The sequence below is a fragment of the Mya arenaria genome, chromosome 11, assembly GCF_026914265.1.
Source record: "Mya arenaria isolate MELC-2E11 chromosome 11, ASM2691426v1".
In the NCBI taxonomy this organism is placed as follows: domain Eukaryota; kingdom Metazoa; phylum Mollusca; class Bivalvia; order Myida; family Myidae; genus Mya; species Mya arenaria.
The window spans coordinates 9,703,521-9,847,699 of NC_069132.1; the positions used below are offsets into that span (position 1 = coordinate 9,703,521).

Here is a 144,179-nt window from a genome sequence, read left to right on the forward strand (position 1 = left end):
TCGGCACTGTGTGAACGCCGCATTAAACACCCGCGAAAATTGAAATCCTTGATGATTAAGCCTCGTACTTAATAATTGCCTATCTGCAATTTTCATTGGCTGAAAATGTATAATGTATTCTATGATTATATTGTAAACGTTAAAATGTATTTAATATAAATAGCGTCTTCAGTAGCCGTGGCGGATCCGTGGTTTAGTGGTGACACACTTGACTGTCAACACGGGTCGCGGTTCGATTCCCCACCGCAAACGAATACTAATCGTTTTCGGAGAGAGACGTAAATGGGTGTCCCGTGTGACAGTGTTATACACAGTTGCACGTTAAAGAACCAGAGTAGCTCTAAACAGGATTACAGTCTATGCTCACAAAAAAAATAAAAATGACTAACAATCTTATCGGAGCACTCGCCGAATGGGCAAGGCCCGAGAGTGAGTATAAATAAGCTTCGAATATTCAGTAGCTGAAGTCGCCATCATCATCACCATCATCATCATCATCATCATCATCTTTAACTCTTTAATATTGTTACGACTGTAGGTCAGGCCGCCTAGCGTACTTTATGTGTGAAAATAGCGATCTGATGGCATGGTGGCCTAGCGGCATAAAATATATTTCATATATTAATATACAGTGTTGAGTTTTGCAAAACATGTTAAATGATCGGTTTTAGTAAAAAAAACACGCCCAAAAAATATAACCTGCATTTTGTTCGATGTAAATGTACATGACTTAAATTAGGCCGCCAAACCGATATGTTTTAAAGAAATAATAAATCATCAACTTTAGACTTGTCTTTAGATGATAACATTCCATGAAAAGTGCCTTGATTACAATTATCTCAATATTAAGAATGTGCCAAATCGGAATTGAGGATTCGTGATCTATGATTAAAGCACCTCTATGTATGTATCTATTTCCGGTGTCCATTTTCCAATAAAATACTTAATATGGCGATGCATACCCATAACGGTCACGTAAGAAACGTTCCTGGGTCAGCCGCCTGCTCTTAGCGCGATTGTCGGTGTCAGCAGGCGATCGAAGTACCATTGGAAAGGTATCAGCAAGCCCTGTCAACAGTTGACGAATTTCGACCTCACTCAATTATCTACCGGTCCCTCGGTTTGGGCTTGTGTCCAGTACCGGCGGCTGACCCAATTGATGGCATACGCGCAGTTCCTGTAACGTCTCACCGTAACCTTTCTAACGTTACCTCAGTTACCAAGAACACCGAGATATGACCTCTCAAAGTTTCTGTCCTGGTAGTAAAGTTCAATTGTGCTAAAAATGTTTGATTTATCATTACTCGTCATAACGAAAAGAGGTATAGCATAACTTTACAAAGTTTACCCTAAATTCTATATCGGTATTGTCAGACGGACGGATTGACTGAACAAAAACACGCTTGTATATATGTGGCGTGTGTAATACCATATATAGTATTAGATATAATCAGCGAGTAGACATACAACCCCAGTTTAATTGCCTGCTTACGTCCGCATTAGAACAAGTGAACGTTGACTCCATCAAGCGATTCTTTGTACAGTTTCTGTTTATTTTTTCACCCTGTTCTCTCAGCAACGGTATATACAACATATCTAAAGAGTAAATCGTCTATAAAATAAATAAACACAAACATAAACCTTTTTTTATTAAATTTCACTGAATATATGGATAATGTCCATTCTTCTTAACCAAGGCATTTTCAAAATCGCATGCAGTTAAAAACATTCTGTCCTTTAATCAGTGAAATATAACTATTCGTATCGCATTTAATTGTAATATACATGTAAGTTGTTTGTTACTTATTCTACCAGATATAATACTGAAAAAAACTTTGCATTTTTGTGATGAAGTTTTAAAGCATTTTCCTACATTTCGTGAAATACAAAAACAATAGTATTACAGTTGTCAAGCGGCATGATAAGATCAATGTAATTCAGATCTTGTTAGACAAGTGACAGCAATAAATCAATAAATGAATCATATCAAGTCACAAACATTTGAAAAACATGCAATATTTATATGACAAACTATAGAAACAGGTAGTCGAAAGCATAAACATATACGCCGTTCAATGGCACAGGGGAAACGCCCAAAACACAGCTTGATTATAATGAAAACTATTCGAAAACGAACCACTTTAAAAACTGTTGTTCTTTTAACTCATTTAAATTCCTAGCATTAAGTTTTCTTTTAAATTGTCCAAGGAGATTTTTCGCCAGTGTATAACTCCTATCATGGCCGTTCTTTGAGTCGATGGTAGAGTGTTTGCAAAAGACTATACGCTGGTACTCACAGGGTACACTTGATTATTTTCCGTGTTTAGATCTCTTGATTTTTACTTTCTTGTCAGCCGCCTCTTGCGAACGTTGTACATGAGCGTATAACTGAAGAGAACGCCAGGGCTGGGGAGGTCAACTGGAGACATCAGGGCCTGATTCAGGTACAAAGCGCTCAGGTAGCAGGTCTGTAACTGTGAGAAGCCGTGAACCAATAATAGCGGCACTCAAATGATTCTTTGTAACCTTCGGTTCTGCATTTGTCCACCAAACGCGTAGTACACCTATAAGGAACGTGGTACACGGATCAGCAGATAAAGATTCGGTAATTTCAGCATTCAGTCCTAAAGTGCCAAACATGATGTTTTGCCTCTCCTCTACGGATATATCTGGGACATTTTGTAACGATGGAACTTTCAACGATTGAGATCCGTAAAAAACCTCCGTCGTAGGCTTAATGTAGACCTTCATCCTGTCGCCTTTCTGTCTGTCGCTTTCTTCGATGCAACTTTTCCTTGTGCCTTTTAAATCTACTACAGTGTTCGTCTGGACTTTAGGGTCTTTAGATTTTGGCCTGATGAATGACGATCTGAAACGCGATACTCGAAAGTACGATGATGAAAACGCGAAATCATGAAACTACGATGGCGAAAACGCGACAGTACGATGATGAAAACGCGACGGTGCGATGATGAAAACGCGACAATACGACAGTACGATGTTGATAATGCTATAAACTATCGTGTTTTCACCATCGTACTGTCGAGTTTGAAAAACATGCAATATTTATATGACAAACTATAGAAACAGGTAGTCGAAAGCATAAACATATACGCCGTTCAATGGCACAGGGGAAACGCCCAAAACACAGCTTGATTATAATGAAAACTATTCGAAAACGAACCACTTTAAAAACTGTTGTTCTTTTAACTCATTTAAATTCCTAGCATTAAGTTTTCTTTTAAATTGTCCAAGGAGATTTTTCGCCAGTGTATAACTCCTATCATGGCCGTTCTTTGAGTCGATGGTAGAGTGTTTGCAAAAGACTATACGCTGGTACTCACAGGGTACACTTGATTATTTTCCGTGTTTAGATCTCTTGATTTTTACTTTCTTGTCAGCCGCCTTATGGCCCCGGGCAGCACCGTCTTTAGGTACTTCAGGCACGATTGATTTGACAGCAGTTTTCCACAACGTAAACAAAGCATGCAGCGGTGATTCCAAATGGAACATGTCTGAACAATCAGTGATTGCCGATGTGTCAAGACTCTTGCAAACGTTGTACATGAGCGTACAACTGAAGAGAACGCCAGGGCTGGGGAGGTCAACTGGAGACATCAGGGCCTGATTCAGGTACAAAGCGCTCAGGTAGCAGGTCTGTAACTGTGAGAAGCCGTGAATTGCCTTTGTTTCTGTGGTGCCCCATGTTGCTTGATCGGTGGGTGTGTTTCGAAGAATAGCCATTCTACAAGCAAACTGATTTACCCGAGTGTTACCTTGAGCTTCAATTGCTTCCACGATGCTTGGGACCAAACATGGTTGTTTGTTTGTTTCACTAGCCTCGGGGCTTCTTTTAAGTACCTTAAAGGAGTGGGCGTGCAATAAAATCATACCAATAATAGCGGCACTCAAATGATTCTTTGTAACCTTCGGTTCTGCATTTGTCCACCAAACGCGTAGTACACCTATAAGGAACGTGGTACACGGATCAGCAGATAAAGATTCGGTAATTTCAGCATTCAGTCCTAAAGTGCCAAACATGATGTTTTGCCTCTCCTCTACGGATATATCTGGGACATTTTGTAACGATGGAACTTTCAACGATTGAGATCCGTAAAAAACCTCCGTCGTAGGCTTAATGTAGACCTTCATCCTGTCGCCTTTCTGTCTGTCGCTTTCTTCGATGCAACTTTTCCTTGTGCCTTTTAAATCTACTACAGTGTTCGTCTGGACTTTAGGGTCTTTAGATTTTGGCCTGATGAATGACGTTGTTAAGCCATACAGGACACTTCTGATGTATCTTGAGCAAACATACGTTGAAGGTTCAGCCAAGTATTCAATCTGGCAATCGAAAATCACTCTGTGGTTCACAGCTACATTCTGCAGAAAAGTCGCCATTTCGCAGGTTCTTAACATCTGTGAACACCAAGCTGGCAATGGATGCTTAGTGACGTAATCAATCTGTCTTCCAAGATCGAGAATCGATAGGTCACTTGTGTTTGAAACGAAGAATTTGGCCACATCCATGGTAGCGAATTCTGCGATGTTTGTGTAACTATCTATAGAGTACCGAATGGCACCTCGTAGTTCCGATTTCTGACCAGGAAGAAGGTCTGCAACATGTTCCAAAACGTACTTAACAGCGTCTTCTTCCAAGTTTATGCCCATTGACCAATGTACAACTGACGTCATTCGAGCCTTGGCCCGCAGGTTAAGAGGTTTATCTTTATACTGCCTGCATATCGCTGTGTAGAAATCCTTCAAATTGCTTTTATCTACATAGTCATTACCACTAAATGTAGCAAAAATGGTAAGAACTCCCGGGTACCATGGATCCTCTCTATTAAACTACGGTAGTCGTAAAGCTTAACAGAGATATATACATATTCCTGGTCGGTTGGGATGGTCTCCGGTTCAAGCAAGGTAGATTGCCCCGTGTTTGTGTTATGTAGCCGCAATTTCTTGTCGATATAAATTGTACCTCCATGTTGGATTGGTATAACACCTCTTTTCAGCTGGAAAATAAAGAAATCGCTATCATTACTTAGAACTGGGCAGTCCCACTTATTGGCCAACACTGCTATTTCTCTGTCTGCCTCATATGGACACGTGACGTGTGGTATCTGAAGCTCACGCAGGACATGGCGGAATGTTTCTTCACATAGAATCGGAAGGACATGTTCCTCGGTTGCTTCAGGACCCTTCTCACATATCAGACCAGCGCGCTCTCTTCTGGACGTCTTACGTTGAACCACAGTGTTCCATTTCCGGTTATCTGGATCATAACCACCGTCCAGGACAACGTACGGCTCCACCTTACACGCCCGGAGTGTGGTGAAGAAGGTTTTACACTTGTTCGCATAGTTGTCATAGTTACCACCATACTCTTCTGGCACATGATAGAAGTTATATAAGAAGTGATACAGATTTGAGCCATCAATGATGAGTCGAGTGTCGTGAAGTTTGAAATCAGTAAGGAGGACGCCCTTGTTGTCGTCTATCAGTGTAAACAAACCCCGCACGCCCATCGTTCACTTCCAATGATATGGATTTGGCCGCTCTGAAATAGGGTTACATGTTATCGTAGGTCATTTCGAGTACATATTTCCTCCTGACCTGTCTACTATGGTCATTGTTTTTCAAAAGTTCTCAAGAAATCTGACTTCGCAGCAACTTTGGTCAAATTGGACAAATCATTTATCGATTGTGTTTACATTTTAAAGTAAGGTTATTTCGATGAACTCAAATGTTTTCAAAAGGAACTGATATCTCATGTTTGTCAAGCTACAGGGACTGATCTGGCTGATCTTCGAAAATAACCGAGGTGTCGTGAACATTTAACTTCAAAAGCAAGTCTTTCAAACATCATATTAAAATGTCGACTTTATAACCCAATCATGGGTGGATTTGTTCGTGTTCGAAGGCAACTGAAGACATATTGACACATATAATATCTAATTTACAAGTCTTGTGAATGGAGAAACTGATGGGATCATAGCCGGCTTGGTGAGTCACTGACCACCAACCAAACTCACATACGTCTAGACTTTTGCACATAATAATGCTCGCAATGGACTCCCATTGAAGAGCAGTTAAGAGACTCTAAATTTTCTATCGATACAAGTTTAGGTTATTCAATCCAAACAATAGACGAACATTATACTCATACTGATTTACAGGTGTGTTATTTCATTATTTCGATTTATCAGCCTCACGGGTCTCAGGGTATTACAGCTATCAAATGTTCGTGTAATCGAAACCAACATTTAAGGGTAAAACTCACAAACTTAATTTAAGCTTAAGCATATAAGTACCACTTGTATACAAAACATTTATATCGCTTTATAAATTATATAAGAAAATTAAACCATAAAATAGAACAATGTTGTACTTACAAAACTATTGAGCTAATATAACCATATAGCATCCTTTGTGTCAGAAAATGCAGATTATATATTTAGGAATACACAGATCCGCAAAGTTATTAGTAAGTATCAAGTATTCAAGTGTATAGTTGTGTTCGGCAGTCAGTAACAATACGCACGTAACACAGGTCTATTTTCAGAAAACTGCACATGACCTGTTTTCTGAAATCTGAAGCGATGTGATTGCTACTGCACATCTCAACAAATCTAATGATCCCAGGATTCTGCCGTTATGATTGGGTAACTATGTTGTAAACATACTTTTTCCATTATTTCTGTTTTTATAATTATCGGGAAACCGAAATTTTCGTATATCAAGAGAAAATGTCGTCATGAAAATCTCAGAAAAACTATATCGAAAGTCCATTTTCCAGGAAGTCTATTTCATTTAAAACTTTTTTATTTTTATGCATATCAAAATGACTTCTCTTAACCTTTCAATCTTTTTTAACCCACAGAATGATAAAAATGCATTTATCGCTACTACAAAATGAAAAAAAAAAAAAAGTATTTTATCTAAATTTAGCGCGCTCAACGACATTATGAAATTTGCATATCACGTGAATTTCTGAATACATTATGATTTGCATTTTAAACTAAAATGTGTTTGGTTAAAATAATTGTCCCGATAATGCAACCCAAAACACTTATTTTATCATTTTTTTTACTCTATTACATTGCATATTGCATCTAATAGAATGCAGTTATGGAATAACAAAATATTTTGGTTTAAGTAAGCTGCGAAATCCACGCCGGTCTGGGGCGTAGCCAGCGTTAAGCACTTGCGTAACATTAATTTGAAAAATGAAAAAAAATATGGCCAAAAATGGCTAGGCTAAGAAATGATATCAGAATAAAAGGAAAATCAGCATTGCTTCTCTGTGTTTCAAAGCTTACTGAGTCTTAATCAATCACTTGGTAACTATAAAGTCGACGGTCTCGAACCTAGACTATGAGACTTTCTAAAATCTACTTCGATATCTTGATTTTGATCATTCATAAATAATATGCCGTGAAAAGGTCAATATGAAAATTGTGGCCTTAAAAATAGATATTTGAGCAAATATCAACATTTGCCTAAGGGTTTCAGCTTCTAGTATCTTAGTTGATTTACAACACTTTATTTCGTCAAACACAAAAAAACGCAATTAACAAAAAAGAGCGAGTACATGTAAGTCTATTTTAATAATCAACATTGATTAATTTCCATTCGAAAATAATTGCATTACTTTAATTTTATAAACAGGAACCTAATTTTCTTCATGTAAAATTCCATTTGCAAATGTTCAGTATTTCTGTTGTTATTTTCCCCAGACTTATCTGGAAGTTTGCAAAGCGCTATGCTCCGCCCACTTATCTACCTTTGCAAATATTGAGTCAGTGATCCAGTTTGGGATTTCGTTGGTATTTCCCATACATTTCTTTGTAATAAAGTATAGTGTGGACCTCGGAGTTTTATCAGACATTATATGAGAAGCTATCATAGTAATATTCTCACTTTTTATTCTCTTATTATTTAATTCTAAACTAAGGCTTGAAGAGAAGCTGTTGATTTGCAAAAACAACTAGTCATTTCATACAATGTATTTTCCAAAATCATTTCAGACAACATAGGGGTTTTTCGACACTTTTATTTATTAAATTTAGTAATAGTTTGAATTAACATTAATAAGGTACAACAAAATCTAGTGCTTAAGGCACTGTTTCATTCATTCCATTACCCATACAGAAAATACAGTATGTTACGAGATATGAAAAATACCTTTATTTTTTAACCAAATCTCAGTGTTTTGGGGATTGAGCGTTATCAAGAAATTATTTTTTCGATCTAAAAATCCAAAAATGTATTTCTAAAAATAACATAACATAAAAGTAGTAATCCTTGAAGAATTCTGCGGAAAGTTTCCCGGTTAGCCGCCTGCTCTTGGCTCGATTGTTAGCAGCTTTTTAGAGAGGCCATATCTCTATTCACTTGGAGGCTCCAGACAGTCGGGTTACCGTATGAAAGTGCCAGTAAGAACTGCCCATAGCAATCGACATTCGACCTGGCTCAATTGTCACACGGTCCTCAATTTCGGACTCCAGTCCAGAACCGGTGGCTGACCCAATAAGTGGCCTACCCGACAGTTTCGGTAACGTCTCGACGATACCATTCTAACGGTAGTCCTGGAGATATGGCCTCTCAAAGTTTTCGCACTGGTATTAAAGTTAGATGTTGCCAATATATTATATATACATTATATTTGATTTATCATGACTCTTTCGGAAGAAAGAGGTAAAACACCTTTACTAATGAAAACATGATTAATACTTCTGCAGTATATGAACTATCTTTAGGCCGCTAGCTGGTCAGGCCGTTAGACCGCTAACTTCACGCCACTAGGCCGCTAGATCGCAAGTCGGAAAATTATCAAACTTACCGAAATGTTCAAAATAGTGAAAAACTAGTTATTTTAAAAACTCTCACTATGGCCTAAACATACGGCTTGTGGATGACTTGTTAGATGCTATGGGGAAAGTGTACTCGTTGCAATCGATCTCAGCACCGCCTTTGATACTGTGGGCTATGACATTCTGGTTGATGTGTTTAACAAGCAGTATGGTGTCTGTTGGACAGCACTGAACTGAATCGACTCCTATTCACGACCGAGAAGTTGACGTGCTAGTGTTATTCCACCAGTTATGTATCAATATATGGCTCTGCAGATTAACACACTGCGAAAAAAGTTTTAAACCAACATCTTCAGTAGTTGAAACCTAAGCGATACTGGAACTAGAAAAGTGTGCTGTCACAACCAACAATTGGATTAATGAAAATAAACTTAAAATGAATATTTCAAAAGCTCAGTTTATAATAATCGGTAGTAGGCGACAGCTTTGTAAATGCAATATAAAAGCTATTTCCATAGCAGCAGATGACGTCAACTCACAGAATAAGATATTTGGGGGGCACTTCTGGACGAATCATTTCATTTCAAAGAGCATTTGAAACGAAAAGGTCGAACAGCCATGTTGCATTATTTCAGAATCGAAATTATTCGAAAACATCTCACTAAAGAAGCTGCCAAAACTCTTTTGTTGTCACCAGTCATTTGCCATCTTGACTATTGTAATGTTATCCTCCCACAGAGTGAACTAAGCCAATTGCAGCGTATTCAAAACATTCGTGCTAAACTAGTTCTTAATCACAAGAAAGGTGAAAGCTCCAAGCAAGCTATGTGAATCCTGCATTGCTCCCCATAAAAGCCGAAATTACACTCAAAATGTTAACCTGTCATGGGTACAACTGTTCAGTTGGTAATTATCCTGACTACCTTACAAAGATTCTATCAAGCAGGTCCCAACAAGGACCTTTGATCTTCTCCTAGAAGCGGGTGCTATGTTGTGACATTCGTTCAATAAGAGAAACACATTAATTGACAGAAGTCAGTGGCGGATCAACACGGGCCCTATGTGCCCCCCCCCCTCCAGCGAGCCGGCAAGTTATGTTGTTGGGGGTACACCTTTATTGATTTAACTGTACAAATAAGTTGTTTTGTCACAAATTAAATTTTATATAAGCATTTGAGCAAATAAACAACCAGATTATCGAGTACAATCTAGTATACGAAACGAAAAAGTCTCTTGAAAATGACATCGGGGCCCGAAGATTCGATAAAAAAATCGGCGCCGCATTTTACACAGACAGCTGATCAAAAGAAGACAAATATGGCTGCAGTTATACGCGTTTATAATGATAAGTTTATCATATACCTAAAATATAAGTTGTTTTAAACTGTTAACATGTGCACATTATATGTGGGTCATTGCTTTTAATAATGTCGTTTCGTGCCAACAAGATATGTGTGTGCATGACGTGCATTTAACAAAAGTTTAAATTCAAAACGTTGCCGCTTTGAAACTTTCCATTTCGGCCCACAGGTGCTCGTCACATTGCCTGGATACAGTAATACATACTTATTTCATATATATTTTTTTTATTATTATTTATTTATTTCGGTCAAGATAGTGAATACATGTCATTTAAAAAATAAATCCACAATTTTTCATGAAAGATAATTAGTATTATATATAAATAAATATAAGGTAAACATGTGCAAAAAATCATCAATTCCAAACGGACCTAATCAATAGAGCATAGTTCCTAAAATAATTGAGATAATCTAACATTTTTTACTGTTCTGATAAGGTAAGGTTCCCATCTACAAGAAAACAAATCGACTTTCCTTGTTTTAATGACGTAACTGGAAAAACATTCAAATGTTATCCAAAGTGAAAGTAGAAATACTGCATCAAAAAACGTTCTGTTTGGATAAATACGCGTCTTACTCAACATTATCGGTAGGAATGATATTTTAAGCTTCTCTTTGTAATGCATGCGCAAAGTTTGCATGTCAGTCTGTTCTTAACGTGTTTTAGGGGGGAAAATCCGTTGTTTTTCAACCTCCTGGTTCTTTCGTAATGGCGAATTTCAGTTTCTGGTCGGTGCATTTTGTTTGAATATGCCATAAAGGTCAATCTTACTAGCATAAAAGTTATATTTTTCTTGTCGATGGGAATCTTACCTTATCAGAACAGTAAAGATTATTAGATTATCTCAATTATTTTAGGAACTATGCTCTATTGATTAGGTTTGTTTGGAATTGATAATTTTCTTTCATGAAAAATTGTGGAATAATTTTTTTAAATGACATATAATCACTTTTTTGACCAAAATAAATAATAAAAAAAATAAAAAAAATATAAAAAATAAAAAAAATAAAAATGTATTACTGTATCCAGGCAATGTGACGAGCACCTTTGTTTCGGCCTTTAGTATCGTCTAGTTCTCAGAATTATGCTAGAGCCTTTGTAAAATAATACATAATAATTTATTTGAAACCCTTTTTGGAATTTGTTGTCAAGTTGTTTTTACTTCAGTTGACTTAAATTCATAGGAATGACATCCGAAGTACCTACAGTATTGTTGAGTGCAATCAATATACCGTAGGTATACATAGCACTAATTTTAAGGCTTAAATATGTTTGGACGGTGGTTAACGACTTAGCCTGTTCATCCGTCGGCCCTGCTTCGATTCCCCAAAACTGCCAGATATCTTTGTTGTTTTTTGAAAGGTTTATCTCAGTAAATGATATTTTTTTAATTCAATTAATCTGCCAAACATTATTGACAGTGAAGACAAATGTTAATTCCATGTCTTTATATGATTAAAATAATGCATTCAAAAAAGTTTAATATGTTTATAATAAGTTGTGCCCCCCCCCCCCCCTCCATTTAGAAAGTCCTGGAACCGCCACTGGAAGTGTTTGCAGAGTGCTACCAAAACTGTGGAACGAGTTGCCTATATACGGAATGCCGTTAGGGCCATGTGAATGTGTTGATCTGAAACGCGATACTCGAAAGTACGATGATGAAAACGCGAAATCATGAAACTACGATGGCGAAAACGCGACAGTACGATGATGAAAACGCGACGGTGCGATGATGAAAACGCGACAATACGACAGTACGATGTTGATAATGCTATAAACTATCGTGTTTTCACCATCGTACTGTCGAGTTTTCACCATCGTAGTTTCGTGATTTCGCATTTTTAACATCGTGCTTTCGAGTATCGCGTTTCAGATCATCGGGTTTTCATTATCGTACTGTCGCGTTTTCATCATCGCACTTTTGCGTTTTCATCATCGTACTGTCGTGTTTCATCATCATACTATCGCGTTTTCATCATCGTACAATCGCGTTTTCATCATCGTACTGTAATGTTTTCATCATCGAACTATCGCGTTATCGTACTTTTGCGTTTTCATCATCGTACTATCGTATTTTCAACATCGTACTATCGCGTTTTCATCATCGTACTATCGCTTCTTCATCATCGTGCTGTCGCAGATTGTATAAACAAAAATGTCTCATATTGTTGCTATTTTTAGATTTGACAAATAAGACATCACATAAAGCATCTCATACGTAATGTACATATTCGTGTACGTTTTATTGTAAGAATGCACATACGAAAGCTGTATAGGATGATATTTGTCAAAGATCGCATTTTTCTCACAACATTATAGTTACATGTCACATTTCTTGTGAAAAAAATGTGATTTTATTGTTAACCACCTTTTTGTACATACACATACGTCACATATGAACAATTGACACTAGTTTGATCACTTTATAGTAGTTTGTATTTGTTAAAGATCTGTTTAATCCTGAACAAAGGATTTGCATTAATGGGTCACATTGCAAATGTTTATGAGTAGACAAAGAGTATTTAAACTATAGAATCAAAATCGTAACCCTTTTGTGTTGCTTACCAAACACTCCATGTATATGTACCCGAATCCTGCGTATCAAAAAGCATTAAAGGAATTTAACAGTCCGCATACCAAATTGTCTACGCACCGCGTCCTGCGTACTTAAGTTGTGGGAACCAATTGCTTCTTAAAAACCTTGTGTGTTACTGTTACCCCTCAAATTACAATATGATGTGTACTGGAACCTATATTAGTTAATTAAACTAATCATGATGTCCATGACTAAGTTAAAGCCTGGCAGTCCCATAAGAGAACACTCAGTAAGCGTATTTGGATTGCAAACAACACTACATAGCAAACGGACATCATTGAGTCATCAACTCATTGCTCTTTTATATATACTTTCTTAAAATACCACCTACATTTTCAGACAATCAAATTGCTAATATGCAATTATTTAGAAGTAGACTTGATTATTATGAGTTTCAACTTTCGCGCGTGTTTAAAGGTCCGCCTACTGCTACTCATCCGATACACACTTCCTGTGTCAGATTTTGCGTATTCTAAGTCAGTTAGATGACCTGGAGTAATATCTTAATGATTAAGAATTAAATTCATGTCATTCAACTATTACAAACATCGCCATAATGTTAAAGGCCTAGTTTAAGGCTTCTATAAGTGGCCCAACACCCCCCCCCCTAAAACTGTGTTTAGTCAACAAGTTCTGTGTATTGGTCTTAATCCTTATTGCCTTGTGCTGTCTATCAGATCTCGGATCTGAGTATCCTGCTGTGCAGTTTAAGTTTTATTATAGTAATAGTCAACCCTTTATGGCCCTGAGCCTTTTAACAAATACACTGGAAATTGGATCCTACTGTGACACCAGTTCATTTAACAGGGGATCCACAGCAGGGGATTATCATGCCAACATTCCTTAAATTAGGCCTTTAAGGAAGATATTGGTCTTTGATACAAAGAACTAAAAACATTCTTTAAACTATATTTCCTCCTTTTTGTCGTGATGCCTAAATGATAGTTTTACATGTGTTAATCATTTTGAATACGCAATATCTATACTTCCAACCTTGATAGGGTGTTTGCTAAAGTAGTGCTAAGGGTGCGTTTGAGTTAGCGACATAGCTAGCTACTTACGAGGGTTTCGAGCTAGCAGTCCCTACAGTATGGTGTACTAAATCTCGTCTAGAATAGTACCCTTGATATAAACGAGTCGCGATTTGTTTTGTTTAATATCATTTAAAAGAATAATCCAAGTTGGTGAAAGGATGTTGATTGCATTAAATCGATTTCCGTAGCAACACTTTTAAAAACAAGTCCAGTGACTTTGAAAACCTAATGCGACTGTATGCGCTTATTAGATTCTAGCTTGACTACAAAGAATGGTACAACGACGACGACAACGGCGACGACGGTACGTAACGTTGATTACGAAGGTGATATGTTACGATTCAACCCGTATTCGTGACAATGATAAGAATCATGGTGTTGACTGAGTCGACTGATGATGATGATGATGATGATGATGATGATGATGATGATGATGATGATGATGATGATGATGATGATGATGATGATGATGATGATGATGTTGATGATGATAATGATGATGATGACGACGCCGACGACGACGATGATGATGATGATGACCGAGCTTTCATATGAACCACTGCAAAGAGTATTTACATTGTGCCTACCATAATATTGCTTCTCCCTGTACGTCATGACACTGGTGTTGGTTCGACCTTTTCCACAGAAAGTATTACTCATAAGTTTTACATTGTTTAATATACATTTATATTACCTCATTAACAACAAGGAAAAACACAAACAAAATAAATTATTGAAAACAAGTTCAATGTGCACAGTAATGATCAATCATATGTTGATTTACTATCACCAGAGTTGTAAACATACAATACTACACATTGATCAGTACACTGGTTTTGGAAGGCACTATGATACAATCAGTTCAGCACGCACACATGCGCATACTGTCACACACAGAAACACAGAAACACACACACGCTTACACACAAGCAAACACACGCGCACACACACACACACACACACACACACACACACACACACACACACACACACACACTAATGACTAAAAATAATATAATACTTCTGTCACTACATCGTATATAGAACAGCAACAAGTATATTTACTGGTTTTTCCTTACTTCTAAATAGTTCAAGGTAAACATGGAATATATTTAAGTATCGGGTACTTTCAAGTTTCTCATAACCTAAGGAAAGTTAGATGGTTGAAGGCAACAACCGATATTAAATTCCGCTTTGGGACAAAACACAGAGACGAACGCATCGTTCATGACCCGCCGCAGTCGCTTCTTCATTTCCGTTGAAGTTTCAAAGTAGCACACTGATCCTACTTTTCGGCAGAGAGATGCAGCATCCCGCTGGCGGACAGGCGATTGACCCTTGACCTGTAATGTCCTTAGCACTTCCGGGTCATCGCGCAAGTCCGCCTGCGTGCCGACTACGATAAATGGCGTATCGCCCATGCGCGCCTGTATGTCCGGTATCCAGTGTTCGTGCATGTGCGTGAACGTTTCAGGCTTTACAACGGAGAAGCAGACGACAAATACGTCCGTGCCGGGATAGCTGTACTCCAGGGACTTCGAACCGCCCTGAAAATATGTGAAAAATAATGTCATGTCATGCAAGGGATTGGTAAAAAAAATTTTTTTATCATAACAGCACGAGATGAACATAATAAAATTATGACAAACTTTTCATCAGACAACGAGCATGTCATCAACAAGGCTCCTGGTTCGATTTCGGAAGGCACATTTTCTCATATCTCCAACTGCCATGAAAACAAATCATGGGTAGAAACTTTATTGGTTTAAATTCAAACGGTAGTGGAGGAATCAACAGAGCGTCGGGCTTGTCTCAACGGACTTAGGATATTTGGAAAGTCATTTATCTTATATGAATGGTCATGAACGGACCAAACATTCATTATAAGTGCTGTATTCGCAATAAATAATTTGTCAACAAAAGGCTTATAATACAACCATCAGTATACAGTCACACAAGTATGGGCCTGATAGCACAATGGACAGTGGCTATCGGGTCAGCTCCGGGACGATAGCCTGCCCTCCACGAATGCTGATACCATAAACATTAAAAGTTAAACATACAATTGTTCATTTCAGTTTCGCCATTAAAAAAGATTGACTTTATGTACAAGTTGAATGTTATGTGTCTATGTTTATATTTGTACATGTAAACAATTTAAATATTGAGCAATGTACTATTATACGGCTGTATAAAATATCATCCCAGTTTCCTTTTGGTATCCAATTAAGTTGGCTAAGAGACATAAAATAGCTTATACATCTACCTTATTGAGAAATAAATTCATGAATACTAATGCAAAACATTTCCGGTATAGAATAACATATCTTAATAATGAATCATGAATTTAAGTACTAAATTTTCAATACAAATATACGGATAAATGAAAGTTAATTCCCACCTTCTTGGGCAGTTTGACATGCCCCGGAAATGTTTGGAGTGGAGGTTGTCGCCGGCCCGAGAAAGGCTTACCTGTTCCGTGGTGTCGATAAGATGCAAGTTGTATCGCCGCCGGGAAACCTCCAGGCTGCCTAAAATCGCACAGAGCATCTCAGTCTAGGGAGGCTGATATTCAACTATCACCAACTTGCCAAAAAGTCTTATTCGCTTACCAAATATAAGGATAAAAAAGCTGGGATTACCCACCCCGTTGGTTTGCACAGGTCTACCTGGCAAAGATCGTAACGTGAATATGTTTAAAGAATTAGCTACATAAATCGAACAGGCCCTCCGAACAAAACGAACACACGACATTCGACCCTTTGAGGATGAATGTCGTGCACGACATTGTCCATTGAACAATCAAAACATGAATATCGAGCTGGCACGACATTGGACATTCAAGACATGAATATCGTGCTGGCACGACATTGGACATTCAAAAAATGAATGTTGTGCCAGCAGAACATTCGTGTTTTGATTTTTTTTTCACCTCTTTGCATGTCACTTTGACAATTCATACGTCTTTTTGAAAACGGTGAAACTTAGTCTCAAAATCTTTAATTTTATTGATGATGGTTTGTTTTGTGTTCTTTTTTTTCATACGAGTGATCACAGTTTACAATTGACAGGACAAGTCATAAAATATCACCCACAGTGATTTAATATCTTCAAGTACCATGAATGAATTGCTAAAACAAACAGAAACGTATGTGAAATACCGGCGTAGTTATCGAAGACAGCGGGCACGTGCTGTGACGGAAACCTGTTGGTGGCGTAGTTCATGAGCAAGCTGGTTTTGCCGACAGCGGGGTCGCCGACAACGACACACTTGATCAAGTCACCCCGCAACACCACCATCCTTGTCCTTCATACATGCACCGTGCAAGGGATCTTCGAATCGCTCAATGTGATGTCCCAAATTCACTATCAGGTATACGATTGGGTATCGTACTTTTGACAGTTAAGTTAATGTGATATTTTGCACGAATGCTGTGAAAACGTGCAGGTTGACAGGAACTCGCGCCGTATGGATCGCACGTTTTTATCCTTGGGTTTTTAAAATACACAGTGAATTGACACCCTGGACAATTTAAAGCCAAACTTTCACATCCGACAGAAATCACTGTTTATCGCACAATCGATGAAGTATGCACACTTTGGACGCTTTATCAATTGTTTTCCTGCATAGATACTCCATATAGTTTGATTATTATATTTACATACTGTTCACAGTATCATCTTACCGGACAATGAAAGCATTGCGTCCCTCTATCTTTATTTGACCTCGCGATTCACAAACGTGATCTACCTAGCGTCACAGAATAACTGGTCCAATTGTAAGACCAGCGGGTTAAAACACACTTTAATTCATCAGAGACTATTCAAAATTAAGCCATTTTCGAGCCATTTAGACACCAGGAAGTAACAAAGCCCGATTAACAAAAACAATCGGCGTTTAATATTAATAACAATAGCGCACTGGGATTAACATCTTCAGTAGCTTGGCGTCACCCTGCGTTACCGCTACAACACTAGCCGATACCAACCTAGCCGATACCAACCTTCCGGTTTTGTTCGCGCAATATTCGGATGAAATTGCATGTAACTGTTTTATCCCGTTTCAAATGATGAAATGTGTCTACGATATTTCCGTATTACATAAAGCATCAATTAAATTTACCAATTAACAATATATCCAAATTGATATTTCATCATTCATATAACAAGTTCATGTAGTGAGCTATGGACTTGTCAAATCTAGTTTTTCACTTAGTGTATTTCCTACGGCTACTTAAAATTGTTCACCAACTACAATTAAGCAACTATTTAACATGCACAATAAATGGTGCATTTTGTCTATTTACATTCTTATCTCGTTGTATTTTCGCCGTTAAGTTACAAGGCATAAAATGCAATCGAGGGATGCTTAAATATTTTAGAGATATATATACATGTACAACTGTATGTATTATGCACCAATCAATTGTAACCACGCCCCTCCCTCCCCCCCCCCCCCAAGTCCGGGAAATAGCGGGGACTTTGACTTTCGGCCTAGCCAATCCCGGGTAAAATCGCCGCCCTGCGGGTACAAACTGCTGGGAAAATACCCGCCAAATGCTCCCCGCACCTCGGGATACCTAGGTAAGCCCATTCCCCGCTATGTTCGCAGTGTAAACAAAACCACCGCATTCACTCGGCGCTGCGGGCCACCGGGAAGGTTTAAACACGGCCCATTTCCCCCGCTTTCCCCGGTATACCCCCGGACCTGGGGGCCGTGGTTACAATTGACTTGTGCATTAACGGTCATATAAGTGTAAGGCCGATAGCAAATGCTTTTAAGTTTTTCAAAATTTTAATAAAAGTAAAGTGGTTGAAGTACCACTATTATTAAGAATACAACCTTCAATTTCAGCCAATGAAAATGCACATAGGCAATCATTAAGTACTAGACCTAATCATATAGAATTTCAACTTTTGCGGGTGTTGAAAGGGACTAGACACCAGATCATACAATTGTCAGAAAAAGGAAATTTGTAAAAACTTACGTTAAATTGATAGCGTTGTGTAAAACGCATTGAATCTTACTTACTGATGTATCGCTTACGACACATGTACCTTATGCAGTTTTTGCGTATTTTCCCCATTCGAAATTTAATGGGGTTGTCAACGACGTATATCCCAGTCAATTTAAAAAGAATGTCGGTATAAGAAGTAGTACTAATCACGTGACTTTCACATGCTAAATATACACAGTATAAACTTGGAAACCGTTATAAGCTAATTTTAAACTGGCAATTCAGTTGAGAAAGCGACACAAATTCTTCTAAAAAAAAGAGGTAAAATGATGTATTATCGCCCTTACATAAGCTTGTATTGACAAACCTATGCTTGTGGAAATAATGCATTTGCTGATTTAGGGATAATCTGGTGTCTAGCCCCTTTAAAGGTACGCCTACTGTAACTTATCCGATACACACTCCCTGTGTCAGATTTTGCATTGACAATGTATCAGCCAATGAGGATGTATTCTAAATCAGTAAGATGAACTGAAGTTATATCTTAATGATTAAGAAAAGGACTCGTTCGCTACACTCACTCCGCCCATTCCTAATCATTAAGAATTTACTTCACGCCATCACCGACCTATTATCCTGGTTTATAGGTCCATGGTGCCACCTAACTATAACATAACATCTTAACAGAGATACGCGCATCGTTCATGACCATGCAGCCGGAATAGCTTCTTTATTTCAAGCGGAGTCTCGCCGTGGTTATCTTAAAACGCACTAATGACTTTTGTGTAAAATATGTATGTACTTTCCCACGTACCTTAACAAAAATTTGAATTATTTTCTTTTATTGAAACTCGCTTGTTTTGGGACACCCCTGGTAAGGTATCTATGTTCAATTTTATAATGTGATGTATCTTAATGACTGATATGGCTAACGGCAATCTCGATTATGTACCGTAAGTAATGTGATCTTAATGAGAGTATGGGCTACGATAATGGGTTATTGGACGTTTAAATGATTATGTTGATGAAAAAATACGTCCCCGAGGTTAATCGTACATGTGAAATGTATCTTTTGTTCAAAGCCAGACCTCGCTTTGTGCAACGCATTATCAAACAATGTAACTTCAAAAGTTAATTTAATAAAATATTTGTTTGATGTTTACTTACTAAATGTGTTTCATTTTAAGTATAACATGATTGGCTTATTGGTAAGCCCAATCTTTAAATAGTCGCATTGTCCACATGTCCTTGGCTAAGATTTTCTGGGGATTTTGTTTTGGACTATGTTGCCCTAATCCATGACTTCTAGTGGCTTTGAAAACCGAGCATGATTGGTCTACTCAATAAGCTGGGTTGCTCGCACCAGCTCGTTGCCGGATATGTCGGAGAAGGCAAGTAAAAGTATTAATATAAAAATTCGATAAAATCTAAGAATTGAAATTTGAAAAATATCATAACTTTTTTATTAAATAAAGGTAAATATGTCCAGAAATCTCCCTATCATTTGCCCCAAACAACGTCAAATATGTCCTTAAATAATTGATCAAATCTTTTACATTTTACACTGTCAGAAAGGTGAAAGACTAAGCTACAAGAAAAACATAACTTTTATGATAGTTCCTGATACAAATCTTACGTTATCAAACTATAACAGAACAGTACATGCGCCAGTTTTAAGCACCAATGCTACCTCACAATATTATTTAAACATTTCTTTGTATAAATTACATTATTTATTCAGAACGCAACTATCCTTTAGTGTTTACAAGTTATTATTACACAACATGAGACCACATGTTCTATTTTGTTGTCTTACATTTAGTAATGTATACATGTACATGTGTAAAATAAACACAAAGAAAGATATCAATTTCGTTTTAATAATCAGTCAGTAACAAGTAATACAAGCAGTTAAATATTCTATATGTTTTTTAAAAAAACAAAACATTTTCTTTCAGAAAACTGAGACAACTAAATTCTTACGTGATTAAAAGTAAACGGTAACATGTTTTAAAAATCACTTTAAAACCACAAACATGGGAAGATGAGAACCAATATTTTAGCAGTTAAATTACAAAGAAAATTTGCAATAAGGTTATGTAGTGACTAACTGACTTGATAAGAATATGACTTAATAATTTAACATACAAACACCATAACATTTCAACATAACCTAGCATTAACTAGACACAAAACATATTTAAATGACATTTTTTTACTGGTAGTCGGCAGCGGTTACGTCCCTTGTTTCTATAATCGATTGTTCAATTTTCACTATCGATTGTCGCCGACGTAGGCCTTTCCGATCAACTGTCGATTATAATTGATCATCGGCACAACACTACTTGAAACACAAACTGAGTTCAATAGTAAGTAATTCATTCATTTAAAAAACGGATTATCTTAAATGTTTACCTGTTACGTTTAATCAATGCAATTTGTTCGTTTATTTCCTAGGCGACGACCCTATTAAGAAGAAGCCATAGCCGTAGTAGGGAACATATAAATTGAAGATATACACTAATAAATTCATTTTAAGATGCCTAGCAAAACTAAATTGAGGCTAGTTTGTTATGGTACTTATTGTGTGCTTATTTAAGGAATACATTCACACACCAAGTTGTCCATGCCTTATGTTCGAAAAGTTATTTTAAATGCATGTATGTTAAAACAATATTATATAGGGATTTGTCCACAGAAATTATTGGCAACAGTTAACCTTAAGCTTTTTTGCAGGTTACGATAGATCTTGCTCGGGCTCGTATTATAAACGACGGGTTGCATGGACAAAGCGACTGCAATATATATATATATATTGAAATAATCCATGTCTTAATAAGATCCGTAATGATCAAGTGTCAAGCGTAAAATGACCAATAATATCCACCCTATTCACGCTTGACCAACTGAAGTATTAAGGTATATACCTTGAGGTATATATAGTGTAAAACACTTTTAATTACACTGGTACTTGCATGCCGGTATAAAATGACAAGGTAAAATCATTAAATATTGATTATGCATGAGAAATATAATAAGTTAAGAGAAAGTAAAATAGTTGTTTCTTTATTTTAACAGATACAAATTATATGAACCTCAATAAACTCAAACAAAACAACCTGTGACATACATTTGATTTAATTTGCATACTGTAAAATGTATTGAAAAACATCATTAAACCCTCTTCATTACAGGGCATGTATTGTCGAATTTGAAATAGTTCATAGCAATAGAAATACTGTAGAATCAACGTTTTCTTTTCAAACTTAATCAAACATATTCGGTGTATTCCGGAATTTCAGATTTTTGAGCGAATTATATTTTTTTTGTTATTACTCTTCTCGCAAAAGCCAAACTTTAAGAACATTTCTGACTTTATTTTTTTTAAACAAAGTGCAATGATATTATGATATTTTAGTTAATCTTCCAAATATGTAATCTTAAATGTTGTAAGAGATTTGGAGAAAACAGTATACATATATTGATGTAAACACTACATTACATTCTAGATTTTAAATGTTAAACCTTAATAATGCTATTTTTCCTTCAAATTAGTGCATAGATTTACCCCATATTCATAGCATTTACAAGAAAAACAAGTTTGTAAACACACGTCTTGATTCTACAGAATGTTAACAACAACATAGTACTGTTTATGTTGACTGTCCATAATTTGAACAAAGACTGTCAATTATTAAAATTATTCTCGAAAAATTGATAATAAAAATAAAATACGGGACGCAGTTTAACAATCCCCGTAAAGTACAATAAAAACAATGGTTCACATCACAAACATATTTGGAGCATCATTTTTATTCAGTTAGGTGTTGGTTTGGTGGGAGTCATACCTCCTCGTATTGAGGTTTCACAAATGAACTGTGAAAGCCAATATTAATAAAACATTAAATCTATTAAGTTCGTTTCATCCAACTTTGCGTGTTTTTTCAAATCATTTTGTTAACCATTCATTTAAACTTTTAGAACGTTTAACTTGAATTTGCTCGGGTCTTTTCGCATGGAAATATTATCCCACTGCAGTGCCCCTGAAATGTTGTTGGAATTCCAGTATTTCGCAATATAAGATCGATATAACAACGGCCAGTGCTATCCGACGTCCAGTATATGTAGTTTGGGCGGAGCTATGAATATTAAAATTTTATTGTGAAAAAGCGATGCCGTACTGTATTGTGGTTAGGTTATTCTCAACTATAAAACTACGTAGCAAATGTCTACTCAACTTTTGCCATAGTTACTGTTCTTGGCCTGATGTTAGAAAGTGTTATTAATCATGTTCTTTATTGATTGAAATTGTAAATAAACTGATCTCGATCGGAAAAACACTTTTATAATGGGTGTTCCATATTTAGGTACTGTACCAATTTAGATACGGCCCCTTGTGCGTACATATAGGCCTTACTAGAATATAACCATATAGACGTATAGCTTAACGTAGAAAGTCCATTTACGTTGTATTTCGCAACCCGTAACATCTTTATTTAAAAAAATGCATTCTATGTAAAATAACAAAATGTCACCGTGATTTTTTGTCAATACTGTAGAAAAACAATATTCGTCATCGTATCCCCTATAGTGTCGTATAGAAGGACAACCATTACAAGTTACAACAACCGGTAGAAGAAGGTCAATATAGGCTCAGCTCAAACCTATAGTGTCTCCTAAGGTAACAATCAGCAGGTCGAGGTTTTTTATATTCAGCTCAGGCCTAATATGTCCAAGTGTTTTCTCTTAAGTCGATAACCATTAGACTGAGGTCACTATAACTATGTTCAGCGCAGGCCTTAAATGTCCCTCAAAAAGTCTCTTAAAGCGACAATCAGTGTGCGGAGGTCACTATATGTTCAGCTCAGGCTTTGTTCCCCATGTTTGTGTCTCCTAAGGTGACAACCAGTAGGCGGAGGTCATTTAATATACAATTCAAGACTATAATATCCCTAAAATGTAGGTCCGTAAAATGAAGACAACCAGTAGACTGAGTACATTATGTGTGTGTTCAGTTCAAGACTATAACGTCCGTATGATGTATTTTATAAGGCAACAACCAGTAGGCGGAGGTCACTATTTATATATCTAAGGCGATAACCAGTAAACGGAGGTCATTATGAGTTCCGTTCAAGACTAGAACGTCCGTATAAGGGTCCGCCAAGGCGATAGCCAGAAGTCGGATATCATTATGTGTTCAGTTCAAGACTATATAACGTCCGTATTAGGGTCTTTCAAGGCAACAACCAGTAAACGGAGGTAACATTATGTTCAGCTGAATTCTAGTATGTCCCTGTGTCTTTTATGGCGACAACCAGTAGACGGAGGTTATTATGTGTTCAGCTCAAGACAAGAAAGTTCGTATAAGGATCTTCCAATTTGACGACCAGTAGACGGAGGACAATAAATATACAGTTCAAGACTAGAATGCCCCTTAAATGCATTGTAGAAGGCGACAGCCAGTAGACAGTAACTATATGTTCAGCCGATGTCTAGTATGTGCCTATTTTGGCGACAACCGTTTTACGGAGGTCATTAAATATACAGTTGAAGTCTAGAATGTCCATATTATGTATTGTTTAAGGCGATAACTAGTAAACGGAGGCCGTTAGATATACAGTTTGAGACTATAATATCCATTTAATATATTGTATAAGGCGACAACCAGAAGGCGAAGATCACTTTTTGTTCGGCCGAGGGATAGTATGTCATTATTATGAGCCTATTAGGACGACAACCAGTAGGCGGAGGTCACTGTTCAGCTGAGGTCTCGTATGTCCATATTATGAGCATATTAGGAAGACAACCAGTAAGCGGAGGTCATTGTTCAGCTGAGGTCTCGTATGTCCATATTACGAGCCTATTAAGACGACAACCAGTAGGCGGATGACATTGTTCAGCTGAGGTCTCTTATGTCCATATTATGAGCCTATTAGGAAGACAACCAGCAGGCGGTCATTGTTCAGCTGGGAGCAAGACAAATCGGCCCCTTACCAAATCGGCCCCTAAGACGTTTCGGCCCTGCCATTTCGTCCCCTTAATTAAAATGACTCGAGACGTTTCGGCCCCTTAGTGATTTTTAACAGAGATATTTCGGCCCCTTAATTTTATTTTATTTTTATCTTGAGTATAAAGAAAAACATTGTAGGTCGTCTTATAAATGTAAATGAGATCTGTAAATAAGTTGTAAATAACATCTTTAAATTTACAAATAGACAAATATGCATGAAAAACATTGATATGACTGATATAAAAAATATAATTAAAATCTAAATAACTATTAACCCTGATTTTTAATATAAAATGTTAGAAAATCTAAGAAAGTTTATTTGTTATAATTATTAATTGATCATTAAAGAAGTCAAAGAAAATGTGTCTTTGAACCATGCGTTCTTTACAAGGCAAACGGTAAGTGTTGTGGGTGTGAAAAAGACATTCAAAGACGTGTGAATCAATAATTGTCTTTAATTTTTTAATGTTATTTACAGTTGATTCAAGAAGATTTGAGTAATATAAACACCATAAGTATATATATTAAATCGTTTCTAAAAGTGGAACCATTTGTTTAGTGAGTACCATTTGTTTTAAACGTGTTGCTGTGCTACTGTTAAATTTTCGTGTATTGGACATTATTAACGCGTTGTTGTTCTACTTTTATTTTATTGTGTAATGGAATTTTGTTAAAATTTGTAATGTCTGATTCGGATTTTTGTATTGAGTGAGGTTAGGTTGTGAGACCGTTGGCAGCATCGAGTCTGCGATACAGGTAGGTGCAAGTAATATGTTTTATAGACACAAAAAACGTATAAATATAAATGTATAACACTATCCAGGTATGGCTATGTTTACCGCTAAGTACTCTCATAACTCATGTAATTTAGATTAAAATGCACGTACCGCCAAAGGTATATCAAAGCTGTTGTCATTGACACTGGACTGGCTTTCGTGGTTTTTATTTTGCAATCATTCCTGATTACACGCGTGTCTGACTTGTGATTCCCTAGTATAAATTCTTTGCTTTGTTTCTTTGTTATGTTTATTGTATCAAAAACGGTAGTGTTTAAACATAATTCTGTAGATCCTTAGGTCATACGCGATGTACATATTCTTGTTTCTTTTGTGTTGTATGTACCTTGCGGTATGTATAACACCGAAATCATTACCTTTTCATATTATACCTTAATATCGATAGCATTCTCACAATATTTTTTATCAAACTTATGATAGAAAAGAACTTATGTTATTAAGCAAGGTTTTTAAAAATGCCCTTACGTTTCAACCATTAATTTGTTATGTATGTGGTATACTATTGCTCCAGAATAATTATAAATTATTATTTTTGACAATTAGTGTCTTATCTATACACAATTAGGAAATAATGTTTGTTTTATAGATATGACTTGCAAACAAGTGACAACTTGATAGTTCTACAGATATTCTACAATAAATATGCATTTTAAAAAGAGTAAAACAATATATCCGTAATAAAATAATAATATTCTGTTTGAGGTGCGAATAGATAATTGGTATTATTCTGTAAGTGTGAGAATTAGCGGTTGGGAAACTCGGAACAAACCTTGTACACGTATTTATAAACTTGTGACAATTCGCCATAAGACCGACTGTATAAAAACACCTTTTAAGCCAGTATGGTTTTGCATACGTATTCAATATAAGATTAATACTAGTTTTTTTTCATCCTTATATATACCTGATTTGAATATAAATAACTGAATTTCATAAATTTTATAACTTATATCGAGAGCGTTACAGGGACATCAACGCCAGGATCATGGATGAGTGGGACTCATACGATTCGCATAAGGTCACCTGCGAGGAGTTCCTGAAAAATGTTGGTGCCATCTACGGCGGGCGATAGGTGTTTGGTCAAGACTGATGTTAGACAATGGTCATGTCATTATACATAATATTAGCAACATAGTTATGTATAATATTTAAAGATTATTTTTAAAAAAAAATGAAGTTTTTTTTTTTTAACTCTATTCCGTTTTCCGCTTTGTCTATCAAAATAAAAAAAATGAAATTACATGTTTTTTACTTATATTTAGAAATAAAAAAATAAAATATAAATAAGGGCCGAAACGTCTCGGTAATCAGGGGCCGAAACGTCTACGGGATGGGGACGATTTGGTAAGGGGCCGAAAAGGTAACCGTTTGAGCTAGGGGCCGATTTGGTAAGGGGCCGATTTGTCTGGTAGCCGTTCAGCTGAGGTCTCGTATGTCCATATTATGTGCCTATTAGGACGACAACCAGAAGGCGGAGGTCATTGTCCTCTATACCTATAAGAAAGACAACCAGTAGGCGGTCATTGTTCAGCTGAGGTCTCGTATGTCCTTATTATGTGCCTATTAGGGCGACAACCAGTAGGCGGTCATTGTTCAGCTGAGGTCTCGTATGTCCATATTATGTGCCTATTAGGGCGACAACCAGTAGGCGGTCATTGTTCAGCTGAGGGCTCTAATGTCCATATTATGAGCCTATTAGGAAGACAACCAGTAAGGGGAGGTCATTGTTCAGCTGAGGTCTCGTATGTCCATATTATGAGCCCATTAGGACGACAACCAGTAGGCGGAGGTCAGTGTTCAGCTGAGGTCTCGTATGTCTATATAATGAGCCTATTAGAAAGACAACCAGAAGGCGGAGGTCATTGTTCAGCTGAGGTCTCGTATGCCCATATAATGAGCCTGTTAGGAAGACAACCAGAAGGCGGAGGTCATTGTTTAGCTGAAGTCTCGTATGTCCATATTATGAGCCTATTAGGACAAAAACCAGTAGGCGGAGGTCATTGTGAAATTAGTTAAAGACTATAGCTTCCGTATTAGAGTCTTCCCATGCGACATTCTATTTACAGTTTAAGCCTGGAATGTCTCTTTAATGTATTGTGCAAGGCGACAACCAATTGGCGGATGTCACAATATGTTCAGCTGAGGTCTGGTATGTCATTATAAAAGTATGTCTCCTATGGCTTCAACCTGCAGGTGGATGTCACTTTATGATCAGCTCACGTCTAGTATTTCCCTTTAATGTACCTATGCCTATTAGGGGGACACAGTAGACGGATGTTATTATTTGTTCAGTTCGAGACTAGATCGTCCGCATTAATTTCTTCTCAGGAGAGAGCAAGAAGACTGAGGTCATTACATATACAAAGACTAGAATGTCTCTATTATGCTTTCAATAAGGCGACAAGCAGTAGACAGGTCTAGATAGGCTCATCTTTGACTCGATAGTTAAGAGGTTTACCGAGGACATTTGTTCTTACAATGTGGTAATTGAGTGTGGTGTCAATAAATGTATGGCATTATTCTATTAACATTTTGTCCGTCTGTCCATCAGCAACTGTAGTATTACCATCACTTCATACCCCTTAAAAGGGCCTTATCATTTTTGTTTAAAATGATGCTGTTCATGGGTCCGTACTTATACGTTTTTAATCTGGTGAAATGGTGTACACCTTAACTCCAAGTAGGGAGGCTAAATGTTTCCCTAATATTGCTCTTTTTGGTGACAACCAAGAAGCAATCATGAACCTTAAATCTTATGCAAATGGCCAAGTGATGAAATACAATTGCAAATAGTACAACGTTATATCATTTTATTGGTTTTATACATAATATTTATACAATCAGGTATCAAGTTATAACATATATGATAGACTGTGAATGGCAACACGAGACTGAGGAAGATAGAGGGAGAAAAAAAGATGAACGAATAGAAATAGATATAACAGACACACTAAGGGCAACAGAGGAATAGAACATACACCTCCAGTTAGAGAGGTAGAAGAAGCATGCATAAGCACAAGCAAAGAAACATATAGCGGTAGAACAAGCATGTACACACACTGATTTAGAGGGAGATCACGCACGCACATGTGCTTATATACACACCCACTCACACACAGATAAAAGGAGGCAGATAACATACAAAGGAATAAAAGGTAGACGAAGCACACAGACACACACACACACACACACACGCACACACGCACACACACGCACACACGCACACACACACACACACACACACACACATTGTTATGGTAAACAGTAAAAGTACCTGTTTCCTTGTTTGCCTTCTTGTTTGCCTTCTTGTTTGCCTTTAACTTCAATTAATTTAATTCATATGGTAAACAATTATGCATGGTGTTTATTATCATATAAACCATGCAAACATGCAACAACAAATGGACAATTTAAGAAAAAATCAAATTTCATGCCGAAAAATAGGTAATATATGTCAATGAGCAAAGACAAAATAAATACATTTTTGATATGTAAGAAACTGATTTCCTTAGCATCGATAAATGTAAAATGATTTCACTGCTAATAATGCACAAAAGATCATTCCTTTAATATTTTTGGTGCCCGGCAAGCATGAGGTTTGGCGCTATTAACTGGTTTAAATCCTCCTTGAGTTTCACTCTCCGTTAAAAAGGGAAATTACGACATTAATCATTAAATGGATTCACTTTGGTATGTCCTTTCGATAGCTCTGAAACTCCTTATGAATGATGACCTCAATCTCCTCCTTAGTGCACCTCACACCTGTTGGACATAAAATATGTAGATTACATAAGAATTTAGACTTTCAGAACATAACAGTTATAATTAATAATATTCAATAACAATCATATCTTTACTTTATAACTTTTGCATTTTCATTTCCTACAAAATCTTATAGAAAAAAATTAACCAAATAAAACTTTCTTAGTATCACACTATTTTTAAAGACCAAGGAATACACAGACCAAAACAGTTATTTCCACTGTTAGATTAGATTTCAATGCAATTAACATGATGTGCCGAGATATTTACATAAATTGAATTGGAAAATATTTGAGGTGGTACGCAAACTTTAACATAAATTCTAAGTAGAAAAAGGGGCATAATTTTGTCAAAATGCTTGATGGGGTTACCCCCTCATGTGTACAGGTTGGGGGCATGATGGTGAACAAGTGTGCAAAGTTTCAAAGCCATATGTCAATGGACTTTGAAAATATTTGAGGTGGTACGCAAACTTTAACATAAGTGGTTACGCCGACGCTTGGGTGACTAGGATAGCTCTCCTTATTCTTCGAATAGTCGAGCTAAAAATAGGATACTAATAAGACACATATATTTGCCTTAGAAGGATCAGATAGCATTTATCCTAATAATTTTAGAACTAAAAACTCTTACACAAAGGATAACAAAAGCCAAATCTACACATAAATGTTATCAAATTCAGTAAGCCAAGTCAACAAATGTACCTGTTCATCATCATCAATAGGACCAAATCCACTATGTTGTATGGCTCTCTTGGCTCTCTGTGACAGCCAAGTGAAGATCATAAGTGTCATATACTATTTTTGGAATCATTGTGTGCCCTGCACTGTTGTCTGGCCTTTTTCCTATAAAATAAGTGCAAAGTTTCATTGCTGTTTCTCTAACGCTATTATGATATTAAATATTTTGCAACCGGGAAAGTCAATGTGATATGTACTTGATTAAAATAATTCACTATGTTAAGCAGGAGTATAATATAGATTCTGTACACATGTATCAGGTGTTACATTGGACTTATTATTATTTAATAAACAGCCAAATGGGCAGAGTGTATAATAAACATGTATGTATAAATATGGTATGTACAGTAAAATCAAACGATCTTGGTTCAACATTCATCTGCTTGAGTTGAAATGTAAAACTATAAACAAGAGGGCCATGATGGCCCTAAATCGCTCACCTGATTGAAAGAGTTTAACCTTTGTTATTAATATAGCTTGTTTCTCAAAGAATACTGAACAAGAGCTGTCAAAGTATGTGACAAATGCCCCCCAATGTGACATTGATCTATGAACAAGTACATAAAAAGTTGATCTTGCCTTTATGTGTCAACTACATACTGCAAGTTATATTAAATTGCCTCTGAGCATAGAAAAAAAAACAATCATACTAAATGACAGCCAACACTCTTTATGTCCTCATATTCAGCATTCTATTGTGAATAAACACTTAGTGTATCTTTCACCTTAGAGGTAGGGACATGGGTCTTGCACACGACACGTTGTCTTGGTATGTCGAAAACATATGGCAAGTCATTTTAAAATCTGTCCATATAAGAGTAAGTCACAGCGCGGACACGACAGCCTATATTTTCATTCAGGTTGCCATGGCAACCAGAGTTCTACATGGAATTAATTTCTTTGAACAATTTTGAAAAAGCACCAAACAAGGATCATTCCTATGAAGTTTCATCAAAATTGTCAAAGCGGTTTAGGAGAAGAAGATGATTATAACCAATTGTTGACATTTTCCTTTAGGTTGCCATGGCAACCGGGCCAAACAAAATTATGTGAACAAATTTATGAGAGGTCCATGCAAGGACACTTCAAACCAAATTTGCTGAAGATCTATCAAGGGGTTCATGCGAAGAAAATGTTCAGTTTTTTTTACTAATTTTAGCTCTGGTGGCCCTTAAAAGGGGCCAAACAAAATTATTTGAAAAGACCTGACAGAGGCCCATGCTAGGATGCTTCAGACTTGAAGATCCATCAAGCAGTTAATAAGATCAAGTTGTTTAAAGGTTTTTCTATTTTTTGCTCTGGTGACCCCTAAAAGGGGCCAAACAAAACCATTTGAACAAAGTTGAGAGAGGACCATGTAAGGATGCTACATATCAAGTATGGAGTCATTCTGACCTTTACTTTCAGAGGAAAAGATGTTTAAGTGACAAGACAATGTAAAAACAAATGACCCCTGAGCAAGGCCAATTTGACCCCGGGACAATAATTTGAATACCTTTGGTGTAGGTCCACTAGGTAACACTATATACCAAATATGAAAGCTCTAGGTCTTATATTTTGGAGAAGAGGATTTTTAAAGTTTTATTATATAAGACTATATAAAAATATTGAAAACCTAAGCCTATGAACACGGGGCATGGCCAATTTTGACCCCAGGGCTAAAGTTTGAACAATCTTAATAGTGGTCCGATAAACAATGCTTCATACCAAATATTTAAGGCCTTCGCCTTTTGGTTTCGGAGAAGAAGATTTTATAAGTTTTCATCATATACATATGTAAGGAAACCCATGACCGCCCGGGTGGGGCCATTTTTTGACCCCAGGGCCAAAGATTGAACAATATTGGTACAAGTCAACCATATGATATATCATGCCAAATATCTAAGCTCTTGTCACTACTTGATTTTACTTGTGTATCTATATATTGAAAATTGGTATGTGTACTAAATATGTTATCCAGTTTAAATTAAGACGTTACTTGTCTTTGTGAGTTCGGAGAAGATTTTTTAAGTTTTCACTATAACACATATAGAGAAAACCCATCAGCCCCGGGGTGTGGCCAATTTTGACCCCAGGGCCATAATTTGAACAAACTTTGTAGAGGTCCACTAGACGATGAATCATGCCAAATATCTAAGCTCTAAGCCACGTAAGTTCAGAGGAGATGATTTTTGAAATTTTCACTATAAACATATAGAGAAAACCCATGACCCCCGAAGGGAGTGGGGCCAATTTTGACCCCAAGGCCATAATTTTAACAATCTTTGTAGAGGTCCACTAGACGATGAATCATGCCAAATATCTAAGCTCTAGTCCAAGTAAGTTCAGAGGAGAAGATTTTTGAAGTTTTAACTATAAACATATAGAGAATACCCTAACCCCCTGGGCGGGGCCAATTTTGACCCCAAGGCCATAATTTGAACAATCTTTGTAGAGGTCCACTAGACGATGAATCAAGCCAAATCTCTAAGCTCTAAGCAACGTAAGTTCAGAGGAGATTTTTTATTTTTTTTAATACAAACATATAGAGAAAACCCATGACCGCCCAGGGGCGGGGCCAATTTTGACCACAGGGCCATAATTTGAACAATCTTTGTAGAGGTCCACTAGACGATGAATCATGCCAAATGCCTGATTTACTTTTAATCAAAAGGTGGTGATCTACCTCAAACTTTCAGTTTTGTTTTGTTTTTGGTAACTTTCAGTTGAAATGGTTTTTGAAATAAAAGTTTATTAAGTGTGAACTGGATTTTTTCTTTTCCTTTGTTGATGGTTGTTTTTTGTGTTAATGACATCTGAACGTTTTTACTTTTATTCACTAAAACATTATTTTTTAATTCCATCAAAGCATCACAAAATTTTCGAAGAACAGTACACTACAAAATTAAACAACGTTTCTTACGCAAGAACAGCGCATAATCTTTATAAATAACATTTTGAGTCTAGTAAGTACTGATCATTTTAAACAATGTATGTGCCAAATAGTTTAAGCCAAGTACATACCAATGATTCTCAACAAAGTGTGTACCAATCATTCTGAGGAGAGGTCTATAAATAATTCACAGCCAAGTACATTCTGAGCCAAGTATGTACTAATCATTCTCAGCCAAGTACTTACCAATCATTCTCAGCATCGTCTCCATGTGGCAGTTATCGTTGTGCGAGTCCAGCCAGGGGCCGCACTGGAACACGTGCCTTATGTGTGACTTGTCCTCGCTCCTTTCTGTGACAACAACCATCTCCACAAAAAAGCCAGCCCTGTGTCCCCTACCATCATGACCCAACGAGAGTTGCTCCAGAGTCTCAAGATCCACAACTTCAAACAAATGTGTCCAACTGCAAAATGAGTAATAGCAAAAGCTTGTTAACATTTAACTTTAACTAGAGTGTGGTCTTGTGTTGTGGAGAAAATCAAAGTACCTACTTGTCCGGCTTAGTGAGCACTAACCAAACATAAAGTGACTTGTTGTCACCCTAGTCAACATATCAGGGACATACTAGGCCAGAGAGGAATACATAGTGACCTCCGGATACTGGTTGTCACCCTAGTCAACACATTAGGGACATACTAGGCCAGAGAGGAAGAGTGACCTCCGGATACTGGTTGTCGCCAAATGAAACACATAATAATTGTCACCCTAGTAGACACATTATAGGGACAAACTAGGACAGAGCTGAATACATAGTGACCTCCGGATACTGGTTGTCGCCCTAGTAGACACATACTAAGTCAGAGATGACTACATAGTGACCTCCGGATACTGGTTGTCGCCCTAGTAGACACATTAAAGGGACATACTAGGTAAGAGATGAATATATAGTGACTCCGGATACTGGTTGTCGCCCTAGTAGACACATTATAGGGACATACTAGGTCAGAGCTGGATACATAGTGACCTCCGGTTACTGGTTGTCGCCCTAGTAGACACATTATAGGGACATACTAGGTAAGAGATGGATACATAGTGACCTCCGGATACCGGTTGTCGCCCTAGTAGACACATTATAGGGACAAACTAGGTAAGAGATGGATACATAGTGACCTCCGGATACCGGTTGTCAACCCTAGTAGACACATTATAGGGAAATACTAGGTAAGAGATGGATACATAGTGACCTCCCGATACCGGTTGTCGCCCTAGTAGACATATTATAGGGACATACTAGGTAAGAGATGGATACATAGTGACCTCCGGATACCGGTTGTCGCCCTAGTAGACATATTATAGGGACATACACATGTACTAGGTAAGAGATGGATACATAGTGACCTCCGGATAACGGTTGTCGCCCTAGTAGACACATTATAGGGACATACTAGGTAAGAGATGGATACATAGTGACCTCCGGATACTGGTTGTCGCCCTAGTAGACACATTATAGGGACAAACTAGGACAGAGCTGGATACATAGTGACCTCCGGATACTGGTTGTCGCCCTAGTAGACACATTATAGGGACAAACTAGGACAGAGCTGGATACATAGTGACCTCCGGATACTGGTTGTCGCCCTAGTAGACACATTATAGGGACAAACTAGGACAGAGCTGGATACATAGTGACCTCCTGATACTGGTTGTCGCCCTAGTAGACACATTATGGGACAAACTAGGACAGCGCTGGATACATAGTGACCTCCGGATACTGGTTGTCGCCCTAGTAGACACATTATGGGACAAACTAGGACAGAGCTGGATAAATAGTGACCTCCGGATACTGGTTGTCGCCCTAGTAGACACATAATAGGGACATACTAGGACAGAGCTGGATAAATAGTGACCTCCGGATACTTGTTGTCGCCTTAGTAGACACATTATAGGGACATACTAGGTCAGGGATGAATACATAGTGACCTCCGGATAACGGCTGTTACCCTAGTAGACATATTATAGGGACATACTAGGTAAGAGATGAATACATAGTGACCTCCGAATACTGGTTGTCGCCCTAGTAGACACATACTAGGTCAGAGATGAATACATAGTGACCTCCGGATACTGGTTGTCGCCCTAGTAGACTCATTATAGGTCAGAGATGAATACATAGTGACCTCCGGATACTGGTTGTCGCCCTAGTAGACATATTTTAGTGATATACTAGGTAAGAGATGAATACATAGTGACCTCCGGATACTGGTTGTCGCCCTAGTAGACACATACTAGGTCAGAGATGAATACATAGTGACCTCCGGATACTGGTTGTCGCCCTAGTAGACACATACTAGGTCAGAGATGAATACATAGTGACCTCCGGATACTGGTTGTCGCCCTAGTAGACATATTTTAGTGACATTCTAGGTCAGAGCTGGATAAATAGTGACCCCCGGATACTGGTTGTCGTCCTACTAACACATTATAGGGACATACTAGGTCAGAAATTAATACATAGTGATCTCCGGATACTGGTTGTCGCCCTAGTAGACACATTATAGGGACATACTAGGTAAGAGATGAATACATCTGGATACTGGTTGTCGTCCTAGTAGACTCATTATAGGGACATACTAGGTCAGAGCCGGATTCATAGTGACCTCCGGATACTGGTTGTCGCCCTTGTAGACATATTTTAGGGACATACTAGGTCAGAGCTGGATAAATAGTGACCACCGGATACTGGTTGTCGCCTTAGTAGACACATTATAGGGACATACTAGGTCAGGGATGAATACATAGTGACCTCTGGATACTGGTAGTCGCCCTAATAGACACATTATAGGGACATACTAGGTAAGAGATGAATACATAGTGACCTCCGGATAAAGGTTGTCGCCCTTGTAGACATATTATAGGGAAATACTAGGACAGCGCAGTATACATAGTGACCTCCAGATACTGGTTGTCGCCCTTGTAGACATATACTAGGTCAGAGCTGAATACTTAGTGACCTCTGGATACCGGTTGTCGCCCTAGTAGACACATTATAGGGACAAACTAGGTCAGAGCCGGATAGATAGTGACCTCCTGATACTGGTTGTCACCCTAGTAGACACATTATAGGGACATACTAGGTCAGAGCTGGATACATAGTGACCTCCGGATACTGGTTGTCGCCCTAGTAGACACATTATAGGGACAAACTAGGTCAGAGCCGGATTCATAGTGACCTCCGGATACTGGTTGTCGCCCTAGTAGACACATTATAGGGGCATACTAGGTAAGAGATGAATATATAGTGACCTCCGGATACTGACCTCCGGATACTGGTTGTCACCCTAGCAGACACATAATAGGGACAAACTAGGTCAATTATAGTGATATACTAGGTCAGAGCCGGATAGATAGTGACCTCCGGATACTGGTTGTCGCCCTAGTAGACTCATTATAGGGACATACTAGGTCAGAGCTGGATACATAGTGACCTCCGGATACTGGTTGTCGCCCTAGTAGACACATTATAGGGACATACTAGGTAAGAGATGAATACATAGTGACCTCCGGATACTGGTTGTCGCCCTAGTAGACATATTATAGGGACATAGTAGGTAAGAGATGAATACATAGTGACCTCCGGATACTGGTTGTCGCCCTAGTAGACACATTATAGGGACATACTAGGTCAGAGTTGGATACATAGTGACCTCCGGATACTGGTTGTCGCCCTTATAGACACATTATAGGGACATACTAGGTAAGAGATGAATACATAGTGACCTCCGGATACTGGTTGTCGCCCTAGTAGACATATTATAGGGAAATACTAGGACAGCGCCGTATACATAGTGACCTCCGGATACTGGTTGCCGCCCTTGTAGACATATACTAGGTCAGAGCTGAATACTTAGTGACCTCTGGATACCGGTTGTCGCCCTAGTAGACACATTATAGGGACAAACTAGGTCAGAGCCGGATTCATAGTGACCTCCGGATACTGGTTGTCGCCCTAGTAGACACATTATAGGGGCATACTAGGTAAGAGCTGGATACATAGTGACCTCCGGATACTGGTTGTCGCCCTAGTAGACACATTATAGGGACAAACTAGGTCAGAGCCGGATTCATAGTGACCTCCGGATACTGGTTGTCGCCCTAGTAGACACATTACAGGGGCATACTAGGTAAGAGATGAATATATAGTGACCTCCGGATACTGGTTGTCACCCTAGCAGACACATAATAGGGACAAACTAGGTCAATTATAGTGATATACTAGGTCAGAGCCGGATAGATAGTGACCTCCGGATACTGGTTGTCGCCCTAGTAGACTCATTATAGGGACATACTAGGTCAGAGCTGGATACATAGTGACCTCCGGATACTGGTTGTCGCCCGAGTAGACACATTATAGGGACATACTAGGTCAGAGCCGGATTCATAGTGACCTCCGGATACTTGTTGTCGCCCTTGTAGACATATTTTAGGGACATACTAGGTCAGAGCTGGATAAATAGTGACCACCGGATACTGGTTGTCGCCTTAGTAGACACATTATAGGGACATACTAGGTCAGGGATGAATACATAGTGACCTCCGGATACTGGTTGTCGCCCCTAATAGACACATTATAGGGACATACTAGGTAAGAGATGAATACATAGTGACCTCCGGATACTGGTTGTCGCCCTTGTAGACATATTATAGGGAAATACTAGGACAGCGCCGTATACATAGTGACCTCCAGATACTGGTTGTCGCCCTTGTAGACATATACTAGGTCAGAGCTGAATACTTAGTGACCTCTGGATACCGGTTGTCGCCCTAGTAGACACATTATAGGGACAAACTAGGTCAGAGCCGGATAGATAGTGACCTCCTGATACTGGTTGTCACCCTAGTAGACACATTATAGGGACATACTAGGTCAGAGCTGGATACATAGTGACCTCCGGATACTGGTTGTCGCCCTAGTAGACACATTATAGGGACAAACTAGGTCAGAGCCGGATTCATAGTGACCTCCGGATACTGGTTGTCGCCCTAGTAGACACATTATAGGGGCATACTAGGTAAGAGATGAATATATAGTGACCTCCGGATACTGGTTGTCACCCTAGCAGACACATAATAGGGACAAACTAGGTCAATTATAGTGATATACTAGGTCAGAGCCGGATAGATAGTGACCTCCGGATACTGGTTGTCGCCCTAGTAGACTCATTATAGGGACATACTAGGTCAGAGCTGGATACATAGTGACCTCCGGATACTGGTTGTCGCCCGAGTAGACACATTATAGGGACATACTAGGTCAGAGCCGGATTCATAGTGACCTCCGGATACTGGTTGTCGCCCTTGTAGACATATTTTAGGGACATACTAGGTCATAGCTGGATAAATAGTGACCACCGGATACTGGTTGTCGCCTTAGTAGACACATTATAGGGACATACTAGGTCAGGGATGAATACATAGTGACCTCCGGATACTGGTTGTCGCCCTAATAGACACATTATAGGGACATACTAGGTAAGAGATGAATACATAGTGACCTCCGGATACTGGTTGTCGCCCTTGTAGACATATTATAGGGAAATACTAGGACAGCGCCGTATACATAGTGACCTCCAGATACTGGTTGTCGCCCTTGTAGACATATACTAGGTCAGAGCTGAATACTTAGTGACCTCTGGATACCGGTTGTCGCCCTAGTAGACACATTATAGGGACAAACTAGGTCAGAGCCGGAGAGATAGTGACCTCCTGATACTGGTTGTCACCCTAGTAGACACATTATAGGGACATACTAGGTCAGAGCTGGATACATAGTGACCTCCGGATACTGGTTGTCGCCCTAGTAGACACATTATAGGGACAAACTAGGTCAGAGCCGGATTCATAGTGACCTCCGGATACTGGTTGTCGCCCTAGTAGACACATTATAGGGGCATACTAGGTAAGAGATGAATATATAGTGACCTCAGGATACTGACCTCCGGATACTGGTTGTCACCCTAGCAGACACATAATAGGGACAAACTAGGTCAATTATAGTGATATACTAGGTCAGAGCCGGATAGATAGTGACCTCCGGATACTGGTTGTCGCCCTAGTAGACTCATTATAGGGACATACTAGGTCAGAGCTGGATACATAGTGACCTCCGGATACTGGTTGTCGCCCGAGTAGACACATTATAGGGACATACTAGGTAAGAGATGAATACATAGTGACCTCCGGATACTGGTTGTCGCCCTAGTAGACATATTATAGGGACATAGTAGGTAAGAGATGAATACATAGTGACCTCCGGATACTGGTTGTCGCCCTAGTAGACACATAATAGGGACAAACTAGGTCAGAGTTGGATACATAGTGACCTCCGGATACTGGTTGTCGCCCTAGTAGACACATTATAGGGACATACTAGGTAAGAGATGAATACATAGTGACCTCCGGATACTGGTTGTCGCCCTAGTAGACATATTATAGGGAAATACTAGGACAGCGCCGTATACATAGTGACCTCCGGATACTGGTTGCCGCCCTTGTAGACATATACTAGGTCAGAGCTGAATACTTAGTGACCTCTGGATACCGGTTGTCGCCCTAGTAGACACATTATAGGGACAAACTAGGTCAGAGCCGGATTCATAGTGACCTCCGGATACTGGTTGTCGCCCTAGTAGACACATTATAGGGGCATACTAGGTAAGAGCTGGATACATAGTGACCTCCGGATACTGGTTGTCGCCCTAGTAGACACATTATAGGGACAAACTAGGTCAGAGCCGGATTCATAGTGACCTCCGGATACTGGTTGTCGCCCTAGTAGACACATTATAGGGGCATACTAGGTAAGAGATGAATATATAGTGACCTCCGGATACTGGTTGTCACCCTAGCAGACACATAATAGGGACAAACTAGGTCAATTATAGTGATATACTATGTCAGAGCCGGATAGATAGTGACCTCCGGATACTGGTTGTCGCCCTAGTAGACTCATTATAGGGACATACTAGGTCAGAGCTGGATACATAGTGACCTCCGGATACTGGTTGTCGCCTGAGTAGACACATTATAGGGACATACTAGGTCAGAGCCGGATTCATAGTGACCTCCAGATACTGGTTGTCGCCCTTGTAGACATATTTTAGGGACATACTAGGTCAGAGCTGGATAAATAGTGACCACCGGATACTGGTTGTCGCCTTAGTAGACACATTATAGGGACATACTAGGTCAGGGATGAATACATAGTGACCTCCGGATACTGGTTGTCGCCCTAATAGACACATTATAGGGACATACTAGGTAAGAGATGAATACATAGTGACCTCCGGATACTGGTTGTCGCCCTTGTAGACATATTATAGGGTAATACTAGGACAGCGCCGTATACATAGTGACCTCCAGATACTGGTTGTCGCCCTTGTAGACATATACTAGGTCAGAGCTGAATACTTAGTGACCTCTGGATACCGGTTGTCGCCCTAGTAGACACATTATAGGGACAAACTAGGTCAGAGCCGGATAGATAGTGACCTCCTGATACTGGTTGTCACCCTAGTAGACACATTATAGGGACATACTAGGTCAGAGCTGGATACATAGTGACCTCCGGATACTGGTTGTCGCCCTTGTAGACACATTATAGGGACAAACTAGGTCAGAGCCGGATTCATAGTGACCTCCGGATACTGGTTGTCGCCCTAGTAGACACATTATAGGGGCATACTAGGTAAGAGATGAATATATAGTGACCTCCGGATACTGGTTGTCACCCTAGCAGACACATAATAGGGACAAACTAGGTCAATTATAGTGATATACTAGGTCAGAGCCGGATAGATAGTGACCTCCGGATACTGGTTGTCGCCCTAGTAGACTCATTATAGGGACATACTAGGTCAGAGCTGGATACATAGTGACCTCCGGATACTGGTTGTCGCCCGAGTAGACACATTATAGGGACATACTAGGTCAGAGCCGGATTCATAGTGACCTCCGGATACTGGTTGTCGCCCTTGTAGACATATTTTAGGGACATACTAGGTCAGAGCTGGATAAATAGTGACCACCGGATACTGGTTGTCGCCTTAGTAGACACATTATAGGGACATACTAGGTCAGGGATGAATACATAGTGACCTCCGGATACTGGTTGTCGCCCTAATAGACACATTATAGGGACATACTAGGTAAGAGATGAATACATAGTGACCTCCGGATACTGGTTGTGGCCCTTGTAGACATATAATAGGGAAATACTAGGACAGCGCCGTATACATAGTGACCTCCAGATACTGGTTGTCCCCCTTGTAGACATATACTAGGTCAGAGCTGAATACTTAGTGACCTCTGGATACCGGTTGTCGCCCTAGTAGACACATTATAGGGACAAACTAGGTCAGAGCCGGATAGATAGTGACCTCCTGATACTGGTTGTCACCCTAGTAGACACATTATAGGGACATACTAGGTCAGAGCTGGATACATAGTGACCTCCGGATACTGGTTGTCGCCCTAGTAGACACATTATAGGGACAAACTAGGTCAGAGCCGGATTCATAGTGACCTCCGGATACTGGTTGTCGCCCTAGTAGACACATTATAGGGGCATACTAGGTAAGAGATGAATATATAGTGACCTCCGGATACTGGTTGTCACCCTAGCAGACACATAATAGGGACAAACTAGGTCAATTATAGTGATATACTAGGTCAGAGCCGGATAGATAGTGACCTCCGGATACTGGTTGTCGCCCTAGTAGACTCATTATAGGGACATACTAGGTCAGAGCTGGATACATAGTGACCTCCGGATACTGGTTGTCGCCCGAGTAGACACATTATAGGGACATACTAGGTCAGAGCCGGATTCATAGTGACCTCCGGATACTGGTTGTCGCCCTTGTAGACATATTTTAGGGACATACTAGGTCAGAGCTGGATAAATAGTGACCACCGGATACTGGTTGTCGCCCTAGAAGACACATTAAAGGGACATACTAGGTAAGAGATGAATATATAGTGACTCCGGATACTGGTTGTCGCCCTAGTAGACACATTTTAGGGACATACTAGGACAGGGATGAATACATAGTGACCACCGGATACCGGTTGTCGCCCTAGTAGACACATTATAGGGACATACTAGGTGAAAGCCGGACACATAGTGACTACGGATACTGGTTGTCGTCCTAGTAGACACATTATAGGGACATACTAGGACAGGGATGAATACATAGTGACCATCGGATACCGGTCGTCGCCCTAGTAGACACATTATAGGGACATACTAGGTAAGAGATGAATATATAGTGACCTCCGGATACTGGTTGTCGACCTAGTAGACACATTATAGGGACAAACTAGGACAGAGCTGGATACATAGTAACCTCCGGATACTGATTGTCGCCCTAGTAGACACATTTAAGGGACATACTAGGTCAGAGAGGAATACATTGTGACCTCCGGATACTGGTTGTCGCCCTAGTAGAGACATTATAGGGACATACTAGGTCAGAGCTGGATAAATAGTGACCTCCGGATATTGGTTGTCGCCCAAGTAGACACAAAATAGGGACATACTAGCTCAGAGATGAATACATAGTGAACTCCAGATAACGGTTGTCGCCCCAGTCAACACATTATAGAGACAAACTAGGACAGAGCTGGATACATAGTGACCTCCGGATACTGGTTGTCGCCTAAGGAGACACATAATAGGGAGATACTTTGTCAAAGTTGACTACAAAGTGACTTCTGGATACTGGTTGTCGCCCTAGTTGACACATTATAGGGACATACTAGGTCAGGGTGAATATATAGTGACCTCCGGCTACCAGACACATAATAGGGGCATGTATACGAGGCAATATAGAATCAAGAATTTGCGCAAGCCTGGATGACATTTTACAAGTGCAGGGCTTGATGGCTTATGTTAATTAACAACTGCAGGGCTTGCTGGCTTTTGTTTATTTCAACCACTTGACTTGTTGTCCTAGCAAACGCATAATAGGAACACACTAGAACTGTGCGATCTAGACCGGAGCTCTACATATAGTGACCTTCTACAATATTTCTATACACTATTACAGAGATAATAAGTTAATATTAGTTTGCCAGGAACACACTAGAACTGTGCGATCTAGACCGGAGCTCTACATATAGTGACCTTCTACAATATTTCTATACACTATTACAGAGATAATAAGTTAATATTAGTTTGCCATGAATTGTCAAACCGATGAATTTAGATGATAATTTAAATATGCGCTCGACGACATGCTTTACTGTTTACATAATACCTCGAATTTATATTACAATGTAATTTAATACCTGGTTATTCAAATCTACTATCTTTGGCATTGACAAAGGAAGACGTTTTCGATTATTTCTAATCGAAATTTAGTTCGTTGGCATATTTAATCGGTAGACCATAGTCCATACGCCATAAAAACATTATTCTCATTAATCGATTTGGTAGCCATTTTGATTTTGTGACGTTTGCACACGTCACACAAACAACTGCCCTTGACTCCGCCTCCTCCAGATACTGGATGTCGTTTAGCATTAACCTATAACAACTCGAGCTGGATCATTATCATAGCAACTCTGGGTGCAGAGAGGAAAACATTCCATGTGAGTTTTGGAGACTTTTTTATTTGTTTTGATTCCAATAGTCTTTAAAGAAAGTCAAATTAAATCAGTAAATAAATACATGAAATATATAAGATATTAAGAATGCTAATTTGTTGGTTTTACGCTTAAGTAACCATGACTCATGTCGGAGCGTTTTTACAATATTTCGTGTGTACTGTACTGTGTACAAAGGCAGTATACTAGCATTGATTAATTCACTTATGAAATTACCTGATAAAAGGCACTTCTGCGCACAAAACAGGATATTAGGATATGTTCGATGTGTCAGTCAGTGTAACTTTGGAATGTTGCGTCATTTACAAACTATTGAGTCAATATCATCTGTTGCCGAAACATGTTACCCCTGCATTGGAAAACCAAATTATTCATTTATTGGTTAATACTATTTTTTAATATTGTTGTAACTACATGGAGAAAGACGCGGGATTCTTTTATTATAAGACATTCTTAACATGAATATAACTCACTACAATGAAGTAAAGTTAAACATATGTATTGTTCTTTTAGAGGATTCTCCGGTATATTTGTAGCGAGATGGGATCACCTACGACACGAATACAAACGTATTTACACGGAGATCAAAGAAACAAAATACCTGGTTTGCTAAAATTGTCAGAGCAGAACACCAACGATAGACGACATACCCGTTATGTCAATTATATAAATGAGTTGCTTAGGTACTTTGGAAAAGAACGAGTCCATCTGGTCGGAAGTACAGCTGAAAACTTGAAATTGCGGTGGTCAACAGACGGTGGTGACGCCGACTTTCTTCTCGTATCAGGGAGACTGGAGATTCCAGTAGCAAATATAATACCGCGCTCAGATACGCCTAGGTACATTTGGTTGCGCGGTGATCATCTTGACGAGCGGTATCGTGGACATTTGCTTGATGGGAAGTATCTCTGCGCGCAGCTTTTGCGGACTGTCGATCCTCAATTGTTTACAACATTGCGCGCGATTCATACGATCGTGACATCGCCTGCAGATTTTGTTCCAGGAAGAGAGAGTCGAATGACAAGCGTTGGTGTAAACTCAAAGGTCGGTTTAGCAAGGCTACAAATGCGGGACCTTGTAGTTGACAACAACGCGTTCCCAGGGAAGACGAGAGGAAGGCATGTTGGGAAACGCTGCGCCAATATAACAGCACAGTTAAAACTACGTTGGAAAGAAGTGAAAGTAAACCAAGAAGATTTAAAGACATTGAAGAGACTTCTGAAGATAGTAGCACTAGTAAAGGAACCAGGAACTAAAGGAGAACATCATGGGTCGTTTAACTACTTTGCCACAATGCTATCTGAGGCGCTTAGCCGGCCTTCGCTTTTTGAAGATGATCTAGACGATGAGGAAGTCTTTGAAAACGATATGGATATTGATGAGAATCATGGTAATGAGAGGATCAAAGCAACTTACGATGACAAGACAAGCAAAGATTTTGTTCCTGCAGCCCGAGTAAGTGGAAAACTTCAGTGCATGGTTGATTTTCGAAACAGAATGACACATGCTGCATGGCCATCTCAGTCAATCGCTGAAGACATATTCAACAACGACGTTTTCGTAATATGTAGATCGGCTCCATTAAATCCATCCGCAGACAAAGATTTTTGCCTTGGTTTCAACCTTTCTGAAATAACACTTAGCCAGAATATGCCAGAAGTCGCTAAGACCGTCTACATTATCATGAAATCGTACTTGAAAGGTTTATTCCAAAAGCGGTTCAATGCTAAGAACCGTGAAGAAGTTAGACTGAAGTCGTACCATGTGAAGACGGCGATTTTTTGGACCCTTGAAAAGCATGGATCGTGTAGCTTTTGGACAGGGACTTCTGATGATTCCATTCTTCAGGGCATTCGTTACGTTCTCGACAAAATCAATAAATGCTTAAAAGACCGACAGCTGTGCCACTACTTCGTCACGAACAGCAACATGTTCGACGGGTTTCAGGAGGAGGAATATTCCCTGTGTGAAGCATGCGTGGACGAGATCATGAAAGACCCTGTCGGAAGTATTGCACTCTTTTTTGAATTGGATAAAGCAAAAAAGGCAGAATACTGGTTGTCTCCAGATGAGTTTGAGCAAGTTATGGCTTTAAAGAAGGATGGTGGAAGAAAGGACTTCGTTGATCGATTGGAAGATGCGTTAATTGATATGCTTAGAGGTTTCAATGAAGCTCCTAGGAGTCCCGATGGATCTTCTCCAATCAGAAACGCAGCTTTAGGCGTTATAGATTTGTTTCGTAAAGAAGAACAAGAGAAAACCGGGGGTAAACAGTCAAGACGGGAGAGTAATTGTGAAAGTCAACTAAAACCGGAACATGTCCTTAGTGGAAACCGTTCTGGGGCGTCGGTGGTTGGTGGGCTGCTTAATATGCTACCGCACAAAGGGAAAGACGTTCAAAAATGGACAGATGGACTTGTTCAGTTCGCATCGCATTTTCCTGAAAGTCGCAAGTACATTGATATGGTTGGTGGTAGTAGCGGGGTTTGGGATGTCTTGCAAGCCGCTTCAAGTTCAGATCCTTTAGCTGAGATCAGAGCGGCGGTCGACAGGTACTTGTCCTGTCCGGACGACGTGGTGGACTCTGTTGCTATGGAACTGAAGCAGAAGATAATCGCCTATTTCATTGGACAAAAGGAACTATAGTAAGATGACGACTCACTTGTCGTTTTATCACTTTTAACGATATTATTATAAAACTAGTGACCAAAAGACTACTACTCCCTGTGTTTTACATCATGCTGCTTATACCATAATGCATGTTTTTCGCTATGAAAGGTCAATAATGTCAAAAGCGTTCGTGTTATTCCATTTGATAAATCAATGTTTTTCATTGACTTCAATTGATTTAAAAGTCTGTTTAAAGCACAGTTTTGATGCGCAAGTAAATACTACAAATATTTCACTCCCCTTTGTTAATAATTTGGTTATATTTATTGTCGCACAAACCAAGTTACTGAAATGCTTCCGTGGCCGATGTTGTAAATGTGTTACATTTATTGTGACACGCCGAGATGACAATGCCTTTCTCCCCACTGCTGTTAATTCGTTACATTTATTGTCGCACAAGTCAAACTATGCTGTCGAGTCGATATAATATTATTTATGTCTCATGGTTGTTTACAAAGGTATTTCAAGGAGTTATTTATTGCCTTTTTAAGAAGCTCGAATAATCACAAAAACAATTTTCCTCAACAGGACAAATTTGTGACGATGTCCAATATGCATTTATGCAGATAATTAATATTGAACGCATTAGTTGCGCCAATACTAAACCTCGGCGCTTAAATTATTGGATATCACGAACGTAAAGACATCGCCTCAATCCAAAAATAAATACTGCAGGGAACTTGTATGTGTAAAGATCAACAAATACAGGCGCTCCTTATGGAGATTGAGAACTTGAGATACTTCCAATACAAATAAAAAAAATCCTAAAGAAGTACAGGTCTAAAATATTAACCATAACTCCTTATTTTTCAAATCATATAGTGTGCTTAAAATAAAATAAATCCATTTTGCCAGGCGCTGGAAAGAAATCGTTGATATTTCTATTCCATTTTTGTACAAGCAAGCATGGACATACGAATGATAAAATAATTGGACAAAAACAATGCGGACATGCTGTTATTCGGATAGAAAATACATCACACTTGTTTTTTTTTTGTTTTTTTCGGTTTATACAAATATTTATGAATAATGTGTTTTCATAAAGTTATTTATATACAGCAAGTAAACCGCTTTTCTCGGCCCAGTCAAGTTAAATAAACTAGACGCGAAATGGGGACATCTCGAGCCCGCTGAAAGTGCTTTTGACACAGAAATTATGCTCTTCCAAGTACTTACAACACTAAATAACATGGTGCTAATCAATACGTGTACCTGCGAAACTACACCTAACCATGGTGAACCTCCATTAAAATATTTTTTGCAGATCCTATAGTGCGTAGTAAAGATATGGTCCGGATAAGGCTTAGTCTAGTCCAGTTCTATCAACAGTACTCATTTTGAATTTAACCTCGAAGTTTGACATTGATCTTTGAGGTACAGACCAAGGTCTAGTGTGTGAGACGCCGCCCTATCGTGATGAGCTTTCATGGCATTTTCTTTTTAAAATCCTTTAATGCATGGTAAAGAAACAGCGCGGAAAAGGATCATTTCAACCTTTGATCTCTAACGTTGACCCTGACCTTTGAGGTACTGATCTGGGTCTTGTACGCGACATACCACTTCATCATTGTGAACCTCCATGACAAGTCCATTAAAAATTCTATACTGCATTGTTAAAATACAGCCCGGGCATGGATAATTTTAACCTTTGACCTCTAACTTTTACCCTGGCCTTAGAGGTACAGACCTAGGTCTTCAGCGCGACACGCCGCCACAACATGGTAAAATTTCATGGCAAGTTTTATGAAAAACCTATAATGCATGGTCAAGATTCATCCAGGACAAATTCAGTCTTGGCGAACGCACTCACTCACGCACGCACGTATATACACGAAACTGCCATCGTGACAACCATGTCTCGAGAAAAACAATTAAAACAATTTATATTATATTTTTATTATTCCAGGTTTGTTCTAGACGTTTCGCAGATGGTAGACAATTCAAAGAGAAAAGCCAAAACGCGCTGGCTGGTGAGGAAGCCCGTATAATCAATTGTTTGACAGTAACGCCATTGAAACTGATGTCGATAACAGTAACCCCAGTGAAACTGATGTCGATAACAGTAACACCAGTGAAACTGATGTTAATAACAGTACTCCCAGTGAAACTGATGTCGATAACAGTAACCCTGTTGTATCCAAATTGGAAATCCTGACTGCTACTTAATACAGAAAGTACTGGTGTAACACTCAATTCATGCCTCAGTAGAAACAATCCATATCTATGCTGCAATACGTATCCAGAAAGTTGCCGAAATCAGCACCATAACATCCTGTAATTATTAAATAACCTTGTTATACCCATATGCCTATGCTAAAAGCAGTGAAAGTTTATCAGCTCATAGAATTCTACTTTAGCCAAGACAGTACTTCTTCTGATTCGGATGCAAGATTTTACACCGGCTTGAGTTAGTTTGAAACCTTTGTGTATCTTTGCTGTTGTATTATCATAACTAGTATATCATACTAAATAGATGTGTTTATAAATGCATATGTATTATTATTGTGTTGGAAAACAACTGCTGAAGAAGAGGACTTCGTAATTTTGTAAATAAAACTGTCATAGTTATGCCATCATAAAGTGTCGCTATTTTCTGAGATCAATTAATCCATTGACTACACTGAATTTTAAGATACGACGGTTTGTTTTAGAGTGTCATTTTTGGCCATAAATGTATTGCATTTCACAATTTCATCTTATCTGGTTGATTAAAATATGCCATTATCTAGTTGTATGTATGCAGAAATATGTAGAGCAGCACCATTTGATGATGAAAATGCCATTTCAGTCCAGGTTCAGTAGAAAAAAGGCGGAATGGCATTTTGGGTAAAACGCCTTTTGCTAGTTTTGGGTGTATTTATTTATGTAAGAGTTATCGAAAGTGTAGTTCTTTTTGAATTTGCAGGAACGGTTTTGGGACCACACTCCATTCTTTAAGTGTCATTTAAGCCATGAAATGTATTGCATTTCCCCATTAATTTTTGTAAATTATCGCTATAAATTACATTTATCTTTTCCGTTTGATCATAATATTCTCCTATCCATGTGTTCACAACTTTCAACTATTTTTTCTTAAAAATTGAGAGACTTCCGCTTTTCTTACGTGCATACACACGTGATAAAAATTGGTGAAATTTGGACTGCGAGAACTTGAAATGTATGCATAACTGTGTAAAACTGCACCTTGTGGTGCTGAATATGCCATTTGAGTCCATGTTTGGTTAAAAGACCCACGGAAGAATGGCATATTTGGCCAAAACGCCATAAATTGCAGAAGCTCAGGCGATTTGATGACAGACAGTGAACTTGAAATATTTGAAACTGATTAAGCTATTTTGGATGCAATTATGTATGTATGACTAATCGGAAGAGTCCAAAAATCAGAGCACCGAAAGTGCTTCGAGACTTGGGAATGGTAAAATGGGGTCAAGATTGATGGAGCAAAGCATTGAAGAGGTCAGGAAATGTTCATTTACTGAACATATGGCTTCCATTTTACTTCATTTGATGTGGCTGAAATTTGCCCCGAGATGAACTTTGTAATGAAAACTCTATTACCTTTTGGAAGTTTTGGGAAGGATAGTTCGCCAAAACAATACTGATAACAGTTTCTGTTAAGTACTTGATCACAATAATTGACACCCAGGTAAAAATAATACATGTGAAAACTACAGAAATACAATGATTAATAAAACAAGCATTCCTGTTAAACGCTAGTGTGTGTGTGTGTGTGTGTGCGTGTGCGTGTGCGTGTGCGTGTACCTATATTTCTTAAGTGTGTTTGTGCATTTCAGCTGGTCAAAGACATAGATTTTGAAGATAAACAAAAGTTCAGACACAGAAACGTCGACAAATGCCCCCGGATGGCCTCAATAGACTGATAGCCATTAATATTTTGATCCGTCAGATAGCATTCAGTATCTTATATGTTTTCATCGTGACCTATCCTACCATCCCATAAAGTTTGTTAATATTTATAGGTCAATAAAGGGTCAGAACTTGTTTTTAAGATCATATAAAAAGTATGAGTAAAAATTCCAACTTAAACTAAAACTACAAGCGAAATCCAACATGCGTGTGTAACTGCTTTTTTTGTATCCCATAAATACCTTCCCCAGCTGGGATCTATATTAAATTAAAATACATACAAAGTCTGCATAGGTCTAATCAATCAAATAATAAACATAGATCAAAAAAATAAGCAATGTTTGAAATTATGCAAAAATGTTGTCAATATTATTCAAAATTTTAAATCTTTATCAAATTAGAATGAAATTTGATTGTATCAAACATTTATTTTATTTCACAATTTTCATTACAAAGAAACTTATATTTACACGAATTTATGTTCAGATTAATTTTTAAACTTCCATGATTTTCCCACAAAACAATAATATTGACAAAACTATTTTTTCAGTATGAACAATTCATTGTTTGCTCTTCAAACACAATTCCCCACTGCATCAGCTAGATTATGAAAACATTGTGCTAGCATTTGTATTTTCATGAATTATTTGACTGCCAAAATAAAGGGTGGTGATATAAATGCCACCATTACTCGGGGAAACTTAATACAATTTATGATTGCATTCAGCACTCATATACCTGGAGTATAAATTATCATAGATACCCTCTCTCCAAACTCTACCAACAGTTACGAAGCTTAATTTTGAGAACAACATAATGCTGTAAACTCTTGAACACACGGGTTATTTAGCCATCACACCAGCAGTGAGTTGAATGTTCAATAACATAATATTGCTGAAGTCCCTTTTGAAATGTTGGAAATATTGTAAATTACTCAGTACAAGTAATAAACAAATAACTAACAATGGCAATATCTGAAACCGCAGATTTCACCCTGACCTTCACCTGTGAGTCACTGACATTAAAATGAATAGGATCATCTGCTGATTATGAGCAATCAGCCAACGAAGTTTGAGGTCCTTATCCCTACGCGTTTTCAGTTATTGATCAGAAACGGATTTTCAGCTTAAGATCATCACGACCTTGGCCTTTAACCAACTGACCTCAGAATTAAAAGGGTTCATCAGCATGTCATGATCAACTTGCCTACCAAATTTGAGGCCAATGTGCAATGGGGAGGTCGGGCGAAAGAACGGTCCAATTACTTTATGCTTCCCTTCGGTGGCATAAAAAGAGAAGACCTTCGCCAAAACCAATCATGCCAAAAGAAGGGCACTGAAGAGGCCTCATCTTGACAACAAATCTACAAGAAAGCTCATATGAGTGTAAGGGTATATGTACTGAAGAGACATAATTAAACCTAAGCTAGCGTAAAAGTCCCAAAATCAGGTTAACGAGAATATAGGTGCTGAGTTCATTGCTGCTCACTATATAATTCGTGAGGGTCGGGAGACACAGTGTAATCAAAGCACTGAAAGTGCTGATGGACGGTGACATTGTTCGGTCTGCTGCAAGTATAGAACTAAGTCCTTTCTCTTATAAACACAGAAAATCATCGGAACCTAATCTTGAATATAGAAGCATAATTTGAATACTCTTAGGTGAGGACAATTAGACAATGCTTCAAACCAAATATCTAAGCTTGATATTTATTTTCCAAACATAATTATTCATCTTAATGCTGTAGCTTTGAAAAGTTGATGAAAAGGTCATCTGGCAATATCATCGTTAATGTTTGTTTGCAGAACTACTTCATAGTCAAAATTTCATTCCAGTTACATAACAAATACGCCAAAAGGACACAATCAAGATAACTGAAGCATAACATTAACAGATGTTTTTTAAAACAGTATACATGGTCCAAAGTTCAATGTTGTACTCAAAATTAAAAACGTAGGCCTTAGCTGAAGCAACTGTGCACAAGATGATCAATCTGCAAGAAAAACAATTGTCGAAAACTGACATAAACTTGGTATTAATGTGTACAATGCATTGAATCTTACTAACTGAAGTAGCACATAGTTTACAATTTATTTTAGCTAAGCAGTGATTTTGTATTTTTCCATTAAAAATATTACTGGGTATGTCTACGAAGGTATATAGCTTAAAAATACCACCCGTTTGGAGTAAGCCTTTGTAGCACAGCGGATACAACATTGGACTGCTATTTTTTTTACATTTTGGTCCTTTCTCTATAATTATGATTCAAAGCTTAACACATTCTATTAAATAATTGTCCTGAGTTGCGTTACAGGAAAAACAAATTGGTGCCAATCTGGTGTACAGTCCCTTTAAAGTAACCCGAGAACAACAATGATGAATTGTTTTCCAAATATAGCAACATTTTATTGCAGAGGCCACAAAAATAAAAAAGTAAGTGAAAATGTCACAACCATGGTTAGCCAAACACAACATTCATAATTATTCTTAAAGCAGTACATTTTATGAAAGAGGGTCAAAAGGTCACAGTAAAGAAGATCTGAGGACAACATTGATAATTGTTTTGCAAAACTTACTGAACTTTCGTTGCAGTACCTGAGAATAGAAAAGATGGTCAAACGGTAATTATCAAGGTTATCCAAGTACAAAATTGATATTTGTTTTAAAAGTTATACACATGGTCTAAAAAAATTTGCTGTTGCTTCAAAAATAGAATGTATGTCAAAAATCATATTCTATGTCATCAAAGCACAACATTGCTTTTTGTTTTGAAAACTGTACTAAAAAACTTTCATTGAAGTAGCTTAAAAATAGGAAAGTATGTCGAAAGGACAACGTTATCAAAGCACAATTTTGATTTTTGAGTTCGAATCAATGGTCTTAATTTCATGGCTGAAGCTTCAAATTTTAATGTGTGTCAAAAGGCCACAATCTAGGTCATCAAAAGACAACATTAAATATTGTTTTCAAAACTGTCTAAAATGCTATAGCTCTAAAAAATAATTAGGTCAAAAAGGTCCCAGTCAGGATCATCCGAGAACGACATATATAAATATATGTTTGTTTTCAAAACAGTACTGATGTCAAGTTTTCATTGATGAAGCTTTAAAAAACATATTCAACAACTTCAGGAAATGTGTAAATAACTTAGCCTTTGTCGATCTTACTAACATATTTCCTTGACGAGTTGTATAATACAGTCTATTATATGATGACGAGTTTTAGTATCTTTTTATCAAAATATTCTTTAAGTAAAGACAACAAAAACAACTTACCTGTTTTACTTCTCTAGTAAACAAGAGCTGTCACAGAGACTGCGCGTTCGACTATTACGCCGCTGTTCAGTGTAAGGATTAAAAAGTTTTGGCGAAACATGGATCACTGTAAAATTAGATTAGATTTCAATGCAATACATTATGTATTTGTTGAGATATTAACATGAATGTGGTTACATGGAAAATTTTAAGTCCAATACTTGAAACTTAAACAGTATTTCTAAGTTGCATAATAAAGGGGCAAAAATGATAAAATATAAAAGATAGAGTTATCTTTCCTGATTATTTAAGAAGGTTGAATAGTTGGGAGCCTGTGTATAAAGTTTCAATGCAATACATGATGTATTTGAATTTATATGTCAAATAATAAAGCAAAACCTTAACCAGAATTTTTAAGTCGAATAATAAAGGGTCATTATTTGCATTAAATGCAAACTAGAGTTATCTTACTTGGTTAATTAGGAAGTTGGATGGTTGAGTACTATTGTATAAAATCTTAATGCAATACATCAAGTAGTTGCTGAGATATCAACCTATGTGTGCTTACATGCAAAACCTTAACCAGAATTTCAAAGTCAAATAATAAAGGCCCATTTTTTGAATTAAATTCAAATAAGTGTTATCTAACTTCATTAATTTAGTAGGTTAGATAGTTGGGAATACATATCTAAAGTTTCAATGCAATACATGATGTATTTGCTGAGATAATGACTTAAAGGTGCTTACATGAAAAACCTTAACCAAGGTGTGACGCTTTGACGTTTGGGAAAGTAGTATATAGCTCTCCATATTCTTCGAATAGTCAAGCTAAAAACAGGATACATGTACCATTAAAGCGATGCTATTCTCTGGACTACAAGCATGCATTGCAAAAATTTGTATTAGGAAAAATTTCAAACCAAAGAATCATGCGATCATTCTCACACTGTTTGTAAGAATACATATAAAGGTGATATCAAGTACAGCAGAAAGGAATAACAACAAAAAACTAAACTCTTTTTAATTGTGACATCATAATGGTCACCGGTAAGATGAAGTCGTAGATTCTATGTGTTCATGACGTCATTTCCTATTTAAACCAATATATAGTACCCCATTCAGTACCCAACGTGATTGAAAGTTTTTATCAGGAGATAAGATAAATATCACATTTTCCTCTTAAGAATTGGTTGGAAATTTAATTTTACATTTTTTTCATCACAATGAATACAAAATGACAAATTGTCATTTGAAAAAACATTCTTGTCTATGAATTTTTTTTAAAACATGTGGAAGGATACTATAAGTTCCATGGTCAGTAGGTAACCCGCGATATGGGATATTCAATGTAAAGGAAACCATATTGCAGTGGAGTGAAGCTCGAACCTAAATATGGATTCTTGCCCCCCATATTTCCAACACTATGTCACCTACTAACCCCGTAATGTAAGTATAACTTTGACAACCTGTTCTCCTGTTTAAATGTTTTATTTATTCATTGAAATATTCATCAAATCCGAATAAAGACGCCATTTTGTTGTAATTTAAATTTGGAAAATGGAAAAATGTGGTGTCACCGCGTGACCTGTCCTTGACCAACAGTGGTGTTTCATAAATATTGGGAGTCGTGACATTTTTTTGACCAATAGAAATAGACCAATGTTATATTGATATCCCCATGTGTATTTAGGAGAGAAAAAATGTGTGATGGCTGTATTTAACTGGATATAAAGTATACAAGTAAATAAAAAACACGAAAAAAATAAAATCTTTATGAATAAACATTATTCAGAATGGGTGGAGTGATTGATGATAATGAGCCCTTCTTAATCATTAAGCTAGTTATTGTCATTTTATTGACTTCGAAAACAACCTCATTGTCTAATTCATTGTCGAAGTAAAATCTTATGCAGGGATTGTGCATCAGGTGAGTGACAGTAGGCTGAGAAAAAACCCAACTTGAAGAATGAAATTGTTAATGATTAAGAATAGCACTTCAATTATACCTATCTGAAATTTCATTTGCTTAATTGTAGGTTTGTTCTATTTTTGTTGTTAAAGCTGCACTCACACAGATTGAAAGTATTGACAACTTCTTTATTTTTTGTTTCCGAACGAGCCATTTTTTTGCGAAAATCCATGGAAACCAGTAATATAAGACTGCTGACAAAAAATCAGATCATAGATTCTTATACTTATGTTCAAAAATTGATGTTTTATGCATTTTTTCTTTAACCGTTAGTATCAGTTTAAGCCATTAAGCATCAATTTTTGAACATAAATATGAAAATCTAAGATCTGATATTTTATCAGATATCTTATTATTGGTTTGCACATATATATTTACGCAATAATTTGCTCTTTCCAAAACAAAAAATAAAAGAAGGTGTTAAAATAGTCAATCTGTGGGAGTGCAGCTTTAAGGGCTCATTATTTCTTAGTCTAAACAAGTTGATGTTCAAATTAAGAGTCTTCTTATCCATAAACATCTATTAAAACAAGTTTTTAAAAAAGAGGGTGTTTTGAAAATATCAAAATTGAATTAAGGAAAAGAATTTCATATTTATCAAGTTTGAACTGACATTTCCAAATGCTTTACCCTTTGGAACAAGCCATGTGGTAACTAAGAAATATGTCAAGTCCATGATATACGCATTAGCACAAAATTAATCAAGCACAATTTTGATCAAAATTCACACACTGTGCAAGCATGTCAAAACATGGCAATGTTAAAATTGCAAAATTTCCTTCTGATTGAAAAAAAAATCACAGACTGTCAGACTAAATTACTGACACTCCTTTTCTATAAAAGTTCATGCTGTCTTCAGAAATAAATTGAAATAACGAATAAGGGTAATGTAACATTCTGCCAAAGGGGGAATGCATTCATAGTATGTGGATGTCCTGGATTAAATATGCAAATTAACATACCAGGTCTCTGTTTGGAGGGAGAATATATGTAGATAAAAGGGTTATGCATGATTTTCTCTGAAGGGATCTGTTGGCCTTGAACATTTCAGTAATATGGCTTGTTTTTATTGATCTTTTTTAGACATACATGTTTGATGCTTTATAGGCATACCAATGAGAATGATTTGCCCAAAATTGCAACAGAACAATTTCAGGGGCGTAGCCAGCGTTACACACTTACGCACATGCGTAACATCAATTTGAAAAATGAAAAAAATGGTCAAACATGGCCATCAGAATAAAACCTTAAAGGGTAGATCAGCTATAGAAAGCATTGTTTTTCTGTGCTAGATAGCTAACACAGCCTTAAAAATCACTTCAAAAAAAATCCGTGGGGAGCAGCCCCCCCCCCCAACCTCCTACGGTTACAGGGATTCCCCATCCCATAGCAACTCACATTTAGTACAGCCTGGCTACACCCTTGAATTTAATTAATTGCCAAAAAATGTCAAAATCCTGTCTACATTCTAGTATTTTGATTTTTTTTTTTCATTGAGTAAGACCCTTTTGAGCTATTTAAACACTGTAAATATCCGTAAAGCTATATGCATGTATACAATATCGATATCCCCAGCATGCACAATTAAGTTATGCATTATCTTTTGCCATTGTTAATTTTAACATACAAGAAGATACTGTATTTTACACTTACCTAAAAAATGTGTAGACAATGATAGAGAATAATAAGTGGCAGATTTCAAATCAAGGCATTTAAGGCTCACCAGGGGCTTAGCACCATCCAGATAATACAGACAGGCTAGCTCCATGTCCTAATGCCAGGATCATTTATAGTAACTTTATCTTGTTGAAAATTTTAATACTTGACTAGTCCAAATAAACAGCAACTTCAGAGTCTTGGACAAGTTTTGTTTTGGCGAGTCTTCATGTCCACATCCAACTTTTTCTCCTAGCTAAGAATGACATTTCAAGCACTAAGTTTATTTAGTTCAAATAATTGTACATTGAATGATTTTTTACCATTTTTGATATGGCACGTCACATAGTGAACACATCTATAATTTTCGACTTGATGTATATTGAGCTTCAAGATGACGCGCATCAGCTAGATAGGTCCAAAATGGCAATGCTATGTTGACAGAAGCTGATCGGAATTTAAGTGTTTAATGAAACACTTGTGTAATTATACACACTTGTGTGATTAAACAATGATATTGGCTCAAGATAAATTATGTGAAACTTTCGTGTTCCTATTTTGCAATGCAATGTTTAATATAGAAGTGTTGTTACAGTTGAAGAAAATATTTTACTATGGTAGTAATCAGATCAACATGGCATAAAGTGAACCAAATTATGCACTGGTCAGTCAATTGTAACCACGCCCACCCCCCCCCCCACCCCCAAATCTTGGGAATAGCGGGGACTTGGACTTTCAGTACAGCCAACACCGGCTAGATTCCATGCCATGCGGAGACGAACAGTTGGTAAAATCCCCACCAAAGTCCCTGCACCCCGGGGACTCTAGGCAAGGCCAATTACCCGCTGTATTTAAAACAGACAAAACCACCGCATTCACCCGGCAATGTGTAGTTGGACTAGGCAATGTGGGGCCACCTGACAAGCATAAACACTACCCATTTCACCCGCTATTCCCCGTATATCCCCGGACCTGGGTTGGCCGTGGTTACAATTGACTGGTGCATTTTAAAGAAAATCTGAAGTACCTACTGTACTGTAATGTATGTTTTATGCAGAAAGATGACAACTGTGACGCAGATGCAAGTTGTTTCGAGTTATTTATATTATCATTATTTTTCACATCAATATTTGCAACAATTATTGGCACGAAGAAAAACGACGTCATTGTTTTTTGGATTTTCACTAAGTTTGTATTTCCGTGTTTTACTGCAACTTACTTTTAGTCGTGGGTGACCTTTCACCAGATGTATATCAGTCATTAATTGTATTGCGTTAAATTCAGCCAATTTGACCACAAGGTGATGATGTTATTCAATTAATTATTTTTAATTCTCCTTTTTAGCACTAGCAATCCATTGTAAAACTCGATTGTGATGCCTTAAATCCAATTTGACATCGGAAATTCCACGGACATGTTTTGATTCATCCGCCATCTTGGATAAACCGGGTCATTTTGGGTCATGCCATTAACACATCATATTTTGATGATTCTACTTAAAGAGTCTACAGCATGATATATATTTTAAAATATTTCAATAGTTCAAAGTAATTATGTTTAGCAACAATGTACTTCAGTATTCAGTTCGAAACATTAACGGATTTATTTTTATCGATACAGTAAAATGGCCGAGGAGTTCCGAATGCATTTTTGTAGTAATGTAGTGGAACTATTTCCATGTAGTAGTCAATATTGGCGAAATGATTTATCAATATAAAAATTTGATTTCAGTACCAATTGGCAATAAATTATACATGACCCACTTCTCTCACTATTCGCCCAGACATTTTAGAAAAAAACTATGTAACAGTCACTTTAAATCAGCTGTGTATTCAAAACAATGATGAGAACTATTTACTGAGCGCACTGGCGTTCTTTGGCTTGTAGTTTGCTCGGCTGATGTGCCTACTTTGGACGGGCCCTGAGGGGCACCGTCCAAAAACTAGAACAGGATAAGAAAAAAGGTTAAAAATAATAATGAAATCCAAAGGGTGATGCTTGTCAAAACAGTTATCAGAATGAATATTATTGTATTACGTGACTTACCTTCGGACATAATTGATAAATATACCAAATAAACATTGTTTACGAAGATAAGTGGCTAGATAAATATTAAAGGCGATAAGATGCGGAGATAAAGGACAATTGGATAACGTCAATACATGGGTCATGCTTTGAATATAAACACTATGCATGTACCCTTCCAAAAGGAAACAACAAAAGGTAACCATTATTATAGTGGAACAAAGACGATAATGCAAGAATTTAGCATAGTGGATAAGGAAATATGATAAATGGGTAAGTCTAAGAATTAAATTATCAATGGTTCATGTAAACACTTTGTGCCTCATACTTTTTCAAAAGCAAACATAACAATATTACCATAATGAAAGTCCGAAATAATACTTGACATTAGAGTAGTGATTAAGGAAATATGATAAATGATTAAGTCTAAGAATTGCTTTTTCAATGGTTCATGTAAACACTATATATCTCATATCAAGGTAAACAAAGAAATAAAATTATCATAATAAAAAGACAAAATAATACATGAACTTAGCATAGAGAGTTGTAAACTATGATAAATAGGCAAGTTTAAGAATAAAAAAGAAAAAAAGTTTATTGAGGTCATGTGTGTCAGTGCTGTACATCGGTGCACATTTAAAAAATAGCCAGGGTAGCTCTAACCGGGGTTATATTCTGTCTGTGCACTATGATCCAAAACCCTAATGTGACAGACAGGCAGACAGACAAACATAATACTGTATTGTCGTTAATATGTTCATAACAGTTTCTTGACACAACATGATATGGTCACTAGTGGTCATAATGATATATAGCAAAATACACGGAAAAACGTATATATGTGAAAGACAAAAAAGAGAAGACTTTCAAAAATACAAAGTATAAATATCGAAATTAAAACGTAACATACATATCTGAAAAAAACATGATGATAGTTATTTTGGAGGCTTATTTCATATACTACTTTATAGTCATATATGTTATCATAGATCTTCTTTGAGGATATGTTTGGTTAATTAATTTACTTAGATTACTTTGTTATGATGACTTACAATCTTATCGTGGCACAAGCCGAATGGGCCTTGCCCAAATGTGAGTATAAATAAACTCAAAACCACACTGAATAATTTATTTATGATACTGCCTAAAAGACAACGGGGTGTTGGGATGCGTTCGATGAGTTCGGAAGTGTGACTTGTTAATAAGGGATCAGTGATAGATACTTTATTCAAATTTGGAATACCAAGGTTGAGTCATATAGAATATATACATCTACAACTTGATCAATTAAAGCCGCAATACGTCACTGCTGTTCAATATAGTTTAACCATAAAAATATTTATAAACATTGTAGTACTACATAATTAAATTGAGGTAGAGGTAAATTTATTTTATTACTTTAAAATTAGTCAAAAATCATTTTTAGTGTTAACACCAAAAATATTGTTTTGTTTTATTATAAGCTTGTAATAACTCTCCTAGTAAAACATCAACGTTTTATGCTTTTAAAACGGTTCCCTGAAATATCTTCAGTGAGATGGGATCACCTACGACATTATTGCAAGCGTACTTACACGGCGATCAAAGAAACAGAATACATGGTTTGCTAAAATTGTCAGAGCAGACTACAAACGATAGACGCCATACCAGATACGTCAATTATATAAATGCGTTCCTTCGCAACGTTGGCAAAGAACAGGCTCATCTGGTCGGAAGTACGGCTGAAGACTTGAAATTGCGGTGGTCAACAGACGGCGGTGACGCGGACATTCTTTTAGTTTCAGGGAGACTACATATTCCAGTAGAAAATATCATACCGCGCTCAGATACGCCTAGGTACGTTTGGTTGCGCGGTGATAACATTAACGAGCGGTATCGTGGAAATTTGGTTGATGGCAAGTATCTTTCTGCGCAGCTTTTGCGGACTGTCAATCCTCAATTGTTTACAACATTGCGCGCGATTTATACAATCGTGTCATCTCCAGCGGACTTTGTTCCAGGAACGGAGAGGAGAGTAACAAGCATTGGTGTAAACACCAAGGTCGGCTTTGCAAGGATAGAGATGCGGAACCTTGTGCTTGACAATAACGCGTTCCCAAAGAAAGCGAGAGGAAGGCATGTTGGGGACCGCTGTGCCAATGTAACAGCACAGTTAAAACTACGTTGGAGAGGCGCGCACGTTTACCAAGAAGATGTAAAGACATTAAAGAGAGTTTTGAAGATGGCAACACTTTTAAAGGTACCAGGAACTAAAGGAGAACATCATGGTCAATTCGACTACTTTGCCACAATGCTATCTGAAGCGCTAAGGTTGCATCCGCCTTTTGAGGACGATGGAGATGGTGAGGAAGTTATCGCCTTTGAAAACGATTTGGATAGTGATGAACAAGATGTCAGTGAGAGGATCAGAGCAACTTACGATAAAAAGAACGGCGAAGATTTTGTTCCTGCAGCCCGAGTAAGTGGAAAACTTCAGTGCATGGTTGATTTTCGAAACAGAATGACACATGCTGCATGGCCAACTCAGTCGACCGCTGAAGAAATATTCAACAACGACGTTTTCGTAATATGTAGATCGGCTCCATTAAATCCATCCGCAGACAAAGATTTTTGCCTTGGTTTCAACCTTTCTGAAATAACACTTAGCCAGAATATGCCAGAAGTCGCTAAGACCGTCTACATTATCATGAAATCGTACTTGAAAGGTTTATTCCAAAAGCGGTTCAATGCTAAGAACCGTGAAGAAGTCAGACTGAAGTCGTACCATGTGAAGACGGCGATTTTCTGGACCCTTGAAAAGCATGGATCGTGTAGCTTTTGGGCAGGGACCTCTGATGATTCCATTCTAAAGGGCATTCAGTACGTTTTGGAGAATATCAATAAATGCTTGAAAGATCGACAGCTGTGCCACTACTTCGTCACGAACAGCAACATGTTCGACGGGTTTCAGGAGGAGGAATATTCCCTGTGCGAAGCATGCGTGGACGAGATCATGAAAGACCCTGTCGGAAGTATTGCACACTTTTTTGATATGGATAAAGCAAAAAAGGCAGAATACTGGTTGTCAGCTGAGGAGTTTGAGCAAGTTATGGCTTTAAGGAACGATGGTGGACGAAAGGACTTCGTTGATCGATTGGAAGATGCGTTAATTGATATTCTTAGAGGTTCCAATGAGGCTCCTAGGAGTCCCGATGGATCTTCTCCAATCAGGAACGCCGCTTTAGGCGTTATAGATTTGTTTCGTAATGAAGAACAAGAGAAAGCCGAGGGTAAACAGTCAAGACGGGAGAGTAATTGTGAAAGGCAACTTGGACCGGAACATGTCCTTAGCGGAAACCGTTCTGGGGCTTCGGTGGTTGCTGGGCTGCTTAATATGCTACCACACAAAAGGAAAGACGTTCAAAAATGGACGGATGGACTTGTTCAGATCGCATCGCTTTTTCCTGAAAGTCGCAAGTACATTGATATGGTTGGTGGTAGTAGCGGGGTTCAGAATGTCTTGCAGGCCGCTTCAAGTTCAGATCCTTTAGCTGAGATAAGAGCGGCAATGGACAGGTACTTGTCCTGTCCGGACGACGTGGTGGACTCTGTTGCTATGGAACTGAAGCAGAAGATAAGCGCCTACTTCATTGGTCGAAAGGAACTGTAGGTAGATTAACTATTAACTAGTGACCAAAGGACCACTACTTCCTGTGTTTATGGCGAGGATTCGCCTCATTACCAAACAATTACATACAACATTTAAATTGTGTACATGTTTAAAGGAATTATTTATTTAATCAACGTGTAATGTTTTATTAATGTTTTAACGTTCTATTTTTAATCACCATAGCTTAATACAGGCCTTTTTAAAGATAATCTCGGATGGAATGTATTAGAAGGTTCCGGGAGTTTATCTTAACAAGTTTCAATAACCTTATATATTATATTGTAAATGCTGCTTAAACCATAACAGTCTGTATTTCGCTATGAAAGGTCAATAAAGAACAGAGCGATCGAGTTATTCCATTTGATATTACAATGATCTACATTGACTTTAAATTATTTAAAGTTTGTTAGAACATTTTAAGCATCAACAGTCGGTTTTTTGAAAAGTACTAAGAATAAATAACAAATGAAAAAGAAATATGCATTGCTATATAACCGTTATTACCAAGAATATATATGAATAGCTGTTACATCTTCTTGTTCTCGACGGATGAAAACAACAAAAGTTATGTTTGATTCTATGAACTTAAATATACAAGTCAATTCTATAGCACATTTTTGTTTGCGCAAGGTTATTCCTGTAAATATTTGACTCCCCTTTGTAACATTTATTGTCACTCAAACCAAGTTACTGAATTGCTTCCCCGACCTATGTTGTAAATATGTTACATTAATTGTCGCACATGCCTAGGTGGCAAAATGCCTTCCTCATCAATGTTGTTAATTCGTTACATTTCTTGTCGCACAAGTCAAACTATGTTGTTGATTTGATATAATATTTCTAATGTCGCATGATTCTTTACAAAAGTATTTCAAAGAAGCTCGAATTATCACCAAAAATGCATTTATGCACACACCGTGATTTAATACTACTTAATATGTAAAGGATTTGATCATAAAAAAAATAAAAACGCTATATCAAGGTTTTGTCACTGACTGCACTTTTGACACCGAAGATTTGTCGGAATTCCTGGTATAATGGGGCACCTTAGACATAAACAACCCGAGCTTAAATGCAACCAAGTCGTCACGGGCGGGTCAAAGATTTGACTTTAGACGTGCGCACTTTGTTGGAGCATCTTACAGCGTGCGCCAATTTCCGAATGAAGTTTTAGATTAAGGAGACTCAAAACGTTGTATGGAGATTTTGGGTTAGTCCACCAAGACCATTTTGCCTCATTATAGTCGGAAATGTTGCATTCTAGTATGGGTTTTATTAATAGTACGTTTGACAATTTACCTCCCCCTGCCCCTCAACCGGTTTTTCTATATGCAATTGTCAAAATGTTGCATGGCCACACCTTCTTTACAAACTCATATAATTCCAGTACAGTAAAACAGAGGGCGTTATTCAAGATGGTGTAATCTAATCCCTGACCCCTGCTTACCGAATATTTTTCAACCCGATGTCTGGTAAACAATAATATTTAACGATTTTGAATGTCTGCGAGCCGACTTATGTCAAATGTTGACCTCCTCCGTACCACGTACGAAATACCGCATAATAAAAGATTGGGGCTATACCGTTCTGTACTTTAATGTGAAGAGAATACAATGCATACATCATTTACATTTATTTAATTAAAAAAATACAAAAATAATTTACAAGCTCTAGGTGATAATTTATTGCATCATAGTACTATTATTTAATAATTTAAAATATACCGACTCAGCATATTCGAACGGGATAAGAATTTTATCAAGACAATCACTCTGATGAAGTTTCACAAATATCGGATGAAATATAGCCATTATCACGCGAACACGGTTTTTCCTATCATTTGTCCTAGTGAGATAATATTTGTCCCGAGACATATTTACACATGTTCATCAAGACAATCATTCTGACAAATGCTTATCAAAACCATGGCCTCTATTGTTTAAACAAGGATTGTGTAGGATCTGCACTAGTGACCTAGTTTTTGACCTGTGATGACCCATGTTCGGAAATGTCCGAGATTATATCAAGACAATCCACTGAAGTTTTTGGTCTAAAATGTTCCTCTAAAATAATACAACACCTTTTCCTGAGAACCAGATGAGCTAAAATGAAAATAATCAAAATGAAAATAATCACGATCAACTTTTTTTTATTTTGTAGAATCGAGTTTAAGTCAGTTTGTGGCTTATCAAAGTAAGATTCTCAAGCATGCTACGCTTAATTTCCCCCGCGCAACCAAACGTATAAAGGCGTATCTGAGTGTTGTTCGATGTTTTCTACGGAAATCTCTTTTCTTCTGGATACGAAATTAATTCGGGTCACCGCTGTCCGTTGGCCAGAGTAAGACTTTATTCCGTACTTCCCATCAAATGTGCTCGTTCTTTGCCAAAATAGTTTATAAACATGTACCTGATGTGAACGACGATTTCTCTATCGAATTTTACTTGCTGTGTCAATGCATACCATCATTATTGGTCACTGTGACCTTTACCATTGACCAAATGACCCCTTAAATCAATAGGGATCATCTACTGATTATGTCTAACCTCCTAGTCAAGTTTAAGGGCCATGGGTGCAGACATTGCAGAGTTTACTGTGACATTGATCTTTGACCCAATGACCCCTTAAATAAATAGGGGTCATTTACTTGTCAGGCCCAGCTTCAATGTCAAGTTTGATGGCAGGCATTGTTGAGTTATCACTGGACAAGCTTTGACAACCATTTACCATTAAAGGTCACTGTGACCTTGAACTTTGACCCGATGACCACTAAATCAATATGGGTCATCTACTGGTTAGGCCCAACCTTCATGTCATGTTTGATGACAATAGGTCTAGGAATTGTCGAGTTACCACGCGGACAAGCTTTAGTTTACCGTCGGACCGACCTACCGACCGACCGAACGACCGACATGTGCAAAGTAATATAAACCCTCTTCTTCGAAGGAAGAATAATAAAGATGAACCTTTGTAATTTATTTACAGTGCTTTTCAGAGTCTGAATGTATTCTCGGACTTGTTCGTAATCAAGGGCCCAGGAATATTTTCATTATTCTCACTTGTGGTAGGCGATTTCAGCATCTCGCTATTGTTTTTTTATATATATATTACTAAAGGACATGTAATATCATTTAAATAAATAAACGTGCAAAAAAGTATGCACACGTGACGTCATTTACGTCGTTGATATCGCATCGCAGCCCTGTGCGCACTGATGCTTGATTTGGATGGCAGAACGGGCTATATCAGTTTGAAACGGAAACTTTTTTTATTTCATTGATAAATCACTGTTTACCACCGGAAAGCATATAATGAAATTATTTGCATGTTTTTATTTAGATTATTCGTCGCTGACAGAACAGTTATGAACTGCCATTAGAAGATTTTCACATGGAAAGACATATGCAAGATAAGAAATGCGTTAACGGCATTTATATTTCCAAGCTATCCTACGAGTTTTAACAACATTAGAAACTTTAAAGTAGACTTTTCCAAATGAGAACAAAGTCCAAACACGCTTTTTCGTTTTCTGAAATCTCGATTTTCTGGTTGTGTCGAACTTTTTTCCTGGAAACAATTTCGCTTACGTCGATTTTTCTGTTTCGATTTTTTTCGCTATGTCGAAGTCAAATTTCAGTCCCTGCGGTCGAATTCCACACATATTCTGTGCCATTTATGTCGAACTGTATAACAACCTGAATGCAGAGAAAAAAATAAACATCAAAATGTCAGATGACGGACGCGGTACGAAATCCGGGAAGATATTTGGATCGTCCATATGGAGAGAGGGTTCAAAACGAAAATTTCTTTAAAACCATACAATGAGAAGTACGAAGCCATCATCGAAGTAGAGAATGGTATCAATACAAAGAAGCAGATAGCGTGCCGTTTATCATACATTATGTCGTATGTGCTTCATCGCTGTCTATTATACCATGTATGTGTTTGTTTTATATCTATGGCTGTGCCTTCAATCAACCTGAATTGCAAGTAAATAAAATCGACACAATTATTTATCTATTTTTCAACAATAAGTTCGCTGTTTTCACAACATAAATATAAAACAAGGCCGATTCAATTGCGTATGGAAATTGCCATATCTTCTGAGGTATTGTTCGTCCCTGATCTTAGCATGTTTCAAGTGCATTGACATCTCTTTCGAATGTTTCTCTGCATTGCCATCTCTTCTGAACTAATGTTCGTCCCTGATCTTCGAATGTTTCTCTGCATTGCCATCTCTTCTGGGCTAATGTTCGTCCCTGATCTTCGAATGTTTCTCTGCATTGCCATCTCTTCTGTGCTAATGTTTGTCCCTGATCTTCGAATGTTTCTCTGCATTGCCATCTCTTCTGGGCTAATGTTCGTCCCTGATCTTCAAATGTTTCTCTGCATTGCCATCTCTTCTGTGCTAATGTTTGTCCCTGGTATTCGAATGTTTCTCTGCATTGCCATCTCTTCTGGGCTAATGTTCGTCTCTGATCTTCGAATGTTTCTCTGCATTGCCATCTCTTCTGGGCTAATGTTTGTCCCTGGTCTCCGCATGTTTCTCTGCATTGCCATCTCTTCTGGGCTAATGTTTGTCCCTGATCTTCGAATGTTTATCTGCATTGCCATCTCTTATGGGCTAATGCTCGTCCCTGATCTTCGAATGTTTCAAGTGCAGCATTACAATGCCACTGATTTCAAGATGTTTAATCTCTTTATGGATTTGAATTAAATCCGTCTGCCATCATTTTTCTTCTGTTTTGTGTTAATCTGGTGTTAGTCACTCCCTCCTCGTATTAGGGTGCCACAAATGAACTTCGGATGCCAGTGTCAATAAAACAGATGAAATCTTAAAAATTCATTTCATCTAGCTTGATACTATATGCGACTTGTTTCAATCATTTTGCTAACCATTTTTTTCACTTAATTTTTGAGAAGCTTAAATAGTTTACGTATGAAACTATCCTCACACGGCACTTACAGTTCCCCTGAAATATTTTTTTTTAAAAATGATTGAGTTTGAAAATCCGGTGCCAGTGATCCGCATTTATAGAAATGTGTCGGATGCAGATCAACTGGTACAATTTGTGACGTCAGAGCACGAGCGGTATTAAGATCAATGGCGCGCGGCTATGGTTTGTATTAAAATCGGTCGGTCGGATACCGTATGATACCACTTGATTGTCAGGTTTTCGTCTAGGCTGGTAAGAAAATACCATACGATCGAAAAAATATAATAACCAATAATCGTCGCCTGGGAAACTTAAAACAATGACCGAAATGTTTGAATTCACTACGAATATGAATGAAACTTTGATTGTTACGAGAATAATGATATATTATAAATAATAAAAAAGATACGTAAAATAAATCCATATCCGCGTTAACTTGTTCTGTTATTAACCTACCTCCACATAAAAGTGCTCACAGTTGACAAGAAAATCGGCGATTTTCTTCCAGCAAATTAACAAATTTAGTTGACAAATGACTGTTTCGCTAGAACATCATCATTGATTTGTAGAAATTGAAGTGCTGGATTTGTTGTAAAAACCGATCACGTCTTATAAAGGAGTATTGTATACCAAAAACCACCAAATTTCATGAGCAAAATTGGCGCGAAAATTCGGTAGTCGAAGGTAAGGAAATTATTTCAGACATTATACAATGCTGTTTTTCTTGATTTTTTTCTGAAGTACGGCTGAAAATTTGAAATTGCGGTGGTCAACAGACGGCGGTGACGCGGACTTTCTTCTCGTTTCAGGGAGACTGGAGATTCCAGTAGAAAATATCGAACCTCGCAAAGATACGCCTATGTACGTTAGGTTGCGCCGTGATAATCTTGACGAGCGGTATCGCGGAACTTTGGTTGATGGCGAGTATCTCTCCGCGCAGCTTTTGCGGACTGTCGATCTCAATTGTTTACATTGTTTACATTGCGCGCGATTCATACGATTGTGACTTCGCCTGTAGACTATTTTAACGGAAGAGAAAGTCGAAAAACAACCATTGGTGTAAACTCAAAGGTCGGTTTAGCAAGGCTAGAAATGTGGGGCCTTATTGTAGTTGACAACAAGGCGTTACCAGGGAAGACGATAGGAAGGCCTGTTGGAGAACGATGTGCCAATATAACAGCACAGTTAAAACTACTTTGGAAATAAGTGAAAGTAAACAAAGAAGATGTAAAGACATTAAAGAGACTTCTGAAAATGGGAACACTTTTAAAACAACCAGGGACTAAAGGAGAACATCATGGGCCATGGAACTACGAGGCCACATTGCTATCTGAGGCGCTTAGCCGGCCTTCGCTTCTTCAAGACGATGGAGATGATGAGGAAGTTATCGTCTTTAAAAACGATATGGATATTGATGAACATCATGGCTATGAGAGGATCAGAGCAACTTACGATGACAAGACAAGCAAAGGTTTTGTTCCTGCAGCCCGAGTAAGTGGAAAACTTCAGTGCATGGTTGATTTTCGAAACAGAATGACACATGCTGCATGGCCATCTCAGTCAATCGCTGAAGACTTATTCAACAACGACGTTATCGTAATATGTAGATCGGCTCCATTAAATCCATCCGCAGACAAAGATTTTTGCCTTGGTTTCAACCTTTCTGAAATAAAACTGAGCAAGAATATGCCAACGGTCGCTAAGACCGTCTACATTATCATGAAATCGTACCTGAAAGATTTATTCCAAAAGCGGTTCAATGCAAGAATCGTGAAGAAGTTAGACTGAAGTCGTACCATGTGAAGGCGGCGATTTTCTGGACCCTTGAAAAGCGTGGATCTTGTACCTTTTGGACAAGGAACTCTTATTATTCAATTCTTAGGGGCATTTGGTACGTTCTGAAGAAAATCAATGACTGTTTGAAAGACCAACGCTTGTGCCACTACTTCGTCACGAACAGCAACATGTTCGACGGGTTTCAGTTTATGTGTAGTTTATTCATAGTACGATTGACAATTTACCTTCCCCTACCCTCAATCGGTATTTCCATGTGCACTTGTCCAAATGTTACATGGCCACACCTTTTTACAAACTCATATTATTCCAGTGTGGTAAAACGGTTTAGAATACAACCTACATTTTCAGCCAATGAAACTGCAGATAGGCAATTACTTAGTAGTACACTTAATCATTAAAGATGCATTCATACTCCCAAATAAGAATACCACAATCAATACAATACAATCAAGGATAAATGAATATCGAAAACAATGGTTCTTGTGAAGGATACCGTGTTGAATTTGCAAGAAAGGTGCAGAAAACACGGTATTTCAAGGTAAACTCGGTGAAGTCAAGACAATGTTTACATAAAAAAAATTTTTAAATACAACACAAAATTTAAAGCTCTATGAGCCTGATAATTTATTGTTCTTATCTTGGTTTAAGTATTTAGTAATTTAAAATTTAGAAATGACTTCATTTCAGCATGTTCAACAAATTAACAAATATTCAAAAATAAACAGTGCGTCAGTACTATACCCTTTCAAAATGTTCTATTTAACTATTTATAGTTTTTTTACATCATGATCACTGCCTATTTGCGTCATCAGGCTATTAGGTTTCAGGTCTTCTATGCTGAAAAAAACATATTTTAACCATCAAAACATATTTTAACCATCAAAATATGGAAAGATAATGTCATATACACAGCAAATCATTATAAGAAAAAAACAGAAACAATATAAATCATTGAACATCTCTCTTTAGTAACAGGTTTTTGAGAAGGCGAGAATGGGTGAAAAATGGTCTACATAGGTTTCCGCCTGTCACCAGGTTTTGGGGTCGATCCCCACTACGGGTACTTTCCGATGGCCTCTTCTGAAAACGGAATCGAGAGTGAATCTATAAGCTATAGGCTATCTTCACAAACGAACTAAAAGAAATAAGTATAAACTAAAGTAACGCAATAAGTGTCAAGTTTTAACATTGCCGGTCTCCTACAGTACACATTACAAGGAGGTTAAACTTAGCTTTTCTTCTAGGCATTATAGCGATAAACATAGAGTAAATATGGTGTAGCCTTATCGACACGAAGCCAAGAGTGAACGTCATGTGAGGTTATATTGCAATTCATACTCAATCACGACAACTGTACAGTAAAGGCGGGTGACCTACATTTACCTGAGAGAAGGATTTTAAAGAATGTATTGACTATACACACACTGCGCAGGAGAGCGTTTCATACTATTCAGTATTCACAGTGTCGCTCGTAATACCGTCGATACATGCTATACCTGCATTCCGACTCGCTAGCTGGGTTGAAGTAATGACATAAACAGAAATTTACTACAATAATCTCGGATATTCATTCACTAGTATTGATACCCACCTCTGTGTTAAATTCTGGGACTGGAGAATAACAAAATAAATCGGTAAGTGCAGTTTACTTGTTTCTGATGAATTAACTACGCTCATATCGATGTGGTTCAGGTTTAGATGTTTAAGGCGATGGCATGTGTGGAATGTGAACTTGGCTGTTACGGCAGGTCACTAAGTGTCATCCTACAACGGTTTATGAAATATGTAAGACGTATTGTTCTGAACAGAAACAAAGCTGTACCTATTCTTAATCCTATCGACATCATATCGCTAGTACAGTCAGATCAGTGCAGGGCAACCTGGCCAGGCACGTGATGTATGTGCTGTATATTTATATTAGAGCATACGTGTATACGAATTTGATCCAGAATCTTAATAATAAAGCATTGTGCAGGTCCTTAGAAACGAGAATACTTGTTCTCCGAGATATGATATAAACATCATGTGGATATTGTTCCAGTCAGTTGGTCGTGACGTCTAGTATAAACAGACATATATATGACGTTTAATTACCACTGCTAATCTTCAAGGAGACATTCAATAATGATTTTTTTTTCTGTATGCATTTGTCTTACTTTCGCCGTGACATGCCGTGACATTGTATCTTACTTTCGCCGTGACAGGCTGTGACATTGTAGCTAACTTTCATCGTGACACGCTGTGACATTGTAGCTTACTTTTACCGTGACATGTTGTGACATTGTAGCTTACTTTCACCGTGACATGCTGTGACATTGTAGCTTACTTTTACCGTAACAGGCCGTGACATTGTTGCTTACTTTCACTGTGACAGGCCGTGACATTGTAGCTTACTTCCAACGTGAAATGCCGTGACATTGTAGCTTACTTTCAACTTGACATGCTGTGACATTGTAGCTTACTTTCATCGTGACATGCTGTGACAATGTAGCATACTTTCACCGTCACAGGCCGTGACATTGTTGCTTACTTTCACCGTCACAGGCCGTGACATTGTAGGTTCATGTTGCTTTATATACAGTCAGCAGAAACCGAAACGTTTGTCAGTCTAAATGGATGTGAAGTGTATGATGCACAAGACATGTAGTTTATGAATACTATAATATTTAAAAAAAAATAATATAGTGATGGCACGGTCTTGTTTTGTTCTCATCCATTGAGTCCTAAAAGGTGGATTATGCATGACAGGAGATCATAGTCTCCATGTAACAGTAATGAAAAAACCGATCGTAATTGAACAAGATCGATATCATCCCACGCTCTGCTTCTTGGAAAACCGCTAAGTCAGCATGAAATTCCTCCATGTACAAATTATTGCCATGCTACAGTCTGGCGTGGTATGAATTAACACAGAATGACATGTATACATGTGAGCTGTATTTATCACGACTGCCTTAACATACAGTTTAGCATTGTAGGCGACCTACATTAGTAGAGTCACATACAAATCCACTTCAAGAATGAATAGTGTTCATGTAAATAAATACAAAAAACGAAATATGACAGCGGCCATGTGTGTACGACGCCTCTCGACTCTATACGTGAGAGTTCTATACTTTATGTGAGGCACGCGTCCACGTTTGACATGATGGTCAAACTGCTGGAAATATGACATGGCATGACTAGAAATCCTAGTCCAAAAATGGTTCATGTCCGGCCTGTATGTTATTTGTTCAGTACCAGTCATGGTGATGCTTCCTTTCAAACAAAACGCTGTGACCGGTCAATTTAGATACTGGTAATACTAATATAAATATTTTGTTTGATATCTCATGACTGACATATTATAATGTCCAACTTACGTGTTTTTGTCTAGTTGTGACATGCTTTCATGTCTATCTGACATGTTAAAATGTCGAACTGGCATGTAATAATGTATAACTGACTTGTAATTATGTCTATAACTGGCATGCTATAATACCTAACTGACATGCCATAATGTCTAACTGACGTGCTATAATGTCTAACTGACGTGCCATAATGTCTAACTGACGTGCCATAATGTCTAACTGACGTGCTATGATGTCTAACTGACGTGCCATAATGTCTAACTGACGTGCTATAATATCTAACTGACATGCTATAATGTCTAACTGACGTGCCATAATGTCAAACTGACGTGCTATAATGCCTAACTGACGTGCCATAATGTCTAACTGACGTGCCATAATGTCTAACTGACGTGCCATAATGTCTAACTGACATGCTATAATATCTAACTGACGTGCTATAATGCCTAACTGACGTGCCATAATGTCTAACTGACGTGCCATAATGTCTAACTGACGTGCCATAATGTCTAACTGACGTGCCATAATGTCTAACTGACGTGCCATATTGTCTAACTGACGAGCCATAATGTCTAACTGACGTGCCATAATGTCTAACTGACGTGCCATAATGTCTATGCCATAATGTCTAACTGACGTGCCATAATGTCTAACTGACGTGCCATAATGTCTAACTGACGTGTTATAATGTCTAACTGACATGCCATAATGTCTAACTGACGTGCCATAATGTCTTACTGACGTGCCATAATGTCTAACTGACGTGCCATAATGTCTTACTGACGTGCCATAATGTCTACATGATGTGCCATTATGTCTAACTGACGTGCCATAATGTCTAACTGACGTGCCATAATGTCTAACTGACGTGCCATAATGTCTAAATGATGTGCCATTATGTCTAACTGACGTGCCATAATGTCTAACTGACGTGCCATAATGTCTAACTGACGTGCCATAATGTCTAACTGACGTGCCATAATGTCTAAATGACGTGCCATAATGTCTAACTGACGTGTTATTATGTCTAACTGACATGCCATAATGCCTTACTGATGTGCTATAATGTCTAAATGACGTGTTATAATGTCTAACTGACGTGCCATAATGTCTAAATGACGTGCCATAATGTCTAACTGACGTGCCATAATGTCTTACTGACGTGCTATGATGTCTAACTGACGTGCCGTAATGTCTAACTGACGTGCCATAATGCCCTACTGACGTGCTACAATGTCTAAATGACGTGTTATAATATCTAACTGACGTGCCATAATGTCTAACTGACCTGTTATAATGTCTAACTGACGTGTTATTATGTCTAACTGACGTGTTATAATGTCTAACTGACATGCCATATTGTCTAACTGACGTGCCATAATGTCTAACTGACGTGCCATAATGTCTAACTGACGTGCCATAATGTCTAACTGACGTGCCATGATGCCTTACTGACGTGCTACAATGTCTAAATGACGTGTTATAATATCTAACTGACGTGCCATAATGTCCAACTGACGTGCCATATTGTCTAACTGACGTGCCATAATGTCTAACTGACCTGTTATAATGTCTAACTGACGTGCTACAATGTCTAAATGACGTGTTATAATGTCTAACTGACATGCCATAATGTCTAACTGACGTGCCATATTGTCTTACTGACGTGCCATAATGTCTAACTGACATGCCGTAATGTCTAACTGACGTGCCATAATGCCTTACTGACGTGCTACAATGTCTAAATGACGTGTTATAATATCTAACTGACGTGCCATAATGTCTAACTGACCTGTTATAATGTCAAACTGACATGTTATAATGTCTAACTGACGTGTTATAATGTCTAACTGACATGCCATAATGTCTAACTGACGTGCCATATTGTCTAACTGACGTGCCATAATGTCTAACTGACGTGCCATAATGTCTAACTGACGTGTTATAATGTCTTACTGACATGCCATAATGCCTTACTGACATGTCTAGCTGACATGTTATTATGTCTAACTGACATACTGTAATGTATAACTGACATTTTGTTATGTCTTACTGACGTGCTATACTGTCTGGCTGACGTGTTATTATGTCTAACTGACATATACTATTATGTCTAACTGACATGTTATTATGTTTTACTGGCGTGCCATAATGTCTAACTGACATGCTATTACTTCTAACTGACGTGTTATAATGTCTAACTGTCATATAACAGAGTCTAACTGACATGTTATAATTATGTCTCCCCCATTCATGGGGAGACCTATTGTTTTTGCCCTGTCCGTCCGTCAGTCCGTTAGTCCGTCAGTCAGTCAGTACGTCACACTTCGTTTCCGCTCAATTTCTTTAGAACACTTAGACCCAGGAAATTTATACTTGGTATGCTAGTTGGTCATGACTAGTAGATGACCCCTATTGATTTTGGAGTCACTAGGCCAAAGGTCAAGGTCACCGTGACCTTTAGGTGAAGAAACGGTTTCCGCTCAATAACTAAAGATCCTTTGGATCCAGGGACTTCATACTTGGTATGCTAGTTGTTCATGACTAGAAGATGACCCCTATTGATTTTGAGATCAAAAGGTCAAAGGTAACCTTCAGGTAAAAAACGATATCTTGGCAGTGACCTTAAAAATGGTTTCTGCTCAATAACTAAAGAAAGCTTGTACCCAGGAACTTCATACTTGATATGCTAGTTGGTCATGACTTGTAGATGACTCCTATTGATTTTAAGATCAGTAGGTCAAAGGTCAAGTTCACCCTGACCTTGAGGTGAAGAAACGGTTTCAGCTCAATAACTAAAGAACGCTTGCACCCAGGAACTTCATACTTGGTATGCTAGTTGGTCATGACTAGTAGATGAACCCGATAGATTTTGAGATCACTAGGTCAAAGGTCAAGGTCGCCGTGACCTTGAGGTGAAGAAACGGTTAATGCTCAGTAACTCATGAACGCTTGCACCCAGGAACTTCATACTTGGTATGCAAGTTGGTCATGACTGGTAGATGACCCCTATTGGGTTTTTTATCAGTCCGTTAGTCAGTCAGTCAGTCCGTCAGTCTATACGTCACACTTTGTTTCCGCTCAATAAATAAAGAACGCTTGCACCCAGGAACTTCATAGATGATCCCTGTTGATTTTGAGATCAGTAGGTCAAAGTTCGAGGTTGCCGTGACCTTGAGGTGAAGAAACGGTTACGCTCAGTACTAAAGAACACTTGCACCCAAGAACTTAATACTTAGTATGCAAGTTGGTCATGTAGATGATCCCTATTGATGTGGTGATCAGTAGGTCAAAGGTCAAGGTCACGATGACCTTGAGCTGAAAAATGGTTTCCGAACAATAATTGAATAACGCTTGCGCCCAAACTTCACTGCTGGTTCGTCTCCAGTCCAAAATTACAAATTTCATGTCCATCATTTATTTTTCTCAGCTACGACCACACAATAGGGGAGACAAGCGCTTTTTCAAAAAAGCAATCTCTAGTTTCTAACTGACATATTGTTTTGTCTAACTAATATGTTTTAATGTCTAACGTTTAATTGTCTAACTGACATGTTATAAAGACTAACTTTCATGTTGCTTTGTCTTAATGACATGTTAGAATGTCTAACTGACACGTTTTTATGTTGAACTGACATGTTGTAATGTCTAACTGTCATGTTGTAATGTCTAACTGTCATGTTGTAATGTCTAACTGTCATGTTGTAATGTCTAACTGACATGTTGTAATGTCTAACTGGCATGTTGTTTTGTCTAACTGTCATGTTATAATGTCTTACTGTCATGTTGTAATGTCTAACTGGCATGTTGTTTTGTCTAACTGTCATGTTGTAATGTCTAACTGACATGTTGTAATGTCTAACTGTCATGTTGTAATGTCTAACTGTCATGTTGTAATGTCTAACTGACATGTTGTAATGTCTAACTGACATGTTGTAATGTCTAACTGGCATGTTGTTTTGTCTAACTGTCATGTTATAATGTCTTACTGTCATGTTGTTATGTCTAACTGTCATGTTGTAATGTCTAACTGTCATGTTGTAATGTCTAACTGACATGTTGTAATGTCTAACTGTCATGTTGTAATGTCTAACTGACATGTTGTAATGTCTAACTGACATGTTGTAATGTCTAACTGTCATGTTGTAATGTCTAACTGACATGTTGTAATGTCTAACTGGCATGTTGTAATGTCTAACTGACATGGTTTCATGTCTAACTGGCATGTTGTAATGTCTAACTGTCATGTTGTAATGTCTAACTGGCATGTTATAATGTCTTACTGGCATGTTGTTTTGTCTAACTGACATGTTATAATGTCTTACTGACATGTTATAATGTCTAACTGACATGTTGTAATGTCTAACTGACATGTTGTAATGTCTAACTGTCATGTTGTAATGTCTAACTGTCATGTTGTAATGTCTAACTGACATGTTGTAATGTCTAACTGTCATGTTGTAATGTCTAACTGTCATGTTATAATTTCTAACTGTCATGTTGTAATGTCTAACTGGCATGTTATAATGTCTTACTGGCATGTTGTAATGTCTAACTGACATGTTGTAATGTCTAACTGACATGCTGTAATGTCTAACTGTTATGTTGTTATGTCTAACTGTCATGTTGTAATGTCTAACTGACATGTTGTAATGTCTAACTGGCATGTTGTTTTGTCTAACTGTCATGTTATAATGTCTTACTGACATGTTGTTTTGTCTAACTGACATGTTATAATGTCTTACTGACATGTTGTAATGTCTAACTGCCATGTTGTAATGTCTAACTGCCATGTTATAATGTCTTACTGGCATGTTGTTTTGTCTAACTGACATGTTATAATGTCTTACTGACATGTTGTAATGTATAACTGTCATGTTATAATGTCTTACTGGCATGTTGTTTTGTCTAACTGCCATGTTATAATGTCTTACTGACATGTTGTTTTGTCTAACTGCCATGTTATAATGTCTTACTGGCATGTTGTAATGTCTTACTGACATGTTGTAATGTCTAACTGACATGTTATAATGTCTTACTGACATGTTGTAATGTCTAACTGCCATGTTGTAATGTCTAACTGCCATGTTATAATGTCTTACTGGCATGTTGTTTTGTCTAACTGACATGTTATAATGTCTTACTGACATGTTGTAATGTATAACTGTCATGTTATAATGTCTTACTGACATGTTGTTTTGTCTAACTGACATGTTATAATGTCTTACTGGCATGTTGTTTTGTCTAACTGCCATGTTATAATGTCTTACTGGCATGTTGTTTTGTCTAACTGCCATGTTATAATGTCTAACTGACATGTTATAATGTCTTACTGGCATGTTGTTTTGTCTAACTGCCATGTTATAATGTCTACCTGACACGTTTTAATGTTTTACTGACATGTTATTATGCCATAAAGTCTACTTGACATGTTGTTTTGTCTATCTGACATGTAATTATGTAGACATTTATATAGACATTACTTAAACATAAAAGTTCGTTTAATTTACATGTTATAGCGTCTAAATGGCATGGATTAAGCGATGCCTAAACTACATAATTGTGAGATCTTGAACTTAATTGATTATGTGCAGCCTGTTTTATTATCTGGAAACGAGCATGGAAATGGCTTCCTCTTCATGAATTATTCCAATGTCTTCCGAGGCTTTGAAGTTGTGGTCTTTGACTGATTTATAATTGCTTACCATGATAACTAAGAACATATGTCAATGACGTCAGGAGTCAAAATGTATTACCAATATCACAGTTTAGTATAGTCGACAGTATAAAAGCAGGTTTAGAATATTGAAATGCAATTCATTGTATGTATACCCCCTGTTAACTAATTAGCTTCGTTTTTACCAAATCAAATCATTATACAACACATCTTTGTTTCTTTTTAGGACCAGCCTATCAGCTATCAACATGAAGAAATACGTTGTATGCAAGGTATGTGTTGACTTTTGAAAGATGAACAACTGCAGACGATCCATTTCGCTCAACTCTATTAAGTTACCTCCCTTACACCATGCACTTAAGAGTTGGCATGCCCGCATACGTTACTAGCGATCATGCACTATTTGATCTGGAGTTTTGGCCCCTTGACGACATTCACTGTGTTCGCTGTCATTTTGAATTTAATCGATTTAACCGTTTATGCTTTTTATGCCCCCTTTTGAAAAAAGTGGGGTATATTGTTTTGCACATGTCGGTCGGTCTGTCTGTCTGTCTGTCTGTCTGTCGGTCGGTCGGAATACCAAATGGTTTCCGATCAATAACTTGAGAACGCTTTGACCGAGGGACCTCATACTTGGTATGTGTATTGGTCATCACCAGCAGATGAACCCTATTGATTTTGAGGTCAGTGGGTCAAAGGTCAAGGTCAGTGTGACCTTTACATGAAAAACGGTTTCCGATCAATAACTTGAGAACGCTTTGACCCAGGAACCTCATACTTGGTATGTGTATTGGTCATCACCAGCAGATGAACCCTATTGATTTTGAGGTCAGTGGGTCAAAGGTCAAGGTCAGTGTGACCTTTACATGAAAAACGGTTTCCGATCAATAACTTGAGAACGCTTTGACCCAGGAACCTCATACTTGGTAGGTGTATTGGTCATGACCAGCAGATGAACCCTATTGATTTTGAGGTCAGTGGGTCAAAGGTCAAGGTCAGTGTGACGTTAACATGAAAAACGGTTTCCGATCAATAACTTGAGAACGCTTTGACCCAGGGACCTCATACTAGGTAGGCTTATTGGTCATGACCAGCAGATGAACCCTATTGATTTTGAGGTCAGTGGGTCAAAGGTCAAGGTCAGTGTGACTGTAAGCTGAAAAAAGGTTTTCTGATTGTCCATATTTTATTTTCTTATATAGTAGACAGTAGAAATTTATATGTCACTAAATGCATGAGTTGAAGTATCAGTTTTCAGTGAACATCTAGTTTAATTATGCCCCCCTTCGAAGCAGAGGGGTTATATAATTGCTTTGCACATGTCGGTCGGTCTGTTGGAAGACCAAAGCTTGTCCGAGTGATAACTCAACAATTCCCGGACCTATGGTCATCAAACTTGACATGAAGATTAGGTATGACCAGTAGATGACCTGCCTCATATGCATCCAATGACAAATCAGCTGTCATTTCAGTCCATGCATATTTCATTCAATTGTCCAAATATTTCTGGCAACTTGGCGCTCAGGGGGCATAATGTTTGACAAACATCTCTTGTTTAATTTAGCATTTCCTATCTTATATTTGAAGGGTATCGTTCACGTCTAGTAGGTTAATACAGATCGGACAAATGACTGGATTTATGACCCTTAAATCTTAAAACCTGTCCATGCCTTTGGGGATAGTGTATGTATGTGTTAAATAAAATATGGATCATCTAACTTTATCAAGTTCATAAGGCAAATAAATGTATCGCTCCGATAGCACCAATCCTCCCCTAGTTAATATATGATTCGACAGGTTCCGTTACAAAGGAGGGACACTCGAAGTAGGCAACATAATACAACATAAGCAAATAATGGTTGACGAATTCGAAAATGTCAATTTTCCAAGGTACATATATTAAGTTAAGGATGTTATCGTCACTTTGCAAAAGTTAATTTATGAAACTCATTTAAAGAATGAAATAAAACACTGAAGCCATTTAAATATGATGATTGAGATCAGATCAATTTCGCTACAAGAAGCAGCAGATGAAAAGGGCATCATTCATTTGTTAGGATATCTTATTTAATTTATACATATACATTGTTTTATACAATTGCATATCATTCAGCATTTGTTGTGAGGAATTGTGGCCATTTGTGTTTATGCACGTCTTTGGCCACGTGGGCCTATGACTCTCTGTTAAATGAATGTTATGTTCTGTTCATGTTAACAATGAAAGTAAATACATTCAGCTATGCAGTAAGGCCCACAACTCTGGTTTAACCAAATTTCGTCGAGATCGCGTCTGAGAAGGTCGTTCAAAAACTTATTAACCTTTGCCGTTAAGACAGGCAACTTCATAAAAAAACGCGTATGTCACGAAGAATGAAGTTTAACATAAATAAAAAAAACGCATGAGATCTTTTTCCGTTCTAAATGTCGAATTGTGCATTTCGTATGGAGATTAACTTTTCAGAATGTGTTTCATTCTTGTCGCTTTATTTTGCAACTTTCGTTCAACTCCGTAGCTATGGTTTACGGTACAAGAAGTGTATCTACTAGAGTTGCCTTCACGTTCACACTTGTTTTCATTGACAATACGCGCATATCTAGCATTATAGAATACTGGATTATACAATACATGTAGGCTATTTGTATGTTCGAAGTAAAAGTTTGTAGCTTTTTACTTGGTTTTATATGTAGAATATTCTCTAGAGCATTTTGTCACGCATGCATGGTGGATATAGTATATTGAATATATTTAGGAGTAGATTAAGTTTTATATCGATACAGTGATCCTGATAAATCGTATTTGTTTAAGCTCATATCGTCTGTTGTAACACGTAATGTGTTTTATGTAAACAACTTTTATAGGTTCTGTCTATGTCATATATAAGACGGAAATACACGAAAGAATGTAATGTATCAAGGTCCATTACTCTAGCTGAACCAAGCTCCAGATTATTCCCCTTAATTGGCTGAAAGGCGTTGTCGTCCACAACTTTAAACGATCTAAATTATATGAATTTTGCTGGAGTTTTAGCGATAGGTCTAGTTTTGCCTTGTCAGAGTAGGTCTCGTGTTTCGGTTATATTCCGTCACGGGTCGGAAATATAGGAACCATGCAGCATATGTCAAAAAGTATCAAATATACTCTCATCAAAAATGACGACAAGATAATCTAGAAAAAATTCTAGTACGGCATATGAAAAAGAAACATGTGAAAAAAAATCAAAATTGTTTGTAAGGCATAAATTTGATTTAAGATCAAAAGCTAAACGCTGGCGTGTCACTTTAATGCTAGACATACTTGAGTTACCACTGTTTGCAGATGAGCTTACTATTTCAAGGTTTTGTTGCATTCAATGGTTGTGGCTTTGAATTTTAAATCAAAACATTGCAGTGCATCACATGTTATCTGTCAATCGACTTTACACATTAAAGAAAGCCGCCTGCCACCTTCAACGATTCAGCGTACATGTATTTCCATATCAAAGTCGAACTTGCTACTAAGGCGCGGGCTCGTACACCTGAGAACGATCCATACAAAAAGAGTTTGCATTGGTTTTGCATCAACCGAGCAGTATGTTCTGGGCATTTAATAGAGCGTAATTTTGGCGTTCGAACTCGCTTTAGGGGCGCTGCAAAATGTCTCTTCGTCGCAAAAAGTCGCTAAGTTCATTTGCAAACAATAATAAGACTCTTTGAATTATCAAGTGATGCAATTTATACAAAAAAAGAAAACACACCATAAAGTGGCTGGGCATATACACGCAGAAAATATATGGAACCTAAATCTGCTAAAGGTTATAGATGGAAGAATGTTTTTGTAAAAGAAAAATCATTTCGAATGTATTTCACTAACCACCATCCTGATAGTTAGTTAGATTGGATAAATTTGTTCACTTATAAGCTGCTCACTGATAAGTTAAAGAACGCTGTCGGCTTAAATTTAGAGGCATTAATATAAATTATAACTTTGATTTTAAACCATTCAAAGTTACTTCATGTGAGGATTGTATTATCAAATATGGGCTTACCGAGCTAATTGACGTTCCTAGTAGGGTAACAGATACACCAGCTTCCAGTATCGATCATGAATATACGAACACAATGGATCGAGTATGTGAAGTGTTAATTCCCATTTAAGGACTTGTATAAGTGACCACTTTTCTGTCTGTTTCACTGGAGCGGCTCAGTCACAATAGTTTAAATAGAAAACTCATCAACATCATACATTAAAATATAGAGTATTCAGAAAGTTAAGTGATTTAAATATGACGTAAGTTTTCATGAAACACATATCAACATCATACATACAAATATACAGCCTTCAAAACGTTCAGTGAATTAAATATGACGTTGAATAAATGGACACTTTATATAAGCGAACAATACGAATATTGATGCAAGACATCAAAGACGATATTTCGAATGAAGGAACATAATGTTATAGCTGATAAGGGTAGTTGATGACAGGCTTGATGGAATTGATATCGGTGACGATGCTCAGCTTCGGGAAATAGTTCATTGAGATAATGTTTCTTGTTAAGGTATACCCGACTTTAAATAAAGATTCTTGAATCGTGTATCTTGCTCGTGCCCGCTTTCTTGAAAGCGTAGTGGAAAAGAACCATAACTGTATTCCAGAGTTTTTGCCCCGAGTTACTTTTCCTTGTAATCATACCTCTCTTTCGGTTTATCGCAAGGCTATTGCCCTTTGTTACTACTTCCTAGTCCGAAGCATAACTTAAAAACTACTTGGTTGAATTTTACTTATCTTGTCAGCAGCGTAACTCTTAAATTTCTGAATGGATTTTAAATTTAACAACACACTTTGGTTGATAAAGGAAAATGCAGTGTTCAATAACCTCGGAGTTGAGGCCTGTTTTCAAGGAAATAGTTTGCCATTCCTGTGCCCATGCGCCATTCGCGGATATTCGTCACTCGTGTGACAGCTCTAGTTTTAACTGCAATTTTAAAACAATTAAGGGTGTCTATAGTTTGAACGTCAAAGTTGTCCGATAGACAGCATCGGTGAAATTCAAAAGTCCTTCACATCTGAATCATGTATTGTAAGAATGCCTATCCGGTTTAAGAAAAGCTCTTCCATAGACCAGGAAGCCACTGCAAAGAGCGGAAATGATCTACACCTTATGAGATCTGGGTTCTAGATTTAAAACAATTCAAATCAATTGATTCTGCGTTATTTGCAGTTTATCTTTTAATCTTATTTTTTCTTGAAGAGTTAGTAACGCTTTTAGCCATAAAACATCAATTTTCGAGTGTAAGTATTCAAAACTGCGTTTAATATATTAATAGCAGTTTTATTTCATGGGTTTTTAGACATTAACGCAAAATTTGGCTCATTCCAAAACAAAAAAATAAAACGTTGTCAAAACGGTCAATCTGTGAGAGTGCAGCTTTAATAACAGATGGTGCCATACTTTCACTTGTTAAATGCCGATCTAAGGTTTCACCGAGATACTGAACATATGATGTTGACTGTATTGGGAACAAATAAGCAATCACATGCTGCAAAAAATGTTATTTTTAACCGTACCAAATTTTTATCACATGAATTGTTTGAATAAAACCGTTGCAAATATCAGGCATCTGAATCTGATACGCAGATATATGAACCATTACACTACGCCGACTTACATGCGAGACTTCATTTACGATATATAGCAATACAAAATATCAATTAAGATCGTCTTCAAGGCAAGATATCGCTCATATACAGTAAAAATCACAATACAAAAGAACACTCATTTGCATACCGCAGTGGAAAGGTTTGATTCAGAACTTATAAATAAATCTAAATCTGAAACGACGTATACAGCCCGTTGTAAGGTATTATTTTAAAACTTCAATTGTAGGGCAGTAGTGAACCTTTAAATGTATTTTTGTGTAATTCCTATTTACATATAATCATATTAATTTATATACCTAATGTTTTACATTTGTCGAGATTCTGTTATTTCTTTATGCCTGACTATCTTACTTTATCATTTTAGCTCGACTGTTCGAATTATAAGGGGAGCTAAACTACTCGCCCCCGTGTCGGCGTCGGCGTCACACCTTGGTTAAGGTTTTGAAAGTAACCACGTTTGAAACATTAGCTCAGCAATATTTCACGTATCACAATGAAACTTTAGACAAGTGTTTCTATCTTTAAGGGTTTGCACGTAAACTAATTTTATTAAAATGGTATATGCATGATTACCAAAACTTTGCAATACTTAAAAACTTAAAAGCGGCGAAATAGTGCAGCGCAGTGTCTCTGTGCTCTTGTTACTCTCAAACTGAGAGTCTCCATGTATTCTTAACAATCCATTCTCAATCATCAGAGGTTTGATAATGATAAATCTAACATGTGGTACGCATAGCACCATCACTCTGGTGTACGAGAATGTAACAATATTAATTATTGATAACAAGATTGTAACCTTGAAATTAATGGCTGAAAACGCCAAAATATTAAATGATTTGTGAATGCTAAAAGATTTACTGTGATCTGCTACTGTCGCATATGGTAGAAATAATGAGTTTTCTTTACCTTTTTTCAACTAAAACTCGGTATCCTTCATAACAACCATTGTTTTCGACATTTATTCATCATATTGGTATATTAAAACAATTGTATTAATTGTGGTAAACCTTATTTGGGAGTAAGAGTGCATCTTTAAGTTTTTGTCAAATGGAAGCATTAATAAGTACTGTTCTAACGTTTATATGTGTTCGTTTATTATGTTGTAATATGTAAACCCATTTGAATTGACATTATGTCAAACTTTACAGTTCTACAATAGATCTTTTAACTTTATTTCGTCTGTGGGTGCTATTTCTTTTTGCTCATGTTTATTAAAAATTGGTTATTATTGCGTTATTCATTGTAAAAGGGGTGTGTGCTGAGTACGTAGAAATGGTAATGCTTTTGTCTGAATGTGTTGCCTTGTTTAAATAAAATTATTTATATATGGTTTGCAACTTCATCCTAGTGGCATTCGCGGTGAATAAGCAGTGCCGCTGTCACAGTTTCGCAGTGTGCAAATTTCCACAACAATGTAAAATGTGTTATAATATCGACATAGGTAGACGTATTTCATGTAACTGATACATAAGTATATCTGCTCTAAACTTCTAAATGATAAATTAAAATGTAGCCTAGAGGGGGTCACCCCAACATGTTGCTCAAGTTGAACAAGCGGGATAGACAAGTACGTTCAAACAGCATGCATTGTACTGCAATGCACTATCATGTATATGTACATATGTGGACCTACAGCCAGACCAAACGGCTGCTCTTTACTTTGCACTGTATTAGGAACAATTCACCGCCCTCCTCTTTCCATACCGATACAAGCAATCCTGCCTTTATCTCCTGACGGTCGTGAAGTAAACCTGGAAAAATAATTGAGTCCGGGGCGGGGATCGAACCCATGCCCGCTGGAACACAAGCAGCCGTGGAGCTCTACCGAGTGTTAGAATCAGTTGTGGACTAGAGCCCCACGGGCCTCTTCCAGGATCCGGGTTTACCTAAAATACAGTACTGTAGACTATGCACTTGCATTTTTATAATATAAGTATCAAAAACATACTCACGCCACATCTGTTCATGGTTGAGAAGAAATTTGTTTAAAGATGCTTCATTATGATCCGTCCTGGAACGGCAGTGTACACATGTATTGTACAAGAAAAAGGCTAGATGTAGATCACTAGATCTAACAAATATACTGTACATGGCAACAAAACATCACAAACATTCCATTATTGAAATAACTTAGAGTATTTCATTGAAGTCATTCAGTTTTACCACTGTATTGTCAAAACATAGCAGTAAATCACTAATATACAATTATCATCTACCCGAGTAGTAAAATTCATTCATAACAAAAGTCGTAGTATTTTGCTTGTAATTTGTTTACTATTAATCCACGGAAGTACTTATTGCGCATGCCGATTGTCGTCACTAAAATATACCGTCCAATAAACAAACAGTATGTAAATAGCTCTTGAACGTCATGACAACATTGCCTTATATGGGAGGTCATGTGATCGGAAAAGGCAGTCGGATGATCTCATGCTACTAAAAATAGTAACAGTGACTCACTCCAAGGTATAAGTCATTTTGTATAAAGAGTAGTGTAGGTATCTTCCATGTTAAAGCGTTGTGACTCATCTAAGGAAACGGAGCTCTGAATTTGACGAATTCTAGGACTTTTAGACTTTGAACATTCTGTTAAGAAGCGTTGTACTCGATTTTAATATTCACTGACAATAATGTACACGGAAATGGAAGGAGAATCGAAATACCATGTGGCCAACATTCTGTCCGGCATGGCGAATGTCGGACATTCGGCGGTGGAAGTGTCAACTGTAAGATTGATTTTGTCGCTGCATTTTGTTAATTTTTGTGACATTTGATAACTTTTCGTTCTAGCATTGCAACATAAATGTTTCTGATATGTTATTAATCTATACCATCATTTAACTTAAACTTTTTATTCATCAAGCGGCAATTTTTCTTTGTTCCTTTGTCAACTTGAATCGTTTATGTTATATTTCCGCCACCGCTTTCGTAGATTGTTGACATGAAAGTAGGTCAGTTAAGTGTATTGGTTGAGTAGACATGCGATGACATCACCGGTACATGTATACATATCTTGACTAACCTGGGACATGCTTCTCATAATCCTCATTCCCACTGCAAACATTAGTGTGACAAGACGTATCAAAGATAACAAGTGGTTGTTTAATTGAATAATAATTGATTAAATAAATAACAAATTATGATGTGGAATTATTCATGTAGGGTTAGTGTTGTTAAAAATTATTATTTCAAGAAATAGATTATGCGTATTAGACTGTAAATTATGATATAAAAAAATACATTTTTATAAGGATTAATTAAGAAGTTATAGGTACCAGGTAGTAATTTTATAAGGCTAAAGTAGTCTGTTGATGCTATTTTGAAGCATGCAAACTTTTAAATGTTTACATTAAATAACAAATATATTTATATCTCAAGTTAAAAGAGTACATATTCAATTGTGCTCCGTGTATCTAAATTTTCAATTATATATTTTTCAAATATTTTTTGAATTTACAACTTGGTCACCTCGACAAATCAGACAAGCATTGGCACCTGTGTGCAGCGGTCTTGTTTTTCTATGATATGCAGTTATGTTTGATTTATTTTAAAAATGTGCATGTATTCAAAATATATTTATTTTCTATTTGCAGTATGCAACCCCAACCTCTGTCTATGGTAATGGTAATGGGCTGAGCACGACCAACACGCTGACACCGACCACCCTGAGCAACTTGGAGCAGACTTTCATTGAGTTGCAGTCAGTTCCCCCGCGGACGAGCCAGCCAAGCTCACTCACACAGAGTGGGTTCGTTCCACCAATAGTTCATTCTGCACTGCCTGTAAGGTATTCACCTTCAGTCCATGATGACTACTACAGCGACTCTGGTAGCAGCAACAGCAATGATGACTATCTCCCATCCCAGCCGAAAAAGATCAAGATTGGGGACAAGACGACTACCATCATGTCAAAGCAAGAGATTGAGAATCCATTGCGGAAAACTCACAGGCGTCAGATTAGAGATGAAGAGGTGAGGCAGTTTTCTATGACTTTCACTTCTATATTATGGAGTGTTTAATTAATTTCATTTATAGCAAATGGTAGAGTGTCATTTTATCAGTGAATTAAAAGTGATATTTCACTATTTCAAACAGTGAAATAGCATTTTGATATTTTTCACTGTTTTGAAATTAAAGCCCTCTCTCTCAAACGGCTGAGACACAAGTCAAAGATGTATTTTCCAAAATGACATCAAATTAGCATATAATGTTGTGGGCTTTTCTGAGAAACTCCTATGGAGTGTCATTTTTTGTCCTTTGAGGCATAGCATAAAAAGAGAAATTGTTGGTTTATGTGTAGATCACAACAGATTTCACCTCATGAACACCATAAGTCAATATTTCACTCATGGCTAAACCATCTGTGAAATATACCTTTTGGTGCCTGCTCACTCTGTGAAATATATTATGATCTTACACCAAAACAAATTATTCTCCATATAAAGCATAAGTATTTTAGGTAAGCCATCTATCATTATGCATTGCTACCAATGATAATTTGGTGGATTCAAAATTTATAAACAAATTGAATCAGTGACTGAGCTAAGACATTATTCAACATTTTAGAAATCCTTTCATGAATATGCGCTCACATTATTTATATACAACCACAAAATATTTATTTTCTTCGATCAGAGTAAACCATCAATATAATCAGTGGACATTTAACCACCAATATTGGTTGTTTAAGTGATTAATCAACTGAATATGTCATTTGTAGCAATTTAGACACATTTCTGACATTCCATTGCCATTTGTAATACTATTTTGTAAACAGAAAGTTAAAATATGTTAATCATTCATATTACATGTGCTATTTTTTTAAGAGAATAAAAACATTTGATACATTTTGAATTTAGCTTTTCATCTTTTTGAAGTAGATCTAGTTCTACCCCGCTATATTTTATCAAACAGTTGTGATCAGTGATTCGTGCACTGTCCCATTTAAGTTGAAAATTGTCAACCTTGGCAGTTTACCTGGGTGACTCATACTTACTGCTTGATAGATTACAACATGCTGGACTATAAATAGACACCTTAAACCCATAGCACGGCTTTGATGTAATGTGTTTATGAATACAAATGCTTAAGGAAAGGGAATAACTCAGCTTTAATTGATAATAATTGGCCATTGGCATTAAGGAATTGTTGTTCATTGAAGTCATTTCAATAATGCCTATATAATAAGAATAAAAATAAGTTTTGTGTTTTAAATGTTATAATTTATTTGTCAGCTCATAAAAACAATTTTATATATTTCCAGATCTCTGTTGAAGAAGCCGCTCGCCGTAACATGAGACGGGAACGAAACAAGGTTGCCGCTGCCAAATGTCGGCAACGTAGAGTGGACCACACAAACATACTGCTGAATGTAAGTGTTGTTTGTTACGAATCCAAGCTTGCACTTCGACCATCACAAAACTCGAGTGTCTTGTTTTATCAGATCACCCCATCTGTGTCATAAGTGATATGGTGTATTGTTGTATTCAAGTGATTTGCCCTAAAATTTAGTATATTAGGAAATTATGGATATGAGGCAAGTGAACATGTAAATGATCACATTATTATTTTCATGATGAAATGTTGTTTAACAGATACCTCAATATGTCATTCAATTTTGTACTAATTCTTCACCCTTCAAAACCAAATTGTCAGATTTTGTTATTGTTTCAACTTTTTCCCATGTAGACAGTTGTTTGTTTTTATTTATTTATTTGTTGTCTTATGCCATCTTTTTCACATATTTTTCTATAACAGGAGACTGAAAAGCTTGAGCAGGATCAGCAGCAGATTGAGGCAGAGATCCAGTCTCTCCAGCAACAGAAAGAACAGCTTGAGTTCATTCTGCAAGCCCACTCCCCGATCTGCAAGGTCAATGGGGCTGCACTCAAGATCAAGAAGGAGGTTCAAATGTCTGAGGTGCCGGAAAACCTCACTGTTTCTAAAAAGATCCCTGCCACGTCCGCTCCAACACTGTCTTCCCGGCCTTCCACTCTGCCACTGATAAATCGAAACCTTAAATCAGAGTTTGGTTCAGCCGGTATGAGCATAACAACCCCATCCAGTGGGTTCTACAGCATGTCCCTGGATACTATGGTTGACCACACCGGACTGACTCCACTGACTGGCAACATGGGGCACACCGGCCTCACCCCCCTCACCGGCATGCCACAATCGTGTAGTACTGAGGTCTCAAAAAAGTCTTCAACTTCTAGTGAAAACTCTGATGGAATGAAAACTCCTTCCAACCTTATCACTTTATAGTCAGTGTGCTTGGCTTAGACTTGTGGTAGCTGTTTTCAATGCAATAATGACATTTCACGTACATGCCTACAAAAACATTCTGCTGAAAGATTTGATGCATAACTTTAACTTACTACACACTGTTTCAAAGATCTTACCAAAAGTGCATAAATGGAAAATATGATCTGAGTTTTTTCCCCACATGCATCATGTATTCAAGATCCATGTGGATATTCCATTATTGCTATTGTACAGTACATCTTTCTGTATCATGTCAATTGTTTCATTCGCTTGATTTTTTATTTTGCTGCTGGACAGTATTTCATTGTTTAAATTATACCTTTCATTATTATGTAACAATGGTGATTTTTTGTTTGCAAACTTTTGATTTGGTTCTTTCGTTGTATCTGTAATTGGAATTAAATTAAATTGTCATTTACTGGTACCAATTTATAATAATATAAACTGTACTGTCAAAGTAAGCTTTATAATTTGTTCTTAATTACATGTAACATATGGTCAGTAGAATCATTTATATTGTCTGAATTTGGTCGTATATTAGTGTGTTTCTGAAAGACATACATTTGTAAAATTTGCATAAATATTAATGTTCATAGCGTTGTTAAATGTGACATGACATTATAATTATGTTCGATTTACAGCAGCCTTTGTTAAAGTGACCCCCCAGTGGCAGTGCCAGGGTTTAAATAATGAGGGTCTCCTTAACAATGGCTCACAGTTGCTAGGAGGGAATGTAGAGGAGGCTTTATAGGTTAAACATGCGCTTTTGACCATGTTGAAAGTTTCTTATGTTCTGTCATGGTGTTGTCAGGGCTTAGTTTGCTATTAGCTATGAGCAATGATATTGATAGCTACCTGGAGCTAAGTGTTAAAGAAGCTAGAGTAAGTGTTGTTTTATCTGCTTGCACTTATTATTGTAATCAATGAAGATTCGCTTTGTATGCATATTTGTTCTGTTAAAATATATAAAATGTAAAACATACAGACACTTGTTTTATCTTTTGTAATTATTGGACAGAAGACGGTGGTTATTTACTGTGGACAAGACTGTAGTATAGGTGTTATTTATGTAGAATGGCGCGGACTTCACCGAATAAAATGATTATGTTAATAACCAAGAAGTGAACGGATTACTCTATAAAGAAGAACATTTTGGTTAATTAATTTTATGACAATTGTAATAATGAGGTTAAAGAGACAAGATCAACTTATTTTATTGTTAGAAGGTTACTTGCAGCATGATTTCGAGTAAAATTGAAATTGGTGCGTTTGGTATTTGTTACAATTGGCCATGGATGCTGCGAATGTTCTACTATTTTTCTACCTCGATTGAGATTTAACCTTTATATTAACTAGCTATGTGTTTATTCACGTTGCAGATAATACACATTTTAGTAAGAATATATTACTAAGTAGATCGTTCATTTTCATGACCAGGCGTTTTGGCACGAGTTACCGTGCGGTGCAGTATGAATCACGCGCGTTATTCAGCGGCGTGTGTCACCCGCCTCCGCAGTCGAAGAGTGTAAAGACTTGCTTGGTTTGAACCTGCACGGCTGTCACTAAATTTGTCTCGAAATCTTAGTTTATATTTGTATTTTGCGTGCTTCGTATATATAAAAGATAAAAAAATATATTGTAGATCTAGTAGTAAAATTAAATCCGCAAGCTAAAGTTATATCATGTGTCACACTGGACACTGTTAACATTATGGTCACCATCAATAACTTGAAGGATTATTCAAAAACATGAACACGCAGTTTACATGTTAACTCGAACGCTTAATCTAAATAAGACAGAAGGCGTGTCCTAATTATAACCCCGAAGGAGAATGTGCGGTCAATTATATACTGCAACACGCTATGCAATCCTATACATGTATATGACCGAACAAAATGTAAACGTAAAACGTGTTAATTATACAATGTCGACTCAGTCTGCGCGTTACAGTATATAAGATGTTAAAACACACTATTTAAACGTAGAAGTTACATACTGTATCGAAGTATTGACATTTCAACGGGCATACAGCTCCGATAACCCCTTAATGTGCTCTCAATATGGTAGTAAAAATATGCTCAGAAAACGGCACCAGAATGTTCTATTGTATACTAAAATAAGACAAATAAGGTTCCTAATATGCACACCCAAAATGGCCCTACATCGGAAGACGCGTTTAAGTATTTCAACCCAGAACAAACTCCGATGATGTTTTGGCTTCAGTGAATACCCGCCATGATATTATCCAGCGGAGTTGGGGCACAATGATAGCCCGCCATGATCTTATCCAGCGGCGTTGGGGGGAGGGGTTGGGGGGTGGCGACGATTGCTCGTCGTGATCTTATCCAGCGGAGTTGGGGCGCAATGATTGCCCGCTATGATCTTATCCAGCAGAGTTGGGGCGCAACGATTGCCCGCCATGATCTAATCCAGTGGAGTTGGGGCGCAATGATTTCCCGCCATGATCTTATCCAGCGGAGTTGGGGCACAATGATTGCACCCCCCCCCCCCCCCCCCGTCACGATGAAGTGACAGTCATGTGAAACCAAACCAAACACTGACATCTCTAAGTTAAGGAAGAACTGACAAAAATAAAACACATTTCGATATACAGAAGCTCACCCAGTTAAAATCGTGGACGCCCAGCCCCTTGTGTGCGGTCATACCGATAGAAGTTGAAAATGGTACCCCCTTAACGGAATAAGGGGACAAAACGGGGGAAATTGGCAGCAGTCTTCCGTGTACATGTGCGTTACACCTGCCCCGTCAAATAACCAAAGGGGCCATTCGGAAAGAGTCGGATCTGCTTGTATCTCATTCGATTTCAGTAACAGCTGTTACCTAGATGTGAAAATTACCACAGTCACCTTTTACTTATGTCACGTAAGTTATGGTATTTAAACTCATTTTAAGTTGTGATGGCGCACGCACGGGTCAATTCATGAAGTAACCAGAACTAAGTTTCATGGTAAACTCTAAAAATATCCCCAACTCTGTCTAGTTCCTTTTCGCCATAAAAAATCGAAAACGTTTTTAGGTCGATCGGTTCGGGACTTGTAGATCAACCCAATATTTTAATGAAAGATATCAATCATGTTGAGTATAACCAGTACTGAATTTAACTTGTGGTGTGAAACCTTCTGTATTTCGTAAACGTAAACTTTCTTGTAAATAAACTTTGGCTACCGGAAAAGAAACTAGTGACACATTAATAATTTTATCGTGCTATCATCGTGTTTGACTGTCGGTACAAAACTCACTCTTGTTTACCCAAAATTCAATTAGTTTTATTCGTCACAATAATTCAAATATTTCAAAAGTTCTAATAAAACAAGTCTCGAATAATTATAGACCTCTACCATTCAATCAAATTCGAATTTATGATAGCATCAATTGAATAAGAGACCTGCTCAAATCATTTTCAGTGTATAGAAATGGTCTGTGATATAAGATTTATAAACAACTTGGTTTACGGGGCAAAATATTTGGAATTATTAAGAACATGTATGAAAATGTACGAGTACAGGTACGGCACTGCAATAGTTAGTCCGATTTCTTTGATATAGCTACCGGCTTGAATCAGGGAGAAATATGCTCACCTTTGTTATTGGCCATGTTTATCGAAGATCTAGAATTATTTTTACAATCTTATCCCAACAGTGGAATCACTTTGGAACAGATAACTTTGATATTATTCCTTTATGCCGATGACATGGTAATATTAGCGGAAACGGCCGAAAGATCTACAACGAAGTTTGAACAGTCTATCAGATTATTGCAGGCGTTGGGGTTTGCAAGTCAATGTCGGGGTTTGCAAGTCAATGTCGGGGTTTGCAAGTCAATGTCGGGGTTTGCAAGTCAATGTCGGGGTTTGCAAGTCAATGTCGGGGTTTGCAAGTCAATGTCGGGGTTTGCAAGTCAATGTCGGGGTTTGCAAGTCAATGTCGGGGTTTGCAAGTCAATGTCAATTAAAGTAAAATCACGGTTTTCAGAAAACAAGGAAGGCTTAAACGTAGCGAAAGTTGGACCTATAACGATAAAGTAGTAGAAATAGTTGACCAATTCACGTACCTAGGAACGATATTTAGTAGTAACGGCCAATTCAACAATAACCAGCAAATGCTAGCGGGAAAAGCTTTAAGAGCTATGTGTACTTTAAGTGGAAATTTAAGGGGCTTTGAATTCAGCCCAAAGACACAGTATGACCTTTTCGACGCGTTTGTTGGCTCGATATTAAGTTATGGGTGTGAAATATGGAGATAGTCCAATGCTAAAGAATTGGAAAGAGTACATCTGAAGTTTTGCAAGCGTATGCTATGTGTAAAGCTTTCAACAAGTAATGTAGGTGTTTATGGTGAATTAGGACGCTACCCATTACATATTATAAGACGGACTCGAATGGTGAAATATTGGTTTAAAGTCATCAATACTAACAACTGTGTAATTAAGGCACTTTATGACAAATTAGTTGTTGACAATAATATTAGACATTTAGATAACTGGTCGTCAAAGATAAAGGACCTACTCTACAGACACGGTTTCGGGAATGTATGGGAAAATCCATCCACTATCAATCCTGACTGTTTTGCTAAATTGTTTAAGCAGCGCCTTGTTGATCACTTACGCCAAGAATGGCACACCTCCCTTCAAAATATTAACGTACTTACTCTATATAAATATGTAAAACCAAAAATTGGATATGAACAGTATCTTGATGTTATGAACTCAAAGCGTAATCGACATGTGTTAAGTCAACTACGACTATCATCACATAAACTCAGAATTGAGACTGGTCGTTACGGGAGAAATCGAGAAGCGAGACATGATCGAATATGTGTATTTTGTGATAGCAGGGACATTGAAGATGAGTTTCACTCCATGTTCAAGTATGATATATATAAAAACATAAGAAAAAGATACATTAGTCGTTAATTATTACTGGCAGAATCCATGTATGTTTAAGCTTATAGGGTTGTTACAAAGTAAAACTAAGAATGTATTAAACAAACTTTCTTGTTATATAAATTGTGCGATTAAAATTACAAATAATTTAAACAATACCTAAAGTAAAATACGGTTTCTGTTGATTTATACATATATCTGCTATAAAAATATAGTAACATAAGAATAAAGGTTTTTTGAACTATTTATTACTTCCCTCCACATTGTTTTCTTTGTATTATTATATGTTTTGTTTTATGTTTTGAATGTATTTTTTGTATGTGTATTTGTTTGTTTTTGGGTGTATGTACACTTCTGTGATTGCTTGTATGATGAGAGACTATGAAGTCTAAATCAAAATAAACTTCTTTTCTGTTTTGCTCTGTTCATATTTTTCCATATTGAACTGTAACCAGTATCCATTTTTACTCTGACATTTGTTTTGCATTGAAACTCATTTGAGATATATGTTCGATTCCCAAATGAGGCCTTTTATTTTCTATAAAATAACAAAATTATACACTAAAAATAACTAAATACGTCAAAATTCACAACAACACAAAGTCCATCCTACGAGTATATTGAACTCCATCCTCCGACTTCAAAAAAATATCAGCTTCTGAAATTAATAGACCATGCTCACCATTTTCGTCAATGTTCAACTCATTGGCACACTAAAAGAAGACGAGCTGGAGCTGGAACCTATAATAATTATAGACCATCCCAGTTTGAAGCATTTTCAATGCCAAAAAAATATGTAGTGGCTCCAATAATTCCCCGACGTGTACTGTATGGTTGTGTCCAATATAAATGCCTCATGTGACACAGGAAATGTTCTGACCAATTCTTATTTGTTTTCAACCCAAATTAAGGTTTACTGAAAGAACTTGATGTATTATGTCACTCATATATGCAAACAATGTAGTTCGAAAATGCCAGTTTGGGGTTACTGAAGGGCCATAAATCTTCCTTTACTATGCGCAGCTGCAAACGAAACCCCAGATACACAAATATCATCTAAACAACATTATTCTAGGTTTGTAAGACTCTGGGGCAAATACTTTTGGAATATTGAATCTCAAAGTTTGCATAACATCAACCAACGGAATAACGGACGGACGTAAAATGGCAAATCTATATCCCCCTTCCCCAGAATTAGAGCGGACTACTGATCTCTTCGATTATTAAAATTTTAAAAATGCCTTAAAAGAGGACATAAAAGCTGATAAAAACAACTGCAATTTAATGTACATTACCGTTAAAGATGCACTCTTACTCCCAAACAAGATTCATCACAATTAATAAAATTGTTTTAATATTCAAAAAAAGATGAATAAATGTCGAAAACAATGGTTCTTATGAAGGATACAGAGTTTAATTTGAAAGAAATCAGCATAAAACACGGTATTTCTACCTTATGAGACTATATAAGACCACAGTAAATCTTTTAGCATTCACCAATCATTTAATATTTTTGCGTTTTCTGCTATTAAATACACAGTTACAATCTTGTTATCAGTAATTAATATTTTCCATAAATGCATTATTAAGTAAGTAGTTAAAGGTTTATCAGTCAAAATTTATGTTTGTTATATATGATTATGTATTGATTTTGAATAAGAGTGTCACAACGAAAATAAAATAATCATGCATGAATGGGAGGTAACTCTCCAAACCGTTAAGTAAAATTTCGTCCAAATATAATAATTTCGTATTCTACCCAACATGTGCAAAATCATTTCCGCCATTTTTGTAAGCTTGGGTAGACATTTTTGCAAATAGTAAACAAAAGAATTGTCACCTTTATAAGAACATTTTGTTAAGTTTTTTTACGAAGAAATATGAGTGAGCTTGATCCTACTAAGCTGGACAAGCTCAAGGTTGCTGAACTGCAAGAAGAGTTGAAATCCAGAGGTTTGGAAACGAAAGGGAAAAAAGCGGTTCTCATCTCAAGGTTGAAGAAAGCGTTACGCGGTAATTTTCATAGCAGTTTGAATACTATTGTTTTTATTATTAGGACTTAAATGAGTTATTATATTGCCCTACAATTGTTCGTTATTATGCTTTAACCACCATCATGCTTTCGATTTGTTGATTCGTACTCGGTGCTTTTCGTCACAGGTTAGTTTAAACGATTACTGTGGACAATTTTCGATATAAACAGTAAATTGTACGAATACGAAATAGTACCATATTGCTGATCTCTCCATATGTTGCTGCTTACACTTAACATCTGAGCTAGAGGAATCATGGGGCAACTTCTACAAATCTGAAGCGTTTCTACTTTACTAGCTAAAGAACTTCAGCGAACACGTTATATATTACCTTTTTGGATGTGTTCGCTGAAGAGAACGCCGTATCCAAACCCTACCAGAATTCCTGACATTTTTATGTCACGCTGTTATTTCACTTGTATGCATTGTACAGACAAAATAGCTGTATCCTTAGGTTAATGAAGTAAAATGTAGTTCACAAACTCATTTTCAAAACCAAAAAAACGCTTTAAAGATAGTTGATTTAGCTTTTTAATAAATCCTATTACAAGCATTCCTTATCTAGGTCATAGTTGTGTTCAAATTTAATCACGTGACACCAAGATTTTCAGAAAATACCCATGTGACCTAGTGTTTATTTTGCTGTTATTTTTTCTATTTCGAATAATTAATAAATAACTAATAACAAATTTGGAATAAATAAATTGTTTTTACTTATCAAAAGGTATTTACAGCCTTACTGCAATTGGATTCAACTAAATGAACAATGTGAATCCGATGCTATAAATAGAATCCATCGACGTCATCATGGTCATGTGATTGCATTGCATCATCACACTCAATTGATTCTGGTTGACTTTACTATGGGGGTTACGCCATAACTTTAATGTGTTGTAAACATCAAAAAAATAAATATCAACATTAAAGTTATGGAAGCCAGAACTTAGCCAATGCAGGACAATTATCTCTCCCCATATATGCACATTTAGAAATTAGAGACTACACTGTTCAAGAAACAACAAGTTATCTGTACTTGAACAAACACTTAGAGAACTTTCATATATAATATCGTTATAAAAAAAATACAGTTGCTCCATCCGGAGTTGTACCAATCTATTACAGTTTCCATGATAATAACATTTGCAAACCAATTGTCTGTAGTTGTCGTGAAACTCAGACAAACACAGGGGGCGACATGTGTTTTTTATTAAAAACACAACTGTTCAGTGTTTTTTCTTGGAATTTCTGTCACATTTGTTTTCTTTTGCAGCCGATGACTCACAGAATGACGCAGATCTGAACACAACAAATGAGGAAGGGGACACTTCACAGAGTCTTGATGAGAGCTCACAGGATGCAACTGAGGTTGAGGTAAATTAACGTGAATCAGGGTTGTCAATAAGAACCGGCCGCCGGCCGAAATGGATGGTTCAAATGGAGTTTAGGCCGGAACAAATTAAAAAAAAAAATCGCGAGTTTTTTTGGTAATAAATGTTCCTTACTGCTAAAAACGGCCCTTTTCGCCTATAACATCTCTTTTCGATATTTAGAGCATCGCCTTAACTGGTTTAAAATTTACCGATAATCTGAATCACGCAGTGGACGATTTTTTGTTTATCCAACATTGCCGACGTTTTGACACAATTCTGAACCATGACCTGTGACGTCAGGCGTGTGATCAATAAAATATAGTTGTATTATTGGTAGTTAATTATAACTTGCAGCATTGTGTTAATTTCCACGAGGAAAACGAGACAGGAATGCCGACAAATCTGCGCAGTCAACGTTTTACGCATCTTTGATACCAATGACCTTTTTTCGCGAGTTTCCAAAATTCTTAAAATAGTAACATAGTGTTGTTTTTTTGGTGCATTGTATTTATCGATGTTTATACTTCATGGAAATGAATTTATAGCAAAAAAACAAGCAACAGATATGAAAATAAATGACCCTACATTACGAGTACTTAGAATTACCTATCTAGGAAGCTATCGTTAAAGCGTGGATCTCCGTATCTTTGAAGCTATGGATAGATAAGTAAAATTGCTTATCTATGAAGTAAAGGGTTGCGTATCTATGGCACGCAAATTTACTTATTACTCACAAAATGCCCCAGAATGCAGGAAATGAAGCGCTGAATTTTTTTCGTGTGTGTGTGGGGGGTCATTCCCACGGATCCCCCTAGCTGGCCGCCTACTTTTCTGTTTCAGTCAGTTCAACAAAAACTTATTGACAACCCTGATGAATACTGCTTTGGCCTAAAACAATACAATTGGTTCTGGTTACCCAACCCTACCTTAGAAATAGTTGCCAACCCTACAGTTTTTAAAGTCAGTTGGTTTAATAGCAACCTTTTGGCCTTTGTCGTGAATAAGGTTCACAGTAATGTGTGGATTTATCATTTAGCAATGTTCCAACATTATTTGATTTTTTATTCAGACATTTTTCTGCAGTACTATGAGAATTAGGTTATGGTATTTGGGAGAAGGCATTGAAAGAATTGTTGTTAAACAATGTTAAGTTTAATTCAGGTTGTAATTTGATTTTTTACTAAGTAATATCTTGGTTGCAGAGCGAAGCAGAACCTGAAGCAGAGCAAGAACAAGCAATATCTCCACAAACGAAGGCACCGCAACCTGATGTTGAGGAGGCAGTTGCTGTGCCAGATGAAGAGCTGCCAACATCTCCTCTAAAGAATTCACCAGAAAAAAATTCTCCAGCAAAGAAAACTCCAGAAAAGGCACCAGAACCTGAAGTCAAAGAGGCATTTGCTGAGCCAGAGCAAGAGTTGCCAGCATCTCCACTTGAGAAGTCACCAGTGAAAAGTTCCCCAACAAAGAAAACTCCTGAAGTGGCACCAGAGCCTGAAGTCAAAAAAGCAGTTGCTGAGCTAGCTGAAGAGAAACCTCTTTCAGAACAAGTTCCTGAACCAACCCACGTAGCAGAAGAGGTGACACCAGAGGAAGAGCCTAAAATGGAGGAAACCGAGACAGCTGCACATGCAGAACCTGAGCAAAATCCAGAAGTTGATGAGGCTGACAAGGCTGAGGCTAAAGGTGATGAGCAGCCTGAGGAGATGGAGACAGAGCAGGGTGGTGCAGGAGAGACTGCTGTTGAGGCAGAAGTGAAGCAGGAGCCAGAGTCTGAGAATGCTGCTATGGAACAGCAGGAGGCAGCACAACAGGTAAAATATTTTTTGTTTGCCTCTTGCATTTTAGGATATAAATTAATATTTTAAAGTGTGCAAGTGTGGTTTAGAATAAGCTGTGATTGTTTGCTGAAAGCTAGAAATAAAGCTCAAATCACTTACCGTATTATATCATGCATAGGACGCACTTTTTTACCCCCAATTCTGGTCTTAAAAAGTGCCTGCGTCCTTTCTATGCTATTAGAATTGCATCTGTTTTTTCCAAGTCCATTTCGGGTCGAAAATATTGGACCGGGGAAGAACGCGGTAATAGTAAGTATCTGTACTGCGTCACCGAAGAGAACAACTGACATATGTAAAATCACGCAAGTTAACACACGCAGAAATATATTGAATGTTTACTTTAAAATGATTTATTGAGAAATAAATTGAAAAAAAAATACGAGTGTTTACTTTTTTATAAAAGGGACGCTACTCACAAAAACTCGATGTGAGTCAGCATTTTAACTGGATTGAGTTATAACGGCAACGGAAAATCGGGAAAGGAGGTAAATATCAATTAATCGTTGTTCATGATTTTAATGTTTCGATATTTTACAAAACATTTTGTTGTATGTTACTGTTTTAAAAAATTAATGAAGGAATGTGCATAACGCAAAGTAGCATTATTGTCAATATCAAATCTTTTCAAATGTGCGAAGGTGTGAAAAACACCCGCTGTCTGTCATTAGAAAAATGGTTGTTTGTTCGCACTTTACCTGACGTGCCTTCCGCTGGCAAGACTAATTACCGACACGCATTAATTATGCCTACATGCTTTAATCCGTGCAGCGACAAGCCTTATCAAAACAATCCTCAGTTTTGACTATACAGTTTTGTTGCGATTGCAACGGTTGCAACGGTTGACTGTCATTCAGAAGGCATGTCGGGACTATTGCAACGGTTGCAACGGTTGACTCTCAGTCGGGACTATTACCGCATTTGTATAAGTCTTATAATATGCGTGAATGTTCTCAAAATGTCAAGACATATATCTTTGTTATGTACGCTAAATTACCAAAATACGACGATAATTATCGAAATACACAAGACATTTATCGAAATATGCCTAATATACAATTTTTTGTTTGTTTTTTACTTCAATATATGTTATTAATACTTTACCAACCTCAATTTTTCGGCTCCGATTTTAACATTTTTCCGCTGCGTCCTATCTTATATATTAACGGGTTTTACCCGTTTTCTCAACTTTTTTTTGCCTGCGTCCTGTCTATGCTAGCGTCCTATACATGATATAATACGGTAAATAGTTTGTGTCTGATTTGTCATAAAACAATGTACAAATATAGATAATGTAATTATTTTATCTTTGAAAATAGGAAAAGGAGATGAATGGTGATAAAATGGATGAAGATGTGAAAGCAGATGTTAAAAAAGAGAAAGAGGAACATAAAGGTATATTGAATAAGAATAAAAACAATAATAATAATAATAATAATTATAAATATAGAGATAATTATAGAGATAATTGTTTCTCTGCAAAAAGAAACATAACTCTTAATTGTATTATTTTAAAGAAAGGGCATTTACTGTTCTTCAATGTGATATGCTTTTTAATGTAATAAAACAGAGGCTTTTCATTGTTTGCCTCGTAATGGGATAAAATTTGCAGGGTTTGACATTATGGTCCTACCGAACAACATTCACTAGTTTATAGAATTATTAGATGCAGGTCTTTCAATTGACCCAAGCTCCTGGGTTCTGACGTATAGAAATTGTAAATGACCTGAAATGGACGTATCATAATTTGTAGTATGTAAGTGAGTTTTGACCCCGGAGAACTTCAGTGCAAGAGTTCTATCATCTGAAAGGAGTCACAAGGCATGATCTGAATGTTTATTTAATCAATAAGTCAAGAGCAATTAACGGCAGAAGTGACAAGTGATTATCAATCTGGATGGTCCGGAGCTAGCTAGCCTAGTCGTGTTTTGAATCGGTCAAAAGTCACTGAAATAATGTCTTCAACCGAATCAGTTTATACTTATAATTTAAAATACCATTTTGTATGGTATTTTGTGTTTAACACTTTGGTTAAGTTCAGTTTAAATCAGGTCTAGTAGGTTTTCAGTTACTGGTCCTGCTCTCTAAAGAGTTTATGTCGAACCCTGATATGTTGTGAGTATTTAAATATAGTTTAGTACCAATGTAGTCTTATGATGGAAAAGGCTGAATATCATTGATGTTGTTTAGATATGATTATAACAATTTTACACACCAAAACGCTTCAAAAAAAGAAAAATTGTTTGCCAGATCGTGGAGAGAAGCGAAGAAGGTCACGATCCAGGTCACCTCGCCGGGAAAGCCACAAGTCTGGTGATCGGGACAGCCGGGACCAGGCCAGGGATGAAAGGAGGAAACGCTTCAGAGCGTATGTGTTGCGTTTCTTTTTACAAGCATTATTTTAGTTTTTTGTATGCACTTAAGATATATTGTTTCTATTATGCTGAGTAAGGCTCCCATTCTTGTACAGATTTCCTAGTCATAACATGTTCTTTCTTTATGTATGTTTTTTTGTTAGTTGTGTGAATTAAAATGTAAACATTGTTAGAATCTTAAGTCATTATTGAATGACGTCTTAATAGATTATAAGTTAAGTATTGTGTTTTCTATTTTTCAGAAAATCTCCTGTTGAACCAGAAACTGATGAATGGAAAGAGTTGACAAATGTCATTTTAGACAAATGTAACTATTAAAGAATATTTCCTTGGGTTTTCAGTGCATATAATTATATTGCAAGAAATATTGTATGAATCTATCCTATGTATTCATTATTTTGTCTGTTGAGGTTTACATACACACAGGATTAATTGAAAATCCACCAGCAATGTCCTGTTGTCAATATTTTGTGTTCAGTGCAGATTTTTTATTTATTTTCCATTCCAGAATATTTTACAAGCTTATAAATTGAATAAGGAGTAAATATCCATTCATTAACAGTAAATATCTTAATCTAAATTACATCAGTATACCATAAGTAAAAAAAAAATGCATAAATTCTTTGGTACATTCACCTGTGATGTTCATCTTGCAGTCAACAGTGACCTGTACTTGAAGATCAGTAAGGATGGCCTTTCTGGAAAGCCGTCTACAGATGATGGGTTTGCCATGATGTGGGCAGGGGCACGGGGTTCATATGGAGCCCTTGCTGGCAAGATCGCCTTTCAAGTCAAGGTAAGCATTGTGATGGGTCACATGCAGGGTTCCCGCTGGCGATCGCCATTGTCGCCGTTTGCGACAAAACTGCAAAAGTGGCAACAACTTTTTCGAATTTGGCAAATTTATGGAGAAGAGCTTTTTAAAAAAATCTTTAAATGACGTAAGCAGTGCCCATGCGGCCTGCATGATAATCGATTCTGTCACTGTCGTAAATCAAGCGCATCTGCTGGTGCGACAACAAATCCGATAATTAGGGCAAGCAGTCACGGCCCAGTCAACACCTCGCTAATTAATGCGAAATTTTATTGCGGGTTAGTTTTAAAAATGCAAATCATAAAATTTTAGGTTGTCTGAAAGACATGTGATTTGCAAATTTCGTAATGACTTTTACACGCTAAAAATAGATTTGCTTTCGGTTTGTCGCAATTTGTAATTGCTATAAATGCAGCATTTTAAGGGGTTAAAAAGTGTCAAAAAGATTAACAGAAGTCATTGGCTATGCTTACAAATAAATAGAACTACACCCCATTTGATAAGGCTTCCAAAAAGTTGGCTGGAGTAAAGAGTATACACTATTTTATTAGGACAATATGGCCCTAGTTTGACCATGTGTATTTCTTTGATTTTTCATTTATTTTAAATTTATCTCATAATTTCATAATTGTATTCTTTAATTCCATGACACTATTGTATGCAGGCATTAGACTGAAATCAACATATTGATGTATATGTCACATTTTTGACAATATTTTCATTATTATTTTTTTATTTATATATTTGTCCATATATCTTGTCAATAGACAAATTGCTAATATCTTGTGCTTCATGTACAACAATATTATACTATGTTCTGCACGACAATGTGCAAATTAAATGCAATTTAAGGCTCTTAAATTGCTTAAACCCCATGAGCTTCAGGGGGCTTTGCCCCCTCTGAACCCCCACAAGGGCGCTGCCCTGGACCTGTAAGGGGGCCTTTTGTGGCCCCCTTAACACCCGCGAAAAAGTGGCGACAACTTTTTAGAGCCCAGGGGGAAATAGACAGACATATTATTTTGACTTGTACAATGTACATCTTCAACAACACACGTTATTATGATTAATTATGTCGACGTGTGTCCATAATAACAAACAATGTAGTACAAACAAGTATTTATACTGTAACAGAAAAAACACACAAAAAGTGAATGCGTTACAACAAATTGTAATTGTTATATTTCTGAAATTGTTATATTTCTGAATTAATCAGAGGATATTTATTTTTTTACTATGTTAATAGATAACAATAAATAAACTGATTGGTAACCCTGACATGGTAAAATAAATACATACAGTTTTTGTTTTAATTATAAACTGTTATAACTTGATGATGTAACTGTGAAAATATAACCAAAAGTTTGTCTAGATACTCGCTGGAAAGTTATTCTGATTAGTATGCCTTTTGATAGCTGATGGAGAACCTGGAAGTTGACCAGCTTGGAGAAGAGGAAACAAACCCCCATGTTCTGAGAGTGGGCTGGTCGACAGATGACAACAACCTACTGCTAGGTAACACAATTGCTCTTTTTTCAATGAGTAAATCAAGAAGCTTGTATACTTGTCTTGGAACATTCTTAGGGTTGTTCCAGGAAAAAAGGTTGAATTAACTTTGTGGGTTGTGGGGTTGAAAAAGGAGTCCCAATTGTCTAGATGGGGTTGTTTAGGGAGTTCAATTTGTCTTGTTAAGTGTGTGTGTGTTGCAGAGGTTTTCTTAAGCGGACGCCCGCTTGCCCCCGCCGGGTTAAAATCGCCGCGGGCAAGTGATTTTTCAAAGCAGGTAGCCCGCCGGGCAAGTGAGCTTTCATTGTGAACGCTTTCCGGTAGTTTTCTTTTTATTTTTCTTTGGGTTAAAATATTTCCTAACGAGTGAAAGTTAAACTAATTTTGATTGGTTATTGGAGTTTAGAAAGCCAATCAAACGAATTGTAACATAGCGTTCGTCGGACTTGGCAAGATGGCGGACGGAGATAAACAGGCCGAAACTGAACAATAGCTCAGATGAAAATAACAATGATGAAAACAACAATGATGCTAATAACAATGAATCAGAGAAGAAAAGTAAATTAGTTGGTGGTGACTCTCCAATACCATGTTATACATGCCAAGGCAGGCAAACTGATGATAATAGTACTAAAGAAATAGTGATGGATGATGATGTATTACAGCAGTGACTGTGACTTTTATGAAGAAGAATCAACAGTGTGAAGAAAACTATTTGAAAAAAGAATTCAGTATGAAGACAGCCTAATATTAGCAAAAAAGGCATAATAATGAATTCCTCATGGTTTTAAACAGTGAGGTTATGGTGTAACTGTTGTTGGATGATGTTTGTTTGAAAATAAAATGTAGCAGTTAAAATCTTAATTTATTTCTTGTGTTTATTAATAAATATCATTGCCTTTAATACAGATTGACTAAAATGGTATACATAATTTTATAAACATTATCAAATTTCGGGCAACCCAATTTCACAGGGGGCAAGTAGATGTTCAAATTGACTTGCCCCCGGGGCAAGTGAAAGTCAAATCGTTAGGAAAACCCCTGGTGTTGGGGGGGGGGGGTGAAATACATGTATCAATGTGGTGTTTGGGTTGCCTCAAAGGCAGACCATTTATATAAATCTGGAGAGGTTTTCATGGGTTCTCAATCCAGTTTCTAAAAATAGATATGACGCATCACAACTATTGAACAGTCAATGAGATGCATTAAAGTGATAATTCGTTCGAATTTGTCGCTCATTCCTATTTTGATGATATTAAAATATGTCATCAGTGCTCTTCAATGGCTTCATTACGAAGAGCATGTTAGTTTGGGCCTCATTTGCGGAATTACCCAAATTTTTATAAAAGTTTGAACAGCGAAGGTTTCCTCCCTATTCCAGTTGTGGCAGGAGGGGTGTGTTAGCCCTGTTTTTGTGGTGCTGGTATGAGCCCTATGGTGGTGGGGGTGAAAACATAATTATACTTGTCTCGTTGGTTCCCTTTTTTCAGAATTCAGTTCCTACCCAAAGTACACTTTCCTAGAATAGCCCTTAACATTTAAGTTATGTTGTCATGCTATTAATTTAGTTATTGAAATTCAGATGTTATTATTAAATTTAAAAAAGTTGCTGGCACAATTTCGGAATACTATAATTTCATGATTATTGGAATCTAACCGGCTAGTTTACTTGACCAAGCTTGACTCAGGCTTGTGCAAATTTTATAACTTATAAAATTGACATCAGTGGTGACTGGTCAAAGCTTGCATTAAAGAATAAGAAACCAATCTGACAGTTACTGTAGTTTGCAATTATTTAACTCTTTTTTGCTTCCCTGTAAATACATACTGATTAAATGATTTGTTTGTGTCCAGGAGAGGAAGAATTGTCATTTGGCTATGGAGGCACAGCCAAGGCTTCAACCAACCTGAAATTCTCTGACTACGGGGAGAAATTTACAGCTGGGGATGTCATGACAGCATACATTGTAAGACATTGTTGTTAGTAGACATTCAGGCTTCTTGCCTGTAAGACATTGTTGTTGGTAGACGTTCAGGCTCCTTGCCTGTGGGAAGATCATATTAAAAAAATATGTTGAGCCTTGTTGTATTGCTGTTACATAAAGAAAGTGTCCTTTTGTTGGGGAGTATATTCTCAAGTATTTTTTAAGGGGCAAAATATAAGTTAATGGCACAAAGTAATTGTATTGGATTACTATGGTTCACTCATTCAACTTAAATTGAAAATACAAAACTTGATTCATGTACAGATAGAAAAATATTAGCGATATTTTGGTGTGTTTTTTAAAGACATTTATAAAGGCTTATTATTATTTTTATATGTAAATATGTAGATTTCAGAAATATAGCCAATTTTGTCCAGTTCTTGGTATTAAAATGCCCTAAATTCCCAGTTTTGGGTAGGTTCTCTTTCAAAAATGTGTAGTTGTAGAAAATAAAGACTTGTGTTTTGTTTGTTAGGATCTGGACAGTGATCCGTGTGTGATCTCCTTTGACAAGAATGGCACGGACCTTGGCACGTGTTTTGAGTTTGAGAAGGCCAAGCTGGGAGATAAGGCAATGTTTCCCCACATTCTCACAAAGAACACCACATTCGAGTGTGATTTTGGACAGAAGGTAGGTCTCATGGGAAACATTAATAAATGTTCTATAGCCAATAAAACTTCACCTTCCCATGGAAGGTAGAAGCAAGATAAAAATTAAGTCCATTAATTATGTAGTGTGCAGAGATTTGACTGGACATTTTAAGATTTCCATGCATTTAAGTTTTGTGAATGAGTTAAAATTGAGTTTATCTGTCAAACATTTAATTACGCTGCTACATTCTTTCAAATATATGTGTAACATTTTATGTGACCATTGTTCTGCCAGGAGGAGGCCTTCTTCCCTCTAAAGGAGGGTTATGTGTTCATCAACAGTGTGGCCCCAGAGGATAGGGTGAAGGGCGCACAGCAACCAGAGAAAAAAGAGGACTGTGAGGTAAACACAAGCACCGAAGATATCAGTCACTACTTCATTCCATACAGCCATGCTCATTCAATATAATTCAATTCAAAAGTCTTTTATTTCCACCAGTAGCTATTGATTATCAAACGGTAACACAAATTGCAAGGAAAAAGGAGAGGAGAAAATACAAACAAAACATCATGCGATCTACATTGTACATTGTTTCAGAAATTGAAATAAATAATTGAATATTGTTTCATATTACCAGTTTTGAATATGTACACTCCAGCTAACAAATACACTGTCAGCTACAGCATCTATATCTGTATACTAAATTTCAGTAGAACATAGTCCAAAAAGTATTTTGTACAATCAAACAAGTTCTATATCATTCATGTTTATGTGAACTATTTCTTGCAGATGATCATGATGGTTGGTCTGCCAGCGGCCGGGAAGACAACATGGGCAGACAAGTACAACGAGGAGCATCCCGAGGCCAAGTTTATCGTCCTCGGCACAAACAGCATCATTGAAAAGATGAAGGTGACTTTTAGCATTAATCTGGCTCGAATTTTTCAAACAACCTTAATTTCCTTTTAACATGACTTAGCTAAGCACACCATTTTTAAATTGGCAGATATATACTCAATTTGAAGAGTACTGGGACTATAATGGAAATTGTCTTTAAGATAATTACAATTAGACATATTTGATTTTGTTATGTCAAGTATCTTTGCAAAAAAGAATAATACACGAGTTATGTCTAAGAAAGTGTTGTGGCCAGGGTCTTTGATAAATTTGTAAACAAAACGATACCTTTTTGGTACTAATGGTCATGTAAATTTTGTTTTCTTTACATGAATTATGTAATCAAGATTTTTGATTTATCATAAGTCTATATGCAGATATGTCTTGGAAATGTTTGAGTAAATTTTGAAAGTTTTGTCTGAATTTTGTACTTCTGTCTCTAAATAATGATGACAGGACAAATAATAGTAAAAGTAATACAATAAATGTTAACAGTTACGCTTAGAACAGTCTTTTCCAAACTCCCACAGACCTGACTGACTAAATTGGGCATGGTTAAAATACAATCCAACCTGTCTGAGTGAACTTTTAGCCCAAATAAAAAATAAAAACCCTAGTGTCTAAAAGAATTACCAAAATAATGTTTGGACTGTGCTGTATATACACAAATTACACAATAACGAATCATCATCACTTACAACCAGGCTTTTGAAGAGTTTATAGTCGAAACATCTTAGGGAAAAGCCAGCACATGTTTGGACCATTATTGCATTTTTTGATGGTTCATTTGAAATTTTACCTTGGCAAGGTCTTGCCTGAACACAGCTTAAAAGCTATGTTTGGGGTGTTTTTACTTTTAGCCTGTTCGCAAACTATCATATTCATTTCTAATACATGTATGTCTATATATTCATGACTGATAAATGTTAAATCATTGTTGAAGTTGAAAATAATCATTGCTGAATGTTAATTTGCATCTGTTTGGCAGAATCTGTTTCAGTCAGACCAACTGTCTGAATGAGGGCTTGGAAGATTTCGTGAAGACTGTAAGATTATAGTCATGGTAACGAAACACGTTGTGATTTCAGGTGATGGGTTTACCTAGGAAGCGCAACTATGCAGGCAGGTGGGATGTACTGATTGACAAGGCAACGAAGTGTCTCAACAGGATGCTGGAGATCGCCAGCAAACGCAAAAGAAACTACATCCTCGATCAGGTATAAACATGAACTTTCTGCTTCATGATGGTTTAAAATAGAATAATATTCTAAATGAACTTTGAAATCCGCCATGTTGGCTTGGAATTTATGGAGGAAAGTGGATAAAGGAATGGCACCAATGGCAGTGTACTCTTCAGTTTGGATAGATACCATCATTCTGTTCAGAGTAAGTGTTGAAAAAAGGGACTAAACTGCCTCCTGGTATGTACCTTCTTTTGATTTTTTTTTATCCAAGTTTTCAGAGTCATTTAAAACAAGCAGTACGGTAAGTGCAGGTGGGTTTTCTATATGTTCAGTGTTCAGCAGGATCCAAAATAAGACTCTAATTCTCAGGTGAGAGCTATTTCTCTATCTCGGTGGGTGACAGATCAGGAGAATTTAAGATCCATGTGCTGATGACTGAGGTTGGAACGAGATGTTTTGTCAATTCTTCTGGTCAATAGAAACAAGTTGCCAATATATTTATGTTTGTACCCATGTATAATCATGTTTCTCTTTCAGCAAATAGTAAGTGAGTAGTCAATGTATTTACTGCTACAGTTTCTTGGCAAGATCATCATGAATTTTTATCTTCGAAAGATGGTTGATAGGATTTTAAATTGTCAGTGGAATACATATTATCCATTATAAATATGAAAATATAAAACAAAGATGCGGCTTGCTGTTCACTATACATAGTTGTATGATGGTGGTTTTATGGAAGTACAAAATCTGCCGTGATCGCCTTCTTTTTACTAGTGCTTGAATTACAGCATTTGCACAATATAGTTGTATAATAAAAAGACGACTTACTCCGGGTTAAAAATGTCTTTCTTCATGAAGGATTTGTTAAAAATTAGAAGGATTCTTGTTAGCTTTGTAGGGGAAAATCCTTCAGTAGTTATATTAAAAGTATAATATTGGGGAAAATTTAAATAGCTTTTTTAGTTCTACTTGATATAATCACCTTGACGTTTTTGTATAGATTTCAGTTTTCACTGAATTTTGTAAAACCAATAGTCATAAAAGAAAATCACAGAGAAGATCAGTGCTTAGATAATTTCGAAGGTATCATTTTTGGTTGACAGGCAAAGTAGAGCAAACAATGGTGAGGAACTTGTCAATGTTGTGCAAGTGTACCCTAGATGGCATTTGTGATGCTTCAGCCATTGATGGAAAGATACCCTGTTATGGGCTTATGTCACATGACCTGGTGGATAGGGGGCTCTTGGCTTTGTTCTCTGTATAAATGTATCAGATTTTTTGTAAGCTATGGCATTGTATAGTAGACTGGGTTGGATGGTTTTTCATCCTGCTTATGAAACTGCAGTTATAAGTAGACCGTAAATGTGACCACACAAGTCTGCAGTCTTGTTTAAAGGCATACATGTAGGTCAGTGTTTGAACTTGCATTTTGCTGGCACATAGTTGTATAGTTTTTGTGTTGCCTGCTAAGCATGGCAGACATGTAGGGATTACTTTGTTGTGCGGCAGCTTCCCACTCATTTCTGATAAATAATTTTAAAATTTAATTTGTGTTGTCTTCAAGCTTGTATTTGTTTATATATTAGAGTCAGTAGATAAAAGTACAAGGTGACCTTTACGAGAAAAAAAAGCGAAAAACAGTCGACGTATCCAATTTGCGGAAATCTTGTTTGTTTTTTCGTTGTTCACATTGATAAGCTTTTATTTGTATTTATGAGTGTTATTCACTTGTAAGCTTGGTTATGAGTAGGTGAAAACATTGAAAAGTATCCATAATTATATAAGATATCAGTGACATTTCCTGAGAACATTAATAAAGTAAATGGTAGATTTTGGATGTTTGATAGTTATACTGCTGTGTATTATTTATATGACAATTAAGGCACTTGTTTTCTATTTGACCACAAGATTGACCAAAGATTTCACAAGTCCAATAAGGTAAGTGTTTCCAAAAGGACCGAAGCCATTGGCATGGAAGTAACGAGCTATACTTGCTCATAATTGACTGTGTCTTGTTACACTGTATGTACATACTGACATTCCGATATGATACTCAACTTTTAGTACTGTGTAAACTATGTTTGCATTGGACATGTCCGTTTACATATATGAGGAGATGTATACTACCTCACATGCATAACCTGCCACACGCAGACATTTATATGCTCTCAGTCCTTTTCAGTGCTGCAGAAATCGTAAGTATATTAGTGAATGGCCACTGTTGCCATGTAGACAACGTCTAATACCTACATTCTGTTGGACTATTGCAGATTGTCACAAATGCCTTGTACAAATGTAGCACCTTGTGTGCGTGTGTTGTCAGTTAGCTGGAGGCCCCACACTAATGGGGCCCCCCTGACTCATGGCAGACTGTGTCTGTTGGCAAACTATTAAACCACCCTCTGTTCTCTGCCATGGTAGACCAATGTGTATGCCTCTGCTAGACGGCGTAAAATGCAGCCATTTGAAGGCTTCTCTCGGAGAGCAGTAGTCGTGGTCCCTACTGATGAAGATTACAAAACAAGATTAGAGAGTCAACAAAAAGTGGAGGGGAAAGAAGTCCCTGAGAGTGCCATTTATGAGATGAAAGGTAGGGCTGGCTGCAAGCTATTGTACCCCTCTATAGCACCTTACATTACTTCTAGCCACTTGCATATCACAATATTGGCTTTACATTTGTCTTTGCTAAAAACTTTGTCACCAACCATATTTTCTACTTTTTGAAAATTACTTTACATATCAAACATATTATTAAACAAAAAGTAGTTCATTTTGTGTTTAAAGGGATTAACAACCTGATAGATTTCGGAACATATAATTTCCAGTGCTATATCTAAAGAAAATATGGTTGGTTTGTGTCAATTGTTTTATAAGCAACTCTAAAGCATGTTGTTCTGTGGGGCCATTGCAGCAAACTTCACAGTGCCTGATGTTGGCATGCTGTTTGACGAGGTAGACTTCACAGAATTACAGCGCTCCGATGCTGAGGATCTTGTGGAGAAATATCGGGAGGAGGGACAGAAGAACTTACCCCCACCCCCTCCCCAGTCAGTCCCAGAAAGGAGATCCAATGATGGGTACGAGAGGAGGAGCGGGAGTAGAGGAAGTAAGTCACATTGTCCTGTAACAATCTAGACACATTGACTTTCTTTTTTAAATATCTAACCCCTATAAGTTCATGAGGCTATTGGTCTTAATAATGACTGTATTTGAGTCAATTTGGCGAAATGTTGTATTTGTTTCTAAAGAAACCCTTTCATCAATGTTCTTGATGTGATTTCTGTAAACTTGATATAATTGTTGGTAAAATCAATCAAGTGTTTCATTCTTTAGGAGACACTAGAGGAGGAGGAAGTAGGTGGAGTGACCGAGGCGATGACAGGCGCGGTGGCGGTGGTGGCAGGTGGGGCGGCAGTGGTGGAGGAGGAGGAGGCAAATGGGGTGGTGGTGGTGGTGGAGGACGTGATGGTGGCCGTTTTGGTGGCGGTGGTGGTGGACGCCAGGGAGGTGGAGGAGGACGTTATGGAGGTGGTGGTGGTGGTGGTAATGATCGGTGGGGAGGTGGTGGCGGAGGTGGAGGTGGTGGTGGAAGATGGGGCGGCGGAGGAGGTGGAGGTAAGTGGGACCTTTGTTTATATCACAGATTTTGGCATTAACTGTATATTGAACTCTTTGTAGGTAAAGGGGCTTTCTTCCCAGCAATCAGATTTTAATTATTATTTACTTTTAAATCTGGCTCAATATAATATGACAACAAAAATTACTGATGCTACCATCACCATTTTAATAGGAGTAAGGAGGACATGTTTCTTATATTATGTTTCTCCACTTGGCAGGTGGCCGGAATGATCGAGGCAATGATAGAAGCAGGAATGACAAATGGGGTGGCAGCAGCAGTGGTGCTGGTGGTGGTGCTGGTGGGGGCCGTTATGACCGTGCTAGTAGCAGAGGCAGTTATGGAAATAATAGAAAGGTACCTACAATTTTGTTTTTAAAAAAAGTCTATACTTCATTGCCATTGATGTTTAAATGTAAACATGTTGGCTCCAAAACAGCATGTAAAAGATGAATAAGGTCTACTTATTAGTAAAATTCCTTCAATTGGATAAGTCTAATAAGTTCATGTTGACCTTTTTTTAGGATATTTTCTCTTATCTGTTCTTTTTCATCAGACCCGTTATACAAAGTGTGTTTATAAATCCAATTTGTGAAACACTGCTGTCAACCCTGTCTTTCCAAGAATTAGGTACTAATCTGTGGTTTTGTATCAGGATGGAGGTGGAAGTGGTAAGAGCTGGGGTGGCAGTGGTGGTGACAAGTGGGGAAGTGGTGGTAGTGGCGGGGGCTACAAGCAAGGCAGTAGCAACCAGGGCAATATGCAGAGCTACCAGACCTCCAGTAACTATGGCAACCAGGGCTGGGGTCAGCAGGGGAACCAGCAACAGTGGGGCCAACAGGGTCAGCAGGCCTGGGGGCAGCAGCAGCCTGCAGCACAGAACTGGGGAACCTACACTGGACAGGTAAGAACGTCACAGTATTTCACATACCCACATTTACTGTTATACTTAACTCACATTAACTGTTATACTTAAATAAACTGTTATGGATCTAATTAAGTTTCTTGTTTAACCATCTTGGTAACTTAATCCTTCTGGTAACAAAGATAATTTTATCTGTGAATAAAACTTGTGTTTATGTATAAACTATCTGAAAGGCCTATAAGCTGTTGTTCGGGTATTATATATTAGATATAAGGTGATAGGTTTAATCATGTTATAAATACGGTGAAATCCTTTATATTCGTGGGCTTGAAATTTCGTGGTTTTTTTTATAGAGAACAATTTCGTGGGTTCTTAAATTCGTTGATTTTCATTTTTTGAGAAAAAAAAAGAAATAATCGAATTATCCATCCTAAATAGTCTGCAAATTCATCAAGCGCCGAAACTGTGCTATGTAACATTTACGTCATGCAGTTTATCACACTACAATGGGACAATATGTCAATTAGCGCAGATACTCATGTCAATTATTGCTGAATCAGTAATTCAGGAGTCATAAATAAAGATGCACCAACATCAAGGATATAAAATAGGGAAGCCATGGAATGGGTTTTTGCAAACTGTGAAAAATAGTAAGTGTTTAATTAAATAATTGATTAACTATATGATCAAAGAAGCAAAATCTAAGTGGCGACGCACACGAGGTTAATAATCAGCACGTTGTAGATGTGTCGCACAGGAGATTGATAATTGGCTTGTTTTATTGTTCCGGCAATGCCATTCAAAAAAATGAATGCAGTTACTAATTATTTACTTTATTATCATTGAGGTTAAATAATAAGTAATATAAACCATTTTCAAAGTAAATAAACAATGACTTACAAGCAACCATGTATATTCATGTGAAAACATATATATCCTTTTACATATCCAGTATGTTTTTAGTATTAAAGGTCAAATTTTTGTTGGAATCTTGAAATCGTGTGTAAGCCAACCCACGAAATCAACAAAAATTGATGTCCCACGAATATCTATGATTTCACAGTTAAATGAAATAGAATGAAAAATAAAAATAAAATATTGCACTGACAGCAGGATTCGATCCTGGGTCGTCTCGCTCAGCTGTCGGGGACCTCATCCACAGCAATAGGGTAGACAGATATTTTTCGGGGGGTTTATGTAACATAAAAACACAATTTATATTTGAGGCTGAAGTCATCAACTTTAATAGCAGAGAAAGTTGTTGACATTCAAAATTTTGTTTATGTTTGATAGGTCAGTTAAAAATACTTTTGACCAAATTATTTTTTGGCAACACTTCGTTATCAGGCAGAATGTTTATAAGATAATGTCATGATCAAGAGGCATTATGAAAAAAGTAGTATATATCTTTATTTGTAAATATAAACAAATACACTTTTCACAACAGAGACGTGCTTTAATGGAGATTCTGATTGGCCCAGTCCTTGGACTGTTTATATGTAGTTTGTTCTGTGAGAAAAACATCCTTTACGACCTTTTTTGCATATTCCATTATCATAGTGACAAATAAATTGATAATAATGTATATCTTGTATCTCTCCAGCAGTGGTCCGGCTATGGTCAGCAAGCACAGCCAGCTGCCCAGCAGGGAGCCACAGCCACAGCAGCAGCAGCAACAGGCACAACCCCACAGTCACAGCAGGCGATGACCGCAGCATGGGGGGCATACAACCAGAACCAATGGGCTAACTGGAACCAGCAGTATGCTAATTGGTATGGACAGTCGGCAGCTGGGCAATACCCACAACAGGGAGGACAGGCAGGAACCGGAGGACAGACGGGAACTGGCAAATAGGGACAACAGGGTCCATTTTTATTACTCGCTGTACAGGGCATTGGCAAGTCCACATCAAGAATCCTGCCATTCTTAGGCTTGGCCATAGGCAAACCTATCACACTTGAGGGAAAAATGTAAGACAGAAGTGAATTTTTAAAAAGTTTGTTCTTACAATCAAAAAAATGATCACAAGTGCAAAGGTCGAAGAAAAATTGGGCGGAAATAAGTGTTTTACAATTATGTTTACATACAATTTGTTTTTCAAAAAGTGCATGAATATTGAAAGCAGAAAAAATTGTTATCATTCATGATCTGTACATAGCATCATTAATATGTGAATTTCGTTGATTATGCTGTATTGTTTTTTCCTTCATTCATTCATTATAAATATGTCTAAAATGGAAGTGTTCATTCAATATTCTATAATTTTTATAAATTTGTCGATACGATTTTTTTGTCAGAAATTTCTAAAACATTGTACATCTTTTGTAATATATATGAATGGAATTAAAAATGTCTGTAAAAAAGATCGGTTAGTTGTGATCTACTACATGAAACTGTGATATATTTTCATGTCTCCCCTAAGACTTACAGATGTTTTTGTCATGGTTGTCAGTTGTCTGCACCAATATCTAGGGCTATGGATTTTAATAACACTAGTTTTCCATTTGAAAAGCTTTTAAAAATTCAGCTTTTTAGCTACTATTCCAAGATGGAAAGAACTAAAACCATCAGCTTTTTAGCTACTGTTCCAAGATGGAAAGACCTACAACCATCAGCTTTTTAGCTACTTTTCCAAGATGGAAGGACCTACAACCATCAGTTTTTTGCTACTATTCCAAGATGGAAAGACCCTACAACCATCAGTTTTTTGCTACTATTCCAAGATGGAAACACCTAAAACCATCAGCTTTTTGCTACTATTTCAAGATGGAAAGACCTACAACCATCAGTTTTTAGCTCGACTATTCGAAAAATAAGGAGAGCTATACTACTCACCCAAGCGTCGGCGTCACCCCTTGGTTAAGGTTTTGCGTGCAAGCACATATAGGTAAATATCTCGGCAACTACTTGAGGTATTGCATTGGGACTTTTTACAATGGTACTCAACCATCCAACCTACTTAATTAACCAAGTTAGATAACTCTAGTTTGCATTTAATGCAAATAATTGCCCTTTATTATTCGACTTAGAAATTCTGGTTAAGGTTTTGCATGTAACCACTTAAGTCAATACCTCAGCAAATACATCATGTATTGCATTGAAACTTTACACACAGGCTCCCAACCATTTAACCTTCTTATTTAATCAAGTAAGATAACTCTATCTTTCATATTATATAATTTTTGCCCCTTTATTATGTGACTTAGAAATTCTGGTTACGGTCTTGCATGTTAGCACATATAGGATAATATCTCAGCAACTACTTGATGTATTGCATTGAGACTTTATACAATGGTATTCAACCACCCAACCTAATTGAATAACCAGGTTAGATAACTGTATTTTGCAAATAATGGCCCTTTATTATTACACTTAAAAATTCTGGTTAAAATTTTGCATGTAACCACATTTATGTTAATATCTCAGCACATCATGTATTGCATTGAAATCTGATCTAACAGTGATCCATGCATGTTTCGCCAAAACTTTTCAATCCTTAAACTGAAAAGCGGCGGAATAGTCGAGCACGCTGTGTCTGTGACAGCTCTTGTTTGCTACTATTCCAAGATGGAAAGACCTACAACCATCAGCTTTTTAGCTACTATTCCAAGATGGAAAGATTCCAATATGGAAAGACCTTGTAAACCCATAAAAATTGATCCATTCGCAACAAAATCTTGTGTCTGGTGTCTGGCATATTTCCTAAATTAAAATAACTAGAGTGATTATACAGGGATGTGATAAGCAGGGTTCCCCCTTGGTTCTAAAAAGTTGTGGCCACTTTTTCGCGGGGGATTAAGGGGGCCGCCAAAGTCCCCCTTACGGGTCCAGGGCAACGCCCTTGTGGGGGTTCAGAGGGGGCGAAGGTCATGGATTTTAAGCGTTTTAAGAGCCTTAAATTGCATTTAATTAGCACAATGTCATGCAGTACATGATATAATTTTATGGCCATTTCGAGCTATTGTCAAAGTCTTCGCCTCATTGGCACTGCAAAATCTAAAAACCTTGGCAATCATTTAACTAGAGCTATCACAGGAGTAAGAAAACTTACACATGCAGCCTGTACACAAGATAATACATGTAGTTTCATAATAAATGGTTTCAGGCAGATCATTACATTAATTTATTCACTACAGTAACCCCTATTCAAAATTAATTTGACGGCTTAACTATTTCCACATCGGTTGAAAAACAAGAACAGAGACGTCAAATATGCCCCCAACATATATAGTCATTAGTATTTAGGCCTGTATGGTCAGACAGCTTTGAGTATGTTATTTATTTTCATAATGACCTACCCTACCTTCCCATGAAATTTGGAAATATTGATATGTACATGGAAATGATGTCACTGCAGGATCAAGTGGATGTCGACTTGTCTCTGGGCCAAAGCTTTCTTAAGGTATTGGTTGGAAACAGTAATGTAGCTTAAGGTCACCACAACCTTGACCTTTGACAAACTTATCAGCTACTGGTCATTACCAACCTTCCTAGCAAGTTTGATGTCTCTAAGTGACAGTCACTTATTTATCTGAAATGGATTCCACAACCTTGACCTTTGACCCACTGACCTCAAAATAGAAACAGTTCATCTGCTGGTCATTACCAAGCTGCCTACCAAGTTTGTGGTCCTCAGGCCATAACGTTTTTCAGTTATTGATCTGAAACCGAGGGACTGATCAATGGACAGCTGGTTCAATTATGCCGCCCCTTGCCACCCTGCGGGGCTTAAAAAGTGCAAAGCACTAGTACCCTTCATGTTTATCATGTTTAACAAGTTTCAAACTAATCTGACTTAAACAAGTATTTTGCTGGTCTAACACCTGTGCACATGCCCACACGATTGAACAACCAACCATATACTCCCCTACAAAGTTTGTTATATCTATGTAATACTAATAACTTATTATAAGATATTCACACTTAACCAGTGAAAATATCGCTATATAATATGTGACCAGTATCAAGTATTATCAAGACCTGCCTTTAAGTTCTGAATGAAAATAAATATCAAATGATATTTTGAAAGCAGTTTATTGCAATAGAATACAGAGTGATGGAACAGGAATGTGATTAGTCAGTGTTACACAAAAGATTATATGCAAAATGAACAGTCAAGAATCTAAGGGGGAAAAAATCAGCATTTAGTTATCTTATCAACGACTGTACAAGACATTTCAATTGCTGACGATCTTAAAATTATTCATTATCTTCTGACTGAAATATAAAACCCTTTCATCGCAGCAATCAAATGTCAAACTAGATTCTAGTACCGGTATACCCAGAACTTACATTTTGTTGAAAGAAATTTAATCATGATAAGCAAACTTTTCTTTGTTAGGTTGTTGATAAGATGGGGTTTGTATTTCTGGCCAGCCAGGTATATACAGTAATAAACAACAAAATAAATCGTAAATTGTCAACTTTTTTCGCAGCTTTGTATCAACACTAGTAAAAGAGAACATTTTAAACTTAAACTTGACCAACTCTCTTTAAACAAATGAAACAATGCATGAGGAATAGAAGCAACAGTGAAAAACATTATAAATTGCATATGTTCTTTTTCAGTCTTTAAAATGAAAAATAGTTAAACTGATATTACATTCCAGTTTTGATCAACAAAGTACAAATTGTTAAGTGAAAACATTTTCCACAATTTATACATGTATAAAGCAGAAATATTTAATGTGCAAATAGCTGTTATTATTTAACCCATGTGAATCATTAACAAAGATTTGAAACTGCTAAACTTATAATGGGAGATGTTAAGGTTGCTGAAGTCTGAATGAACATATTTGTTTTGTCTACATAAAAAAAAGATATCAAAATTTATAACAAACACTTTATCACAGCAATTTTCAAGGAGTCAAATCAGAGATACAACCATTCTATATACACGGATAGTAACAGGATATAAAAATAGTCTCTTTCAAAAAAATTACAAAATAATATCAAAACAAAACCTTCAACCTGAGCATACAACCACATTTTCAGATCTATTAAGTTATTTCTTCAATTCAGTACACTTATCGTAAAAAAATGCAATGTTCAAGTTATATGAGTAATTTTGATCTCGACATAGATATGTGATTAAAAAAGCAATGTGTATTAAGTCGACAGGAGTTCAAATCTACAAGATACAGTACAGACTTTCATCCACATATTGTTAATTCAAACAGTTGTATTCAAGCGGAAGTGACCAAGTTAGCCAACAACTGCGGAAGTGCACATGGTGTTAAGGCCACAGACTCCGCCTCCACGGTACACAAGGTAGTAGCCCTAAAAACACAAGAAACAAGGGCTGATATGATACACCAGAACTATTATACATGGAAACATGCAAAGAATCATCAGTTTCTGTTCACCTGACACTGGTGGCTACATTAGTAAATTACATAAACCTGTACTGTTATGCAAAACATTTAAATTTCTAAAACATACAATACTTGTACTATTATTTATCCTTAAAACATTACCGTCCTTTAATATTAATATTTCATAATCAGTAAAGTGGCATTGTCAAAGCTTGAAAATGTTTTGTAATCCAGTAAAGTGGCTTTGAGCGTACCTTCTCCCCCCAATCCGGTCCCCAGCTGTTCTTCACAATCCAATACCATTCACTCTCATCTGGAATTGGAAAGCCGTAAATCACATGTAGAAAATTAGATACTTTTCTTTTAAGTTTGTGCACTATCTAATATATACAGTCATGTACACACTGAATAACTCCTTTAATGCATACCAGTAAATTTTTAAAACACCTGATTCTTTTTTGTACTAAACAATCAATGTTTTAATCACAATGAATAATCTGATGCTTTGATTTAAATTCAAATATACATGTGACTGAATCTTAAGACACACCTTCTGTCTAAATGCAGTCAAGCCAAACAGGCTAACCCTATTGTAAGCCAAGATAACTTACGGACACCGTATCCTACAATCAACACTCCATGGTCCAAGCTTCCCGGGTTGCAGAAGATCTTCCAGGGGTGAGATATACCTCCCATGTAAAACTGCAAAGTATAAAATGGCAGGTAACTGAATGATAACTGGCAGTGTTTCACAGGCACTACAGAGGAAAGGCCAGCAGTACCTGGGTTTGTTTGCATGTTTAAATAATTTGATTGACTATTTTTCATATCATCCAATCCATATAATGTTTGGCTAACTTTAACCAAACAAAAGCATTTACCAGTTTTAAACAATTGGCTGCAGATCTATAACAACAAGTAGTTGAAAATAAACCTTTGACCATACTAATCAAAATCATCTAGATTATGCCACTAACATTGGACAAGTATATTGACCATTGGAAGAGTTGTGTCCCTTTGACTACAGTATGAATCAATAGATAATGCTACTGGGAAGACATATGACTACATTATTTACCTCAGCTTAGAAAACCAATGCAAGTTCTACAAAGATAGGGAAGAAACAGGTAGCAGACAAAAAGTAGTTCATCAGACATTACTTACTTGCATAGCAAAGGCATTTATGCCAATTGAGATTGGTCCATTCTTGGCCAACCAGGCCGCCATTTCTGAAATATTAAGTAAAACATGTAGCTAAGCCAATATTAAAAACTTAAAAACATTTATATGAATCAACATGATGACTCTTTTATAAAGATACAAGTAAAATAGATGTAACTAATTTGCTATCAAGCAACCTGAATTTAATGAGCTTACCTTTAAATCTGAATTTGCGAACTCTGCAGGTAAAACTTTATCCGCAAAAATTAGAACTTGGTATTAACGTTACTTTTTGAAACTGTCAATTTTAAGCATAATGTGAAATATGTCTTACATATAAGGAATGGTATATAACTCATTTGGGTATCTTTGACCTATGAAATATGTCATTATATGGACGCCTACCTTCTGTTTGCTGCAACAGCAAACTATATTGTCATATTTCCAGCTTAAGTCCTATTTAAGATTAGACATATTTCTGCTAGTCACCCGTGTAAAGCTTGAACAGTAGACTATAGTATATTACGAAGAGAAGTCATGCAGTATTCATGCACCAACCTGTCTCATTGGAGGAGATAGACACAGAGTCGTTGATGTAGACACGCACGTCGGAGCGATTAAAGTGGCAGCTCTCATCATGGCCCTCGTACTTGTAGTCTGTCTCTGTCTCAAGACCACCTGATACATAAAAGTTAGATACACAAATAATAATGGATTGTACTTCAACATTAAGTATTTCTTTCCTTTTCCAAAAAAAAAATATTAGAATGATTTGATAAACATTCCATTTCTTTTTCAAAGTATTGGTTGTACACTTTCAATTTTGATTTAATATCAACTGACAACTTCTCAATAATATATTAATAAAGACATTGCATGTAATAAATATCTCAAACTTTAATTGATAACTTTAAAAATCATCATCATCATTAGGGATTTAGCCAGGTTTTAAAAAGGAAAAGGTACTTAGGAAGGAAAAGCACAATGTATCAGGCAGCGAATTCTTTTATGGTAGGTTTCATGGTTAAAAATGCTTAAATGTGTAATGTGAGTAAGTATTTAAAATCAAGTTTTAATCCAAACAAAATAAATAGTTCACTGTCTTAAGCAGTTAGTTCTATGAATCCAGAAGGGAAGGGTTCACAAACTGGTGTCCATGAGCGCAGAATGGTGCTAACAAAATATAACAGGGTGCAGCACCCATCCATAACTCTTCAACTAAATCCTTGTCATTTTATTGCAGGAGTATGTTACATGATTTCAATATTAAATTCACCCAAACAAATAATACAATATCAGATTCTAACAGAATAATTATATACCAAGTCGTTCAATTTCCTTGTAGGCATTGGAGGGCAGCCCGCCGTTACACCCTTCATCCACTTTGTCACAGTCCACCAACTCTGCAATTACAACAACACATGTTCAAACATGACAGGGTACTATAAGAAATATCCACTCAGCTATGTGGGACTTGATGGTGTCTACACATCTTAAAGGCATAACAGATACCTTAAAGAAAAGTTACCTTTTGGAAGATGTACATATATATACAAGTATATGTGCATAAACAAATGATGGACATTATATTGGGGGGTTTCATTCATGTTCTACTGTACTACAGTTGGAGAAATGAAAAAGTTACAGACCCAAGGTCTGCAGGTTCAGTTTTCTGTTTTAAATGGAATGAGTGGAATTTCCTTCTGCCATATCAGGTAAACTGGATTGAGCGGGTCATGCCATTTAGGATTGCTAGCACGATTTCAACATGAACATGACACATGGTAAGTTACGGTGAACTCCCTGAAGTGTCCTTATCAGGGCTGGTCCTTATCAAGGGGCCAGTTACCACATTGGGACACCAGCCTGTTGCTCCCATACTTTCACTGATAACTTATCTCCTGGCAGTGCCCATTAACACAAATAGTGTTACCAACATGCAAGATCAGCATGTCTATATTAAAATCTTAGTCAAGAACTAAATCAGTCACAGAAAAACATGGCGGCATTGCCACATATTAAGGACATTTTATTTGCTTTTAACATACATTTATCACCTGAATGTACTACATTTGCCTACATGTATGTACTTGAAAATCTGAGTCTGACCTAGTTAACAGACATTTTCAATAGAGAGACATGTAGAAATTTCAATTTAAGAGTGGATTATTTATTTTAAACCATTGGCTACTGGTGACAACCACAATTTAATGCAATTTACCTCATCCCAATGTGCAGTTAGTCATTAATTAAACGAACGGAGTATATCTGAGTAACAAACTAGGCAAGGAGTGTTTAATAAACTGTATCAATCAAATGCCCTTTTTTGCTACCCCAGTTCTTACCTTGTTCAGAGAGGGAAACAAGCTTCCTTTTCTTTATGGCCCACTGTCCCTCGATGTTTCCAGTAGTAGAGAAGGCCCAGCAACTGCCACATGAACCCTGATATACACAGAATTGCAGAGCTACAGATAACTTTTTAACTTAGTGTATTTTACACCCTTATGCAATCAAGTAAAGTGTATGGTACACCCTTATGCAATCAAGTAAAGTGTATGGTACACCCTTATGCAATCAAGTAAAGTGTATGGTACACCCTTATGCAATCAAGTAAAGTGTATGGTACACCCTTATGCAATCAAGTAAAGTGTATGGTACACCCTTATGCAATCAAGTAAAGTGTATGGTACACCCTTGGGTCATTCATTAAAGTGTAATGGCCGCGAATTACAAAATTGAATGACTTATTTTACTTCCTTAAATGAACTTTATAGTACAAATTTTATTAGAACTTACACAAAATTGAAATGTTGCTCAGCTAATTACAAGTCCTCATTAATTTAAACATCTTTACTACATGTACTTTGCTTTCTTGGCTTACAACCTTCTATAAGTTTCTTAGGATAGTGATATTAACAAACCAGTTTAGCATTTAGTTAAAACAGCTAGTGTTAAACGATAAAAAATACTCAGAAGAACGTTATGCCCTTTTTATCTTTTTATCATACTGGTACAAACAGCTGTTTGATATTGTGTCTTAATGGGCGATTTTAAAGTGTATTTATGCCCATTACAACCCTTATCTGTAGCTCTGGAATTGAATAACAGTCATCATTTGGTCCCACACAAGTCGTTGACAAGATTGCCATTTCTTAATAAATTATGCAGTATATTGTATCTTATCAAACAGGTCAGTTCTCAAGAATATGGCCAAGTCCAAGAAATAAATGTGTAAGCAATCTTTGAAAAATTTTAATATATTAAAATACACATTTTTAAGCATTTTGAGGCTTGAAGAATTTTGTTTAGCTTCTTAGCTCTGCCCACTTCTGTCTTAGCACCCCTATAGTTTTAATTTGACAAAACTATTGAACAGCTGAGTATGCTAAAATGAGGACAACATAACATATGCTTTTAAGGTTAGAAATTACCCATACACCCACCACCCTTCCACCCAATATATTTCTAAATGATGAGCCTAAAAAAATCATTTTTCCTCTGGTCTATAAATCTTGGAACACTTTCAGTATCATTCTTATATATTAACAAATGACAAATATATCTAATACTAACAAATCACCTAATCAACCTTGCCATCATTCCAATATACCTGGTTTTTGACGGGTGTGACAGCTCCATGATCACGCCAGTCGAAGGAGTCGGGGACTGGACCGCCTGGGATTTCAGCCTTCTTCATCCACCAGTTGGCCCCTGTGTCCCACCGCTTGCCCACGTGACGCTTAAATTCCTCCTCTGATGAAGCATAGGTAAAATTCAAGGTTTTATGTAAGTCTGTTCAGACATTAGTTTTAGTGTCAAAATCACATATTTGTTCATTTACTTGCATTTCAATGCATTGTTACATCTTATTGTGCAATATTGGAAAGCCCTTTAATACCATGCAATAAGAAGTGCTGGATAAATTATATACAAATACCAAAAACACACACGCCACTTATTTCATGGTACCATCAAGTGACAATATGATACATAACAGTTACTACAACCACTGCCCTCTTGAATGAAATTATACATAACTTACCTTTTGCACTTGCCTACAGTTTCAATCAAGTGTGGAGTAGTGAGTGTTGCAACGACCTCATAACTCTTATAAGCAATCTTGTTTACAAAAAATGTGATACATTCCAAACAAAACATTATTTAAATCTGTAATTCGGATAGTTGTAAGATCAATTTACGTTGAAAATACAGACAACAATTAGAAAATAATGCATTACGGTATTATAGCTTTTTTAAATACCGGGTAAATACATGTTAATCACCAAATTATCCCCCCACCGTCACCGCCTCCCTTCACCAACCCCTTGGGCCAAATGTAATTTTGTTTGTGTAATGTGAAAGCCAGTCTCAATCAGCACCCCTTTGCCCATACATACTAGTGAGGTCAGCAAACTTGGTGGCCCCGTATCTAGCAGACCCCTTTTCAGTTTGCTGCAGTTTCCTCGCTGCACGCATGTTGTCACAGAACACCTGGTAACGCTTCTCCTCCTCTGTAACACACACACACAATCTTGTCACTTCTACCCATGATTCATAGAGTATACCACAGTAACTGGAAATCATTAAAACAACTAGAATTTCGCAGAATTGGATGTATCCCCTGTTTGAAGCGCTCATAATAGTCAAAAGTTGAAAATCTAGAACATCAACAAAGCCAACTGTATTAGTTAGGAATAACTCTGGTGCTACTTCAGCAATACATTTAACAACAGGGCCCTGAATCGCTCCCTGATCCTATAAAGATCATCAACAATAACATTCTGATCAAGTTCCATGAACATATGGTCATAAATGTGGCCTCTAGAGTGTTAAAATACTTTACCTATTATTTGACCTGGTGACCTAGTTTTTGACTACATATGATCCAGATTCAAACTTGGCCTAGAGCTAATCAATATAAACATTCTGACTAAGCTTCATGGACATACATTCATAAATGTGACCTCTAGAGTGCTAATAAGCTTTTCCTTTGATTTGACCTAATGACCTAGATTTTGACTGATATGACCCAGATTAAAACTTAGAAATTATTAATATAAACATTCTGACCAACTGTCATTCCGATACAGTTATAAATGTATAAATTTCCACCATAGAACTTCTTTTAGTATGCATTTTATTTTTTCAGTATTATTTAACATCTTTACAGAACATTGATAAAATATTTTGAATTTAAAAAAAAAATATATATATATAAAATGAATTCATCTAAACCTTCCTATGTCATAAATATATTGACGCTGATAAAAAAAAACATTGTGTTAAACATCATAATTGTTATACCTTTCTGTGATCCATATAATTTATTGAACTGCTTCTTGAAGTCTTTGAACATTCCAATGTGGCAATCATCATGTCCGTCCCCACCCAGCATTTTGGTGCCATGCGGAACTTTATCATGGTCATCCCCACCTAGCATTTTGGTGCCATGGGAAACTTTATCATGGTCATCACCACCCAGCATTTTGGTGCCATGGGAAACTTTATCATGGTCATCACCACCCAGCATTTTGGTGCCATGGGAAACTTTATCATGGTCATCACCACCCAGCATTTTGGTGCCATGGGGAACTTTATCATGGTCACCCCCACCAAGCATTTTGGTGCCATGGGGAACTTTATCATGGTCATCTCCGCCCAGCATTTTGTTGCCATGAGGAACCTTATCATGGTCATCTCCGCCCATCATTTTGGTGCCATGGGTAACTTTATCATTGTCATCTCCACCAAGCATTTTGGTGCCATGGGGAACTTTATCATGGTCATCTCCACCCAGCATTTTCGTGCCATGGGGAACTTTATCATGGTCATCTCCACCTAGGAGTCCATTTCCATGAGGAACCTTATCATGGTCATCCCCACCCAGCATTTTGGTGCCATGGGGAACTTTATCATGGTCATCTCCACCCAGCATTTTGGTGCCATGGGGAACTTTATCATGGTCATCTCCACCTAGGAGTCCATTTCCATGGGGAACTTTATCATGGTCATCTCCACCCAGCATTTTGGTGCCATGGGGAACTTTGTCATGGTCATCTCCACCTAGGAGTCCATTTCCATGGGGAACTTTATCATGGTCATCACCTCCCAATATTATTTGACCAATATTTTTTCCATGGTTGAATAAGTCATGACCATCTTTACCAAGCATGTCTTTTAAATTGTTAACAAGTTCATTTTCATCCCCCTGAAGTAAATGGTCCACGCCAACTCTAACAAGTTCAGGTCCATTCTGTTCAATCAAATCCTTGACATGATTTATCACATCATTATCATCACCGCCACCAAGTATGTCCTTTGCTTTATCCAAAAAGTCATCAATGGCTAATAACTTCCGCCCTGTTCCCTTTAGTTGTTCTACATTGACTCTATTTTCAGATTTATCCATGTGTGTTACATAGTCATGCCTGTCCCGGCCTAGCAGAGTTTTCCCATGGATTTGCTGGTCATGCCCGTCCTCAGCTAGATACTTTCCATCATGCAGGTTCTGGGCTAAACTTTTGGCAACTGTCTTAAGCAATGGAATGGAACTGTCAGGGATTTTCTTAAGGCTAATTACAGTTCCTTTGTTTTTACTCATGTTGACATCATAAGCAGGCCCATTATCTTTTGGGTTTTGTGCATCCATCTGAAAAATAAAAGGATGAAGTGTTTCCTAAAAATGATACACTGGATTTGTAAGGATTGCGTTATATGGATTCACTTGAGTTGAATGGATACACTGGCGTTATATGGATGCACCGGTGTTATATATGGATGCACTGGTGTTATATGGATGTACTGGTGTTATATGGATGTACTGGTGTTATATGGATGCGCTGGTGTTATATGAATGCATCAATGTTATATGGATTCACTTGAGTTGAATAGATACACTGGCACCATATTGATGCACTTATGGTATATGGAAACACTTGCCTTATATGGTTACACTTAAGTTGAATATGGATGCGCTGGTGTTATATGGATGCGCTGGTGTTATATGAATGCACTGGTGTTATATGGATGCACACTGGTGTTATATGGATGCACACTGGTGTTATATGGACGCACTGTTGTTATATATGGATGCACTGGTGTTAAATGGATGCACACTGGTGTTATATGGATGCACTGTTGTTATATATGGATGCACTGGTGTTAAATTGATGCGCTGGTGTTATATTGATGCACTGGTTTTATATAGATACACTGGTGTTATATATGGATGCGCTGATGTTATATGGATGCACTGGTGTTATATGGATGCACTGGTGTTATATGGATGCACTGGTGTTATATGGAAACACTGGTGTTATATGAATGCACTGGTGTTATATGGATGCGTTGGTCTTATATGGATGCACTGGTGTTATATGGATACACTGGTGTTATATGGATGCACTGGTGTTTTATGGATGCGCTGGTGTTATATGGATGCACTGGTGTTATATGGACACACTTGTTTATATGGATGACCTTGAAGAATAAAGACACTTGTTTAAATACAACAATGTTACATGATCACATCACCGTAAATGACTGGTGATAAGACACACTTTTTTCCCTCATATTTCGATGTAAAAAAATGCATGCCTCTTTCAACCAGTAACAAGCTTTTGACATTTTTCTGAGGTCGATTTCAGGCCGAAATTGGCTATTCAGAGAAATTAGCTAAAGAACTTCAGCGAACATGTTATCAATTACATTTTGGGACGTGTTAATGTGAAGTAAACATCAAAAAAAATCTACATTAAAGTTATGGAAGCCAAAACAACAGAGAAAGATTCATGTTATTGTATAAAGCTGAATGCATCATCTCGATCAAGTTTATATGGGTTAAAATGGCATGGCAGTTGAAGATTGGGATAAGGTGTATCGTAAAACATTTATTATTTTAAATTTTCATTATTGTACGAATAAAATTATTCAATATTTTGTTTAATAAAACAATAATTAAACTTGCAATTAAGAAGCATAGCTGTGCACTATCGAAATATTTTTAGTCAGTTTTTAGCCTTTAAGCAGTTTAACATACCAATAGTATAAACTGTTGCGATAAAAGTCTTGCTCCACATTCTTTATACTTTCCTGTGTTGGTGTTGACATTTTGAGAACAGAGATGTACAAGTTTTTTGCTTTACAAAACTTTTCATTCTAGACAGGTTATTGTTTACAATACACTGTCAGAAAGAATATTTTGCTTTGTATTACTATTGTATGGTTTTAAAAATAGCCATTGCCATTTTCACGAATAACTAATATTTGGTCACTGTCAACAAACATGGTGGCCTATATTTGCAGACGATTTTAACATTTTTTCTACGAGTCCTAAAACCCACTTTTCTTGAGTTTTTCACGGATTTTTTTGCCTGCATCCTATAACCCCTATCATCTTATAACCAGTCATTAACGGTAATGCTTTCTGGATATACTTGCATTATATGGACACACTGATGTTATATGGATGCACTTGTGTCATATAGATACACTTTATGTTGCATGGATGCACTCGTGACATATAGATACACTTTATGTTGCATGGATGCACTCATGACATATAGATACATTTTATGTTGCATGGATGTACTTGTGCCATATAGACATATAGATACACTTTATGTTGCATGGATGCACTCGTGACATATGGATACACTTTATGTTGCATGGATGCACTCGTGCCATATGGATACACTTTATGTTGCATGGATGCACTCGTGCCATATGGATACACTTTATGTTGCATGGATGCACTCGTGCCATATGGATACACTTTATGTTGCATGGATGCACTCGTGCCATATGGATACACTTTATGTTGCATGGATGCACTCGTGCCATATGGATACACTTTATGTTGCATGGATGCACTCGTGCCATATGGATACACTTTATGTTGCATGGATGCACTCGTGCCATATGGATACACTTTATGTTGCATGGATGCACTCGTGCCATATGGATACACTTTATGTTGCATGGATGCACTCGTGCCATATGGATACACTTTATGTTGCATGGATGCACTCGTGCCATATGGATACACTTTATGTTGCATGGATGCACTCGTGCCATATGGATACACTTTATGTTGCATGGATGCACTCGTGCCATATGGATACACTTTATGTTGCATGGATGCACTCGTGCCATATGGATACACTTTATGTTGCATGGATGCACTCGTGCCATATGGATACACTTTATGTTGCATGGATGCACTCGTGCCATATGGATACACTTTATGTTGCATGGATGCACTCGTGCCATATGGATACACTTTATGTTGCATGGATGCACTCGTGCCATATGGATACACTTTATGTTGCATGGATGCACTCGTGCCATATGGATACACTTTATGTTGCATGGATGCACTCGTGCCATATGGATACACTTTATGTTGCATGGATGCACTCGTGCCATATGGACACACTTTATGTTGCATGGATGCACTCGTGCCATATGGACACACTTTATGTTGCATGGATGCACTCGTGCCATATGGACACACTTTATGTTGCATGGATGCACTCGTGCCATATGGACACACTTTATGTTGCATGGATGCACTCGTGCCATATAGACACACTTTATGTTGCATGGATGCACTCGTGCCATATAGACACACTTTATGTTGCATGGATGCACTCGTGCCATATCGATACACTTTATGTTGCATGGATGCACTCGTGCCATATGGATACACTTTATGTTGCATGGATGCACTCGTGCCATATGGATACACTTTATGTTGCATGTATGCACTCGTGCCATTTGGATACACTTTATGTTGCATGGATGCACTCGTGCCATATAGATACACTTTATGTTGCATGGATGCACTCGTGTCATATGGATACACTTGTGCGATATGGATACACCTTGTGTTAAATAGATATTCTATTGATTGTTGATTATACTTGTGTTATATGATTGCATTTGTTCCATAGTGATGCATTTGTGTTATATGGATACCATTGTATTAAATGGATGCAGGTGTGTTGTTTGGATGCATTTGATTGATATAAAATTTGACCTTCTTAAGTTATACACACTTGTTTTATATTCAATTGTTTTTTATATTTATACGCAAAGCCTGGAAACACTTCTTTCATACCCTTTCAAAAAAACAAACAGCAAGTCCCATTGTACTAAATGATTTTGTTTAACTGGACTGAATCTGAGACATAGTATAACTTCATAACAAATTCTGTGTCCTTGACTGTTAGCTTTGTTTTGGATCTTGGATGTACCATACTGACTACATAACAAGATCACATTTATGCTTAGTTTTAAGGATATATTTCTCAAAGAATAACAACATGAATTTTTGTTGATACACACATATTTCTCCCACCTCAGATAAGTAGATCCAAGAAATTGACCATGCTAGAAAATCTTATCTTGCCCACTGGCAAAGATTATACGTATCTTCCATAGCCGAGTGTGTAAGATAGGTTCATTCCGACCAGAGTGTAGGGTGTTTTGCGGAAATGAGGTTTACCGAGTTTCCACAAAACACTCTGCGCGAGGGTCAGGAAGAACATATCTTACACGAGCAGCTATGGTAGATGCTTTTTCTCCCGGCTCAGTTAAACAAAATTAGGTAAAAATGTATTTTTTGCTGGAACTCTTTTGTGCTTAGTGAAAATAATTGCGCATGGATATGCGATAATTTGTGTTTGTCATGGATATGCGAGCAGTGATTCAGATTATGTTTATAGTCAAATCGGTCTTTAAATAGTTCTAAGGAGAGTGAAGCATTATTTCTTGAAAGGTACATGAAAACTGTTTTATGGTGACATTTGAAGCGAGAAATAATTAATTAGCGTTTTAAATATTGCCACAAGAGAAGGTTTCCATGATGCTACAGACGACAGTCTTCAACAAGGGAGGTTATTACAATGTAGTGACCATTAAAAAGGAGTTTCATACAGGCATTTTATCTTCGCCCCTGGGCAAGATAAGAATTTCTAGCATGGTTAAATTATTGGAGCTACTTATCTGAGGTGGGAGAAAAGACAAGTACCTGTATGAAACTACTTTTTATTGTCATCACAGAACTACCTCCCTTGTTGAAAACCAAAGTCTGTAGAGTCATGGAAACCTTGTCTTGTGACAATAATTAGTATCTTTATTAATTATTTCTCACTTCAAATGGTACCATGAAAATGTTTTCTTAATACTGCATTCAAGAAATAATGCTGCACTTTACTCAGAACTATTTCAGGAACGATTTGACTATTTTTAACATAATTTGACAGGTTAATACTGAGTTTCCGCAAAACACCCTAAACTAGGGTTGGGATGAACCTATCTTCCCTGAACCCAGAAATTGTGCCAGGCGACACAAAATGTGCATGCTTCACATTGTGTGATTGGGATGAAAATGTTTGTCGAATCATTTAGCATCAGATATGGATTGGATGGGGAACCTTTATCATGATGACCTTAATCTCTAGATATGACCATGATACAACCAGGCCTTAACAAGTGCTCTCCAAATTGTTGTGCCAAACTATGGTTGAAATGAAGAACACCACAAACGATACTACATGAATTGGCCTTCAAGTGTAACCTTGAATTTACATCAACATGGTTTGAGCATGTTGTTCCAAAAAAACACACCACAATTTAAATGCTCAACATAATGTGTGGCATTTAGCTGGCACAAAAAGGAAAAATCGACCTTGAAAACTGAGTCAACATGACTGGCATAATCATGTGCTCTTAATCAATAATGTGGTGACCATCAAAATCATTCAAACCATTAATTTTTTGTAAGCAAGACAGTCAAACAGAAAAAACTAGAGCTGTCACAGGAGTGACGAATACCCCCAAATGCTGCCTGGACACAGGAATGGCAAACCATTCCTTTGAAAAGAGGCCATAACTCCAAGGTTACTGCACACTGCATCTTCTTTTATCATGCATGTATTGTTTTATTTAAATCTGTTAAGTAATTTAGAAGTTACACTGCTGACAAGAAAAACTAGCTGATGCTCTAGCTGATCTCTTCTGGAATAAGACATCTAGAGCATTCACGAGCTTTTCTTCCAACACGATCATCATCAAATTTTACAAGTACATATTTGGGCTTGAATGCATCCTTATCCACCTGAGAATAAATCCCGGGACTGTTCCTGTAGCCGAATTAACATGTCCATCTGACAGGTCAATATTTGTAGTAAGCACTACTGTGGCAAATATGCCATACTTAAGTTCTGCTGGTATTCCATTGGCATCTGGTTCAAATGAAGCATGCTGGATTTGTTTTGTTTGTTCATCTTTCCAAGTGTCAATTACTTTTAAGGTAAATATTTGCTCATTTAGTTTTTGAAGGATCTATCGAACTTGACCTGTATCTTCTGATGTTACACCTGTGTACCAAAAAATGTTCAAATCTGTCAAGCCTTTCATGAGTTATCGTCCAGAAACCATTTTTCTATTTTTAGTAACAGTGACCTTGACCCCACCAGCCCCAATATCGAACTTGATCTGTATTTTCTGATGTTACACCTGTGTACCAAAAATTGTTCAAATCCATTTAGCCTTTCATGAGTTATCGTCCGGAAACTGTTTTTCTTTTTTTAGTAACAGTGACCTTGACCTTGGCCCCACCAGCCCAAATATTGAACTTGACCTGTATCTTCTGATGTTACACCTGTGTACCAAAAAATGTTCAAATCTGTCAAGCCTTTCATGAGTTATCGTCCGGAAACCGTTTTTCTTTTTTTAGTAACAATGACCTTGACCTTAGCCCCAGTAGCCCCAATATTGATCTTGACCTGTATCTTCTGATGTTACACCTGTGTACCAAAAATTGTTGAAATCCGTTTAGCCTTTCATGAGTTATCGTCCGGAAACCGTTTTTCTTTTTTTAGTAACAGTGACCTTGACCTTGGCCCCACCAGCCCAAATATCGAACTTGACCTGTATCTTCTGATGTTACACCTGTGTACCAAAAAATGTTCAAATCTGTCAAGCCTTTCATGAGTTATCGTCCGGAAACCGTTTTTCTTTTTTTAGTAACAATGACCTTGACCTTAGCCCCAGTAGCCCCAATATTGATCTTGACCTGTATCTTCTGATGTTACACCTGTGTACCAAAAAATGTTCAAATCTGTCAAGCCTTTCATGAGTTATTGTCCGCAAAAACCGTTTTTCTATTTTTAGTAACAGTGACCTTGACCTTGGCCCCACCAGCCCCAATATCGAACTTGACTTGTATCTTCTGATGTTACACCTGTGTACCAAAAAATTTTCAAATCTGTCTAGCCTTTCATGAGTTATCGTCCGGAAACCATGAAAACCGACTGACCTACCAACCGACAGACAGACCGACCGACCGACAAGCTCACTCCTATATACCCCCTCAAACTTCATTTGTGGGGGTATAATAACCATGGCAAATAAATGTTCCATTCAATTGAGCCCCAAAACAGTACTACAAATATTGTTTATGTTGGACTCTATTTTGAGCTAGGAACCTTGGCCTTGCTCACAACACATTGCCTTGAATTAGTAATTATGGCTGCCATTGGCAGAGTCACTATTAACTTTGATGAGGTAGATGTTTTGTTCCCAAAAAGACTTCTAGGGCTAACCTTTGTATGATATTATATAATATATTCAAGCAGCTGTAGCCATAACCATAAGTGTTTTGACAAAAGACCCTTGAGTGTGCCATGACATTTAATGTACAGACATGGATGTTGCTGATAAAAAAAACAGTCTCATCATGGTGAAATAAGCATTAAGTCATTTTGAAATGCATGACCAAGAAACAGTCTTGACAAAAAAAATACAAGGAATTTTAAACCATAACATGTATGTGTGACCTTGGCTGTGACCTAAATATGAGTGCAATCATGGACCATTTTTTGCCAATTTATTTTAAAATCGCTTTATGCATGGCAAAGTTACAGTTCAGAAAAAACAAATTTAAAGGAATTTTGACGAATGATTCTGAAGTGAGTGACCTTTGACCCACATATAATGGCTTTGCTGTGACACATTGTCTAGTCATGGGGAACACATTATGCCATGTTATTTTAAAATCACCCAATGCATGACTGAGTGGTCTTGTACCTGACATACTGTCTTTGCCTAAAGTAATTTTAAAATCCCTCTATGCATGGTCACAGTCTGCAAACTCATTTTTTACTTATCCCAATCTAATAGCCAAATTTTCATAAATTTTGCTATGTAAACCTTTTGTGCATTTATCTCGCTTTCATACAATGTTTTCATCACAAGATATTATTAGCACAGAGGCCTACATATCACTAAAACTCTGACAGACATTGAACATGTATAATGAATGGTGACCAATTATCTTCTTAAGTAACTCTTGCAGAAACAATTCAATTATCAACCAATATGACCTTATAGACTACACTGTAGTAGCAATACTTTACTGGCAATATTATTATAACTTCTTCATTATTCATGAATGCGTTATATTGCAAACAACACAGTCCTTATGTTGCTTTGAATATTTTCTACATTCAAGTATGCTCTATTGTACATTCACCTGCAGCTTTCAGCGACCATATACACTCATACAGTTTCTACATTTGCCTTATTTGTACAGCCAAGTCATGCATTGTACAATCAGAATCATGTGAAACCACATATGGTCATAAATTATCTTCCTCTTTCGAGCGAAGATAAGAATGGCATACATGTGTATACTCTCATAGTACACCTCTTTATAACCTACTTTAATAGTTACAAACCATTAAGTTTTGTAAAACTTTAGTGTCGATGGTTAATATAAAGTTAATATGAGCTGCATTACGTGATTTGTGGCCTTAAGACAATTGTTAAAAAGGAAATAATCATTAATAAAACATCCAAAAATAATCAATTTTTCATCATTTCTTTCTTTAACATCGTGATTTGCATATTACCAATTCTTTTGTAAGATTATTGAAAATCACTTAACTCATATTTCTATATCATTCATAGCTGTCTTTCCATCTAATTATGACTGCATTTATTCTGCATTTATAGTGTCTATTTCAAACAGCCTGATTTTTTTTGAAAAATTTAATTGTTTATGTTTTTGATTATAGAGACATTTATTACAGCTCGTGATTTTTTGTTTATGAATAAAACATGGAAATTTTATTGATTCAATGACAATCTCAAATAGGCCCAAAAAGAAAAACTTATAAATGTCAGATGATAGTTCCAATGCTCTGGTCGACCAAATTAGAGAAGGAACCAGTGTTTAATGATTGTTTTTTTTATCTGTGTTTGTGTAATCAATAAACATGATTTAAATAATATTGACACAAATAAATCTTTTTTTTATTATCAATAGTAAGTTTTCTGTTTTCATGACAGAAATATATTACAGGACCGATTCAATTGCGGATGTTAACATTAGACACAATTCTGACTCAAATGTGTTCGGTTTGCTGCTATATTTTTTGTATTTCGGATGTGTCATATGTTAGCTCTAACTTTTTACCTAGATCCCGATGACTTCAACATAACGAGTTTCGCCACATTTTAGTACATCAACATCTTCAAGCAAAACAAATCAAAACAGTAGAACCTTGAATATACATAGCAAAAGAAGTCTTCGTGAAGAAGGAAATATACAGTTTATTTTGTAAAATAAACATGCAATTGTGCAGGAACAAAACAAGCATAAAAATTCATGCATTAAAAAGTCATCACATGTTAGGCATGTTAGGTTGATGGTTAGTAGTCAGAAGAGTTAGTAGTATGAAGGTGAATGTCATTCTGGTGTGACGGTCAATGTGGGAGTGAAGGTCATAGCCTGCTTGTTGGACCTGCACAGTGGTCTGCCCTCTAGTGTATCTGGTAGAGACATAGCATGCACAATACATCAAATCACTCTACACTTCAGGAACTATATTCTAATCGGAGGTTATATGAACTTAACGTTTCTGAATGCTTTTGTATCTATTGACATGAAGCCATATCACCCTTCACTGAAAAACATATGGAGAGAACAACTAGTCATGTACTTTCCCTGGACAGACAAATGCACTATGACTTGGAATTCAATGTATTCTTTTGTTGAACAGAGTAGGTAATTATCAAGGCTTAATCTGTTTTAGTGTTATGTCAATTGATTGTGTATTAGAAGAAACTCTTCAATGTCATTGTTCTTTATTCATTCATTATTCATATTTTATTAATTGGTCTTGTACAAGTTCATACCTCCATGTTCATCTTCTTAATAGCTTATACAGACTTTTACTCAGGACATCTATAATTATTACCTTTCAAGCACATATACTCCAGAATTATTATTTTCTGGTTGTTTAAAGGTGGAGATGCTACAATTGACATAAGCAATGATAGAGGGGCTACACTTGACATACACATTGATAGGAGGGGTTATAGCCTTCACAAACCAAAGCTTTACTCAAGCAGTTTGTAAATAATATTTTGAAATAAAACATCTATCTACATGCTCAATTTTTTCTTTATTAGTATGAGATTTTAAAGATGCACACTAACTCCGAATAAGATTTACCACAATTGTTTCCATATACCAAAAAAGATGAATAAATGTAGAAAACAATGGTTTTTATGAAGGATACCGAGTTTAATTTGAAAGAAAGGTGCAGAAAACACGGTATTTCTACCTTATGAGACAATAGTAGATCGCTGTAAATCTTTTAGCATTCACCAATCATTTAATATTTTTGCGTTTTCAGCTATTAAATACACGGTTACAATCTTGCTTTCAGTAATTAATATTTTCCATGAATGCATTATTTTGGAAGTAGTTAAAGGTTTATCACTCAAATTTTTTGTTATACATGTGTATGTATTGATTTTGAATAAGAGTGTCACTTTAAGAAGGGAGTGGAAGGGGTGGATCTGTGTTCATGTTCTTTTATATTCTAGACATTGAAAATATGAATTTTCATACAAACTTTTCAGATATCTCTTTGACAGCTAAATATTTTAACACTATATTCCAATCATGTATTCAAAATACAGGACTCTACCAGTTTGCCCTTGTGATTGAAAGCACAAACACACACACCACAAATCGTGAAAACATATGGAAGCACATGTGGACGTGTATCAGGGATATGTGGGGGATGTGTATCAGGGATATGTGGATGTGTATCAGGGATATGTGGATGTGTATCAGGGATATGTGGATGTGGGATATGGGATACACATGCAGGAAAATGTGGATAAATGTCGCTATGCTGTTGTTCACTAGTCTCAACAGTACACTTACCATCTCTGGTGGAGTAATAAAGTTGAGAGCTGGGTTATTCCAGGCCTGGTACCCACAAACAGCATGCCAAGTAGACTGAAATATCATCATTAAAACATATTATTTTGTGTAACTTCATGATGTGTTGTCAGCCATCAAGTTTAGTATTTGAATCAACAAGTACAAATCAGATATTTCTATTTGGCTTTGAAAAGACTGCACATGTAATACATGACTTCTGAAAGAGCCATGACAATGTGATTCCGTACGCTATTGTTCAGCCTTTGTGCTTTTGCCAATGTTTAACCACTGTGTTGTGAACATGCTACTAACCTTGACATTAATACTTGAAATCTTCTCTCAAAAAATCACAATAGTACTTATATCAATGTTTCCTTTAAATAGCATGATTCTTCATTAATGAATAATGCGATCAATGTAAACATCAAACACACATGTGTCTTTTAAACCAAAGAGGCTTTACTTTGTGACCATACTTCTAAGTGTACCAAAATAAAGGTAAAACCATTTACCAACTATGATTACAAGTGAGTTGAGTATACATACTTGGGCCAACATGTTTGCGGCCTGCATTGGGCAGTCAGCAAGAAGTTTGCCCACGCTGTCAGCATTGTTCATACATGTTGACATTACAGCTGTCACAGTGATGTCATATTTCATACCAGAAACCACCTATAAAAAATATATATACGTGTTAAATCTTAGCCTAATTACACTGTACATGTTTATGTATGTTTTTAGTTTTAATTTAATTAAATTTTAATTACTTTCTTGAACTAATAATAGTTCATACAGTTGTTGAAAAATCTCTAAAATAATATAAGGATACAGTGATATTCAATCAACACAATTTGTCAACGCTAAAACTGCAGATGTTGTAGACCTTAAAAACAATTAACAGTGCACTAAATGAAAATAACTAATCACTATTAACATGAAATGAGGCTGATGTTGTTTTCTTGTACACTGTGTGTATGTGTTTTTATCATTATGGCACTTCTAAAAAGTGAACAAAAGCTACAAAAAACACTGTTCCAACCTGGTACTTGGCATGTACATTGCTTTCCACCATACGGTACATGCTATTTGACTGAGAATTAATTCCTTCAACAGTGGCCTTAATACATTCCTGGTACCCAGCGAGGTTTGTGTCTGTGACCGGATGCCAACCTCCTAGCTGGCGGACTTTGTGAGCTGTGCAGGTGTCTGTGTGCACGGTGTATACACCTGTCCATGATTGAACATACAGCTGCAGGTGGCAGTTATGCTGGAAGTGATCAACATTCAAATGTAGATTCTTAAAAAATATTAAGGGATTCAACTGACAATAGGTCACTTTCTCATGTATTTTTGTCATTTGAATGCCTGTTAAGAGTAAAAAAAATAATAGGTAAAGTTTCAACAGAATAATTTTATGACATCGAAAAAGAATAACTGAAAAAATTCCTCTTCACTAGTAATCCAGCTGAACATAGAACAAAAAAATCATTTAAATGTATTTTCAATGTATAATGGGGCATTTATTTTACTTATTCTTATCAGCAAGCAAAACTATTTCATTTGATACCATTATGTGGTCACCAGGAATCAATATTTAATGTTGCAGTTAATGGAACCATCAGATTCATTAGATTATTTGTGGATTGAATACCTTAACTTATGTCCTTCGCAGATTAATTCAGCAGATTCATATACACAGATTTGAAATTTATTTATTTTATTTTTTTTATAAGTTTGGCTATTTGGTCTTTCTTTGACATTCATATGCTATCAAAATGGAGTGCTTAACTTATAAATAATAAAAACTATCAATTGCCGTATAAATGCATCCAAAAATTACCCCAGGAGCAAATTTTAAAGCAAGGGTATAATTGCTGCTGGTGGAGTTTCGGTATTTAAATGCAAAATGAGATGAAAATTTCTTTGATAAGTTGATACTTTCTAGTACCTTTAAAACAATTGCAAATTTAAATGATGAAGTTCTTAATTGTTAGACGTGCCTCACATTTAACTAATACTAATACTTACCCCAGCACAGTTCAGATGGTACTTGTAGTTCATGCCAGAAACAACCTAGAATAGAAAATAATGATCTCATGCCTCCGCCGATGATTTCACCAGACAGATTCACATTAAATCACTTAAAGAGTATTTTTTTGCTGAAACTCTTTTGTGCGTAGTGAAAATAAATGCGTTTGGATATGTGATAATTTGTGGTTGTCATGGATATGCGCGCAGTGATTCATATTATGTTAATAGTCAAATCGGTCTTTAAATAGAGGAGAGTGCAGCATTATTTCTTGAATGGTGCGTGAAAACTTTTTTATGGTGCCATTTAAAGCAAGAAATAATTATTTAGCATTCTAAATATTGCCAAAAGACAAGGTTTCCATTATGCTACAGACGACAGTCTTCAACAAGGGAGGTAATTGTGTGATGATAATAAAAAAAAGTTCCATACGGGTACTTGTTTATCTTTGCCTGTGGGCAAGATTATAAGTATCTTCCATGGCCGAGAGTGTAAGATAGGTTCATTCCGACCTGAGCGTAGGTAAACCTTGTTTCCGCAAAACACCCTGCACGAGGGTTGGGATGAACATATCTTACACGAGCGGCTATGGTAGATGCTTTTTCTCCCACCTCAGTGAAACAAAATTAGGTAAAAATGTATTTTTTGCTGGAACTCTTTTGTGCTAAGTGAAAATAATTGCGTACGGATATGCGATAATTCGTGGTTGTCATGGATATTCGCGCAGTGATTCAGAGTATGTAAATGGTCTGATCGGTCTTTAAATAGTTCTAAGAAGAGTGAAACATTATTTCTTGAAAGGTGCATGAAAACTTTTTTCTGGTGACATTTGAAGCGAGAAATAATTAACTAGCGTTCTAAATATTGCCACAAGACAAGGTTTCCATGATGCGCTACAGACGACAGTCTTCAACAAGGGAGGCAATTACAATTAGTGATCATTAAAAGCAGTTCCATACGGGCATTTTATCTTCGCCCGTGGGCAAGATAAGAATTTCTAGCATGGTTAAATTAATGGATCTACTTATCTGAGGTGGGAGAAAAGAATTTCTAGCATGGTTCAATTTTTGGATCTACTTATCTGAGGTGGGAGAAAAAGGCATCTGGACAGAATTTCCCACTGAACACTAAGTATGTGAGCATTTATTTTTGGTCTTCTAAACAATAAGTCGGCGAAAAAGAACTTGTCTTATTATTTCAGCTAACAATCAATTATTATGATTTAACCAATTTTTATTTCCATGTATTAAACATGTAAAAGGACAAGTAGGAGGGCCATTAAAAAATGTAGACACTGTAATTAAAACACTAAGTACATGTAACAATCATATTCATTCATATCACAGAAATTGAAGTTTTTTTTCTTTTTATGTGCAAAACTTCATTTCGGTTCATTGATTTTCCTTAATGTAGACAAAGTGTTGTTCTATTTTGAAATAGGTGTAGTAGAGCAAGACAGTGTAACAGAATGTCATCAGATGACATTGTTTTCATATGCAGTTAATTGTTTCTTTAAAGGAAAATCTTAGTTTATATCCTAACCAAGTATTATGAGAAGACATCAAAATTCTGATAAAGAAATTACAAATAGCTTTACTGTCCGTAAAATTTGAACAAATAACCTATGTACAATCTGTTTTATATAAGTTATATGAAATAAACATGTATTCGACTAACAAATGTAAAAACAGCTCTTAACCTGGGAATCTACAGAAATAATCTTGCAGGTCTGGAAATCACCAAGGAGACCTTTGGTGTTGAAATTAGCCAGGAGGTCAGCATATTGCTGTTCAGTAGCGTCTTGACTGGTCCAGCCACCCCCAAGTTGGCGTTTCGGGGCTGAGGCCAGGTGGCAGGTGTCGGTTGACACCTCGAAAGTGTCTGTCCATGACTGCTCGAACAATGACAAGTGGCACACATTGGATCCCTGTAGAAAAGATATAATAGATACCAGCAGGTTAAGGCTCTGGGTTCTGGAAAATTTAAAAATATGATGAACCTGTAATTAGGCTGTGATTGGTCAATGACATTTTAGTAAGATATTCAAGCATCCTTGTTTGACAGATTTAACAAACTTCAGAAAAAATACACAAATTTGGACTGTCTTGAGGTGTTCATAAGGGGAGTTTTCTTGAATGTCTTGAGGTGTTCGTTATAAGAGGAGTTTTCTTGAATGTCTAAAGGTGTTCGGTATAAGGGGAGTTTTCTGATATGTCTCAAGCTGTTCTTTAAAAGGAGACTTTACTGAACTGTAACATATTTTCTTTATTAGGGGAGTTTAATGGAATGTCTGGTTGTTTTTCATAAGGGGATTTTACTGGAATGTCTTCAAGTATTTGTTACAAGGGGAGTTTACTGTGAAATATCTAGCTACACATATTGTACACTGTTTCAATAAAATCTATAAAAAAAGGTTTATAAATAAGTAGCTTACCATCTGGATTGTGTACTTGTAGATCACACCAGCAACAACCTATGAAAAAGATTAACATAAAAATATAAAATCCATGTACCAGTAACTGAAATTAACATCAATACAAAACATCAATACAAATACAATACAAAACATCAATACAAATACAATGCAAAACATCAATAATACATGTATGTCAAACCAAACCAAGTTGTGTTTTTTTTCAGCAAATTACTTTTTAACATTAAACGGTTTGGAAAAAGCATTTTCATAATTTGATATTTATATATATCAATAAATTTAATGCTCCATATTTGTTATTTTGTTATTTTCAACTCTTTAAACATTCTCTATAAATTGTAACCTTTTTTGAACTGGGAGGTTACATTGTAAATGTCAAGTTTGAGAATAAACATGTAAAATGTGAAAGAAATGACAGTTGCACAACAGCCCATGCTTATGCACCAGTCAATTGTAACCAAGGCCCCACCAGGTCCGGGGGTATACCGGGGATAGCCATGGAAATGGGCTGTGTTTTTACCTTCCATGTGGTCCTGCAGTGCCGGGTGAATGCGGTGGTTTTGTTTTTGCGCCAAAAATAGCGGGGAATAGTTCTTACCTATGGTCCCTGGGGTGCGTGGGCATTTGGCTGGAATTTAACAAGCAG

At 37.0% G+C, this 144,179-nt stretch overlaps 7 protein-coding genes and 1 long non-coding RNA gene across 11 annotated transcripts in view; 4 read left to right on the plus strand and 4 right to left on the minus strand.

Moving 5' to 3' along the window:
• Window positions 1-1,634: 1,634 nt before the first annotated feature.
• Window positions 1,635-6,777, minus strand: LOC128209859 (protein asteroid homolog 1-like). The gene is made up of 2 exons (XM_052914109.1): window positions 6,396-6,777; window positions 1,635-5,560 (listed from the first exon to the last, which is right to left on the minus strand). Exon 2 carries the CDS (start codon window positions 5,526-5,528, stop codon window positions 4,776-4,778), a length of 753 nt encoding a protein of 250 aa, XP_052770069.1. The 5' UTR covers window positions 5,529-5,560; window positions 6,396-6,777; the 3' UTR covers window positions 1,635-4,775.
• Window positions 6,778-14,467: 7,690 nt separating this feature from the next.
• LOC128207520 (cell division control protein 42 homolog) lies at window positions 14,468-18,016 on the minus strand. The gene is made up of 3 exons (XM_052910471.1): window positions 16,970-18,016; window positions 16,281-16,339; window positions 14,468-15,355 (listed from the first exon to the last, which is right to left on the minus strand). The coding sequence occupies exons 1-3, from the start codon at window positions 17,106-17,108 to the stop codon at window positions 14,954-14,956; spliced, it is 600 nt and encodes a 199-aa protein (XP_052766431.1). The 5' UTR covers window positions 17,109-18,016; the 3' UTR covers window positions 14,468-14,953.
• Window positions 18,017-28,366: 10,350 nt separating this feature from the next.
• LOC128209742 (uncharacterized) lies at window positions 28,367-43,451 on the minus strand. The gene is made up of 4 exons (XR_008257057.1): window positions 43,296-43,451; window positions 33,194-33,411; window positions 30,040-30,180; window positions 28,367-29,335 (listed from the first exon to the last, which is right to left on the minus strand). It is a non-coding gene; the product is annotated as an uncharacterized LOC128209742 (long non-coding RNA).
• An 18-nt stretch (window positions 43,452-43,469) lies between these two features.
• On the plus strand, window positions 43,470-48,771 carry LOC128209741 (uncharacterized). Its single transcript, XM_052913923.1, has 3 exons — window positions 43,470-43,598; window positions 44,127-46,258; window positions 48,190-48,771. Coding segments are annotated over exons 2-3 (2,106 nt in total). The 5' UTR covers window positions 43,470-43,598; window positions 44,127-44,153; the 3' UTR covers window positions 48,191-48,771.
• Window positions 48,772-58,277: 9,506 nt separating this feature from the next.
• On the plus strand, window positions 58,278-63,050 carry LOC128207687 (uncharacterized). 2 transcript variants are annotated; one of them, XM_052910756.1, is made up of 2 exons: window positions 58,278-59,327; window positions 60,588-63,050. In XM_052910756.1, exons 1-2 carry the CDS (start codon window positions 59,317-59,319, stop codon window positions 62,701-62,703), a joined length of 2,127 nt encoding a protein of 708 aa, XP_052766716.1. In that variant the 5' UTR covers window positions 58,278-59,316; the 3' UTR covers window positions 62,704-63,050. The 2 variants fall into 2 exon arrangements, with proteins under 2 accessions (XP_052766716.1, XP_052766717.1); XM_052910757.1 differs by having other exon boundaries at window positions 58,278-59,252.
• Window positions 63,051-70,888: 7,838 nt separating this feature from the next.
• Window positions 70,889-91,351, plus strand: LOC128209195 (fos-related antigen 1-like). Of its 3 annotated transcripts, XM_052913121.1 has the most exons (5): window positions 70,889-71,071; window positions 78,691-78,736; window positions 87,699-88,076; window positions 89,369-89,476; window positions 89,863-91,351. In XM_052913121.1, the coding sequence occupies exons 2-5, from the start codon at window positions 78,713-78,715 to the stop codon at window positions 90,367-90,369; spliced, it is 1,017 nt and encodes a 338-aa protein (XP_052769081.1). In that variant the 5' UTR covers window positions 70,889-71,071; window positions 78,691-78,712; the 3' UTR covers window positions 90,370-91,351. The 3 variants fall into 3 exon arrangements, with proteins under 3 accessions (XP_052769081.1, XP_052769080.1, XP_052769083.1); XM_052913120.1 differs by lacking the exons at window positions 70,889-71,071; window positions 78,691-78,736 and adding an exon at window positions 86,601-86,831; XM_052913123.1 differs by lacking the exons at window positions 70,889-71,071; window positions 78,691-78,736 and adding an exon at window positions 86,864-87,268.
• A 5,685-nt stretch (window positions 91,352-97,036) lies between these two features.
• On the plus strand, window positions 97,037-116,712 carry LOC128207913 (heterogeneous nuclear ribonucleoprotein U-like protein 1). The gene is made up of 19 exons (XM_052911106.1): window positions 97,037-97,284; window positions 98,575-98,675; window positions 99,877-100,488; window positions 101,832-101,907; window positions 102,763-102,880; window positions 103,130-103,194; window positions 103,544-103,683; window positions 105,117-105,216; window positions 107,062-107,174; window positions 107,668-107,823; window positions 108,079-108,186; window positions 108,574-108,696; window positions 109,770-109,898; window positions 112,287-112,455; window positions 112,777-112,971; window positions 113,199-113,480; window positions 113,702-113,838; window positions 114,137-114,385; window positions 115,950-116,712. Exons 1-19 carry the CDS (start codon window positions 97,152-97,154, stop codon window positions 116,199-116,201), a joined length of 3,258 nt encoding a protein of 1,085 aa, XP_052767066.1. The 5' UTR covers window positions 97,037-97,151; the 3' UTR covers window positions 116,202-116,712.
• Window positions 116,713-119,362: 2,650 nt separating this feature from the next.
• Window positions 119,363-144,179, minus strand: part of LOC128208088 (uncharacterized) — a 31,588-nt gene continuing 6,771 nt past the window's right edge. The window contains exons 4-19 of the mRNA XM_052911436.1: window positions 143,534-143,572; window positions 142,799-143,026; window positions 141,099-141,143; window positions 140,110-140,337; window positions 139,617-139,742; window positions 139,071-139,145; window positions 127,127-128,471; window positions 126,220-126,333; window positions 125,433-125,575; window positions 124,168-124,264; window positions 123,145-123,225; window positions 122,381-122,500; window positions 121,826-121,890; window positions 121,273-121,363; window positions 120,916-120,974; window positions 119,363-120,626 (exon numbers count right to left, since the gene is read on the minus strand). Coding sequence (XP_052767396.1) covers window positions 120,552-120,626; window positions 120,916-120,974; window positions 121,273-121,363; window positions 121,826-121,890; window positions 122,381-122,500; window positions 123,145-123,225; window positions 124,168-124,264; window positions 125,433-125,575; window positions 126,220-126,333; window positions 127,127-128,471; window positions 139,071-139,145; window positions 139,617-139,742; window positions 140,110-140,337; window positions 141,099-141,143; window positions 142,799-143,026; window positions 143,534-143,572 — 2,931 coding nt within the window. The 3' untranslated portion in view covers window positions 119,363-120,551. The remainder of the gene's footprint in view (window positions 120,627-120,915; window positions 120,975-121,272; window positions 121,364-121,825; window positions 121,891-122,380; window positions 122,501-123,144; window positions 123,226-124,167; window positions 124,265-125,432; window positions 125,576-126,219; window positions 126,334-127,126; window positions 128,472-139,070; window positions 139,146-139,616; window positions 139,743-140,109; window positions 140,338-141,098; window positions 141,144-142,798; window positions 143,027-143,533; window positions 143,573-144,179) is intronic.

What these genes read in the sequence shown, in the direction of transcription:
- LOC128209859 (XM_052914109.1), bottom strand. Translation starts at nt 5,528, where the DNA reads ATGGGCGTGCGGGGTTTGTTTACACTGATAGACGACAACAAGGGCGTC.
- LOC128207520 (XM_052910471.1), bottom strand. Translation starts at nt 17,108, where the DNA reads ATGGTGGTGTTGCGGGGTGACTTGATCAAGTGTGTCGTTGTCGGCGAC. An exon ending in TGTCTTCGATAACTACGCCG is followed by an intron (nt 16,340 to 16,969) that starts GTATTTCACATA and finishes GTGCGATTTTAG; the next exon opens with GCAGCCTGGAGGTTTCCCGG. An exon ending in TTATCGACACCACGGAACAG is followed by an intron (nt 15,356 to 16,280) that starts GTAAGCCTTTCT and finishes ACATATTTTCAG; the next exon opens with GGCGGTTCGAAGTCCCTGGA.
- LOC128209741 (XM_052913923.1), top strand. Translation starts at nt 44,154, where the DNA reads ATGGGATCACCTACGACACGAATACAAACGTATTTACACGGAGATCAA.
- LOC128209195 (XM_052913120.1), top strand. Translation starts at nt 86,736, where the DNA reads ATGTACACGGAAATGGAAGGAGAATCGAAATACCATGTGGCCAACATT. An exon ending in CGGCGGTGGAAGTGTCAACT is followed by an intron (nt 86,832 to 87,698) that starts GTAAGATTGATT and finishes TTCTATTTGCAG; the next exon opens with TATGCAACCCCAACCTCTGT. An exon ending in ACACAAACATACTGCTGAAT is followed by an intron (nt 89,477 to 89,862) that starts GTAAGTGTTGTT and finishes TTTCTATAACAG; the next exon opens with GAGACTGAAAAGCTTGAGCA.
- LOC128207913 (XM_052911106.1), top strand. Translation starts at nt 97,152, where the DNA reads ATGAGTGAGCTTGATCCTACTAAGCTGGACAAGCTCAAGGTTGCTGAA. An exon ending in AAATGTCATTTTAGACAAAT is followed by an intron (nt 103,195 to 103,543) that starts GTAACTATTAAA and finishes TTCATCTTGCAG; the next exon opens with TCAACAGTGACCTGTACTTG. An exon ending in GCATCATTGAAAAGATGAAG is followed by an intron (nt 108,697 to 109,769) that starts GTGACTTTTAGC and finishes TTGTGATTTCAG; the next exon opens with GTGATGGGTTTACCTAGGAA.